At 42.8% G+C, this 125,000-nt stretch overlaps 28 protein-coding genes across 38 annotated transcripts; 15 read left to right on the top strand and 13 right to left on the bottom strand.

Moving 5' to 3' along the window:
* Nucleotides 1-14,688: 14,688 nt before the first annotated feature.
* On the bottom strand, nt 14,689-24,478 carry LOC108040856 (tol-Pal system protein TolA). 3 transcript variants are annotated; one of them, XM_017118505.2, is made up of 4 exons: nt 24,228-24,478; nt 23,402-23,413; nt 16,297-16,479; nt 14,689-15,601 (listed from the first exon to the last, which is right to left on the bottom strand). In XM_017118505.2, the coding sequence occupies exons 1-4, from the start codon at nt 24,244-24,246 to the stop codon at nt 15,111-15,113; spliced, it is 705 nt and encodes a 234-aa protein (XP_016973994.1). In that variant the 5' UTR covers nt 24,247-24,478; the 3' UTR covers nt 14,689-15,110. The 3 variants fall into 3 exon arrangements, with proteins under 3 accessions (XP_016973994.1, XP_016973996.1, XP_016973995.1); XM_017118507.2 differs by lacking the exon at nt 23,402-23,413 and having other exon boundaries at nt 24,228-24,475; XM_017118506.1 differs by lacking the exons at nt 23,402-23,413; nt 24,228-24,478 and adding an exon at nt 16,551-16,682.
* On the top strand, nt 18,901-20,514 carry LOC108040853 (formin-A). The gene is made up of 2 exons (XM_017118503.2): nt 18,901-19,374; nt 19,495-20,514. Exons 1-2 carry the CDS (start codon nt 19,114-19,116, stop codon nt 20,443-20,445), a joined length of 1,212 nt encoding a protein of 403 aa, XP_016973992.1. The 5' UTR covers nt 18,901-19,113; the 3' UTR covers nt 20,446-20,514.
* LOC108040854 (polyketide synthase ThaQ) lies at nt 21,240-22,832 on the top strand. The gene is made up of 2 exons (XM_017118504.2): nt 21,240-21,438; nt 21,767-22,832. Exons 1-2 carry the CDS (start codon nt 21,286-21,288, stop codon nt 22,733-22,735), a joined length of 1,122 nt encoding a protein of 373 aa, XP_016973993.1. The 5' UTR covers nt 21,240-21,285; the 3' UTR covers nt 22,736-22,832.
* Nucleotides 24,479-24,728: 250 nt separating the features above from the next.
* Nucleotides 24,729-25,668, top strand: LOC108040800 (lithostathine-1-alpha). Its single transcript, XM_017118410.2, has 2 exons — nt 24,729-25,166; nt 25,222-25,668. Exons 1-2 carry the CDS (start codon nt 25,059-25,061, stop codon nt 25,615-25,617), a joined length of 504 nt encoding a protein of 167 aa, XP_016973899.1. The 5' UTR covers nt 24,729-25,058; the 3' UTR covers nt 25,618-25,668.
* Nucleotides 25,669-25,740: 72 nt separating this feature from the next.
* LOC108040799 lies at nt 25,741-27,428 on the bottom strand. Its single transcript, XM_017118408.2, has 9 exons — nt 27,293-27,428; nt 27,144-27,236; nt 26,983-27,092; nt 26,836-26,930; nt 26,647-26,775; nt 26,443-26,594; nt 26,242-26,386; nt 25,938-26,188; nt 25,741-25,880 (listed from the first exon to the last, which is right to left on the bottom strand). Exons 1-9 carry the CDS (start codon nt 27,356-27,358, stop codon nt 25,761-25,763), a joined length of 1,161 nt encoding a protein of 386 aa, XP_016973897.1. The 5' UTR covers nt 27,359-27,428; the 3' UTR covers nt 25,741-25,760.
* Nucleotides 27,429-27,789: 361 nt separating this feature from the next.
* LOC108040907 (centrosomal protein of 131 kDa) lies at nt 27,790-31,818 on the bottom strand. The gene is made up of 8 exons (XM_017118573.1): nt 31,737-31,818; nt 31,449-31,670; nt 29,987-31,391; nt 29,812-29,929; nt 29,618-29,755; nt 29,137-29,557; nt 28,425-29,080; nt 27,790-28,366 (listed from the first exon to the last, which is right to left on the bottom strand). Exons 1-8 carry the CDS (start codon nt 31,761-31,763, stop codon nt 27,940-27,942), a joined length of 3,414 nt encoding a protein of 1,137 aa, XP_016974062.1. The 5' UTR covers nt 31,764-31,818; the 3' UTR covers nt 27,790-27,939.
* Nucleotides 31,819-32,714: 896 nt separating this feature from the next.
* On the bottom strand, nt 32,715-41,519 carry LOC108040850 (magnetosome-associated protein MamJ). 3 transcript variants are annotated; one of them, XM_017118499.2, is made up of 2 exons: nt 41,336-41,519; nt 32,715-34,544 (listed from the first exon to the last, which is right to left on the bottom strand). In XM_017118499.2, the coding sequence occupies exon 2, from the start codon at nt 34,470-34,472 to the stop codon at nt 33,066-33,068; it is 1,407 nt and encodes a 468-aa protein (XP_016973988.1). In that variant the 5' UTR covers nt 34,473-34,544; nt 41,336-41,519; the 3' UTR covers nt 32,715-33,065. The 3 variants fall into 3 exon arrangements, with proteins under 3 accessions (XP_016973988.1, XP_016973987.1, XP_016973989.1); XM_017118498.1 differs by lacking the exon at nt 41,336-41,519 and adding an exon at nt 38,019-38,148; XM_017118500.1 differs by lacking the exon at nt 41,336-41,519 and adding an exon at nt 35,104-35,124.
* A 103-nt stretch (nt 41,520-41,622) lies between these two features.
* Nucleotides 41,623-43,388, top strand: LOC108040851 (zinc finger protein 718). Its single transcript, XM_017118501.1, has 2 exons — nt 41,623-42,304; nt 42,366-43,388. The coding sequence occupies exons 1-2, from the start codon at nt 41,912-41,914 to the stop codon at nt 43,272-43,274; spliced, it is 1,302 nt and encodes a 433-aa protein (XP_016973990.1). The 5' UTR covers nt 41,623-41,911; the 3' UTR covers nt 43,275-43,388.
* LOC108040852 (U7 snRNA-associated Sm-like protein LSm11) lies at nt 43,360-44,402 on the bottom strand. The gene has a single exon (XM_017118502.1). The coding sequence runs from the start codon at nt 44,280-44,282 to the stop codon at nt 43,497-43,499; it is 786 nt and encodes a 261-aa protein (XP_016973991.1). The 5' UTR covers nt 44,283-44,402; the 3' UTR covers nt 43,360-43,496.
* A 92-nt stretch (nt 44,403-44,494) lies between these two features.
* Nucleotides 44,495-46,086, top strand: LOC108040802 (mitochondrial amidoxime-reducing component 1). Its single transcript, XM_017118412.2, has 4 exons — nt 44,495-44,735; nt 44,795-45,417; nt 45,537-45,823; nt 45,894-46,086. The coding sequence occupies exons 1-4, from the start codon at nt 44,729-44,731 to the stop codon at nt 45,997-45,999; spliced, it is 1,023 nt and encodes a 340-aa protein (XP_016973901.1). The 5' UTR covers nt 44,495-44,728; the 3' UTR covers nt 46,000-46,086.
* A 3,634-nt stretch (nt 46,087-49,720) lies between these two features.
* On the top strand, nt 49,721-51,345 carry LOC108040904 (mitochondrial amidoxime-reducing component 1-like). The gene is made up of 5 exons (XM_017118570.2): nt 49,721-49,764; nt 49,824-50,017; nt 50,076-50,698; nt 50,879-51,165; nt 51,229-51,345. The coding sequence occupies exons 2-5, from the start codon at nt 50,008-50,010 to the stop codon at nt 51,332-51,334; spliced, it is 1,026 nt and encodes a 341-aa protein (XP_016974059.1). The 5' UTR covers nt 49,721-49,764; nt 49,824-50,007; the 3' UTR covers nt 51,335-51,345.
* On the bottom strand, nt 51,344-52,461 carry LOC108040905 (vesicle-associated membrane protein 7). The gene is made up of 4 exons (XM_017118571.1): nt 52,128-52,461; nt 51,823-52,051; nt 51,691-51,758; nt 51,344-51,637 (listed from the first exon to the last, which is right to left on the bottom strand). The coding sequence occupies exons 1-4, from the start codon at nt 52,329-52,331 to the stop codon at nt 51,482-51,484; spliced, it is 657 nt and encodes a 218-aa protein (XP_016974060.1). The 5' UTR covers nt 52,332-52,461; the 3' UTR covers nt 51,344-51,481.
* A 552-nt stretch (nt 52,462-53,013) lies between these two features.
* Nucleotides 53,014-57,198, top strand: LOC108040801. The gene is made up of 6 exons (XM_017118411.1): nt 53,014-53,137; nt 55,644-55,806; nt 55,860-56,302; nt 56,357-56,461; nt 56,520-56,802; nt 56,980-57,198. The coding sequence occupies exons 2-6, from the start codon at nt 55,695-55,697 to the stop codon at nt 57,072-57,074; spliced, it is 1,038 nt and encodes a 345-aa protein (XP_016973900.1). The 5' UTR covers nt 53,014-53,137; nt 55,644-55,694; the 3' UTR covers nt 57,075-57,198.
* Nucleotides 57,199-57,297: 99 nt separating this feature from the next.
* Nucleotides 57,298-58,980, top strand: LOC108040883. Its single transcript, XM_017118546.2, has 5 exons — nt 57,298-57,680; nt 57,743-58,182; nt 58,239-58,343; nt 58,396-58,678; nt 58,734-58,980. Exons 1-5 carry the CDS (start codon nt 57,662-57,664, stop codon nt 58,823-58,825), a joined length of 939 nt encoding a protein of 312 aa, XP_016974035.1. The 5' UTR covers nt 57,298-57,661; the 3' UTR covers nt 58,826-58,980.
* On the bottom strand, nt 58,876-60,036 carry LOC108040884 (origin recognition complex subunit 6). The gene is made up of 2 exons (XM_017118547.2): nt 59,785-60,036; nt 58,876-59,725 (listed from the first exon to the last, which is right to left on the bottom strand). The coding sequence occupies exons 1-2, from the start codon at nt 59,847-59,849 to the stop codon at nt 59,023-59,025; spliced, it is 768 nt and encodes a 255-aa protein (XP_016974036.1). The 5' UTR covers nt 59,850-60,036; the 3' UTR covers nt 58,876-59,022.
* A 124-nt stretch (nt 60,037-60,160) lies between these two features.
* Nucleotides 60,161-61,320, bottom strand: LOC108040885 (proteasome subunit alpha type-3). The gene is made up of 3 exons (XM_017118548.1): nt 61,197-61,320; nt 60,568-61,133; nt 60,161-60,435 (listed from the first exon to the last, which is right to left on the bottom strand). Exons 1-3 carry the CDS (start codon nt 61,215-61,217, stop codon nt 60,261-60,263), a joined length of 762 nt encoding a protein of 253 aa, XP_016974037.1. The 5' UTR covers nt 61,218-61,320; the 3' UTR covers nt 60,161-60,260.
* A 439-nt stretch (nt 61,321-61,759) lies between these two features.
* Nucleotides 61,760-64,340, top strand: LOC108040845 (transducin beta-like protein 3). Its single transcript, XM_017118492.1, has 2 exons — nt 61,760-61,844; nt 61,911-64,340. The coding sequence occupies exons 1-2, from the start codon at nt 61,819-61,821 to the stop codon at nt 64,246-64,248; spliced, it is 2,364 nt and encodes a 787-aa protein (XP_016973981.1). The 5' UTR covers nt 61,760-61,818; the 3' UTR covers nt 64,249-64,340.
* Nucleotides 64,341-64,390: 50 nt separating this feature from the next.
* LOC108040844 (pyruvate carboxylase, mitochondrial) lies at nt 64,391-75,931 on the bottom strand. 3 transcript variants are annotated; one of them, XM_017118489.2, is made up of 9 exons: nt 75,815-75,931; nt 74,819-75,025; nt 74,652-74,746; nt 69,996-70,122; nt 68,427-69,936; nt 67,537-67,584; nt 66,274-66,931; nt 65,182-66,211; nt 64,391-65,119 (listed from the first exon to the last, which is right to left on the bottom strand). In XM_017118489.2, exons 4-9 carry the CDS (start codon nt 70,092-70,094, stop codon nt 64,871-64,873), a joined length of 3,594 nt encoding a protein of 1,197 aa, XP_016973978.1. In that variant the 5' UTR covers nt 70,095-70,122; nt 74,652-74,746; nt 74,819-75,025; nt 75,815-75,931; the 3' UTR covers nt 64,391-64,870. The 3 variants fall into 3 exon arrangements, with proteins under 3 accessions (XP_016973978.1, XP_016973979.1, XP_016973980.1); XM_017118490.2 differs by having other exon boundaries at nt 74,819-74,991; nt 75,815-75,923; XM_017118491.2 differs by lacking the exon at nt 67,537-67,584.
* Nucleotides 75,932-80,029: 4,098 nt separating this feature from the next.
* On the top strand, nt 80,030-81,036 carry LOC108040893 (UPF0598 protein CG30010). The gene is made up of 2 exons (XM_017118557.1): nt 80,030-80,425; nt 80,479-81,036. Exons 1-2 carry the CDS (start codon nt 80,279-80,281, stop codon nt 80,977-80,979), a joined length of 648 nt encoding a protein of 215 aa, XP_016974046.1. The 5' UTR covers nt 80,030-80,278; the 3' UTR covers nt 80,980-81,036.
* Nucleotides 80,975-82,056, bottom strand: LOC108040892 (protein crossbronx). Its single transcript, XM_017118556.2, has 4 exons — nt 81,887-82,056; nt 81,753-81,817; nt 81,590-81,693; nt 80,975-81,535 (listed from the first exon to the last, which is right to left on the bottom strand). The coding sequence occupies exons 1-4, from the start codon at nt 81,970-81,972 to the stop codon at nt 81,056-81,058; spliced, it is 735 nt and encodes a 244-aa protein (XP_016974045.1). The 5' UTR covers nt 81,973-82,056; the 3' UTR covers nt 80,975-81,055.
* A 23-nt stretch (nt 82,057-82,079) lies between these two features.
* On the top strand, nt 82,080-83,130 carry LOC108040891 (alpha N-terminal protein methyltransferase 1). The gene has a single exon (XM_017118555.2). The coding sequence runs from the start codon at nt 82,146-82,148 to the stop codon at nt 82,971-82,973; it is 828 nt and encodes a 275-aa protein (XP_016974044.1). The 5' UTR covers nt 82,080-82,145; the 3' UTR covers nt 82,974-83,130.
* A 10,904-nt stretch (nt 83,131-94,034) lies between these two features.
* LOC108037556 (proline-rich extensin-like protein EPR1) lies at nt 94,035-96,217 on the top strand. Its single transcript, XM_017114158.1, has 3 exons — nt 94,035-94,281; nt 94,348-95,717; nt 95,779-96,217. Exons 1-3 carry the CDS (start codon nt 94,264-94,266, stop codon nt 95,810-95,812), a joined length of 1,422 nt encoding a protein of 473 aa, XP_016969647.1. The 5' UTR covers nt 94,035-94,263; the 3' UTR covers nt 95,813-96,217.
* Nucleotides 96,218-98,136: 1,919 nt separating this feature from the next.
* On the top strand, nt 98,137-99,227 carry LOC108037551 (uncharacterized zinc finger protein CG12744). Its single transcript, XM_017114152.1, has 3 exons — nt 98,137-98,418; nt 98,476-98,933; nt 98,990-99,227. The coding sequence occupies exons 2-3, from the start codon at nt 98,488-98,490 to the stop codon at nt 99,024-99,026; spliced, it is 483 nt and encodes a 160-aa protein (XP_016969641.1). The 5' UTR covers nt 98,137-98,418; nt 98,476-98,487; the 3' UTR covers nt 99,027-99,227.
* A 96-nt stretch (nt 99,228-99,323) lies between these two features.
* On the bottom strand, nt 99,324-105,378 carry LOC108037550 (protein transport protein Sec24A). Of its 2 annotated transcripts, none has more exons than XM_017114150.2 (10): nt 104,879-105,378; nt 102,660-104,183; nt 102,472-102,598; nt 101,908-102,407; nt 101,622-101,847; nt 100,934-101,556; nt 100,644-100,876; nt 100,492-100,589; nt 100,295-100,433; nt 99,324-100,235 (listed from the first exon to the last, which is right to left on the bottom strand). In XM_017114150.2, exons 2-10 carry the CDS (start codon nt 104,157-104,159, stop codon nt 100,124-100,126), a joined length of 3,558 nt encoding a protein of 1,185 aa, XP_016969639.1. In that variant the 5' UTR covers nt 104,160-104,183; nt 104,879-105,378; the 3' UTR covers nt 99,324-100,123. The 2 variants fall into 2 exon arrangements, with proteins under 2 accessions (XP_016969639.1, XP_016969640.1); XM_017114151.2 differs by having other exon boundaries at nt 104,893-105,378.
* Nucleotides 105,379-105,694: 316 nt separating this feature from the next.
* Nucleotides 105,695-114,955, bottom strand: LOC108037553 (oxysterol-binding protein-related protein 9). 2 transcript variants are annotated; one of them, XM_017114154.2, is made up of 15 exons: nt 114,507-114,955; nt 112,895-113,023; nt 112,096-112,341; nt 111,945-112,022; nt 110,367-110,613; nt 110,123-110,246; nt 108,708-109,115; nt 108,499-108,650; nt 108,337-108,438; nt 108,104-108,278; nt 107,908-108,043; nt 107,766-107,852; nt 107,231-107,352; nt 107,036-107,141; nt 105,695-106,982 (listed from the first exon to the last, which is right to left on the bottom strand). In XM_017114154.2, the coding sequence occupies exons 1-15, from the start codon at nt 114,690-114,692 to the stop codon at nt 106,896-106,898; spliced, it is 2,385 nt and encodes a 794-aa protein (XP_016969643.1). In that variant the 5' UTR covers nt 114,693-114,955; the 3' UTR covers nt 105,695-106,895. The 2 variants fall into 2 exon arrangements, with proteins under 2 accessions (XP_016969643.1, XP_016969644.1); XM_017114155.2 differs by lacking the exons at nt 110,123-110,246; nt 110,367-110,613; nt 111,945-112,022; ... (1 more) ...; nt 112,895-113,023; nt 114,507-114,955 and adding an exon at nt 109,352-109,401.
* LOC108037554 lies at nt 110,632-111,938 on the top strand. The gene has a single exon (XM_017114156.2). The coding sequence runs from the start codon at nt 110,940-110,942 to the stop codon at nt 111,927-111,929; it is 990 nt and encodes a 329-aa protein (XP_016969645.1). The 5' UTR covers nt 110,632-110,939; the 3' UTR covers nt 111,930-111,938.
* On the top strand, nt 113,150-114,413 carry LOC108037555 (elongation of very long chain fatty acids protein AAEL008004). Its single transcript, XM_017114157.1, has 5 exons — nt 113,150-113,281; nt 113,338-113,446; nt 113,578-113,671; nt 113,727-113,967; nt 114,024-114,413. The coding sequence occupies exons 1-5, from the start codon at nt 113,266-113,268 to the stop codon at nt 114,350-114,352; spliced, it is 789 nt and encodes a 262-aa protein (XP_016969646.1). The 5' UTR covers nt 113,150-113,265; the 3' UTR covers nt 114,353-114,413.
* Nucleotides 114,956-116,813: 1,858 nt separating the features above from the next.
* On the bottom strand, nt 116,814-122,057 carry LOC108037557 (putative fatty acyl-CoA reductase CG5065). 3 transcript variants are annotated; one of them, XM_017114159.2, is made up of 6 exons: nt 121,919-122,057; nt 119,141-119,319; nt 118,950-119,043; nt 118,697-118,860; nt 117,140-118,183; nt 116,814-117,075 (listed from the first exon to the last, which is right to left on the bottom strand). In XM_017114159.2, exons 2-6 carry the CDS (start codon nt 119,305-119,307, stop codon nt 116,991-116,993), a joined length of 1,554 nt encoding a protein of 517 aa, XP_016969648.1. In that variant the 5' UTR covers nt 119,308-119,319; nt 121,919-122,057; the 3' UTR covers nt 116,814-116,990. The 3 variants fall into 3 exon arrangements, with proteins under 3 accessions (XP_016969648.1, XP_016969649.1, XP_016969650.1); XM_017114160.2 differs by having other exon boundaries at nt 119,141-119,316; XM_017114161.1 differs by having other exon boundaries at nt 121,943-122,051.
* Nucleotides 122,058-125,000: the final 2,943 nt, after the last annotated feature.

Here is a 125,000-nt window from a genome sequence, read left to right as displayed (position 1 = left end):
CGAGGGGGGGGATGGCCCAAAATGGCTGCGATTTAATGGGCCAACAGCGGACAGACTGCTACTTAGGCACACATTAACTTTTGGTCTTTTGTTGGCCAAGAACGCTTTGTCTGCCGACCCCGCGACCTGCTCTTATCTTCTGAGCCAATGACTTGACTAGACACAGCTGCTATTATTATTTCCCTTTGTTTATTTTCCCGGCCCGAAATTTTAAATTATTTAAATAAATTAGGCCACTGTCTTGGCCCGTCCAAAAACAGATTGCCAGTGATTTAGTTTGAATGGCATTTAGCTGGATTTGTTTTGCACCTTTGGGTTCCTTCCGCCGAAGTGTTCGACACGGGATGCATGTCTCATTGTTGTAAAAATTTACTGCCAAAGTTTATAGGCCACAAATGGCCACCGAGTGTCCTGAATTTGTACTTAACATAAAAAAGCTGGTCCAAATGCCCCAATCGCTAAACAATTGCTGGGGATTTACATTTAAATAAGGCTAGTACTTTTTTATTGCTTGGTAAATCTTCAATTCTTAAACGAAAAAGTTGTTACAAACAGAAACAATTTAAACTCATTTTAATTAATAGGGATTAATAAAATTATTACATCACAATCGTTTATAAACAATTTAAAGTATTAAATATCAATGATGATGTATGATTTACATGCGGCAAGCAATAGCATTATTTAACAATCAGTAAAAAAATGTGTTTAAAAAATAAAAAGATAATCTCTCATTTAAGCAATTAACTACAATTAAATCAGTGGATAAAAATGTAATTTTTATACTTTTCAAATACACTTTAACAACGGACGACGAATTCCATAAATGAAAATAAGTGAAACCTGATTAAAAAATAATTTATAATAAATATAAATGGCAAACAAGCGTTATCAATACTAATATGAATTTAATTAGTATTGAAATGATTCGAAAGTGGAACGGACGTTAATTAAAAATCCTTGATGGCCAGACTATATATTGTGCAATGAAATCTAATTAATTAAGTTTTTGGCGACAACAAGTTGCAGTCAGACATTTTTCACGCTCGAGTGGAGGGGCAAAGTTATGGGTGGAAAAACATTCCGTGGACAGGCATTCCATCAAACGTTGCCTTGACGAAGGACACGGCCTGGGGTATCGGATTCGTGTACCTGAACAGTTTGTTATGTCGATGGGCGACGATTCGAACCATGGATGTCAACTACATACATACATCTACATATATATACGATTCTGTAGTTTTTGGCCTGCCATATTGTGTGTTTCATATTTATGACAGTCTGTCAATGGCAGCAGTCCCGGCGAAGGCAAACAAATCATTCGGCAGACAATGTATATATACGGATACTTTCATGTCCTGGCTCGAGCATTTTTATTGTTCGCTTCAAGTGGCCGCTCTTCAGCTATCGATTGGCCATTTGACGTGGAGTGCCTTCGATTTTATTAGCTGTTTATAGTGCCAATTAAAGCGTAACAATTAAATGCGGAAATCGCGTGCTTTTTGCCTGGGCATAGCATACTTTGTGGAGCGAACAACATACTGAATGGGATTTGTTTATTGGTTTTGGGTTTTTTGGTTTTTGCCGGCTCTTTGCCGCTTTCCTGCTTTTAAGTTATTTATAATTATTTCAGCCAGCCACAAGCTCAAAGGCAGCGCAGAGAATAGAGAGACAGGCAAATGACAAAAACCTTGACAAGTTTGCAGTTTTGCCAAAGTTTTATGATAAGTTTTTCATCACAAGACGCCAGGCATGTCGTGCCAAGAAACCAAACAGACATTAGTCGAAGGGGGGAGTGGGGATGTGGGTCTGGCCCATACCAATGCAAAAACCGACATCACAATGGCTGACTGTCATCCTGGATCCTGGATCCTGGCCTGCACCATGGGTCAAAATGTACCACCAACTGGCACGCCACGGGACACAAACTACGGCTGCACGGGCATCCCGGTGCCATCCACATGGCCAGCCCATTAAATTGCCAACTCATTTGCGGAGTTTCGGGAAGGATCCGTGGCCATGGCAACCACCTTTGGAGCAATTAAAATGAAATACCTTTTCTTAGACGCATTTCTTGCCAGTTGAGGTTTTGTCCCCGCCTGGGAAAAAGCTGATTTTATAAATTAAATGCAGAGATTCGAATTGAACCGTCCTAAAAATCATACTTTTAAAAAGAAATATAAAACCAATCATCATCTGTGGAATATTTCCTCGTGTTAGTAATTATTTATATGGTACTCGTAACCATATACAACGCTTTTTTTAACGAACAAATAAAAAAGATTTAAAAGGAAACATTTATAAAAAGTATTCTTGGAAATAATTTTAATTTGGGGAATATTTTCCTGTTTCCCTAATTATTTGCATGGCCTTCGTAAGCATACACGATGCATTATTTAAGCTTTTAATAAGTTACTGATCGTGTGAGACAGATTTTACAAATTTAAATAATATATTTAGTCTATAAATAATACTCCAATCATGATTTGTGGAATCTTTTTTTTTACGGTTCTCCTAAAAATAATAAAAGCAATATTTAACCTATGTATAACTGATATTATACGTTTTTAAGCCTGTCTTATGTAAAAACCTTTTCTGAGGCCAATCTTAAAAATATTCATCGCATTATTTAAATAATAAATGAATGAAAAATCAATCTTAATATTTTTGCAAGCAGGGCCAACGATTAAGCTTTCTACTTCTCCAATATACATTACCTTTCCGTCTGATTTCAAGCATGTTATTACTCAGCGTTTGATTAAAACCAATTTCCCTCGCAATTATAAATGTTATTTCAAGAAAGAGAGCGCGTTTCCCCAAGAACATATTTGCTTTTAATGACCCCGCGCCCACAGTGCCCACATTCAGGAATCAGATGCGACAGACGAGCGAAGGCTGGCATGCCTGTGGAATGAAGAGCGGTCTGGAGCAGTGAAAAGAAATGTCGCCGGATGTCGTCAACGCAGCGACAACGACAGCGGCTGCTGGTCCGCAGGAAAATGGAAAAGCCACAGATGGCAGTTGGCAGGGAAAATGGGGGAAAAAAAGGGAAAAGGAAAAGGAAAAGGAGCTGGCAACGGGGCCAAAGTTTGTGACGAACTTCATGGACTTGTTTAACACGTGTAGTTGGCACAACAGCTCGGCCAAATCAACGGGGGAAACTTTAAACTTTACACTTTAAACTCCGCTCGTTAATTAGGAGTCGGAAATCAAGTTACTGCCTGCTATTTAACTGCTTGGGCTAATTTAATTCCAGAGAAATCTAGCAAATGTCCGGCGGCACTTAAGCAAACCCTTTCAAGTGTTCCAACTACAACTACTAAAAACTTTGGCACATGCATCAGATCTTTCCATCTAAATGGGCCAACTTCCGAGTCAAGTGGATTTATCTTTCAGCAAATAAAGTTGCCACTGCCCGAGGATGTTAATTCCGGCAAATGGCAGACTATGTCTTGGTTTTTAAGCTCCTCCCCGGGAACTCGGGCATAATTTCTAGTACATTAAACCCTGGCTGAAAACTGCCGTCTCGAGTCGAAAAGTTGGGAAGCATCCGCATTAACATTCATGCGTGCACGAAGCCGGAAACGTTTATTAGATTTAACCACAGCCCCGCTCACCAGGTCGTATGCGTAATGTCCTGCTGACCTTGTGTTGTTTATGTCCGCGCTTCCTGCTCTCATCAAAATTACAATGTCGCCGCTTTGGGGAGCAGGATGGTTGGATGGATGACATGCGGGTCCAGGTGAGTCCACGTCGCCCGCTTTCAGCAGTTAAATTTTTTCCGTCATCACTCAATTTATCATCCGGCGAGGAAGGACAGAAATAAAATGTTTTCCCATTTTATTTTTCTGCTTTTTTTTTTCCTCCTGCTCGCTCTCTTGGAAATGTCAATTTAAGCTCGGGCTTGTCTTAATTATGTGAGCAGTTTTTTTGGCACTCGCCCCGCTTGGAATACCGAAAAATGTATTTATTTAAGCAATGACAACAGCAATGACAATTACAATGATGTTCGGGTGAATTATCTGCGAAATTGATTGATGATGGTGGCGGAGGCAAATGTACAGATATTTCCTGTGTTATTTATATAGTCTGTCACCTGGTGAATCAGGGAAATCATTTACTTAAGCCATGCCACAAAGGACATCTTGTCAGCACCGCACTGTGGTTCTTAATCTCCAATTTTTTAAATAACATAGATATGTTAAGGAAATTGCTGAGTTTTACTTTTGACTTTAATATGCAAATTCCAAGGAAAAACAAATCGATCAATCGAAATAAAAAAATTAAAGAGAAATATTTGTAGTTTTTGCGGAGCTAAAAACCATTCTGTTTCTCGTTAAGGCCTTTTTTGCTCTTTCCCCTCTGCCACCATTATCATTCATCATTTAAAACCATCAATGCAAAAAAGGCAAAAGCAAATGCCCGGGAAAATAACGTAACAAATGATTTTCGAAGGGTTTTACAGCGATGATACGAAAACATTTAAATTAAATGAAAACAATGTTTTTCCGTCCGATTGCAAATCCATGGCAAAAGCCCCAAAGATAAGCAAACAGCTAGAACAAACAGCAAACTGGGGACTAAGACAAGGCAAACACAGGCAAAGTGAAGGCCAAACAAAGGGGGAAAATGGGCGAAACAACCGCAGAAACAATTTATTATTTGTGATTTGCCCACCCGAAAAGCAAAGCGAAGTGCCAATATGCAGGTTTGCCTCTACGAACTTGAATAAATAATGAAATCGGTAAGGAAGCGGTCCAAGATGCTAAAAGTTAAGAGCTGTGGCTCCGGCTCAGTCTGGCCAAATGGCCACAATATTGACTGGATCCGGGCCAGCAAACAAATCTGAATAGACTGGCTGTCAGGATGCCAAGATATTTGACCAGCAAAGGCACTATGCTGTGCCTCATTCGTCAACTCGGAGGTCAAAGGGTATGGAGGCCTGAATTTAAGCTGCGAAATCTGCCACTTCTTGTGCAATTTCTCAATCACATTTAAGCGCTGGCCAGCGGCCAAAAGGCCCAGTTGCACCCAAAAGCCCATGGCCAATGTTCCATTAGACCGCCGACCTTTTTCTGCGCCCTCAACCTGATAAAATATGAAAAACTGCGGATGGTTGTGGGGGAGGGCAAATCATACGGCAACACCAAGAGCTCAAGCCACTTGGCCTTTGGGAGTTTATGGAAGAGCTTAGCAAACAAAATTATATTCAATTTCCTTTAATGGCCACCATAAAATAGCAGTCAGCAAAAGTAAAGCCGGCCAAAAGCCGCCACAAAAAAAGTAGGCGTTGCGCCGCGAACTTCCAAGGCAGAAATCAGGACGCGAGCAGTTATCCTCCATCCTTGGCGCTTTTTGTTAGGTAAGCAACTTGTTTGAAGTACTTTCAGTACTTCACAATGGATTATGTTTGGATGTATGTTTATCGCGAGATATGAATATTCCATTTGGCCGGGCCATCAGGCGGCAGCAGCTGCCGTCGTTTGGGCCGTGTGAAAACGATTAAGCATACGCCCTGGTGTCCGCTCCATTTGCCACGATTTGCCACGGCGACTTGCCTGTTTGCCTGTCAGCCCTGTCAACCAAATTGTTTCGGCGACATAAATGTCACAAAGTGTGCTATTTAAATAAAACATAAATATTTCTGTGTGTTATATTATATGTAAAAGGGAAGTTTAAAGATACCCACATATTTATTTTGAAAATATTAATATTAAACTAATAGTCCTTTAGAATACTGCATGTCTTATTTTAAATTCCCAAATATAAACCAACACATTTGCAAAACCTTTATAAGTTTGTGATATTGTATTTTTTAATTAGCAAAAGAAAAACTTGTTTATTTTTTCAACTTATTTTCAGCTTTAAACAACAAATAATTTCCAAGATGTTTTATTAAAAAAAAAATCTCTAAGAAGATTTTATTTATCTCCTGAGTAAACCTTGACAGCCTGAATGCAAAGCTTGTTAGCCAAATTATTCAGCTTAAAGCAAACCAATCACGTACACCATGAACTAAACCAATTGCATATTTAAGATGCTTGGCCCGAATGAATAATAAACTCCTCTGAATTTCGCTCTCAATCAGATTGTTCACGCTTAACATTTTAAATGAGGAATTCGTTTTTAAAACAGCCAGGCCAAAACCTTTTGAATTCGCAGCAAAGCTTACATATATATTTTCACTCTTTAATTTTATAAGATATAAAAAAAGAGTTTGACTGCAAATCTTCTTTGCTAAGAAATCCCCAAATTAATAAAATGGAAAGCAAACACTTTTTACAAAAAGCATTTTATTTAATATGCAATGAGAAATGTTTTTAACTAAAATAAAAACCACTCAAACAAATAACTGCTGTGGATGACTAAAATTTTAAAGTAATAATCAGCTTTATTTTAATATTACTAAAAAGAGTGACAGTCTTTACCTTCGCTTATCCTAGTGGTTTAAAAATGTAATCAAGACGCTTTATGAAGCTCTCAAATCAACCTAAAAAGGAGCCATTTTAAAGTGTTTTATTTTGCAACTACCGAGGAAGGTAGTACTCTTTAAAGGACAGGGCTTTAACTATGCCATTGCCCAAACCCAGGGCTCTTAAGCTTTGTGTAGGAGACAACATAATCCAATAGATAGAGTCAACAAAGGGGAATGTTTACTATTAGGTTTATCGCCAGCTAAACCAGACGCAGAATGGGCGAGCTTAATGCGAGCCGTTCGCATTTTTATGGTCCATTTCCAGCTGCAAGCCAAGCCTGAAGTCCGGAACCGTTAATACATCAAACTCAAGCATCGTGACAGCCAACTTGCCGCTTTCTTATCCTCCTTTTTGCGGCTCCCAAATAGCGACACTTGTCGGAGGAGTCCAAATCATCCAAAGGCAGGGGGACAATCTGTTCCACGGCCTCAGACAATTCGATTGACATGAAATGAATTGTGAAATTAAACAGACTGCACAATGACAGCCGCAGAAAGGAAAAGCGTGGCTGAAAAGGATTCCCGAATGGGGCCACAAATTGCTAAGTGATTTTGCAGAAAAGCTGAAAAGAGAAATAGCAGCCTGCCAGTTGCCTGGCAATAAAGATGGTCCTTAAAAAGTCAACAGCAAGGAGCATTAAACCATGTGAGAACGGTTCGAACTCGTCCTTGAATTTCTGTTATTTTTGCGGGCTCTTTGGGATCAACGCCTGTGTTTGTTGAAGCCATAAATATATGTGTGGAGAATACCCCCAACTTACCCCTGCGATTTGGAGAGCCAGAACAAAGCTAACGCCATCGAGCAATTAGCGAACTTGGGCGGCAAAAGAGATTTTTCCGATTGCATGGAAAACTATTCACGCGCGAGCCTTAATCAAAAAGCATTCGATTCTGAATCTGAATCTGAATTTGAATTCGAATTGCACACAAATCGCACTGACACCCACACACACTGCACCAACAAATATCAATCAACAATTGCGCCGCCCGAGAGCATGCAACAATTTCTATTTTTCCCTTCCTTTGTGCCGTACCACGCGGCGTATGAGCAATCAATTTGCATCGAGTTCGGCACGCACTGTTTCAATTATTCAAAAGACCGTTACGCCAGTTCAGTATTGAAATCGGAATATCGGTATGTTATATGTTAAATGTAAGGCCCTCAATTTTTGGAGCCAAGCGTCTGGTTTGCCAGCCGACGTCGCACTGAGACTTAACTTGGGCCAGCACCTCGCTTTTGCTGGCATATTACTATCCCACAATGGGTTCCACTCGAATCGGCGCATGCGTCCTGTTCCCCAGTGGATGTCATTTGAAAAACATTGTAGCCGTTTTTCAATGGCCCGAAAAAGCAGACAGCTTTGCGTGGCACCGTCGCTGCAATCGGAGATTTCAATTATGCATTGCGTCCCTTTCAAGTGATCCAGGTGGGAGGTCGAGTCCTTGTGTCTGGTCTGCTATTCCTGGGAAATTGCAGGCGTCTTAAGCCGCTGCATGCTGGGAACTCTCGTCGGGCAAAAGGTGTCCACGGCAATCATTTTGCCCTGGGCAAACACAAAACACGTGGCAGTCTTAAGGTGGTTAGCAGACAAGTCCAGTGAGCTTGGCCAAAAGTACGTGTCTGCAGCTTAGCTGAAGCACATTTACCCCCAAAAATCATGCCTAAGATTTAAAGTTTAAATAATACCTTCAAAAATCATGCCTAAGATTTAAAGCATAAATAAAATATTGTTAAATGTATTACAAACCTGTATTTTGGTCAAGTCATTGCAAACAATGGTTTAGATATAGTATGTCAAAACATGAAGTCAAATTAGAAATCAGCGAAGAGACAATACCTTTAGACTCCTTTTGTTTGTTAGGTTAAAAATTTGGTACCGTTTTTGCGACCAATTTCTTTTTTATGAACCTCAAATTCCGTCAGCGTTACTAAACCGCACTCCAACCTTTCAATTATTCCTTTTCAAATCGCTGGCAATCTCTGGCACAGACCTAGCATTAATCGAATACCTTTATTTGTGGATGCAAAAGCACTGCACACCTTGGTTGCTTTTACCTTTTCCTAGGGTTCAATAAAATGCATAAAATGCGTGCACAGTTGGTGACACAGTCTGCCTAAATGCAATTTCACTTAGGTCCATTATTTCCACTCCTTCCCTTTACCACTTTATATGTATATTATAACAAGTGCCGTTGGAAATGGGCTAAGGAAATAATTGAATTTGGCTGAGACGAGTTAGGAGCCGATTGCCGGCAATTGCAACGCTCGATTTATTTTCTAACTTGGTGGAGGATTTACATGACTCCATGGACTCCTTGGCCTGCATTCGCCACCATAAATCCACGGAATGTCAATTGTTACGCTTCGCAAGTTGGCTGGCTAACTGAGTCGCGATAGAGGGATTCCATTTCAGGGTCTGCTAATTATGAACCTCGTTAGGCGGACAGGTGACCCTGCTGGTATCTCTTTTTTTGCCATACCAGCTAGCCGTTGGCAAAACCCATAACCAGGTGACTACATCAACATCGGGCTAACAACCATAATTAATGAGCTGGGCATAAATCACCGGCAGGCCAATCAAAGTTGTCTCAATGGCCGTACGTCAGGGGTTTGGCAGGAATTTATCGCAACATGCAGTTGCCAGGGCTCATCTCCTCATCTCCCTGCCAATTGAACTGATTTCGGGGCTACCCTCTGGCTGGTATGCAATTAATAATCCCCCCAAACAAATCGTATGCCCAAATTTGGTAAGACCCCTCATATGCTTTCCGACCAAAGTCGTAAGCCAATTATTCGGATGTGGCTTTTAGGGCCACTTGTCGATGCACCTTGGCTTTCATGGCACGTCTCTTGCAACATTTTTATACCCTTGCAGAGGGTATTATAATTTCAGTCAAAAGTTTGCAACGCAGTGAAGGAGACATTTCCGACCCTATAAAGTATATATATTCTTGATCAGGATCACCTCCTGAGTTGATATAGCCATGTCCGTCTGTCCGTCTGTCCGTCCGTCCGTTTCTACGCAAACTAGTCCCTCAGTTTTAAAGCTATCTGCTTGAAACTTTCCCAAAAGTTGTCTTTCTATTGCAGGTAGTATATAAGTCGGAACGAGCCGGATCGGGCGACTATATCATATAGCTGCCATATAACTGAACGATCGGAAAAGCCATAACGTTGGTGTTTTTAAAGTTAGGAAGTTGGGATTTTCTATAAGTTTTATTTTGTGGCCAATTAATCCGACCTACCGAATTTCATAAGGATCGGACGACTATATCCTATAGCCGCCATATAACTGATTGATCGGAAATGCCATAACTTTCGTGTTTGTAAAGTTAGGAAGTTGAGATTTTCTATGGGTTTTATATTTGGCCAATCAATCCGACCTACCAAATTTCATAAGGATCGGCCGACTATATCCTATAGCTGCCATATTACTGAACGATTGGAAATGCCATAACTTTGGTGTTTTTAAATTTATGAAGTTGGGACTTTTTATGAGTATTAAGAATACATCATATGAATAATTTTGAAGAATATGATTTACAGAATATTCTGCAAGGGTATATCAACTTCGGCTCCGTCCGAAGTTAGCTTTTCTTTCTTGTTTTTTCTGCCTTCCCTCCTTTCGAATGACGTTCGACTTTATTTGCGTCTTCTGCGACACGCGCCACTGGCTCAAATCGAGCACCGAGCCAATTGTTCCGGACCCTTACCAGTATACCCCTCCATACCCCTCCATACTCAACCTCCTCCAGCGCCACTTTCAGCCCTCCTTACATGTCCGTTCAGCTGACAATTACAACGCATTCGGTGCTGTAACTGTCGCTCGCCGTTGTTGTCCTCTTTTCCATACCCAGTTTTGGGGTATGCTCGATTTTTAAAAGCACTCCCAATAAAGTACATTCCCAACACAGTTCTACCACCATAACTAACTTTAATTTTCAGAAACGTAAGTGTTAAAATGCTGCTTAAGGAACACTTATTTTCTTGATGTAAGATTTTGTCCGACTGAAAGGCAATAATATAGGTAAATTTTGTCGATATGCAAAAAAAAAGTAATGACTAGAAGGTTGCCTACTTTTCTTTTTCAAGCTTTACAGTCTAAATTATTAACCGACTCGAGTGACAACAAACTCTGTTAAGGTCGTTGAAATCGGAAAGCTAGTTCGTATTTTCAAACAATTTGACTTCATGTCAACTTTCTTTGAGAGAACTTCCACTAGAACTTTAACATAGCAATAAGAAATCGGCCCCCAAAACATATAATATAAAGTCATTTGTCAGCATTGTCACCTAAATCTCAAGAACAACTTTTCATAACTTGAAAAGAATGTTTGTGCTAGGTAATAGAAACCCCTTTCAAATATATTTCTAAAGTATTAACCTTCTAATCAGAGCAGATATAAGGTAAGTATATTCAGGCCTATTACCTTATATAATTAGTATTCCTTATTTTCTCCTACCTGTCAGAGTTCTTTAAGAATTGAAGTGTAACTTGAGCATTAAATATTTTTTTTATAACACCCAGAAGGTAAGTAATTACCACCACAGTACTCCTTAGTCGAAGCCCTTGACAAAGCTTGTGTACTGGGTTTAGTTGATGTTCGTCGAGGTGGTTTATTTAGCATGCAGCTGGCAAGACGCGCGTCAACGTCCATTGAGTTCCCCATGGATCTAATGGCTCCGCAGTGATAAAATGCTCGGGACGTGTGAGTGTTGGTGTGGGCACGTCCGTGTGAGTGCGAGTGTGTGCGACGAAGGAAAAGGGACTTCCCCGGCAGCAACAATCAGTGGCTGTCGCTTAAAACTTCTCCTCTCGCGTAATTTCAGTTGCTCTGCCGATAATATCCCTTGCCTAATTGCCCACACACGCGCACATTTAAGTTTTAAGATAAAATTAACGCCGTCGGCCAGTGTTTCGAATACAATTTCTGCATGTGAAATACATATGTTTATGGGTGGGTTCGGTTATGGGTTTTACGAAGATATGAATCAGTAAGAGAAGTCATGAAGAGCTTAAAGGCCAATCAAAAAATCATAAAGCAGTTGGCTGAAACGGAGGTAGTTCAAAGTTTCGATATTTAGGAAAAGTAAAACAAGTTAAATGAAATGATAAAATATTAAAACTATGTATGTACTAGTTTTAAGCTGCCTAGTATAATTTTATCTTATAGGTACATACATTACTATGTAAATAAATGAAAAATCAGTAATAAAATGCATTAAAAACCTTAAACTGTAACCAAAAACATTAAAATTCAATACCTTAAAGGCTAACTATATTTTCCAAAGATCCAAATTGCATACCACCTACAAAATAGAGAGTAAACAAGAAAGGAAAGCTAACTTCGGACGGAGCCGAAGTTGAAATACCCTTGCAGAATATTCTGCAAATTATATTCTCCAAAATTATTCATATGATGCATTTTTAATACTCATAAAAAATCCCACCTTCCTAACTTTAAAAACACCAAAGTTATTTCATTTCCGATCAATCAGTTATATGGCAGCTATAGGATATAGTCGGCCGATCCTTATGAAATTTAATATGTCGAATTGATTGGGCAAAAATAAAACCCATAGAAAATCCCAACTTCCTAACTTAACAAACAGCAGAGTTATGGCATTTCCGATCAATCAGTTATATGGCAGCTATAGGATATAGTCGGCCGATCCCGGCCGTTCCGACTTATATACTGCGTGCAAAGGAAAGAAGGGTGTGTGCAAAGTTTCAATTCGATAGCTTTAAAACTGAGAGACTAGTTTGCGTAGAAACAGACAGACGGACAGACGGACAGACAGACGGACAGACGGACAGACGGACAGACGGACATGGCTATATCAACTCAGGAGGTGATCCTGATCAAGAATATATATACTTTATAGGGTCGGAGATGTCTCCTTCACTGCGTTGCACACTTTTGACCAAAATTATAATACCCTCTGCAAGGGTATAAAAACGCTTTTATGTTTAAGTTAGAGAATGGGGAAAAGAGGACGATGACCACCACCAACATGACCGGAACCCCGCTGCACGCCATTTTGCTCGGGCCAACACGAGTTTGGAGCATGTTAAACCGTGATTAATACGTGTTGATAAACAGTTATTGTAATTAATCGAGGTGGGGGTATCGCTTAAATTTAAATCAACTCACTGGGGCTAACCTAATTGGCGCGACTCTTCCGTGGCCGGCATAAATTTGAATTTGGCGCCACTCTCCCACTCGCACTTGGCAATGGAAATGCATTTATCATTCGCTTTTCCAGTCAGCAGGCGGACTTATCTGAAATTAAAAATCGCTTCTACCTGAATTTATGTCAGCACTTTGCTGCCAATACTTTGCACACATTCCTTTCGTCCTTTGGTCCTTTGAAGTTGTGTGTCCAATTGACGTTGCAATGCGCCGTGGTCACTTGTTAGCCACAACAAACTTTTCCCATAATTAAAAGCTAACACAACTTTGGTTGGCCAAAAGTTACCCGACATATCGGAGGACAAAACTGCGAGCTCTTCTATTAGCAAATTTCAGCATGTTTCGGTCAATTTGTATAGATTCCACGCTGGTACACCTTTGTACAAAAGTTTTACCTGGCGACGGTGCATATGTGCAAAAGGTCCTGAGATGAGTCAAAACAAAGAGGCAAGGGGAAAGCAGAAAGAACAAAAGGAATACCGACTTTATTTGGCTAAAAAACACAAGTTATTCCGCTGATGGAGTACAAATTGTAAAAAGCTTTTCCTTATTTAAGGAATACATGTAGATAGTAAATGCTTTTATTTTTAAAATTTGTGTTTTCTAAGCTAACAATCCTCATTATTTTTCGGCTGGGTTCGAGATATACAATCTTTTTGGTAATCATTTTTGCATTTTCATAAAAATAAAAAAACAGGTTTAAATGCCAACAGATTTGGATAGAATTACAATTTTAATGAGGTAATGCATTTCATATTTGCTTCATTACTTTCCTTATTGAGTCCAAAATAATACATGAATTTTGATTCTCTATTGATTTTGTTTCTTGTAAATTTGCTTGTAGCCAATTTTAATCTTAATTTTGTTACCTAAATTAAAATATTTTTAGTTCCTTAAACGGGAATCCCCCATTAATTTCCAAACCTTTTGCGGATATTGTCTCACAGATAGATGGCGCTAAGAAACAAAAATGTAGAAAACAGGTAAACATTTGTAAGACATGTCAATGCAGTGTGCCCAGGTAAATGTGTTACGTACGTAGACGCGCCTACTTTCAAATTTCTATTTATAGATTCAAAACAAAAATAGATAGATTCTGCAAAACGTACGCTCCTATATTTATGGCTGTTTAACCATTTATACTAAACAAAACACTTAATTAAAATGTGCCAAAAAAGAAACTAAGATTATTTATTGTTTTTATACCCTTGCAGAGGGTATTATAATTTCAGTCAAAAGTTTGCAACGCAGTGAAGGAGACATTTCCGACCCTATAAAGTATATATATTCTTGATCAGCATCACCAGGAGAGTCGATCTAGCCATGTCCGTCTGTCCGTCCGTCTGTCCGTCCGTCTGTCCGTCTGTCCGTCTGTCCGTCCGTTTCTACGCAAACTAGTCCCTCAGTTTTAAAGCTATCTGCTTGAAACTTTCCCAAATGTTGTCTTTCTATTGCAGGTAGTATATAAGTCGGAACGAGCCGGATCGGGCCACTATATCATATAGCTGCCATATAACTGAACGATCGGAAAAGCCATAACTTTGGTGTTTTTAAAGTTAGGAAGTTGGGATTCTCTATGGGTTTTATTTTTGGCTAATCAATCCGACCTACCAAATTTCATAAGGATCGGACGACTATATCCTACAGCCGCCATATAACTGATTGATCGGAAATGCCATAGCTTTGGTGTTTGTAAAGTTAGGAAGTTGGGATTTTCTATGGGTTTTATTTTTGGCCAATCAATCCGACCTACCAAATTTCATAAGGATCAGCCGACTATATCTAATAGCTGCCATATAACTGAACGATTGGAAATGACATAACTTTGGTGTTTTTAAAGTTAGGAAGTTGGGACATTTTATGAGTATTAAGAATACATCATATGAATAATTTTGGACAACATAATTTATAAAATATTCTGCAAGGGTATATCAACTTCGGCTCCGCCCGAAGTTAGCTTTCCTTTCTTGTTTACCTTAAGTTTTCCAAACCCACCAATTAAAATTCATGACCACAAATCTCATTCGAGTCGAATATATTAAAAACACATTTGCAATGCATTGTGCAAGAGTTAAAAGTACTTAATCATACATTTCTACATAAACAGAATAAACGTATATTAAAAGCATACTCAACGTCGCTGTATATAAAATATAAAATATCAAATGCCTCAAAGTAACAAAAGTCGACCGAAGAAGAACGAAGGGGTTTTAATTACACTTTGTACGGACATAGATGTGCAGAAATGCTCACATCAAAAGCAGCGGCTGCATATACAAAATAATCCTTCCGCGCGATATTCCAAAAATATGTGTGTATGTATATATTCAATTGAGGATTTAGCAATCACATTACTGGCACTCGTTACATTGAAGCAAATTCCCTTCTGTTTTTTGTTTCTAAAGCATTTTCACATCGAGATATTAAAGATTTGACTCCTCTACTTCGGTCCCAGATTGAGCTTGCCGAGCAGAGCATTAGCCTGCTGTCCGGCGGACTCCTGGGCCTGTCCGGCCGCATCCTGGACGGTCTTCTCGACGGACTGGCGCTTCTGGTCGACGTACTGGTTGGCCTCCTGCAGCTTCTGGTCCACCGTCTGGCTGGTCTGCTTTAGTGCCCCATCGATGGCGCCCTCGGCCTGCTTCAGCTTTTGGTCCGCCACAGTTTCGGCGGCCTTCACGCTCTTGTTAATGGCATCGTTGGCCGCCTTCTTGGTCTGGTCCACCGCGGTGGCAGCCGCCCGCTGGGAGGCCTCGGCCACATTGGCAGCCACCTGCTTGGAGTTCTGGGCCGCGGCCTGCGCCTGCGCCACCGTGTTGTCCACCGCCTGCTTTCCCTGGTTCACAGCTCCGGCGGCACGGTTCACGCCCTGGTCGATCACCTGACCAGCCTTCTGGGCCTCGGCGGTGGCCAGAGCGGCGGCTTCCTTGGCTGCAAAAGTAAATTAAGTAATTAGTATAGAAACACTTTAAAAAGACTCGGAAAAAGTGGCCTAAAAAATGGGAAATTCACAGGGTTCATAATCATTAAATTCCAGGAATTCAATCTAACATAAAATAGATGTGCCAAAAACAAATACTACTTTTCTATCACATTAGGTTTTTTTTCCTAAAAGTTCTTCATAAATATAGAAACATTTTCAATATTTTTCTATCACACTAGTTGTTTTTTTAATGTTCATCATAAATATAGATACATTTTTCAAATTATTGGAAAATGTTTTTAAAAACGCAGAATTTTATCTAGCAAACATGCGTCACTGCGTCTTTTAAGGAATCCATTTATTATGTTTTCTAGTGTTTAATGTGCTTAAAAGTTTTGCGTTTTAGATAAAGCTAATACAAGAAAAATGAATTTTGAAGAAACATTTTCTAAATATTATCTAAAATATATTGTAGTAAACTTGAAAAGACAAAAACTTATTTTGGAATATATCTTTACAAATGTTAAAACTTTAAAGTAATCTTTTCTTTCTAAAAATATATCTGATTTTTAGATTTTTGTATGAATATTTTCTTTAGTATTTGAGTTTTATGGAGAATCTTACAACTTCCTGGATTTTTATGATTGATCCTTGGTCTTTTTCCACTCTTGTAAGCCACTTTTCAATATATTTTTGTACTCACCCGTGCTGGCGGCCAGCTGCTCGGCCTCTCCCTTGGTCTGCTGCACCGACTGGCCCACCTTCCTGGCCTGCTCCTCGGCTAGCTTCTGGGCCTCGACGGCCTTGTCGTTGGCCAGCTTCTCGGCCTCATCCTTCTTCTTGCTGAACAGGTTGGCCGTCTTGTCGCCGAAGTTCTTCAACGAGGCTGGGGGAACAGATGAGGGGGGAAATGGTTTACATTGTAAGTGGGCACTGGTTGACGGGGACTCGGATTACTTTGGTTTTGGCGACTGGGAAACATGCTGACTGGCTGGCTCTCTGATTGCTAACTAAGCTCTGAGCTGGCGCCAATTATAATTTATAGCCTGATTTTAATCAGCGGGATTAGCCGACTATCAGATGAGAGATTTCAGATTCCAAATTCCAGACTGGTAATTGCCGAAACATAAACAAAGCAGCTGGAGCATGAACTATTTACATGACTAAAATCGATTAGACAAGGGACAGATTTATTTTTATAGAAACTGCGCAACTATGGGCTGCTAAAATCGTGATCGTCGCTCGATCCATGACGTCAGCCCTAAAATTTAAAGTGAATTAGCCGCTCAGAATAATATTCGCAATTTAATAGAAATTAACGAGCGACAGCTTTTTGCTGTCCCCTCGAGAATATGCATTCACTTGGAGTGACGTGTGCGCTCACTCAAATAGAAACATTGTGCCATTAAACTCGGAATCGGGTGCGAATCGGTTGGGCGAAACGGAAACGGGCGGAAATGCCGAGGAATTTCTTTGTCTACACTTTGTTTTTTCAACAAGTAGTATATACCTACATATGCATATGAGGCAAACAAAGCGCAAATATTCAAATTATTCGGCGTATGTGATGTCATAATGGGGAACCGCTAAATGAAATCGCTTTAACTTTTAAGGGGGCCTTTCTTCACGCTTTCTGATTGCGATCGGGAATGTTTCTAATTCTAATGTTTATTCCAATTCCGCGCTCTCGGCAGAGATACTTTAATGGCCGCACCACTCGGCTCATTTCCAAATAATTTAGTTTCGGCCAATTTGATTCCGCTTTTAATGAGCCACACACCTCCGCGTTGGCTGGAAATTGTGCGAAAATAATGGTTTCTATTTCGGCATACTATACTTCATATCAGGGTTGAGGAATGTGTGGGCTCGGTCGAGGTGTTAAAATAACTTACACCACCCCAAAAATACAATAACAGGGTGAATCAAAGGAATATATATATCATATGCTAATGGCTACAAAATGTTTGTGGCATTGAACTTGCTAATAATCTAGGAATTTAAGTGGAAAGAATCGTGCAAACTACATTGTACAATCTTAACATTATATATAGAGGATTCATGCATTGCTAAATACATTGTGCTGTTTTCGAAATTAAAATCGTATTAAAATATACTTAAAACACACGAAATACGTGTGCCAATTACAAAATTAAATTCAAATGAAAAGTTACTAAAAAGGTAGCCATTTCTAAAAGGCAAACACTGTATAAGTAGAATTGGGATATATAATCTTTAATATTCCCCGTCTAGTCCTCTAGTCATACATTTATATGGCTTACACTCATGGAATTCCTAAGGCAATCAACCTTTTTAAAGCATTTGCGTAATACGACGCATTTTGTTCTTAACAGTCTGCGACTGATTGTGGTCAAAACTAAAAAACCGGCTAGAAGCATGGCCAGAAGGTAACACAATAAGCCCAGAACCCATTCTCTCACAGCCTCTGATTCGAAGTAGTGTTGGGTTTTGTTTCTCTTTTTGTTTCTGTTTGTGTCGATGTAGATGACGATGTTGTACCGCAGATAATAATGCGCAGAAGCTTCGGAATAGAGGAAAACCTGTAGCTGGGGTACACGAGAACCCAGTTCGGAACACACACACCCCTGCCGGAATGAATATCTATGAGTAACTGCGATTTGAGGTCTACCAACTCACGTTCCACACCAGTTCTGGATGCCTAAAAAGAGCTACAGTCCATGATGAATCGATGGGGCTAACGTTGTTGTTGCCGGTTGATGATGTCATGTGAGATACAAATGCACAATCGAGATACAATATATGTATATACACTTGTACAATGTGGCAGCGCGTGGCAGAAAGAGGTGGCATGGAACTCACACGCCCCATCAATTGTTTTGGCCCCCGGCACAATCGTCATCCGCCCGAAGGTCGACTGAGTCAGCTGGCAACAGGCCAAGAGGCCAAAGGATTCGTGTCCTTACCCAGGGACATCCGATGGCTGATGGCGGATGGCTGATGGCGGATGGCTGATGTCATGGCCTCGCCAGGTAAATCAATAATCGGAAGGAGCGAGGGCAGGTCAGACATCGAGCCCATTGTACGGGTTATGCTAATGACTATGCAGTCACTGAAATTGATCGAATCGCGGAGATTAATTCCCTGCTTTTTGTGTGGGGAGGGATTACTTGCGACCTCCTTTAAAAGCAATTAGCATTTACCTTGCCAGCTTAAATTGACAAGGGTATTTCTAATATATGGTAAGTATGCAGAAGGTAATTTTTGATTTAATCATAGCAGGTATCACTTAAGATAGATATAAAAGTATTACATCACGAGAAAAAATATATAGATAAAGTCCAGGCATTTAGAGGGTTAACATCACTTGTAATTCCAAGCAGCTGTTACATTTTCCTGCTTGTTTTCCTCAAGTGTAGCTAATAGGCAATTAAATTGAATGACCCTAAACCTGACCCACTGGCGGCTGAACAAATTAGCCCACGACATTGGCGCAGGCATTCCGGAGGCATGAACTTGTAATTGAATTAGCCAGACGTTAGGGATGCCCGGAGCACCTCCGATGTTCCAATGGGTGCCCAATCGATTGGACAGACTGCCAGCGGAGGATATAAGTACAGGAGGCGATTCGATCACGGACACTGTGCACCGGCGGAAGGCGATCGAGATGAAGCACCTACTGACCGCACTCGTGGCCCTGCTGAGCATCCTGCCGCGGGGCGAGGTCCTGGGATCAGGACCTCCGTGCCCGCGTCGCTATCTGCGCAGGATCAACGGCAAGTGCTACTACTTTTCGGTGAAGAAGGTGAGATGGGGGATCAATCTAAAGCTAATTGATCTTAGGGGGAAGTGGATTAGATCTTTTTCTTTTGCACTTATAGGGACTATGATCTACTAAAGTTAGGTTTAATATCCCCTTCTCTAGATGAATTGGTTCGGGGCATTGAATAACTGCCTGCGCAAAGGACTAACCCTGGCGGATTTGAGCAACCAAAAGGACTTCGACGGAGCCATTGGGTTCCTGAGTGGATTGGGCAACACGGAGGACTTCTGGTTCGGGGGCAACGACCTCTACCACGAGGGCCGCTTCCAGTACATTAGCAATGGACGACTGGTGCGCTACTACAGCAACTTCAGCAACGTGCTGCCCATGGAGCACTCCGAGTGCGACGACTGCCTGGAGGTGCGGGTCCGCTCCCAGGTGAACATGGTGTCGGCGGACAACTGTCAGGAGCGGCAGTACTTCATCTGCTCGGAGCGCTACTGCGAGTCGGCGGACGAGGGCAAGAAGCCGAAGCACCACAGCCACGAGCACCTGCATCACTTCCACCACGACGTCGGCGAGAGTGGCGATGGCGAGGTGGAAGAGGAGGAGCTGGACCGCCAGGAGCCCATCGCCAGTGGATCGGCGGAGAACGAGCAGCCGGACTCGGAGGAGGCGGCTGGAGCGGTGGACGTGCCGGACTTCGATCACAACAATGAAACGGACACCATGGGAGTCTCGGAGAGTCCGCCACCAGACGGAGTAACGACCGCTGGCGGAGAAGGTGAACCGGGAGCAGCTGCAGGTCCCGGAGGAGCAGAGGCCCCAGCCGCAGCAGCAGCCGTAGGAGGAGAGGGAGAGGGAGCACCACCTCCCGCCGAAGGAGGAGCTCCACCCGCCGAAGGAGGATCACCTCCCGAAGGAGGAGCTCCACCCGAAGGAGGAGCTGCTCCCGCGGAAGGTGGTGCCCCCGATGCAGCAGCTCCAGCCGCCGAAGGAGCCGCCACTCCGGAAGCAGCGGCTGCAGTTCCTGCCGCCGAAGGAGCCGCCCCCGCCGCTGGAGGAGAAGCCCCCCCAGCAGCTCCTGCCGCCGAAGCTGCGGCACCAGCCTGAGTTGTAGAATATTGCCCAAATGATTCCTGCTTTTTCTTTCGATCACAAATAAACGACTGCAAACAATAATGCCCGATTTTTGAGAATATCTTAAGCAAATTATTACATTCTGTAATCATCGCCATCAATGAAATTAAAGTTACAAGATATTTATTCAAAAGTTGCACTTGCTTTTATGGTTTCTGCTACATTTGCTTTAAGAGTTTAAAAACTTTCAAGATTCCCAGAAATAAATTCCCATAAGTTCTTTAAAGATAAAATCTAAGGGAACCATATATGAACCACATATGTTTGCCTAGTTCCTCCAATATTTATATTAAGCCAACTAAGTTTATGTTCAGAATTAAGAAAGAAAATGCTGCAATATCTATCTATAATTAAAAAAAAGTTGGAAGATAAAAGATAAGGTTGGGTTTCCAAATAAAAACATCTTCAGATCGTAGGTAAGTATGAGAGTAATACGTTTTACGAAGCATTAAATTATTCAAATGATTAAATTATTCAACCTATTGACAATGTCTGTTAATTAAGAAATATAAATGTTTATTCGAAAGTGAAGTCTAACCAGCACCAGCATAATTTTGATACTGGTGGTGAGTGAACAATTACCAACTGAATCAGCAACCCCTCGAGCACCACCATCACTAATTACAATAAATCAATTCGACGGACTTAATCAATGAAAGAAAATGCAATACGAAACCAATAAGTTTTCCAAGTGCAAATTGGTCACTCTTCGATAATGCAAATGCCACGCCCCCAAAAGGGTATATATAGAACAGGGGGCGGCACGCATGTGTACAGTTTGGCTGGACAGGTGGCTCAGTTCTGCTGGCAGCCATGAGGATCCTACCAATTGTGATACTGACCTTGATCGTGGTCCATTCCGGGTGCGGCCGAAAGCAGAGCAAGAAACAAAAGGACAAGGGTCCTTGCGGCAAGCCTTTTCTAAAGGAGATCAACGAAAAGTGCTACTACGTGTCCGTCAAAAAGGTGAGAAAATGATAGTGGGTAATAGTGGATAAATGTATTGAATCTTATTGAAGAAAGATATTCTTTTTGAACATATCAAAGAATTGAATTGAATATTGAAATAAGATATTCTTTCATCATATCAAAGACTTTCTTTCTTCAATATGAAAACGTATGAGTTCTAGAAAGAGTATTAGTTCTTTCGGCGGTTGATAAAACATTAAAAGATTTGTAAAGATATTTTAAAACCATCTATAGAATCCCTGTTTAACCTAGCTATACCATCCATTAATATTAAGCTTTCTTTAAGTGATTAATACTGATACAAGTGATGTAATTCCATTGACAGATCAACTGGTTCGGCGCCCAGAACAACTGCCTGCGCAAGGGCCTCAACCTGGCCGACGTGTCCAATCCGGAGGACTTCAACGCGGTGGTGAACTACCTGCAGGTGCAGGTGGGCCTGGACGACTACTGGTTCGGGGGCAACGATCTGCAGACGGAGGGTCGCTTCACCTACATCAGCAATGGAAGAGTAGTGCGCTACATGGGCGAAACGGGCATGGTGGAGCCGACGCACCGCTCCAACATGGACGACTGCCTGGAGATCAGGATCCGGCCCAACCGCACCGTCGTCCTGGACGTGAACTGCCAGGAGAAGAAGTACTTCGTCTGCGAGCAGAACCAGGGCAAGTGTGCCTATCCCACGGCGGAGAGCAGCGATGGCGATGACCAGCACCACAGCCACGAGCATCTGCACCACTTCCACCACGACGCGGCCAAAAAGGAAAAGCACGATGCGGGGATCCAGCAGCAGAGTGTGGAAAGCGATTCACGGCCAACTGATAATTCGAATTCAACGGAAATCGGGTACTCGGACGAGGCGGGGCGCACGGCGCCTGAAGGTGATGGTGAGACGCCTGCGGAGGGCGCCGGGCCGCAGGTGGGCCCGGAGGGCAACGAGGGATTGGAGGGACTGGAGGTCACGGAGGGCGGCCAGGAGGGCGGCCAGGATGGCCAGGAGGGCCAAGTACCCAATCCCGAGGAGGAAGCGGCGACACCCGCTGAAGGAGAAGCCGCTGGAGAAGCCACACCTGCGCCGGATGAAGCAGGTGTTACTCCGGCGGGAGGAGCAGCTCCAGCGGAAGGAGCTGCACCAGCGGAAGGAGCAGCCCCCGCCGAAGGAGCCGCACCAGCGAAAGGAGCAGCTCCAGCCGCCGAGGGCGCATCTCCACCAGCGGGAGAGGCAGCTCCAGCAGCTCCAGCGGAACCGGCAGCGGGAGGAGAGGCTCCGGCAGCTCCAGCTCCAGCGGCCTAAACGCACTACCCCACCAACCAGGCGGACCAATACACATCTAGGGACTCGAAGAATGTTTGAGCTTTGACAAAATAAATTAAAATTTTAAACACATTAAGAGCCAATGTCTATTAATCCAACACAAAAGAACTCCAACTCGAAAAAAGAAAAAAAACATCACAGAATATCTAAAACTATAAACCATAAATAATTAATTTCCAGTTAAAATTTTGTTTTTCCCTGTGTCTACAAAACATTGAAAAATCAATCTTATGAAATTTAGAATTTGGAACTTTTCTTTTTAAGAAAACAGGTTTTTTTCTATATTGCCACAGAAGTCTCTCAATAGTCTTGCCTCATAGAAAGAGTTTTCAAGAAATAAAGCCTTTTTTAGAAACACATATTAAACATTTCTTAGATTTAAAGTCTTTTCAAGAGATTTCTTTTGAACTTCATAGAATCAATCATACACATTGGTTTCCTGATTATTTATAAAAGGAATGTTTTGTCTAGCATAAGTCACTGATAATCCCGAGGCATGCTGTACAAAATCGATGTGTTTGAAAAAAAAGGAAAAGATGCAGCTACTAAAGGTTGAACTACGCAGTCGGTGAGGAATGTCTAGAACTGAGTAGCATTATCAACTAAGCTAATTTCGTGGAAAGTTCACCATTCGGGGTTACTTACATTTCGATGCATCTGTTTGGCATTGAGTGGGAACAGATAATATTAATAAGTATGCATAGAATTTACATATAATCCGTATAATAGAAAAAAGATGCCTATCTCAAGTGTCAGTGCCAATTGACCATACGGTTTTCAAGTGGCATCTAATGCTGAAGAATTTCAGAAATCGGAAGCAGGGATGGATTTTGATTTGCACCCACTTTTGGTTGGCATAAGTGTTCCATTTCGCTTCAAGGAAACACCATAGAGCATAGCCCCTCGAAGACACAGAGTATTAAGTATATATGCCCGCAGATACGTGTAGTGTGTATCTAGGCAGCTATAATTATATATACGTATCATCGTTTTGGGTGTGGGATGTGCCAGCGAGAACAGCAACTTGTAGTCCATTTGGAGCTACATATAACTGCGCCATAATTGGCTTACGTATCATCCACAGCGTAGTCGTCACCATCATCATCATCATCTGAAAGCCACGGTAGCAGACAATTAGGTTTCTTGTTATTGCGACCCGTATCGGATCGAACACGCCCGGTTGGAAAAGCCAACCCCACCCAAATCCCGGGTGGCCAGCTGCTCCAGTTCCCCGACTCCTTACTCCCCTGATGATGATGATGTAACTGCTGTTCACTGCCATCTATCCTTCCTTCCTTCCCTGCAATGCGGTCATATGCTAACCACGATTAATTCACTGAATGCATCTATGCAGGTATGCATATGTATATAGCTGCATTTAACAGATACATATACATATACATATGCTTAGACTAAGATTTCTAATTTGGAAACTTTCACATCAACGTCGCTTGGGTTGGGTTTTCTTTACCTGAAATCGAGCTGAACATTTTGAAACTTTCGGTGCTTTTTTTTCTCGGTCTTTAGAGTCGAAGAACTGTTTTTCGGATTCTGTATTTGATCGGATGGGGAATTTGAATTTGTTCAGATTTATTTGTGGCCAGCGAGTTTGGTATTTTTGGTGGAGCGCGTTTATTTTTAAACGTCCGACTGCGTTGAGAGCACAGAAACGTATAAAGCCAAAGCGAAAGTAGCCGCCTCAACTCGCAATACTCGCAATACTCGCAGAACCCGAAGCGGCGCAACTTTTGTTGTATCTTTTTCTATTTTGTGTTTGAGTTTGGAAATGCCGTCGTTCTGTCTTTTAATGTGGATCCTATTGGCCAAGTGATGCCACATCGACAGAAAATGGTTGGAAACCAGGGAGACACTTAAGATACTCAGTTAAGATACTTCTTACTAAAAATCAAGTAAAAGTCTAGATGAATAACCAAATATTTGGAAAATAGTTTACTTTCGCTTATGACATTTGATTTTTCTTTCAAATATTAGTTTACATTTATGAACAAATTAATTTTATAATCTTAAATAAGAATTCCGTGATATTCATTTATGACCAATATTTAAAAGTGTAAGAAAGTTTTTTTATAAATAAATAAAACAAAAAGAAGCTAAGAACAAGAGTGTTTTCTCTCTTAAACCTAAAAACAAATAAAAAAGAATATATATCAACAAAAAATAGCCTTAAAATAAAATAAGTATAATTGATTTGACTATGGTATAATAAAGTTATAAGCTCTACAGAAGAACAAGCTAACTTCGAAATCCGCACAGTACTAAATTAAATAGCAAACTTAACGCAATGGGTCTTCAAGTGCGAATTCTTTGCTATATTCCCCTATTTTTGCTGTACTTCCAAATCGGTGAAGTAAATACCAAGGGAATCTGTCTGTATTTCAGCGAAAAAAAAGTAAGTGCTCTTAATTACAAAAGTAATCCAAAGCTAACCAATCCTGATACCAAAGGCTTCGTGGTTTGATGCCTTAATTGAATGCCAAAAGCATCACATGTGTTTGGCCGATCTGAACACCGAAGTTACCCTGGGTCAGATGGAAACCAAATTTAATCACGAGGAAATCGAGTATTGGTTCGGCTTAAATTCGCACGAGAAAAGTAACTACAGATACGCCTCCAACAACAAGTCCATAGAGTACTCCCCGAAACATTCCAAGCTCGTGAACGATGGACGGTGCGCCTTTGTGAAACACGAGAATGGCTTCTACAAATTTGAATCTGCAGATTGCAATGCTCACAAGAGATTCATCTGCACCAAAACCGATGAATGCGATGGAGTTAGCATGAAACCCGGTAAATCGAAATGTGTCATAACCGAAGAGGAGAAAAGTGTTGTAGCCTATTAATTTAAATGTTTCCAGAAGCAAATAAAGTGTGTTAGGGCAAGGCTTTGATAATTACTTTTTGTACCATTCAGTAAAAATGATAGTGATTAAATAATAAGACGTTCTGTGGAGACTGGAGATGGATATATAATCCTACCTCGTGTCTAGTCCCTCGACGCTTTTCGCTTCGCTTCCGATTTAAGTTGAGATACACGTGCTCGACACTTGGTTTTATAGGCCTGAACTAGTCGACCACCAGGTGAAATGGCAATTGAGACATGAATCTGAAAGCAAAAGATCCAACATGTATATCTGGTCACAATTTTTGGTTAATAACTCACATCCAAATATGACAATTCCTTTTCGTATTGTAAGGACTCTTCCAAGAGACCTAAAGTGACTTGAAACTTCTCCGTGCCTAGGATGTAAGTCATTTCACCAATGTTCTGCTTGTACCACTTGGCGTAGTTGTCCAGATTTTTCTGAATATCCATGGTTGAGGCAGAGGCAGCTCTTGCAGTTAGCAGCAAGTGGAGGAGGGATGTCAGGTTGCCAGTAGACGCGGTTTGCATTAGTCTGTTTTTCAGATATTCTGTCAGAAATAATTTAATAGAATAAAGCAAAAGAAAGCAACTAGATTCTTACTCTTAATGTATACAGTGGTTTCCTGACTAGCAGCACAAGCGATAGACTGCACTAAAATTAGGAAAAACTTCCACTGTCTAAAGTTTTCAGAGTTGGACTGCTTAAAAAGGTATTGAAGGGCTTCCTGGTGATGGCCAACAAAGAGCTGAAAAAAAGGCTTACTTCAGAATACGTGGGTAATTTGTTATTAGTATATAATACCCCATCGCAGAGGTGCTTCACAAAAGTGAGTTCATCCACACCCTCATTGATCCAGGAACTGAAGTTGGCGAAGGCTTCGTTAATACTCTCCGTTCGGTGAAGTTCCAACAGGGTATTTATATGCATATTCATGCAAACGCTAAGGGCATCATCTAAAGAATGGGTGATATCAGTATTTAAGAAACATTCTGTTGTTAAACCCACCTGGCAGGGCTTTATGCAAGGGTTCTATGTATCCCAAACTGCTTATTTTTGGATTGTTTACAAGTCCAGCATAGAGATTGCCCAAAGCTGCAGTTAGGATTAATGTTAACTTCATCGCATAGTCGGTATCTGTAAAGGTATATAATATTATTAGCAGAGTTCAGAAATTAGGGTGTCAGGAAAACCTACTATAAGCCGCTGATAGAAAGATATTTGTTAGAAGTTCGAACTCCGATTCTAGGAATATGATCAAGTCCACTTGTAGCTGATCCGAGTGCTCCTTGCTGTGAATGCAATAGGTAATCAATGGGGGTCATATAGTTACTTCAAACCCACCTGAGGATGTACTCCGTGGCCGTGAGGATGTGGAGATCCTGGAGCTGAAGGAGCACTCGGAAACTTCCCACATTTGTGGGCAACTGGCAGAAGTACCTGCCGGCCAGCATCTAGATATACAAGGTGTTATAATATGTTGGTTTATCCCACTAATCACTCACCTTTTCCTTGGCATTCAGTATCTTTAAAAGCTCAGCAAATTCATATTTTTCGTAGGTTCCGAGCTGCTGAGTCTCACATTGTTTTTCGATTATCTGTGCAGAGAATCATTGATTAATAAAATTATTCTATCTTCAAATACTTTATTTACCCTGCAAGCAAAGCCAAAGCTGTTGCCGATTCTGGAAAAACTATTATAATCCCTCAAAACATCCATTGCGCAGTTTAATTTTTAATAAAAACATTTAAATCAAAACAAATTTACTTTTGTTGTGCCGCGCGCAGTGTGGCTGCTCCTTTTTCCTATTATAATATCGTAGCAACTCAAAATCTATCGATTATTTGCCTTTTTATTTCCCTTCCTATCGATTTACTTGTGTTTTGAAAAAATATACGTTACATTTTGGAAAAATATTTAAAGAATGTTAAGTTCAGGAAATTAGATTCCACTCATAAAAGATAATTATTGGAGTTTCTGCTTTACATAAATCTTTAATTTTCACTTAGTAAATCAATCTATTTTTTTTTATATGTACTATCTAAATATATCTCTAAATTAAAACTTCCTGGTAAAATGCGATAAGTCTAAAATAACTCAAGAACTTTACTTTTAATACGTTTTTCTTTAGGTTCGCACCATTGTATATATTTTTAGCCTAATGAACTCATTTTTTATTAATGATCTTTAAACTAATATCCCAAAGCTTGTTTTTTTGAGCAGTTTTGTTGATCCCATACATTTGATTATAAGCTAGTTTAGTTTATCCATAGTTTTCCCAGTTTTATCTCCAATCCAATCTATTTGACGCAATAATCCTTTCGCTGCTGCCTGATGACCGCGTTTAGTTTCAGGCACTGCTGTCTGAGGGCATCGTTGTCCCCCTTGAGGATCTCAATGGTCTCCTCCTGTCGATGGATGGTCTGGTGGACCCGCTTTTGAAGCTGATCCATCTCCTGCTTGTGGCGTTCACTGAGCACTCCCAGCTCGTTCTGGATGTCCGCATTGAGGTTATCCCGCAGTCTGTCCCGCTCCATGATGATGTCGCCGCACATCTTCTTGCTGTGACTGAGCTCCAGCTGGAGTTGCTTCACCTCCGCCTGGCTGTTCCGCACGTGGGCATCCGACTCCGCCAGTTTGCCGCGAGTCTCCGCGTACTTCTCCCGCAGCGACTTCTCCACGCTCTCGGCCAGAACCAGATCCTTCTCGTACTTCTCCTTGAGGCGACTGTAAATATGGGATATTGTTAAATATAGGTCTTCACTTTTAGTCTGGTTTAACTCACTTGATCTTCAGCTCGTGCTCCTCGCCATGCTGCAGTGCATCGGCCTCCATGCGCACCACCAGCTCATCCAGCTGGCGATCCCTCTCCGCCCGGTAGTGCTGCCTTATGGAGTTCTCCTTCTCCGCCTGGGCCAACTTGGCCTTGTTCTCGTGCTCCGTCTTCCAGAGCTCGAAGTCCGCCTGGTACTGCTGCTCGATGGTGTTGATGCGGTTCTGGTACTTCTCCTCCTGCTTGGCCATGCGCTCCTGCATCTCGAACTTGGCCTGCTCCAGCTCCTGCTCCTGTTCCCGCAGTGCCTCGTGTCTCCTGGCCTGGTGCTCATTCTCCCGCTGCCGGAGTTCCGTCTGCAGGCGCTCCCTTTCCCCGGCGAACTCCTCGTTCAGTTTCTGGCGCTGCTCCGCCTGCGTCCTTTGCTCCTCCTCCAGCTGGCGCTCGAATCGCTCCCGAATGGCCGTCCGCTCCTTCTCGATGATGGCCTCCCGATCCTGGGCACAGCTCTCGCGGATGCTCGTCTCGATCTGCTCGTGCTTCGTGCGCGCCTCCTCCAGAGCGTCGAGCAACTGCAACTGATGGGAGCGCTTCAGCTCGGTCACTTCGCGCTGGTGGTCACAGTTCATCTTGTTGATCTCCGCCTCCAGGCCTTTCACCGTGAGTTCCTTTAAAGGGAAATAATGACTACTGATCCTCCAAACTAAAAATCCCAACCAATTACCTTGATCTTCTTGGTGTTCTCTCGCACCCAACGCTCTCGCCGGATCTTTTCCCCCGCCATGGTGGTCTCCTTGGTCCTGGTCAGCTCCGTTTCCAGTCGGTGCTCCCAGGCTTGGTTCTGGCTCTCCAGGCGACGGGTGAGAGCCGCCACCTTCTCGCAGAGGGAGCCCTTGTCCTTGAGCAGCTGCTCGATGAATCCCTGGTGCCGGGTCACCACCTCCTCGTAGTGCTTCTTCTGATCACGCAGTTTGGCGGCCGCAGTGGACTTTTCGGCCCGCAGGCTCTTCTGCTTCTCGCCGCGCAGCTGGAAGACGTGCTCCTTGGACATGTGGATGGCATTGGCCAACTCATTGGCTCTCAGGCTGAGGGCAATGACCCTCCTGGCCAACTGGTGGTTGGGCAGCATCAGCAGCTCAGACAGCCTGGAAAGGAAGGGGAAAATTAGTTGAAGACTTCAAGAGATCTTAAGATTTTTCACCCACTTGGGCACCTCATCAGTGATATCCGGCTCCACCACGAATTCCACCTCCGATCGATTGCTGTCCGGCATGGAGCGACGTGTTTCCATCAACGTCTTGTCGCAGCTGCTCTCCACGTTGTTCAGATAGGCCAAGATGTCCCTGTAGAGAAGGATTAATAAGGTTCATGGGTCAACTTCCTGTAGTATATATCTTACTTGTACTTATCTCCGCTTTCGGGAACTGTTCCTTCGCTTAGAGTCACTGTTTCGGCGGTTTCGCATCGGGAATCCAGTTTCAAGTTCAGTTCACTGGGAATACGCTCGGAAAAGTTATCTGCAAAGCAAAAGAAGATTAAGAGTGATCCTTTATAAGTCCCAACCCCTAACTTACCCCTTTTCTTGTCCTCTTCAATTTCCTTGATGACGGACACTATCTCATCGTAGGTAGAATCCCTCGAGTCCTCATTCGACTTCAAGGATAATTGGGAGGCGGTATCATTATCCTGCCCCTCGTCCAGATCATCCAATCCCTGTTTGTGCTTGTGATCGAACTGCTTCTGATCTTGCATGCTCATCCAACTGTCCACCTTATCCAGATTGTACTCGGAGAGCTTTCGCTCCTCTCGCAGGCTGCCCACACTGATGGCCTTCTTGAGTTTTCCCAAAGGAGCTGTTCCTGGATTGCCTGTAATCTTGGTTCCCTTGGATTTGCTGCTCCTCGCTATGGGATCCGCACTGGCGGGCTTTACGTTCTCCTTTTTCTTGCCCACAAATGGAGGCGTCGAGGCCACCTTGAGGTAGTTGTTAATGACGGAGTCGGAGCTACCATTGCCAAAGGACCTCCTATCATCCTGCACCGCTGGCAAAAAGTTGTTCTCGGCCCCAAAGTTCCTTGGGTTGGAAGTTGATCTGTAGGACGAGGGACTGTTGTTGGTGGAGGAAGTGCTGGTGGCCAGGTTCTTGGTCTCGGACAGATTGTTCTGCTTCTCCTTCGAGGGAGAGGCATACTTGTCCAAATAGCTGGGAAGTAACTCAATGTTGTTCAGGGTTTCTGTACCCAAATGATTCTTTACCACTTGAACCCCTCCCACTGCCTGTTTGTACTCCCTGATAACATTAAGTTCTGGTGTGGGAGCCTTGGGGAGAGTGGGGGCTGGATCCATAGTTGGTTCCATCAGTTGGGTGGACTCCACAAAGCGACAGCTGGGCGCATCGCAGGCACACTTAACCTCCGCTGAAGAGGCCTCATTGGTACTTGTTGTGGAAGAAGATCGCGTGCTGCAAGTGCAGTTCTCCGAGGGACACTTGGGATACTCGTAGGTCTCCGCAAGAACCTCTCCCTCGGCGGCAGTGGAGCCAAAGTGGACGGATTTCTTCTGGCCAGTCGGATCCGCCTGCTCCACTTTGCTCAGGAAACTGGGAAGGGTTAAAGGCCCCGGCGCGGAGATACTAGAACGCACCTCCTGCTTGTCATTGTCACAATCACTGGAGTCCAGATCTGCGTGCATATTTGGCTTGCTGAAGGACACCCTTCCCGGAAGATCTGGCTTGGCAGTGCGCTGCAGCAGTGCTCCATTACTGAGCCCCTGGGTGGCGGCGTAGGCGGAGTAGGGTTTACCCTTGTCACCACCTGACATGGTGACCAGGAACTGCTCCCCCTCCTCGCTGCTGTCGGGGGTGCGTTTGTGGAGCGAGTAATCCGACTCCGAGGAGTTGCAGTTACTGCGACACAGCCAACTGCGCTTGATGGGTTCTTCTAAAAGGGATTTCAGCAGGTCGTTGGAGGAAACTTGTCGCTGCAAGGGAATATTACATATAACACTAATATCCCATGGGTTATGTGGCCCACTTACCTTGCCGCTGTGCCGCAGCTCCTTGTCGCTGAAGTAGTTGCTCAGTCGACGACCGAACTTGGGGTCCGCGGACTGAGGTCGTCCCAGGAAAGGCGAGGAGCGACTGCGCTGCTGCAGGAAGTTGGCCGAACGGGGCCGGAAATGGGGACACGGACTGTGGAGTGTCGTCAGCGAACGACTGGTGTACTTGGGCTTCGTTTTCTGTCGTGTGGCGAGGTTTATCTGCCGAGCGAAGAACGCGCTTTAGAGATAATCCTCGGGAGGTTAAAAAGGCATTATTAGACCTACCTGCGAGCCCTTTAGACATAAATCCATAATAGCTTAAAATGAGGCACTCATCTAGATAGTTTTCGAACTGAATGTCCTGCCATTGCCTACTGGTTTTCCACACGGATTAACTCCAGTTTGTGTTGGCCAACGCGGAAAACCGCCACCACCGTCATATCGATTAAACGCATGTGCTAGCCACGAGGGTCAGGAGCAGGTTGGCCAGATGTTGGTCAGCACTGCAACCCCCGAAAAACACAGGCGGGTCGGAGTTGACATGGTTACCACCTGAACCACTAGAGCCATTATAGCCACCCGAACCACCTGACCCACCCTTGATCGCCGGAACAGGTGCCGCGTCTTCTCCATGATTCACCATTCACCACTCCAGTCCCCACTCCATTGAGTTATTATTTTATTATTATTTCTGTCCCCCGCAATCAATCACCGACTATCGCGCACGGGCAAACCAGCGGAATCAAAGCAATTAATCACGGAGGGCAACTGATTGCGACTGGAGCATATCGAAGCGAAGGTCATGGGGTTCAATGCTAGACATCGGCAAACACTTTCGGTTTTCATTCATTTCAGCACCACCACCACCTCCAAAACCATTCACTCCCTGAGCTCGTGGTCTTAACATTCTCAGAGGTGTTTGATAGCCAGCGGTAACTCCCCCGACTTAGACGGCATTATTTTAACTAATTGTAAACATATTTTGAATATGTGTAAGGAAACTACGAATTCCTAATGAATCAAATCACCTGAAATTGTAGATTTATCTATTATATTCCCATATCTCGGTAGCAATATAAGACCCTTCGAGTTCTAAGACAACATTCCCCCATGGACAATTGCCATGCCTCTGTATAAACAAAAATAGTGTTATCTTTGTGGAACAAGTTAAAGTACTCTAGGAAAAAGTAAATAAAATTATGCAGTATAGACACTTATCGCGGAGTACCAACCAATTTCCGAGGGGAATATTCCAGTTCAAAGTCGCGTTCTCAATAATAATAATTTATTTAAATAAAGCAAATGGTGTCTATTGCAATAAACGTAGTTTGGTTTAGCGGTTCCCAAAAACACACACACATTTTGGGGACCGGGCCTCAATGGGTGGCTCAATGGGGATTGGGCTCGCCACTCCACTGCAGTCCACTCCACATGAATCCACTCCAATCCACTCCACTCTCGATACTGACTGATGCGCGAAGCATAAAATTAAATTTGGCAACATTTCTCGTAATCAACTTAGCAGCTAACACAAAATACAATACAATAGTTGATGGTGTCTTGTTTAACAAACAAATTGCACTACTCCTGATCCTGGACAGCTTCTGGTAGCTTCTATTCCGCTCGGAGAACGGGCGTCACCTGGACTTCGTTCTGGTCGTCGCTCTTGATGTCGAACTTCAGCTTGGTCAGCTCCTTGAGCTCTCCATTGGATTCGGAGGGCACCTCGTTAACCACTTTCACGGTGTCGGGATAGTTGTTCTCCCCACCACCAAGTTCCTGCGAGAAACTGACCACCGTCTTGGGTTCGAAGTTCACTCCCAGGGCGCCACTGGGATCCGGAGTGGGTATGCTGGGTCCGTCGCTGCTCTGTCCATTGGTGTGCGAAATGGTGATGGGCTCCGCCTCGTCTTCCTTGTGGCCATTTGTGGCAGGAGTAGCAGCATCTCCATTCTGCACGGGTGCTGCTGGCTCCACCACCTCCACCTTGGCCTCCACGGGAGCGGGAGTGGGAGTGGACTCCTCTGCCTTCCTCTCAGCCGCCACTGGAGCCACTGCCTCTGGAGCAGCCACTGGAGTCACTGGCTCTGGAGTAGCTACTGGTGCCACTGCCTCTGGAGCAGCCACTGGTGTCGGCTCTGGTGTGGCCTCCACCTCTGGCTCATCCTCCTCGCCGGCCACCGCCTGGTTCACTTGCTCGATGGCCTTGGCCACCTCCTCGGGCGCCACCTCAGAGTTCTGTTCCTGGACATGGCCATTGGTGACGGGCTGCTCTGGCTCCTCGCTGTGGCCATTGGTGGTGATGGCTTCCTGCTCGGGTTCGGTGATCAGAGCAGAGGTGACCACAGCAGCAACCTGTGCCACCTGGGGCTCCTCCTCCTCCACCTTCTCGGCCACCGGGGCGGGAATCTCGAGGGCGGGCACGATGGCCGGACTGGCCATGGTCTCCACGAACGAGGTGCGGTTGGGCGAGTCCGGCGAGATCATGACGTGCGTGAAGTAGCCGCTGCGCCGGCTCTCGAAGTCCAGCACATTCTCCTTGGCCAGTCGCTCCTGGATGCGTCGCTGGCGCCTGATGAACTCGGGCACATTTTCATCCTCCCCCTCGGTGGCGGGTGGTGGTGAGTCCGCCAGCTTGGGGCGACGCAGCACGACCTTGGCCGCCTCGTTCTCCGCCTCGGAGGAACCATTTCCATTGGCATTGCCATTGCCATTGCTGAGGGCATTCGAGGGCTTGAAGACGCCGTTGAACTTGGTGCCCACTATGAACTTCTGGCTGTTGGCCACATTATTGCTGTTGGCGCTCTTGTAGGCATTGTAGTTGTTGTTGGCATTGGGCTGGGCGAACAGTGGGTTTCCGTTTCCATTCTCATCCGCCTTGGGCGACTTGGGGATGGTGAAGTTGGGCTTGCCGTGGCTGATCAGCAGCTTGGTGGCCGGCGAGGGACTCTTGTCCGGCAGAGGAGAGGGCAGTCCACTCCGGATCTGTATGCTCGGCTTGTTGTTGATTGTCTCGGCCATTTCTGTCTGCCTTTGAATCTGGTCGCGATCGGGGCTTTTACTTTCCGTTTCCGTCGTTCACTCTAACGGTCGCTATTTTTCGGGTCAAAGAAAAAAGAAAACAAAGCAAATTAATAAAACATTCGAGATGGGCAAAAATTAAATCATTCCTCTTCAATCATGCTAATTTTTAAGCCATAATAATTTTAGGTGAAAGAGCCAAAAAACCGCCAGCTAATTGCAACAATTTGTTTGATTAGCTTAATCTGAATGGAGATTAGTAGCGGAATAGTATCTTATCGCAGGGCCCTCAACGATTTACTGCTAAGAAACTTAAGATTGTTATAAGTTCACTTTACAGTCCCTTGGGTTTTTTGTGGATTGTTATGAATGTTTTATTAGGTTTCATTGATAGGGCAGGAATGAGTCATATAGTAACTTATTAAGCTGCCCGGAAATTCCAATAATATTATTTAAGAGCTGATGAATAATGCATTTGCCTAAATTGAGAATTACTTTCGGGGGTTTCCTAAGAACCTAATCACATACATTTAAAAAGTAACTCTTTTTTTTCTCATACTCATTCCTTATAAATCATATGCCAATCTAACTGATTATGACACTTGAAGAATAAATCATTCTGGCAACTCACTTTCGCAAGCAAATAGTTTGCAATCGTTTCACATGGCGTATGCGTAATTACGTAACTCCAGCCAATGGCAGTGGCAGTGAGAATTCCAGGGTCAGCCACTGTCTACTGGCCTATTGTAAGGCCCCCAAAACAAATACCGGTTGATTGCTGATAGAGCTAAACCTGCTTAAATATCAATTAGATCGATGGCACACACGTTTTGTCCAACTGAAATGGAATGGCGCTAGAATGGAAACCTAATTGTCCGCCGGACGGCAATCCGTTTTCCGATCCAGATCGATCATCGATCGAGCCCATGTGACACTTGCTGCCCCGAAAACCCATCAGTTGACCAACGCACGTATGCGATCGTATCTGATAGGAATACATACACATCGTATATGTGTGTACTTTCATTGCCAGCCCATTTTCATTAGCATTTTCCTCCACACTCCACGCGGGGTAATTGAATTAAGAGCTGCAATTTATAGACCTGTGTGCATTGCAGGCACTCGTAAATTCTATACGCGTTCAATTGCCCCGATAAAAGGTCAGCTCTCGATTTTTGATTTTCGCTTTCTGTTTTCTCAGACTACGATTGTTTTCAGTCCCAAGTCGAGCTCCATCAAATCAATTAGGGAAATGGAACTTATATCATGGGCTTACTGATTAATTACTTTACTTGTTAGAAATAGTTAGCAGTGCTCTATTTAATAGATCAAAGCCCAAGAGTTCCCCTAATCTCAGACACTGAGATACTACTGAGTCACAAGACCTTAAATCTCTGGCTGATTTTTTAATTGACACACTAACTTAATTATTCGTCGTTCACAAAAGTGCGTCAAGCTGAGTTTATTACAATATTTCCCTTAACCTGTTGTTGGGCCCCATGACAAACAATTAAACAATGCCTGAAACTGATAAAGGCACAAATGAAAACGAATTTTTAGCCGAGTGTTTTGTGTTTCAACTCTGCCGCCCGAATTAGCTCAACTGGCAAATGTGTGTTTTCATGGAGTGGGGGAGTGTTAATTGCGCACAACTGGGATGAAACTCTGGCCAGAGATCGCTGGCACATAATCCCCAATAGCAATATTTTGTTTTCACCTCTCTGTTTGCTATTTGTATATTATTTTCCCACTCGGTTACCCGGCAATCGGCTTTGCGTTCGACCAATTGGCCTTGAAATAGCTGTTGTGTACAGCCGCATGAAGTGCACTGTTGGCTATTTTCGTTACCAATTTGCATAAGGTGAACGAGAGTGAAACACCAATGGGAATTAGTAGTGTACTCAAAGCTGGTGCGATTCGTTGCACAATAAAATAATCATACTAACCACTTTAGATATCTTGAAGATATGATAATAAGTTTGTATTTTTATGGTAATAGCTCGCAATGTATGCTTAAGAGACATGATACATAATTTTTGGGTACATAATAAAGATTAATAAGTAAATTAGAAAAAAATATTCAACTATATTCTTAAGACAAAACAATAAATGTTTTTTTTTTGAGTACAACTTTGAATCATACTTCTAAAAAATGTTTTAGTTATGTTGTCATAATAAACTAGATTCTTGAATAATGCTTAAAAAATGTGTATGATAATAAATAGTTTATAATATTAAATGTATTTATAGTTTGCATTTTTTAATCATTTTTATCCAAAAAAAATATAAATAGTCTAAAGAGAGTTGTTGCTGTGTTTCATAAATTCAAATTTTTGCTTTATAAAATATGTAGATTTATATTAAAATTGAGTATAATAATATCTTTTGTTGATCTGAGAGCGAAAGCAGCCACTAGACATTAAAAAATTCCTGACAATGCGAGGGAATGGCCACTTTCTTATGCCCATTTCACCCAAATTCTCTGCATCTTCGGATTCAGGGTGTGAATTGAGACGCTAAGATAAAACCCGGGGCCATAAAAGAGCGTTTGCTTTGGAAATTCGATTTGCCAGTCAGACTCCCCTTCTTGAGTTGCGTGAGTTGGGTGCGTCTATCACTCGGCAGATCAAATTAGTTTCTCGGCCCCCTTCCTGAACCTTTTTTTTTCGGTTTTACCAGACCTTATGCATAGGGTCTTATGGAGTGTATTGTGTTATTGCAGACAAACTCGGTCAGCGCTGTGTGAACTGAAAACGAGTACAACAATTGCAATCTGTTTACATCTCTTGGGAACTTGGTGTGGGCTGACTTGGCCAAGAGCTACGGCTCTTCGGGCCCATAAATATCAACTGAAAAAAGGGTGCCAAGTCGAAGCGGTAATCTTATCAAAGACATTGCCAAAATCATGCTGATAAGCGGGCCAGCATAATCCGCAGCGATAAGGCTGCACTGGAAACTGGGAACTTGGGTACTGGGTACTGGGCACCGGAGTACTATATTACCCAATCATGTGATTAACGGCCCTAGACCGCGCGAAAAGAAAGTGAAATCGGCTGGCATAAACAGCAAAACATAAGCCAGAGCCCGAGTTCAAGGCACCGCGATGGATCCAGCGAGAGTGTTTTGCCGCCTGGCCGCATAATTAGTTGTAAATATTTTTATACGTTTTATGGGACTTATGGTTATGAGGTGACGAGAAAGCCAGGGCACGTCGGGGAATGTGACCCCGCGATTAGGGCGGTGTATATATAGGTTTTTATCGTATATAGGTACTCTAGAACGTGTTTAAGATACGCGACAATTCGTTATAGATGGCCAATTTAGCGGCCACAAATGTCAAAGTCACGAACGCTAAGCGTAAGCGGCTTTTTTGCAGCGGCCAACGCGGCGTATGAGCGATCGTAAGGCGCTCAGACGATATTTACACGTTTGCAGGTTTCTCAAAATATTGCTATTGCTATTGTTGGTATGCCGTGTTTTTTTTTCTATTTTTTTTTTTTTGGCACTAACACTGGCGCACTGGAAAGTCGGGAGATATAGACGCACCTATAATTGGAGGCTAACTGTCCGCTGCGTTACCGTAAAACGCCAAAACGTAACTGAAAACTGAAAACTGAACGAGCAACTTCGAATGCCTGGAGTCACATCACATCGTCGTCGCTCGTCGGCGGTTATCGCTCTGCTCGTGCGCCGTATATAGCTATATGGCTGGCAAAATAAATACGAATACCAAATACCAGATACCAGATACCTGGAAAGCTGTTGGCCGACGGCGCTTAATAGCCATGGCCCACAGAAAAATGCCCTAGAGGCGCCCTGCGTGAAAGGTGCGCTCCATAACATCCCCCAAGAAAAGGCCAGAAACAAAACACTGATGTGTGTACATTACTTAATTGCTGGCAAATTATGCATCATCTGGAGTGTGTGGAGCATTTAGGCACCCCCAAAAGTGGACACTTCCGACGGGCGAAATGAACGAAAATCCACCAAACTGTTATAAATTATTTCAGTAAATATTTGCCAAGTTTACACGTGCCGCAGTTGCATGATCAGCTGATCGCGAATGTCCCGATTATCTGTTTAAATGCCAGGCAAATGGGAACAGGTTGTCGTTGACTCACTATATTGTTTATTTGCTCAGCCCAATGGGTCAGCTTTGCGGAACAATTGCTGTAGACACACACGTATTTGCTTTACGAGAGTGGTTATTCAATGAGCCAAGATTACCCGCGACGTTGCTTTATGACTACTGCAATTACGGCGTATTTATAGATCAGTTAAGTGGCGTATCAAGGATCTACTTGAGGGGGGTGTTTCGAAACCATTAATTAATAGCACTCTTTTTAAATACCATATTTTCTATTAGCTTTTTCCGAAGAGAAGACGTGGGTTAACTCTCTAACCCCCTCCCCACCCATCTTCTTCATTGGATCACCGATTTAGTTTCCCAACTAAACCAGCTATTTTTAAGTGGCTTATAAATTACGTATTTGAAAACGAGCCAAAGTTCAGAATACTTTATCGGCCGCGTCTACAATGTAATCTCATTAATATTGTATCAATATTTCAAGAAATCGCTGAACTTATATTTTGCAAAAGCAAGCAGCCTGGTCATTAAGTATGTCAATACAGATAAACACAATCTATTGGAAATCTTTACAACTTTTAGGTAAACTCAATAACGTCAAATATTTATAACTAGAATTTTTACGAGAATTTTTGGGTAATTACTGACAATTGTCTCCATATACCGATACATTATTAAATATGTCAAAACAGATAAAAACAATTAATGTGCAATCTTTATAGTTCATAAATAAGCAAATATGTTAAAACTATTTATAACGGGAATTTTTGTGACAAACTTTTGGCACTATAAATGGAAACATTTCAGAATATCTAATCTCTTGAAAAAAGAAAACCATAAATCGAATTTGATTAACAATACAAAATGGTGTTCAACATATATTATATTTTTCACGATCTCATTAATAAAATATGTCGGTTAATATTTTAACAATTTAGTTTGCAACTTTTGTTTGGGTTATCTTAAAAGCTTAAACGTGCATATAACATTTACATATGAACTTAAAGTCCAATGTAAGTATGTTTGTACATTTATGCTTTCTTAAGTAACACCAACTATTTCACACATTTTTGGAGCTTCCTGTATTCAAGTTCGCATAAGCACTAGAGTTCCCCAAAAATAACATCAACACACGAAGCCATATTGGTCTGATAACTATTGCAAACACCGAAATTTTACGAGTAGTGCTGTGTTTTCGTGGCTGTTTGATTATTTCGCTGATAGCGAGAGCAAAGTGTGTTTGCCATTTACACGATTACGATTCTGTGGCTCAGACTGTGGCTGTGTGAGAGCCCTAATGTGAAGGCTTCCGCGCAAAGTCGACCGTTTTTCCCCCGATGGCCGTGAAAATCGCGGGGGAGTGGCGGCGGGATGTGGCATAGTGGACTCGAGTGGAGTGGGAAAAGCCGTTTGACTTGTGCCCGCGGGGAGTGGCCTGGCCCCAAAACGGAATGAATGCCCCATATACATGGGCAGGCACATCATAAAGCCTGGAAAACTGGTAACTCGGCACAGAGAAAAAATATAGCAGATATAGGTCATCGATTTCGGAGTTCCTCCTATTAATGTGCCTTCTTTTCTCTATATTTTGAATATCAAATAACCTTTCTTTACATTTAATAACTAGTTATGATAAACTGATTAACAATGAATCGAAGAAAGTAAATATTTATATACCAATAATTCTGGAATTAAATATAATTACTGCTGATAAAGTAATTAGTTATACGTTGCCATCTCTTGAGAAGAAAGGAAATTTATTAACGACACTTTTATGTATATGATATGTATCATAATACGAGATCATCCTAACTTGATTGCTTTCTTGATTTAACGATCTGAGTACTTGAGTGGATAGTTATGATAGCTATGTAATATAGTGTTATAACAATCGAATGGACACGGAATGCTCATCAGCATTTTTAAATATGATTGATATTTCGTGGTTTGGGTAATAAAACCTATATATCTATACATTTATGTATTTTTCCCTGTGTGCCGACCTGTTTTCGCCTAACGGAGCGGAGGAAGCCAGTTTTGGCCAGTGGCGGTGGTCAATCGATGTGCTAATTACTGGGACCCCAGAACTCAGAATTCAGAATTCCTCAATTCCAGAACTTCATATGCACATACACATATCTACACTGCCAGTGCTCCCCAGACGATGTTTGCACATCATTACAATTACGCCGCCGAGTGCTTTATTTTAATGATCTATTTGCGAGCGCGGTTGAATAACACGCTAATTGACACACAACACAAACGGACGTGCACTTGAGCCGGAGTCGCAGTCAAAGTCGGATTCCGATTGGATTCGTATTGGGACCCGCAACCTTGACAAAGAAAATTTCCAATTAACGGCGCTTGCCAATTTGCGTACACTGCGCGAAAGCAACACGCACAAAAGTGGCACACGCAGTTCGTTAAGAACTTATTAATTTTTTAGCAATTATAACATAATGGCGGTAGTTAACAAATGGGGTCGCTGTCGCTGCGAAGAAAGAATCCAAATTCTGGACACTGCGTGATCGGGGCTTATCGTACATAAATGGCGAAAAATGGCAAAAAAAAATGGATGAAAGAAAACACATTGATTGGCTTGATTATGCACAATAAATAAGAGTCGGTGACTTGTTCACTTCTGTCAGCTTTCCATTCGTTTATGGTAAATTGCTGGGCGCTGCTGCCAATTAAAATAGAAATTGTTGACCAGCCGAAAAGTCTGTCGTTTGCTTTGCATAAAAAATTAAAACTTGAACACACAAACGAAACATACGAATTGTTATTGTTATTGTTGCTCTTGTTGTAGTTGTTGCTGTTGCTGTTTCGATTGCTGTTGCTGTTGCTGCACGCGGCGTAAAACTTTCGAATCTGGTGGCTTTGGATCGGATCGGATTGGATCGGAAACGTTTGGATAGCGCAAAAACGCTCTGCACAGGCGCGTAACGTGTTTTCAACTGAGTTCGAGATCGCGGCAACAGCAAAAGCAAAAGCAGCAGCAGCAGCAAAAGCAACACCCAAAGCAGCAACAATGCAAGTTTTAATGAATGAAAGCGTAATTTTTTTACCCGCTTTGTCAGGCCAACAATGTGCACTTTTTGTGCGTTTGCAACAATGCCTGTCCTTTGAGTTCACACACAAAGACGAGCAAAACAAAAGCCAAAACAAACATTGGTTTTTTGTCAAGTCGGAATTACCATTCAAATTCGATTGCGCGATGTGTTTCTATCGATAACATTTGGCCGTTACAGCCCTGCTTGTGGCCCAAGTTTTTCAACACTGGCAATCTCATAAGTTTACAAATTCGTTTATAAAATGTTTAAATATTAATTAACATGTAGAATCCAAGGACATGACACCACAGCTTTCAAATGGTCAGCACTATGTGGAAAGTGCACGGGTGTATATAAAAAAGGACTCATCCATTCGTATTAAATGCTGTCTCTGCAATGCGGACACTTTTGGCGGTGGCGAGTGGGAGGATTTCTTGAGACACTTGGTTCAAACGCATGGCGGAGCCCATCAGGTAACTGGAGATGTGGATGAGATCCATGACGAGATCCAGATGGAGCTGGCCAACCTCTCAGAGGCGGGCATTGCCCAGGAACTCGAAATGGCAGAAGCCCAGGAGCAGGAAATGTTCACAAATGTAGAGTTCCTGGAGGATGAGCAAGATAACGAAGAACTAAGCTGCCCATCGGAAGAAGACAAGAATCATGATGAGCCTAAAAAGATTAGTAACCATGTATGTAAAAATTGAAGCTAAAAAACACTGTCCTTACCTTTGTCTTCTTAACCTTCCACAGGAATACATCTTCAACAAACCCAACAAGCCCTTCTACAGCCTCCAGCGGACTAGTGCTGAGATTATTCAGTATTTTATTGAACTTATGCGCCGGCACAAGTTTCTCTGGAACAGTCACCGTGGGATTAACCGAGAGAATCGCCTGGAGAGTTCTCAAAAGGTGACAGAGGCACTATTCCAGCGGTTTGGCTTCCAGTTGCAGACCCAGGTGATCAGTGCAAGTGCCCGTTTTCTGCAAGTCTGGTTCGAACGGCAGTATGTGATGCAGTTGAGCAACTCCGACTTTCGTTGCCGCTATCCGAAATACTACCGCAGTTTGCTGAGATTCATGCCCACGAACCACATCTCGGTGACTATTTGCGAGGAGTGCGACCGGCGTTTCCTCAACGAGCTTCAGCTGCGCCTACATAAGTTCCGTGTGCATGGCGGACCCAATCCGAATGTGTGTCAGGTGTGCCACCAGGGCTTCCCCCTCGCTTCCAAGCTGCAGCAGCACCAAGCGCGCTACCACTTCAAGCCGGTGGAGTGGCAGTGCAGCCAGTGCGACTACAACGCCCCATCCAAGTGGGACTTCCATCAGCACCAGGCCATGCATGCAGGCGAAAGGAACTACACCTGCGAGGTGTGCGGGCAGAGCTGCAAGACCAGCTCCGCCTTGGCCGTTCACCGGCGCACCCACGATCAGCCGAGATTATCCTGTCCCCAATGCAGCCGGCAATTTCGAGAGAACTACACCTTGAAGTGCCACATCCGAAAATTCCACGAGGGCGACAGTGCTCGCAGGTTCTCCTGCAGCGTCTGCTGGCGCAGATTCCAGACGGTGGAGGTACTGGAGCTGCACAAGTTGGTCCACTCACAGAGTGGAGAAAAGGAATCAGAGGAGGAGGCAGATCCGACGACCCTAATTTAAGTTGTGCGTAACAAACAAACAGTGATAATTATAATTCCCCTTTACAAAGCGAATCCCTTCAAGGCATTAACACAAAAGAATCTTATTTGGTTATAATACAAATTATACAACTAACCATTTGTAAACAAATTTATTTATATTAAGGTTATAAGTTAATTTCTTAGCTATTATTTGCTCCCTTTTGAAGTCTAATGAATGATGAGATTTAAAGCAAGCTATATACTACATTTCCTTAGCTATTAAACTAACTAAAACCACATTTTCGCCGCGTATCAAGATCTGTGGCAGATCACGCTTTATCTCTACGTTCTTTCGGTTCAAACTTTTGACTTGAGTCTTGGGATAAGTGATTCCCAGCTCTCTGAGTCGATCGGTGCAATCCACAGGTGTGTCGCATATGTTCTGCTCTCCGTAATTGTACTTTCGTCGCTTCCAGGTTTCGGTGGCTTTTTTTAGGAGAAGATTCCACTGCTTGTCGAAGGCCACCAGTTCACCCTCCACGGTGCCGCCTATCGCTCCTTGCTTGCGGAGAACCACCCGGACTCGTATCCTTTCAGTGCTTTCCTTAGTTTCCTTGTGGCCGACCGACGGTATGCACTTCTTAAGGAGTTCAAGCGGTCCGACAGTCGCCTCCATGTATGTGAAAATGTTGCGATAGTGCTTCTTGCTCGAGGCCTTCGTAGTGGGCATCTGATGGAGCTCAAAACGGCGCTGAGGAGCCTCTGGGATATGTGCAGACCGGGAAGTGGAGGCCATTTTTGCTGCTCCTGCTGCAGTTTCCGGCTTTTGCCGCTTGTTTAACTTCCAGATCCCAAACTTTTTCAGGGCACTCTCGAAGGCGGCCAAATTTTGGTAGAGAACTTTTGGAACCGCGTCCGTAATCTTATAATTCGGTTCGTATAAAGCTTGAAGAGGATTGAACATCTCGCTGCTTACATCCAGTTCAGGATTCTGGGAAGAGTCTTTTTCTTCTGACCCCTTCGCTGCCTTTGATTCGGTGTCACTCATTTTTGAAGATCCAAGGAGAGGGTTCTTTATTAGATGCAGAAGAAATATAAGGTATTTTGAATATGTATATTCACAGTCTTCTTGAAACACTGATTAAAAGATAAACAAACGTAAACAAAATCGCCGGCTACATAGCCGATAAAAGTTATCGATAAGCATTGGGGCGGCAGGGATGGTCATTTTAAAACAAAAAAAAACTATAAAAATAAAAACCTGTTTTAAAAGTTTATGTCCGACAACTAATAAAAAAATAAATTACATTCCATATCATCAGTTTTTGTTAGTACTTGCTTTCGCTAATGTAATTAAAGGTGTAAAATGGCCGTACATGCTGTCCAGCCTTGGAAAGATCTTCATCAAAGAAAAGCTTTTGTCCAAAAAATTTAATCAGTGAAGCTTTTCACGCAGGGAAAGCAACAAGTGGCTTCAACAGAAACAGGAAAACGATGGCAAGTAAGTGCAAATTGCTTATAAAATAGGAGTTATTTTAATAACGTGTCCTTACCCTGCAGCCAGTGGAAGCAACGCGACCTTTGACCTCTGTCCCAAGAGCCTGGTCGGCGTGGGCGTGGGCCTGGTGGCTGTGGGAGGGGCCAGTTACCTTCTGTACCGCCACCTGACCCGCGATATAATGCCCCAGAAGTGGCGACGTGTGGGCACCGTGCAGAGGATCCACTTCTTTCCAGTCAAATCCTGTGCTCCTCTTGAGATCTCGAAGCCTGGCGTCGAGTACGACTGCGATGTGCTGAGCATGTCCTTTGAGGGAATAAGGGATCGCACCTTGATGGTGGTTAACGACAAGAACGAGATGGTCACGGCTCGGGTGTATCCGCAGATGACCCAGATCCACTCGAAGAAGGTGTCGCCCAGCAAGCTGCTCTTTAGTGCCCAGGACTTGCCCGACCTGGAATTGGACTTTGAGAATCTTGAGGGTCCCGAAAAGGATGTGCCCACCGCTGTTTGGGGAGTCCCTGTGGACGCGATGCCCTGCGGAGATCGGATCAACAAGTGGTTCTCACAGGCTATCCTTAAACAAGATACCGGCCTCAAGCTAGTTCACTATCCCTATCCAAAACCAGTGATGACAATTAATCCGCGGCTCAAGGACATGCCCTTCATAAGACAGGAGGATTCGGTGCGTATTTTGTTCCTGTTTCCAAAATATAGTTGTATGGGTTGGCTGTTTGCCCCTTATAAATTAGTCTAAACGAATTTTAAAGTTATTTTAACCTGTCTCTTATCTTCTTCGCCCAGGGAACCTTTAACGACGCCACCAGTTTTATGCTGATGAACCTTTCATCGGTGGCTGATCTTAACACACGGCTAAAAAATCCTGTTGATGCACTACAGTTCCGCGGCAATTTCGAGCTGAAAATGGATGTGGATGAGCCCTATGCCGAGGACAATTGGCAGTGGCTTCGTATTGGGGAAGATACTGTTTTCCGTTCAGTGGCGCCATGCACCCGCTGCATTTTTCCGAACATAAATGTGAAGACGGCTGAGAGGGATCCCGACGGAGAGCCTCTTAAGACGCTGAGGAGGTGGGTTCTTACTCACCGGAGACTCCTAACAACCCGATTTATCGTGGTACCTTTTCCCTGTACTCCACAGCTACCGCTTGTTCAACAAAATCTCGCCGGCTCTGGGCATTCATTTGGGACTTCGGCTGCCGGGAAAAGTCAAGGAAAACGATGTGGTCTACGTAGGGGACAGATGAACAATGATTTTTCCATTTTTTTTTTTTTTTGCACGTCGGAAAGAAAGAGATATAAAATTATAACCTCGTTGTTTCTTAACATACATCCATATAGACATTCTATTTTTGAGCAGTTTCAGATATACGGGCTTAGTTTTAAAAATATTCGGACGACTTTATCATATTGCTGGCATAGAAACGGTCGAACCATTTTTATTTTACTTCCGTAACATTCCAAATTTAAGCCGAATTTTTGTGACTTACCTATTAAGACTTGACTTAATTATTTCTACGTTTCCGAAGACTTGTAAACACAAATTTGAAATCTGAATTCAAATTTGTCATTTTAACGTTGATCAAATTTTTGACCCATTTTCATGTTAGTTATTATTAAGTTTTCGATGACTTAAAAAAAGGGGTCCCATAATCGGACTTCCAGATTTCATAACTTTACCAAACTTAATCAGATTCCAAAGTGGCATACCTCTAAAGACTTGTGTTTCAATTCTCTAAAAATCTGCATTCAAAATTTTCATTTTAACGCTGTTCAAAATTTTGACCCATTTTCATGTTAGTTATTTATAAGTTTTCGATGACTTGAAAAAAAGGGGTCCCATAATTGGACTTCCAGATTCCATAACTTTACCAAACTTAATCCGATTCCAAAGTGGCATACCTTTAAAGACTCGTGTTTCAATTCTCTAAAAATCTGCATTCAAAATTTTTAATTTAACGTTGGTCAAAATTTTGACCCATTTTCATGTTAGTTATTTCTAAGTTTTCGATGACTTGAAAAAAGGGGTCCCATAATTGGACTTCCAGATTCCATAACTTTACCAAACATAATCGGATTCCAAAGTGGCATACCTTTAAAGACTTGTGTTTCAATTCTCTAAAAATTTGCATTCAAAATTTTTAATTTAACGCTGTTCAAAATTTTGACCCATTTTCATGTTAGTTATTTATAAGTTTTCGATGACTTGAAAAAAAGGGGTCCCATAATTGGACTTCCAGATTCCATAACTTTACCAAACTTAATCCGATTCCAAAGTGGCATACCTTTAAAGACTCGTGTTTCAATTCTCTAAAAATCTGCATTCAAAATTTTTAATTTAACGTTGGTCAAAATTTTGACCCATTTTCATGTTAGTTATTTCTAAGTTTTCGATGACTTGAAAAAAAGGGGTCCCATAATTGGACTTCCAGATTCCATAACTTTACCAAACATAATCGGATTCCAAAGTGGCATACCTTTAAAGACTTGTGTTTCAATTCTCTAAAAATTTGCATTCAAAATTTTTAATTTAACGCTGTTCAAAATTTTGACCCATTTTCATGTTAGTTATTTATAAGTTTTCGATGACTTGAAAAAAAGGGGTCCCATAATTGGACTTCCAGATTCCATAACTTTACCAAACTTAATCCGATTCCAAAGTGGCATACCTTTAAAGACTCGTGTTTCAATTCTCTAAAAATCTGCATTCAAAATTTTCAATTTAACGTTGGTCAAAATTTTGACCCATTTTCATGTTAGTTATTTCTAAGTTTTCGATGACTTGAAAAAAAAGGTCCCATAATTGGACTTCCAGATTCCATAACTTTACCAAACATAATCGGATTCCAAAGTGGCATACCTTTAAAGACTTGTGTTTCAATTCTCTAAAAATTTGCATTCAAAATTTTTAATTTAATGTTGATCAAAATTTTGACCCATTTTCATGTTAGTTATTTCTAAGTTTTCAATGACTTGAAAAAAAGGGGTCCCATAATTGGACTTCCAGATTCCATAACTTTACCAAACTTAATCCGATTCCAAAGTGGCATACCTCTAAAGACTCGTGTTTCAATTCTCTAAAAATCTGCATTCAAAATTTTTAATTTAACGTTGGTCAAAATTTTGACCCATTTTCATGTTAGTTATTTCTAAGTTTTCGATGACTTGAAAAAAGGGGTCCCATAATTGGACTTCCAGATTCCATAACTTTACCAAACATAATCGGATTCCAAAGTGGCATACCTTTAAAGACTTGTGTTTCAATTCTCTAAAAATTTGCATTCAAAATTTTTAATTTAATGTTGATCAAAATTTTGACCCATTTTCATGTTAGTTATTTCTAAGTTTTCAATGACTTGAAAAAAAGGGGTCCCATAATTGGACTTCCAGATTCCATAACTTTACCAAACATAATCGGATTCCAAAGTGGCATACCTCTAAAGACTTGTGTTTCAATTCTCTAAAAATCTGCATTCAAAATTTTCATTTTAACGCTGTTCAAAATTTTGACCCATTTTCATGTTAGTTATTTATAAGTTTTCAATGACTTGAAAAAAAGGGATCCCATAATTGGACTTCCAGATTCCATAACTTTACCAAACTTAATCCGATTCCAAAGTGGCATACCTCTAAAGACTCGTGTTTCAATTCTCTAAAAATTTGCATTCAAAATTTTCATTTTGACGCTGTTCAAAATTTTGACCCATTTTCATGTTAGTTATTTATAAGTTTTCGATGACTTGAAAAAAAGGGGTCCCATTATTGGACTTCCAGATTCCATAACTTTACCAAACTTAATCCGATTCCAAAGTGGCATACCTTTAAAGACTCGTGTTTCAATTCTCTAAAAATTTGCATTCAAAATTTTTAATTTAATGTTGATCAAAATTTTGACCCATTTTCATGTTAGTTATTTCTAAGTTTTCAATGACTTGAAAAAAAGGGGTCCCATAATTGGACTTCCAGATTCCATAACTTTACCAAACTTAATCCGATTCCAAAGTGGCATACCTTTAAAGACTTGTGTTTCAATTCTCTAAAAATTTGCATTCAAAATTTTTAATTTAATATTGGTCAAAATTTTGACCCATTTTCATGTTAGTTATTTCTAAGTTTTCAATGACTTGAAAAAAAGGGATCCCATAATTGGACTTCCAGATTCCATAACTTTACCAAACTTAATCCGATTCCAAAGTGGCATACCTCTAAAGACTCGTGTTTCAATTCTCTAAAAATTTGCATTCAAAATTTTCATTTTGACGCTGTTCAAAATTTTGACCCATTTTCATGTTAGTTATTTATAAGTTTTCGATGACTTGAAAAAAAGGGGTCCCATAATTGGACTTCCAGATTCCATAACTTTACCAAACTTAATCCGATTCCAAAGTGGCATACCTTTAAAGACTCGTGTTTCAATTCTCTAAAAGTCTGCATTCAAAATTTTCAATTTAACGTTGGTCAAAATTTTTACCCATTTTCATGTTAGTTATTTCTAAGTTTTCGATGCCTTGAAAAAAGGGGTCTCATAATTGGACTTCTAGTTTCCATAATATTCACAAATTTAATCTGATTCTAACGTGGCATATCTCTTAAGACTTGTGTTTTGGATCTCTAAAAATCTGCATTTAAATTTGTCATTTTAAAGTTGGTAAAAATTTTGACCCATTTTCATGTTGGTTATTTATTATTTTCCGATGATTTGTAATCAGGTGGTGACCCACAATTGAACTTCTAGAACCCATAACTTTGTTTCGATTTTCTCTTAAAACTTGTGATTTGTCATTATTTAGGTAAATTACTATTTATTTAATGGAACACAGTTTTGGCATGTTTTTTTTTTGTGGAGGAGAGACCATTGACGTTAAAATGTCAGCAACACCTGGAAGAAGAGAAAGATCGCTGGAGAGAGTTCATCATCTGCCTTTTACGGTTTTTCCTAACAAATAAAAAAACAAATTCGCCGGCTAAATAGCTGATAACAGTTATCGATTAAAGCGGAGGCGGCAGGGATGGTAATTAAAAAACAAAATAAATCCAAAAAATAATATTTAAAAAAAATACTATTTTTTAGATTAAATAACTTAATAAACGGATAAATTCACATAATTTCACAAATGTACATATGTATGTACATATGTACATATGGCCAGCCTTGAAGTAGATCTTCATCAAATGAGAGCTTTCGTCCAATAAATCTTATCAAAATAGCTTTTAACGCTGAGAAAGCAACAAGTGACTACAGAGCAGTCAATGAGATGATGGCAAGTAAGTGAAAAATCTGGATAAAATAAGAGATTCTCCAGTAAATCGCGTTATCCTACAGCCAGTGGAAGCAACGCGACCTTTGACCTCAGTCCCAAGAGCCTGGTGGGCGTAGGCGTGGGCCTCGTGGCTGTGGGAGGGGCCAGTTACCTTCTGTTCCGCCACCTGACCCGCGATGTAATGCCCCAGAAGTGGCGACGTGTGGGCACCGTGCAGAGGATCCACTTCTTTCCAGTCAAGTCCTGTGCTCCTCTTGAGATCTCGAAGCCTGGCGTCGAGTACGATTGCGATGTGCTCAGCATGTCCTTTGAGGGAATAAGGGAACGCACCTTGATGGTGGTTAACGACAAGAACGAGATGATCACGGCTCGGGTGTATCCGAAGATGACCCAGATCCACTCGAAGAAGGTGTCGCCCAACAAGCTGCTCTTTAGTGCCCAAGACTTGCCCGACCTGGAGTTGGACTTTGAGAATCTTGAGGGTCCCGAAAAGCATGTACACACCGTCGTTTGGGGCGTACCTGTAGACGTGATGCTCTGCGGTGATCGGATTAACAAGTGGTTCTCCCAGGCAATCCGCAATCAGGATTCCGGCCTCAAGCTAGTTTACTATCCCTATCCAAAACCAGTAAAGGCGGCCAATTCGGACTTTAAGGGCATGCCTTTTATGAGACAGGAGGATACGGTGGGTATCTATTCCAGTTTCCAAATTGTAGAATAATTTAGTTGCTTTAAAACAAGACCTCCATGCTAAGTCAAATAATATTTCGTCTGACGGACCAAATTATGGGGAATCCCACATTTAAAAATTCATCCCAGGGCACATATTTTTGGTAAATGTTTTGTATCCTTTCTTTTGCCATAGGGAACCTTCACCGATGCCACCAGTTTTATGCTGATGAATCTTTCATCGGTGGCTGATCTGAACACCCGGCTGAAGCATCCTGTGGATGCTCAACAGTTTCGCGGTAATTTTGAACTAAAAATGGATGTGGACGAACCCTATGCCGAGGACCATTGGCAATGGCTTCGTATTGGGGACGACGCTGTGTTCCGCTCGGTGGCGCCATGCACTCGATGCATCCTTCCAAACATAGATGTGAATACGGCTGAAAGGGACTCCGACGGAGAGCCACTCAAGACGCTGAAGACGTAAGTCATTACAAAATCTGAACAGCCCTACTTAGCGCGATACTTTATCTCCACACTCCTCAGTTACCGCATGTTCAAATATAGCGCACCGGCTTTGGGCATTCATTTGGGACTTCGGCTGCCGGGCAAGGTCAAGGCAAACGATGTGGTCTACGTCGGGTACAAGTGAACTCTTCAATGGCTTTCCCAACATTATTTACTGTATATATTCACGTTTGTTACATAGAACATAGATAGTGAGAGTACCGTAGAGTTTTATATGCAAATATACATGAGTTATGAGTCTATAACAATATAAACAACTTTAAAGCGCATCCTAAACACAGGACTGCCAAGCAAGGCCGCCGCAGGCCATGCTCACGATCACGTACACAATAAAGGTTATCACCAGGCCCACCACCACGTAGATCCGGATGTTCTTCCAAAACATTTGTCGTGCCAAATTTCGCGAGGCTTTGCGGAATGCAACGGACTGTAAAAGAGGTTATAAAGTAACATTTCCAAGATTATTGGGTTTTATCTTACATTATTGCTCAAGTTTTCGGTCTTGTTAACCAGCAGCTCCAGTTTCTCGCCGCGATCTCGCAGACTGTCTACAATTGGAAAAAAGAGGGATCAGAAAATTGAAAAGATTGAGAGATCAGTGTTCATACTTACCAATATTCTTAACCATTATGTCTTTTAGCTCGTCGATCTGTCCATGGACCCTCGAAATGGTGTCCACCTCCCGTGACTGACTGAAGTAGACCATTTGCTGGGCCAGGATCTTGGAGAATTCCGTGTTCATAGAGTATGCGATGGCCGTGGCCACCTGCAGGCCATAAGTCTGGATAAACTTCTGCTTGACATCCGCCAAGAAAAGAAAAGCCCGGGATTGCTCGAACTCCTACAAAGATACAAGATAATATCGATTGGGCAACTGGTAACTGGCGGATAACTGGGCCAGTGGTTCGTTCACCCACGTTGTCGGTGATGCACATGTAGACCAACTTGTTCTCGCAATTGTAGTGGATCAGGTAGTCGCCGTGTGTGTAAGTCATCTTGTGGTTGTGCACCCCGATCCGGCCGATTATGTGCTCCGTGACTTCGGCAAAGTTGCCGACGCACTCGGCAAACTTGGCCAGCACCGTGGTGCCCCGCGAAATTACACTATATAGAATCGGCATGTTGGTGCCGCAGATTCTTCTTTGTTAAGGGTGCGGTTCGGCACTTCCTGCCCTCAGCTCCTCAAGCCGCTTTGTTTTGCTTATCGGGGGAATCAACAACGAATCGCCACTGATGACGTGCTCTCGGATTCTGTGAAGTCCGAAAAATATCGATTTAGTCGCTTCTAGTCTAAGCCACAGCCTATTAGTTCCAACAATAAGAGCCATTCATGAGTAATATGTAATAAAAGTACGATTTACATATACAATGAAATATCAAAGTACTTGCTTTGTTTATCCAATTAAGTTTGCTTTGAGTAGCTAGGCAAACTTCAGATTTACATTTTGAGCTTAGCGGCTCAGATTAATATTAATTGTATTACTTTTATTGTCGCGGACTTAAAGACATCACGGAACTAATACGATTTTTGCATTGCTAATAACAACAATTGCTGACGCTTAAGATGCAGTTATACAAATTAGAGGTGGGGAAACATCGATTGCATTATCGATGCATCGATTTAGTACTATCTTAGTTAATGTGAAAATAGCGAATACGGTTACTCTAATTAACGTGTTATTATAAAATGTGTTCTACGGTCTTATTATTATTTGCTTTTGAATAATATATTTAATGGGCCTATGGGATAGAAATAGGGACATCCCAACAACATCTTGGCAGTGCTAATTCCAAGATTAGATCATTCAGTTGAGACTCGACCTTCCGAACAAGGAAAAGTTGTTGTGCTGTATAAAACATTTTGCAGTAAGCTTTTGAACCTGAGATCATTCAGATGAGATTCGTACTCCTGACCAGACTTACAAATGTAAGTAAAATTAGATATATATATACAAATCGGGTTATATAAATATCGTTTTAAATTTCTGTGGCTATAAAACCAGAGTTTCTGTTTTTAATTTATAAGGTGCGGTGAATTACTTGATTTTAATGAATGTAAGTTGGGAGATTTTAATAGAGTATAATGAAAAGAATCTTCCCCTGAAAATTAACTGCTAAATTAAGTTTTTATTTCATTTGTTCATTGATGGTCATCAATTTTACACATTTACATCCAAACTTTTGACGTGGGAGCGTGACCTTTTTCGTGTAATGATAAATTTCAAGAATTTAAAATATTTTCCATACAAAAAAAAAAAAATTAATAAACAATATTTAAAAGGAATTAAGTCAGAGATATACCAATTTTCATACTTTTAGTTTTTTTATTTTTATATTTATTGTTGAACAATCGGCCGATCCTTGTGAAATTTAATAGGTCTGATTGATTGGCCAAATATAAAACCCATAGAAAATCCCAACTTCCCAACTTTACAAACACGAAAGTTATGGCATTTCCGATCAATCAGTTATATGGCAGCTATAGGATATAGTCGGCCGATCCCGGCCGTTCCGACTTATATACTGCGTGCAAAGAAAAGAAGGGTGTGTGCAAAGTTTCAATTCGATAGCTTTAAAACTGAGAGACTAGTTTGCGTAGAAACAGACAGACGGACAGACGGACATGGCTATATCAACTCAGGAGGTGATCCTGATCAAGAATATATATACTTTATAGGGTCGGAGATGTCTTTTGACCAAAATTATAATACCCTCTGCAAGGGTATAAAAACAGTTTTACACAAAGTTAAAAATAAATTGCAATAGATTCACTTTGAAGTCCAGTTACAACATAAGCTATTAGTCCAGCTTAAGCACTGTTATAGAAAAGATAATGAATTTATCAGCCTTTAATATAATATAACAAGAAAGGAAAGCTAACTTCGAGCGAAGCCGAAGTTGATATACCCTTGCAGAATACTCTGTAAATTATATTCTCCAAAATTATTCATATGATGCATTTTTAATACTCATAAAAAATCACAACTTTCTTACTTTAAAAAAACCAAAGTTATGGCATTTCCAATCGTTCAGTTATATGGCAGCTATAGGATATAGTCGGCCGATCCTTATGAAATTTGATAGGCCGGATTGATTGGCCAAAAATAAAGCCCATAGAAAATCCCAACTTCCTAACTTAACAAACACCAAAGTTATGACATTTCCGATCAATCAGTTATATGGCAGCTAAAGGATATAGTCGGCCGATCCTTATGAAATTCGGTAGGTCGGATTGATTGGTCAAATATAAAACCCATAGGAAGTCCCAGCTTCCTAGCTTTGCAAACACCAAAGTTATGGCATTTCCAATCGTTCAGTTATATGGCAGCTATAGGATATAGTCGGCCGATCCTTATGAAATTTGGTAGGTCGGATTGATTGGCCAAATATAAAACCCATAGGAAGTCCCAGCTTCCTTACTTTACAAACACCAAAGTTATGGCATTTCCGATCAATCAGTTATATGGCAGCTATAGGATATAGTCGGCCGATCCCGTCCGTTCCGACTTATATACTGCGTGCAAAGGAAAGAAGGGTGTGTGCAAAGTTTCAGTTCGATAGCTTTAAAACTGAGAGACTAGTTTGCGTAGAAACAGACAGACGGACAGACAGACGGACAGACAGACGGACAGACAGACGGACAGACGGACAGACGGACAGACGGACAGACGGACATGGCTATATCAACTCAGGAGGTGATCCTGATCAAGAATATATATACTTTATAGGGTCGGAGATGTCTCCTTCACTGCGTTGCACACTTCTGACCAAAATTATAATACCCTCTGCAAGGGTATAAAAATAGCTTGACTTTTTAAATATTCAAGCTCAGAGCAGCAGCAGCCCAACAAATGTTGTCAGTTTTTATTTCTTTCGCCAATACAAGTCCTTTGTTTAAATTAATCTTATGTTTAACCGTGTCTTCCAAAAATCGATAAAATAAAAACCTATAAATTATTAAAAAACATTTACTGGCGCACCCGTCTCCAATAGGAATAAATAAACACAGAAAATCAACATAAATAAACAGAACAATGTATTTCTTTGATTGCGATATTAAAAAGTTGCACACAAGAATGCGATTGCTTCTTTGTGCACACACATTCATACTTCAAATTTAGAATTGCCTTTATTTTCAAATATCATTATCGAAACGGAAATCATTATCAATAATATTTCTGTATAATATTTTGGAAAAATCGAGTTCTGCATACATAATAATTGCTTACAGTTGTGGTCAAATACTTAGCTTTTAGGAATTTAATTTTTAAAAAAATGTATGTTGACGTAAAAAATTATATTATGTTTTTAGATTAAGTGCAATTAAAATATTAGTTATATATTCGTTAATTTCTAAATCATGAGATCCTATTTAATTTTTGTATTATATCAATGTTAAAACTAAATATTTCTTAAAAACTTTGAATTCCTAGTAAGCTTTCGCGAAATCTTCTGTTCGGTCTGGCAACACGTACATATACCATATGATTCGAAAAATGGCAATCGCAAACAACGCGGAAGAAGAGGAGCAGGCAGTGCGGACGGAGAAGAGCAGGAAATGTTTTTATTTGAAGAAAATGATCGGAGATTACATAGGTGAGTGACGACTGATTAGACTCCAACCACTATATAGCCGTGATTCATTGCAGACACATCCGTTCGCGTTGTGGCCACCGTGTTTCTGGCCGACTTCCTTCAGCGTTTATATCGCTGTGCCGTTGAGTATGTCTACTACAGCCGGTACTATCTTCCCGAGGATCGGGTTTGGACTATTGTGCGGCGCTCGTACTCCTACAACAGCAAGTCAGTCTACCTCCTGCTGGCTTACCTTTTCGTGGCACTTTCCCGAATTTCGGTTAGCGGGGATTTTAGGTCTGTAGTGCCCACAGTCATGTTCTTGGCCCAAATGCCGCTGTACTGGATCTTTAGCGACCTAGGTCAGAGCACCCTGAGCTACTCCCACTGGATACGGGGTAACCATGGGCTGGACTATGCGGCAGGAATGGCATCCAACTACTTCCACGGCTACCTCAAACTTTCGTTGCCGGAACGCATGGACGATGGAATTAAGCATCGAATGGCTGTGTACGAGGTAAGTAAGTGCCCAAACATTAAGGCAAAGGAATAAGAATAAAATACTCCCCAGGACACACACAACGTCACTTTTGGAGTGGATCGACTGGTCATCCTCATTCCCGACGAAATGTTTGTCAGCGGCGAACTCGAAAGCAATCTTTTGGAGAAAGTTCAAGTAAAACTTCAAGAGTTCTTCTAGAAGTTCATACTGATCAAAAATATTATATTTTCAGCCTCTGGAGACGAAGTACATTAATAGAGCCGGAGTAAATCGCCCCTTTAAGCATGCTGTCTACAAACTGAAAAAAAAGGTCAACGGCAAGACCTACTACTTCGCCATGGAGGGCGCCACGCCCATGTTGTCCTTCTTCGATGCCATGCAGTTTAACTTGTCGGCCACCTGGCAGATGCAGGAACTAAAGCGGGAGATCTGGCTAAAGTTCTATAAGCACCTAAAGGAGCTCATTACGACTTGGCCCGAGACCCGCAACGAGGTGCAGCTCATCATCTATAACTGTATGTTAAAACCCTTTGAAGAGATTTGAAAACTAAGTAACCAGTAGAATAACCGTTGTGCCAATATATGTAAATATTAATAGTCACTGAACTAAATTTAACTTTTGAAACTCTAGGAACTAACCAATCTGGAAATCTTCCTGGTTTCTAATTCTAACGATCCTCCTATTTTTGCAGCGCATGATACCGCGGGAAATCTTGTGGATGTTGGCAGCTTGCTCATAGATCATATGCAAAATAAAACCAAAATTATAGACGAATTGGCCGGCTAAGAATTTATAAATTTATTATAAATCTCGAATTTAAGAATATTACCATATATGACAAAGTAAATTTGTAATGCTCTTTTTACTTTTGTATCTAAAACTAATGATAATAAATAAGTTGTTTAACCTATAAAAAAGTTTTTGCGGGACATTAGTAAAGGGGAAACAAATATTGCATTGTTTGAAAACTAATAATTCTTTACATTCTAAACATTATGTATATGTATATTCTTTTTTTTTATATTTATTGTTGAATACGCCACACAAGGGTGGACCTTGTTTTCGTGTATTGTCAAATTATTTCTAAAGAGGACAAAAAAAGTGGGCAGCGGGTGCTCCATTGTAGGGCAATTAGGTGTGGTCATAGCTCGTCATAAGCTAATCAGGATGTGTGGACGTATATTATTATTTTGATAAAAACATAATTTTATTAAGATCACGTGCTTCAAAAATTTAAAAATTTGTCCTTCCACTTTTGAGAGATAACCCTTCGTTAAATATTTAAATTTGATCTGGCCACACAGTTCCATTTCATACGTAGAATGTGGCTATTTTAAAAAGCGGAGGAGGAAGAAATTTGATTATTTTGTAAGATGATCGTAGATTACATAGGTGAGTGCGCCGTGTGCTGGGAATGATAAGAATATTGACTATATCATAGGGAATCTATGCAGTCACTTCTATTCGCTATGTGGAAGCCGTGTTTTTGGCTGACTTTCTGCGACGCTTTTATCTCAGTGCGGTCGAATATATCCGATTTAGACATAATTATCTGCCCGAGGATCGGTTGCGGATGATCCTCTGCCGCTCGTTCACCTACAAAATGAAATCGATTTGCGTGCTGTTGCCAGTCACATTCCTGGGAATTGGAATTTCTATTGCTGGGAATTTTTCGGCCGTACTTCCTACATCCGAGTTGTTGCTTATAATTCCTCTGAACTGGCTCTTAAACGATCTTGGTCACAGCCCGCTGACCGAACTCAACTGGTTAAGAGACTCCCATGGACTGGATTTTGCGACGGGAATGGCCTCGAGCTTGTTCCACGGATGCCTTAAGCTTTCGCTGCCCGAATGGCAGAACGATGGGCTAAAACCTCGAATGGCTCTTTATGAGGTAAGTTTATATAAAATTTTATAAAAACGGATAATATTTATACACATACTTCCCAGGCCAGGAACAACATTACTTTTGGATTGGATCGACTGGTTATCCTTAGTCCCTCCAAATCGTCTGACCATAACATTCTCAAAAGTGATTTATTGAAGGAAGCTAAGGTAAAAGAGGAAATCCCTTTCTTAACGTTCATTGTACAATTGTATTTATTAGCCCCTACAAACTAGGATCGTTAATCGAGCCGGCGTGGATCGTCACTTTAGGCTCAATGTCTACAAAATAAATCGCAAGGTTAATGGCAAGATATATTACTTTGTCATCGAGCTTGCCACGCCGTTGATAACCTTTTCCGATGCCCTGCAGTCCGAATTGACGGCCACCCGGCAGATGAAGCAATTTAAGCGAGAGATTAGGATGAGGTTCAATGAGAAATTGAAAGATCTCATTAGGAAGGATCCGGAGATTCGCAATAAAGTTTATCTCATTACATATATTCGTAAGTCGAAATTTAAAAGGGAATATTTTTAGTCAAACTATCTCTATACTTTCAGCTCGAGATGAAGAAGGTAATCCTGTCGATATTACTGATTTGCTCATATCTTACATGAAAAAAAACAAAACTGTTAACATGTTTGAAGATTAAGAATTTAAAAAAAAAATCTTCGATTCTACAGATGGCAGAAAGAGGAATTCTAACATTATTAATCACTTACTATGAATGACAATTTATTTTGTCGATTTAACCTAGAACTAACGATAATGATGAGTGTAATAAATAAGCACTATTAAGAGATAAAACTGGATTTCACATGACACGGTTAAAAGCTAAAAACAAAAATTCTAAACCTCGACGAGCTGGTTATCCGGTTGGGAAGCTTCCAACTCCTTCAGTTTGGCTTGGGCTGCGGCCAGCATTCGTGCCTTCCATATCTCATAGTCCTCCGCCTGAGGCTTTTGTGCCTTCCTAGCCTCCTGGTCCTTGATGTTCTCCTGCTGGCTCTGCTTAAGTTTGGCTTCCAGATCGGAGGTGGCCGGTACTTTGCCCTCCTTGTGGTGCTTGGCTATCATGCGATCCCACTGATGCTCGAGCTGCTGGAACTGTGTGGGCCGCAGGTTGCTGAAGGGCATGAGCTTCGACTTGGAGACCTTCTTCTTGAGCAAGCGGCAGGCCTGGAAGACGGCCATGGCTGCGTACTGCGGATGGGTGGTGTCGGTGCCGGTGTCCTCTGTGGCCGCCACGGCCTTAAAGAGGGTCATCAGCTCTTCCGCCTTGCGGGACACCTCATTGAGGCTCAGCTGTACGCAGATGTCGTTCACGCTGGCCAGTTTGTTTAGGTCAAGAAGTTTTTCGAACATCCGCTTATTGTTGAGGTACTGGCTCTTTCGCAATCCGGACAACTTCAGGGCCTGCTCCTTGTCGAACCCGATGCCCAGCAGGCAGGATGCTAGATCCGCGCACAAGACTATTTTTCCATACTCATTGATCTGCAGTGGCACATTTGTGGAGCGCAGCTCCAGCAGACGCACCAACTCGGTGGTTTTCCTGTAAAGGATTCGTCATATTCACTTTTGTTTCTTTAGAACACACAATTTCAAACTTACTCCATTACGTTGGGCTCCTCGCGCAGTCCCATTTTGGTGATTAACTGTTCTATTAGCGTAGTCATTTCACTTATAAATAATGGAATTTATTTTTAGTTGTCGAGCGTTAAATCACAAACAATTTATGGCGCGAACTGCATCAGCTGTAAGCGATAACACTGCTTGATTGTTATCGAGCAAAATTCGATAGTTGCTTATTTGAACTAGATCCAAAACCAATTACCTCTTATTTAAAAATATTCTAATTAAGATCTTAATTCAAGTATAATTCATTTCAGAGAAACTGTGAATTCTAATATAAATCATTTTATCCATTTTCAGTCAGATGCTTAAGAATTAATACCCCGGCAAAACTAAAACAAATAGAAACGACACATTTGTTCACCCGATTTTTTGTATACATTTTGCGCTTTAGGGAAATATAAAATTAACGTTATGTATTTAGGCCCAGAATTAGATTCACTGCCGCAAACGAACTAATGCGTCTCATTGTCGCTGTCATCCTCCTTGTTGGCGGCATCTCCGGCATTCCGCGCTTTCTCCGTCAGTTCTGGGGGATTAATACGATGCAGGCCATCAGTTACCCTGCCCACCAGACCCATTTCAAAACGGAAGTCCTTGTCCTTCAGTTCGTCATGGACCTTGTAGATTCTAAAAGAGTAGATAGACATCGCAATTAGTTTATACGGATTGCTCACACATATTTGCGGGGGCCCAGAAATCTCTTGCAATTCTGGAAGACCTTATATTCCCATGTCAAGATATGCGGGGCTGTAAACTTACATTTCTCCGGCGCTCTTCACCAGATCATCGATCTTCATGTCCGGTTTGAGCTTCTCCATCTCGGTCTTGGCCTGCTGCTTGGCCTTGCCACTGGCGCAGGCGAAGTAGCCGAAGGAGGAGCCGGAAGGCTCAATCTTGTAGAGCTGGGGGCCCTCGACCTCGTCCCACGAGGCGAAGATGATGGACAGGCCGAAGGGGCGTACGGCGCTGTACAGAGTATAGGCGTGAACGTAGCCGGCGACGCGGTCGCACAGGTGCTTTAGCGGGATGGCGTGCTCGAACTGCTGCCGGAAGTTGGCCGCCTCCTGCCGGGCGATGTCAGCCACATAGTTTCCATCGGCCACCAGTCCCGCAACCGCCATTCCGATGTTCTTCTCGATGGTGAAGATGCGCCCACCGGCGTCCGGCTCGTACAGCTTGCTGGTGATGATCTTCTCTACAGCCAGGACCACGGCGTCCTTGCCTCGGATTCCGATCACGGTGCCACTCTTCTCCACCGCCTTCGAGGCGTAGTCGATCTGGAAAACGCGGCCATCCGGGGAGAATTGGGAGGCCGACAAGTCGTACTGCAACGAAAATGCCTTTGATAAGCATCTTTTGATCAGAGGTTCGGGTCATTAAATACTTACTCCTGTGCCAATGGTACTCATTATAAAGACTCGGTCGAAATTTAAACTATTAAAGCGCAGAAATTAGTTTAATATGTTGGATCAAATGAGCGACGATGATTTGACGGCTTTTGCTTGGCTAGTGATGGACAAAACAAAGGCGCCTATCGATTATCGGAGATTCGATAGTGTGCTGGCGAACTTACCATTCTAGCCGATTATCGCTCAACTATCGATTCCAGATTTATTTGAAAATATATACTTTTGACTGATTGTCGCCTTTTTTTATAAGGGGTTGAATATTTTCTAAAATTAGTTAATTTAAGGTGATTAAAATGCCTTGTAAATAGGTTTTACAGCAAGCCTAAGCTTATTTGGTCATGTATCTAGATATAGTTACCAAAAGCAAAAGTTAAATTGAATAACATAAAAATAAAATAAAGGAATGTTTCCTTTTTGTATTGCATATTTCAAGAAACAAAAGTTAAAGCTTTTAGACTTTTTATTTCAACTGAATATTTGGTTTATTTAAGCGATTGAATATCCCAAACATGTTTGGGGAGTTCCATTTCGAACTAGTTCAGTTTCTTTAGTTCCCGATCCGCGGTGCACGCGGTTCTTATATTTATAAACAACGAAAAACATGTTGGCGAATATCAGTGAGAAAAGGTAAATTAAACTAATTAAGTAATTTAGAAATAATGAAAATACTTATTTAATTAATTTATTATTTAGCTATGCGGCGGAAGCGCGATACACGAACTTCTACGCCGGCGGCGACATTACCTGGAGCGCGGATGGCCAGCACTTTTACTGCCTAAATGGAGCCGTCGTCAACCAGGTGGATGTGCAGACCTCCCAGATCCTGCAGAGCTTCGGGGCGACTCCCTCTTCGGCGGAGAACAAAAAGCCTGCGGAGTTAGAGAACATAGATGTGGAAGAGGACACAATCACTTGCTTCGGGCTGTCCCAGGAGCACCTGGTCACTGCCCATCGAAGTGGCCTGCTGAGGCTGTGGCAGCTGACCACCGGCAAGTTGGTAAAGCTGTGGAAGGCCCAGCACAAGGGACCCGTCATCCGGGTTGAGTTCAGTCCCTGCGGCAGGCTCATCTGCACCAGCGGTGGAGCGGACGCCACTTTGAGACTGTGGGACTACTCGAACAACAGCTGCCTGGGCGCATTAAAGGATTTTCCAGGTCCCGCTTGGCTACTCGTTTTCCATCCCAATGTGCTGCGCAAGGAGATCTTCGCTGGGGGATCGGACAACACCGTCTATGCCTGGAACTACGAGACTAAGACCCTTTTGCACAAGTTGCGGGGTCACCTCTCGCAGGTGACGGGTCTGAGCTTTAAGAGCAAGGCGTCTGACTGCAATGAGGTTGTGACTGTGAGCCGGGACAAGGTCCTGATCGTGTGGCAACTGCAGGAACAGTTGGAGAGCAAGCAGCTGAAAGTTCTTCCCTTGTATGAGGAACTGGAAGGAGTCGTTTACGCGGACAAGGGAAGCCAGATAATAGTGGCCAGTGGTGCGGGCAAGCTGCAACAAGTGGATGTTAAGTCCTGGAAGATCAAGGACCTTCTCTCCCAGTCCGACTTTCAGATCAGTAGACTGCTGCACTGCAACGAGCTAAAGCAGTTGGCACTGGTCACTACGGAGCAGAATATACTAGTCTACGACGCCGAAAGCCTGGAACCCGTCAAGCACTTGGTGGGCTACAACGACGAGATCCTGGACATGTGCTTCATGGGCGACAACGATCGCTACCTGGCCGTTGCCACCAACAGCAAGCACTTCAAGCTGTACGACACCGAGCACGATATGAACTGCAAGCTGATCGTTGGCCACTCGGATACGGTGATGTCCCTGGCTGCCTCCCAGAATCTGCTAATTTCGGTGGGCAAGGACTGCAGCGTTCGTCTGTGGAAGCTTCAACACGATAAAGACTGCTCGCTGGAGGCTCTGACACAGCAGTCCAACTGCCACACGTCCACCATTGGATGCGTGGCTATGACGCACAACGGAGCTACCGGCTTCGCATCCGTGAGCCAGGATGGCAGCATGAAGGTGTGGCAGTTGGCCAGGGCCAAGGAAGATCGCAACTCGTACTCCTTCAATCTGCGCTATGCAGCGCTTTCCCACGACAAGGAGGTAAACTGTGTGGCCTATGCCCCGAACAACAAACTCCTGGCCACCGCTTCGCAGGATAAGACGGCCAAGATCTGGCTGGCGGATTCCAACTCACTGCAGGGCGTGCTTAGGGGTCACACGCGTGGAGTGTGGAGTGTGCGCTTTTCGCCGGTGGACCAGATCGTCCTCACCTCCTCCTCGGACTGCACTTTGCGCCTTTGGTCCATCAGCAATTTTGCCTGCATTAAACGCTTCGACCAGGAATGCACCATACTGAGAGCCGAGTTCCTGGATCACGGAAAGTTTATTCTGTCTGCCGCGTCGGATGGCCTTCTTAAGCTTTGGAATATAAAGACCAACACATGCATACAATCCCTGGACGAGCACAACGACCGCGTTTGGGCTTTGGCCGTTTCCGGCAGAAGCAATCGGTTCTTCTACACCGGAGGAGCCGACTCCAAGCTGATTCGCTTCGGCGATGTCACCCAGGCCACGCGCAACGAGGCATTGGATCAACGGCAGGCCACCTTGGAGCAGGAGCAGACGCTCCACTCGCTTCTGCACGCCCAGAAACAGCTGCACAAGGCCTTCGTTTTGGCCTTAAACCTGAACAAGCCAAAAGCCAGCTTCGACATTATCAACCACTTTGTCCGCAAGCGAGATGAGCCTGGTCTCCGCCAGCTGGTAGACCAGTTAAACGTGGACCAGCGGGTGGCGCTACTGCAGCATGTCAAGGCTTGGACCACCAACTCGCGCCACTCGCAGGTGGGAAATCTGATCCTGAAGCACTTGATTGGCGATGCTCTGCAGGATCCCAAGGCACGGTTCTACAACAATGGCAATATGGTCGAGGTACTCACGCCCTACGTCCAGAGGCACTTCAAGAGGGTCACCGAACTGAATAAGGAACTGGCTTTCCTGGAGTTCATTGTGAAGTGCATGTAAACCTTACCTATGGATCTGTTTCTTCCCTGCTTGTTGTAATCTAAATCAGTTTAATTAGTTATAAGAAAATAAAATTTATAATTGAATTCTAATTTTTGATTTGGTTATGGTGTGGGTTTATCCAACAAAATTCATATTGAAATACGGAAAAAAGAGTACTTTTTATTTTGTATAACGTTTATTAGACAATAGTTAATATAATATTTATAACCACTTATGTATTTACTGGAGGAGGGGAATCTCGACAAAGGTTTTTGCGAATTTAAAATTCGAAAATCGTACAAATTTGATTTAAATGAGTTGAGGAAAGGATCTACGATAAATTTACAAATATACCTGGACACGTACATATACAATCCGTTTCCAATCCGAACCTGAATAATGATAGTGTTTGGGGTTAGCAAAAACACTTTAAAAGTAACGGTTGGTCGAATCATCCTGGAAATACGGTTCTACAGATACATGTAAAATTAGACACAGGCGATGGGACAATTTATGGTCAATCGAACTGACAGAATCCCTAAGATTATCACTGTTTTGACTTAATTTTACATTAGGTGTGCGGTGGCAGCTTGGACAATGGACATTGTGACCCGGGGGCACTTCTTCCGGGGCTCCAAATCTATTCGATGACCAATATCAGGTCATCGCCCTCGAGCTTCGTTCCGTTGGCAATCTCCAGCTTCTTGACAACGCCCGCCAGGGGAGACTGTACCACCATCTCCATCTTCATGGCCGAGAGCACGACAAGGGGTTGACCCTTCTCGACCTTGTCGCCGACCTGTACGCGAATATCGATGACTGTTCCGGGCATGGGTGCGCCCACCTCGCTCTTGTTCGACTTGTTGGCCTTGGGGTGAACGTGGATTTCCTGCGGACGAGAAAGAGAGGGGTGAATTCCAGTGCCTGCCAAAGGCTGTAAGTTAAACCCACCTTGACTGCTTCCTTGTCCAGGATGTGGACTGCACGCAGCTGGCCGTTCAACTCGAAGAAGACCTCGCGGATGCCGTTGGGCTTGAGATCGGCGGACACAGCCAGAGCCTTCACGCTCAAAGTCTTACCACGCTCCAGGGGCACGTCGAACTCCTCGCCCACCTTGGGTCCGGTGAGGAAGATGCGCGTGTCCAGCTTGTCGACGGGTCCGTACGTGTCGCGGAAGTTCAGGTAATCGTTTGTCACCTGCGGATAGAGGGCGGCCGACATGACGTCGCGGTCGGTAATGCAGGTGTGAGATTCCTTCAGATCCTTCTTCAGCTGAGCGAAGTCCAAGTCCTTCAGCTCGGCACCCGGACGACCCTCGATGCGGGGCATGTCCTTAAGGACGCGCGAGCGCAGGGGCTCTGGGAATCCGCCGTGCGGGATGCCAATAGAGCCTTGCAGGTACTCCACCACCGACTTGGGGAACGACAACTCCTCGGCCCGCTCCAGCACTTGGTCGGCGGTCAGGTTGTTCTGCACCATAAACTGGGCCAGATCGCCCACCACCTTCGACGAGGGCGTCACCTTGATAATGTCGCCCAGCAGCAGGTTGGCCTCGCGGTAGGCCTTCTTCACGTCCTCGAAGAAGTCGCCCAGACCCAGCGAGAAGGCCTGGAACTGCAGGTTCGTGTACTGGCCGCCGGGGATCTCGTTCAGGTAGACATCGGCGTTGCCCGACCGCATCGTCGTTGTGCATTCGAAGGGGGCATACAAGGTGCGGGTCTGCTCCCAGTACGCGGAGTACTCCGACACCGTGCGCAGGTCCACATTCGTGTCCAGCGGAGTGCCCTGCAGGGAGGCCACTATGGCGCCCATGCTCGGCTGGGAGGTCATGCCGCTCATTGAGTCGACGGCTACGTCCACCACATCTGCTCCTGCATTGGCACAGGCCAGCATGGAGGCCACTCCAGCTCCGGAGGTGTCGTGGGTGTGGATGTGGATCGGGATGTCGGGGTGCTTGTCTCGGATAGCGGTGATAAGAAGCCTGCCATGGGGTGAGCATCATATAGTACATTTGGGATAAAGGAAATCCCCTTCCGGACTCACCTAGCGGCTTCGGGCTTGAGCAGACCCGCCATGTCTTTGATGCAGAGCACGTGTGTGCCCGCCTTGACCAGCTCGTCGGCCAGGTTGGTGTAGTACTTCAGGTCGTACTTGGTGCGCTGGGGATCGCTGACGTCTCCGGTGTAGGAGATGGCCGCCTCCACCACGCCGCCCGCCTTGCCAGCGGCCTCCATGCCGAGGATCAGGTTGGGCAGATAGTTGAGCGAGTCGAACACCCGGAAGATGTCCATGCCGGTCTGGACCGCCAGCTCGCAGAACTTGTAGACCACGTTGTCCGGATAGCTGGTGTAGCCGACGGCGTTGGCTCCGCGCAGCAGCATCTGGAAGGGAATGTTCGGGATGCGCTTGCGCATCTCCTCCAGCCGCTCCCACGGGCACTCGTGCAGGAAGCGCAGTGCCACGTCAAAGGTGGCTCCGCCCCAGTTCTCCAGCGAGTACAGGTTGTTGAACTTGTGTGCCACGAAGGGGGAGATCTTCAGCAGGTCGTGGGAACGGACGCGGGTGGCCAGCAGCGACTGGTGGGCATCGCGGAAGGTGGTGTCCATGAGCAGTAGTTCCTTGCGGTTGCGCACCTCCTTGGCAAAGGCCTCGGGACCCCCGCAAACCAGGACCTCACGCAGTCCCTTCGGCGGTTCCGTAACTATAGCACCAAAATATGTTAGTTTATGAACTTTAATTAGTCGACATAGTCCCGCATCTACAATTTGTATATTTTTTTTAATATTGCGGGAATATATCTTTTAAGTTGGGACATTTATGGGGTCTAGTTATAACATTAACATTAAATATAAACAAACCCCCAAAAACAAATACTCGTTAAGCTGAACATCAAAAAGCTAATAAAACCAAAAGCTGAATTAATAAACAATTAATATATCAAGTAAAGTGTGTTGAATGAAATTAGCTTTTTACCAAACAATGATGATAAATATATAAATATATAAAAACACCAAAGCACATATGTTTATGTTTAATTTAAATTTCAGTTTTCGAATTAAGAACATATACGGGGTGCCCCCAGAAATCTCTAGGGGTTTGAAAGCGTTTATGGAGATCAGATATTTCGTGAATCCAAGTCTTATTGGTGTATTCCAAACCTCTGGAGATTTCTGAGATAAAGTTAGGTGCACCTTAGTAAACTTTTCTGACATATACTGGTATGATCAATGTGCGTATGTACAAATGTCGGTGTGGAAATGGGGTTTCCTTTCCCTTCTCGATTGCGGGATAAATAAGTTGACGTACCTTTGGCCTCGCCACGTTCTTCGCGTGCTAGTGCTTCCGGGGACAGGTCTACGAACCGTAGATTATGATTTCGATCATGAGAACGTGTCGCGTATGAACGGGGCGGAGTGGGCGTGGTCGTGGGTTTATTGGTGGGCGTGTTGTGCATTTTTGAATCGTTGTCGTTTTGTTGTCGATACATACATAGGTGTGTGATATTGGTTTGGTGTTTTGCAATTGCCGATTCGATTGCAATCGCGATTACGATTTTGCATTGGTTGATTAATAACAGATGCAACAAAAATTGATAGTTGAAAGAGGAAAAACATAAAGGTTCGATTAAAGCATATCAGAAAAGCAAAGAACGTTTCACAGGAGATGCAGAAATAAAATAAACTAACATGCCTCTTGGAAATAAGTGCATCAATTGATCTGTTAAATTCGTTAATAAATCAATTAAATAGATTAAGTAGCTGAAGGTACTTTTACACGAAGCATATCTTGTAAACTAAATTTCATAGACATCTTTTTTTAAGCTTATATTAATATCTATAATAGAGTTAATATAAAAGCATTAGCCTTTAAAGGTATAACATTCAAAATCGAGTTAAGCTCAGAAAAGATCATTGTGTTACATTGGGGTCACCAAACAATATCTTAATTTAATCATAAAATGGCATCTTTTGAAAGGATTTGGCTCACCCCGCTAATGATGTAATTTAGAATTCCTCAGTAATTGAAAAAAAAAAACAATGCTTCGTGTAACAACCTTTTAAGCCAGGATCCGTCTGAATCGGATAGCAGAAAGCGGCATCAGCCACGAGTGGAAGCCACACAAGCAAGCGTGAACCCGAAAAGCACATGCCATGATGACCTGCTGATCTTTAAGGGGAGATTCGCCCGGAACTCACCCAGCGGAACCTCGGGCACGTGCGGCGAGACGAGGGCGGGCTTCAGAGTGGTGGCCAGTGGCGTCTGTGGTCCGTTGACCAGCACCTCGCCCATGTAGTTGAGCAGTTTCTGGGCGCGATTCAATGAGGGCTTGAACTTGAACAGCTGTGGGTGCTCGTCGATGAAGTAGGTGTCCAGAACGCCGTGCAGGAACTTCTGGTTCTCCAGCACGTTCAGCAGGAAGGGGATGTTGGTCTTCACGCCGCGGATGCGGAACTCCCTCAGGGCACGATTCATCTTGGAGGCGGAGCTCTGAAGATCCGAAGCGTGCGAGATCACCTTGACCAGCAAGGAGTCGTAGTACGGCGAAATAATGGCTCCGGCGTAAGCGGATGCGCTGTCCAAACGAATGCCCATACCCTCGCCGGAACGGAACACCTCCAGGCGACCGGTGTTGGGCTGGAAGTCGTTGGCCGGATCCTCGGTGGTCACACGACACTGGATGGCATAGCCGCGCGGCACGATATTATCCTGTGTGTAGCCCAACTCAGGCAGGGTCATGCCCTCGGCGATGCGGATCTGCGACTGCACCAGATCGATGCCAGTGATCTCCTCGGTGACGGTATGCTCCACCTGCAGGCGGGCGTTCACCTCGATGAAGTAGAAGTTACCGGACTCGTCGCACAGGAATTCCACGGTACCGGCGTTTTCGTAGCCCACATGGCAGGCCAAACGCACGGCGGCCTCCGTCATCTTGTCGCGAATCTCGGTGGGCAGGCGCGGTGCCGGGGCGATCTCCACCACCTTCTGGTGACGACGCTGCACGGAGCAGTCACGCTCGTACAGGTGCACCACATTTCCGGCCTTGTCACCCAGCAGTTGGACCTCAATGTGACGAGGTCGCTCGATGAACTTCTCAATGAACATAGCTCCATTGCCGAAGGCGGCCTTCGCCTCGGAGCTCGCCCGCTGGAAACTCTCCTCCACATCCTCCATTTTACGGACAACGCGCATGCCACGTCCGCCGCCTCCGTAAGCGGCCTTGAAAATTACGGGCAGGCCGTGCTTCTTGCAGAACTCCAGGGCCTCCTCCTTGCTGGTCACTGGCCCATCGGTACCGGGCACAATGGGCACACCCGCCTCAATGGCCGCCACCCGGGCCGCCACCTTGTCACCCATCTTCTGGACGACTTCGGGTGAGGGACCAATGAAGCGGAGTCCGGCATCGATCACCGCCTGGGCGAAGTCACTGCGCTCTGACAGAAACCCGTAGCCGGGATGCACAGCATCCACGTCATTCTCCTTGCACACCCTAATCACCTCTGGAATGTTGAGGTAGGCCTCCACGGGGGGCAGACCCTTTCCCACCATATACGACTCGTCGGCCTTCTGACGGTGCATGTGCATCTTGTCCTGCTCCGAGTATACGGCCACCGACTTGATGCCCAGCTCCGTGCAAGCACGGAACACTCGGATGGCGATCTCCCCGCGATTGGCCACCAACACCGACCGAATGGGCTTGTATTCCACCTGGAAATGGGACAATTGTGGTATTACAGATGCTTAAAAGATATTTAAGCGAAACTCACCTTGCTAGAATACCCATTCTTAAAGAGGGAGTTGAGGCGAACACGCGGCTGCGTCTTGCGCAGCGTCCTGTACGCGGACTGTGCGGCCGGAATGAACATGGTGATCCCGCCTAGGACACGAATTTAACTGCAAAAATAAAAAAAAAACAAATCTAATTAATAATTGATTATAAGAGATAAACGTTTCTTTAAACTACTACTAAGTACTACGTACGTTCTATAAAATTAAAATCACCTTTATCACTTCATTACCTTAAACGGTGTATAATTATACATATTATTATATAATTATAAGGATTATATATAGCACCTTAAAAATTTTTTTTAATCATATGTATTTCTAGTTTTCTTTTTGTTAATCTCTTAGTTAAAACTTGATCAGCCTTATACATATTTCATTGCAATTCTCATGTGATTTAGGTAATGGAGGGGTGAAATAATGACTACTCTGCTTTACAATCGACAGATTGCACTTAGCTTTTTAATTATCTGTTATTTTCAAAAGCTTGATTGCCAAATGCCTTAAGGTTATCGACATTACTTTCGAAAAAAACAAACATATAAACAAGCGGCGCTAGAAGGTCTCGTTTTGAAGTTGTTGCATTTGGAAATCTAAGAACGCTGTGGGTTAAGCCGATTTCTAATTTTATTTCATAATGCTATTTTGTAAGAAAGCAGATTATTGATTAAAAATAAAATATGGTTCCTAATATTTAAAATCCTGGATTTTGGTTCTTAATATTTTGGCCGTTTCTGTTTGCTAATTTAATCTTCGGCTCAAAGTCCATCGATTGTTTGCTGTTTTGGTATTATTTCAATCTGTCTGCTCATTAATATGAGTTGACTCACGTGATCAAAATCCAAAGCAGGTTTTAACAAATGCATGACAAACTTGTAAAATTATATGGCAGCTTGTTTGTTTTGCTTTTTTTTTTTAACAGGTTGTACATATCAACTTCTAAAGACCGAAAAGTTCCCCTAATTGAAACATTGATACTGCCTTTTTAGATACTAATACGTACAACAGCAGAGTTAGTAATAGTTAATCAAATATTTGCTACTGCTATGACAGCAAATAATAAAGCACGTTTCGCACTTGAAGTTTAAATAGTGGTCGTGTTTTTTGATCGGTTCTACCTATTTGTACAAACGAGAAAAAACAGATAAGTTAGATCATAAATAATATAAAAACCGTTTGTCGGTCTAAGTGAATTTAAATATCTCTTTTTGTAAAGTTATTCTTATTAGACAATTTATTTGTTACTGCTAAAAATATTGTCATTATTTCTGAGTTCTCCATATTGTATTTATCTTTTATTTTATCTTCACAAGTTCATATGTGGCGACTCAATTAGCACCCATAATATAAGCAAACAGAAAATTATTACAGCCGCATTAAAACGCAAAAAAATGACTATATCGTATAGCAAATATTTTAAGCTTCGCTACTAAAGGGTATTCACAGTCCGTTGATGTTTCGGTTGCTTATGTCGCACATGCCATTAAATACTTTATTTATTCCTATGTCTGCTTTTTAGCTTGTTTTGCTCATTATCAGCGATTCAAATGGGTTTTGTAGCCCCCGTCAACGATGAGACAGATCGGCGGACGGACAAATTGACGAACGGACAAATTGACGGACGGACAAATGGACGGACTGGCACATACACGGTTACGGGTGCAAGGGTGCGACAGAGACCGGCTTGGCTGGCCAGACGAGTCGAGCACTCCTTTGCATTTCAGATTCCCGACCCAAATCCAGTTCAAATAGCCGACACAGTGGGTACTCTCTGAGTCGTAGAGAAATCCGATTCTATTTCGTGGGGGCTCGTCTGCGTCTGCGACAAACCTGTTGACTAAATATACTATCTACATATGTCTCGCCGAAAAAGCCCCATTTGAAGTGCATTGAAAACTGGTCAGGTGATTTGTGATCCAAGGAACGCGACTGGGACCTTGCTTCTGCGTTAATCACTTTGATTGCCCTCTTTCGATGGGTTCAACGATCGACTCTATTTTTGGGCAACACACTTTGGTGTTTACCATCCAGTAGTTGCAATTAAGTGGGTGTTTTCGCACCCGCACGTGAAGTGCATGCCCTGCAAAATGCGGGGTTCCAGGGGTCCTTAGATAATCAAGAGCCAATGTTGACACATGTATTGGATGTGTGACACAGGTGCAGATAATGAGCGGACGATAAGCTCGCTTTATTAACACATCGGAGGTCGGGCCACAAGTAAATATTATCATTCCCAGTGGGAGTGCACACTTCTATGGAGCTCCTGGGGGCCAACATGGTGGTGATCTATAAATAGTCACGACGTGATGGAAATCTTCGGTTTGATCAACTCTAATTAAATTTCCCCCTGTTAACATCAATTTTATTTGCTAATTTGATTAATTTGCGCCGCATTACTTCACGATTATGTTATTAATTACTTGATATAATAAACGTGTTGCTCAATAATAAACTTGCTCAGGTTATTATTATTGGCAAGATAAGCCCAATGTCACCTTGCAGAACGGAAGTCTTTAAATTGCGAGTGGCAAAAGATAACTATAAATAAAATTCAAATTCCAACCAAATTTATATACCCTTTAATAGTTTTGAAAATATGTTTTATAACCATTTGATGATAACGCGAGAATCGAGCATATGGTATAGTTTTGCGCTCATCAGATTGAGACAGCCGTGAATTTAGGTCAGTTGTCATATTAGTTCCCTTATCTTATAATAACAACGGTCTGAAAGATTCTGAACCGAGTTATCGATGGAAAGCAAAAAGTACAGTACCTTATAAAAACCAGAAGCTATCAAATTTTCTGGGATTTACAAATAATAAAAGTTATTGAAATAAATTATAGGTATATCTCTACGACACGTTCGAGGTCTATCTTATCACTGGCCAAAGCGGAAATTATAGTCGGAAGCTTTTCGCTTATCGGTTCTCTTAAAAATTAAAAGGACTTGCAATCAATAATTGAAATACCGATCTCCGATAAAAAATTATACCTTAATGGACTTCAAGCCTGTTTACTTTCCAATTAGAATTAAAGCTTTTTTAAAGAACTGGATTATTGACTGGCTTTTTGTATCTGAAAATTAAAGCGCATTAGCATCAGAATAAACTGAATGAATGCATGTCTAACAAATTGTTTAGCATGTTGTGAAAATAACACGTATATTTTCGCAGGCAAATCAGAGTTTATTTCAGGTATTTCTAGGATAACTCTGGCACCTTCGGCATAAGCTATCTGCCAATATTTACAGGCGATCAATTATCCTGTTGCTTCAACTGGTTAACTGGGTGTGTTCCCATATTTTCCCTAAGGAAAGTGGGCGCAGTCCAGTCCAATCTCATGCAATTACACGAAAACGTTGTTGACACGGCATGCGAAAGCACCAACCGAAAACCAACCCCAAGCCCCGTTTGTTTGCCCATCAAAATGAGCGATTATGTAATAATAACATGATAATTCAACTAACTACATCCAGCAACAGTAATAATAATGGAACGCCGCAGCCACTTGAACGATTTGCTTTTGTTCACCAACTTTTGCCCAGAGAAATGTGCGTGCTTATGATTTTTTTTGCTATATATACTTATGATCTTGAACGACAAGTTGCTAAGGTCAAAGTCGTTTTTAAATGTGGGTCGTACATTGATTTTCCGCAAAAAAGGTGCGAACTGAGAGGAAATAGCAAATTTATGGATGTAGCTGTACGCTTTTTACTTCCGTTAATGATTCTGATTTTGTAATTAGATTTAATTTATGGGACAGATAGAAAAACAAATCATTTTTAATTTAATCCTGATTATTTTGAGGCAGTCGATCTTCTATAACTCATTCTTTCCTGAATTTGAGAATTTTGAGATTTCAACGATGTCTTACTACTTTTTTCTTTTCGATTTAAATTTTCTTTTATTTTCCTGCAAAAACTAAAAAAAATCACTATGTACATTTATTTGAATACTTTTATATTGACTTGAGCACCCAGTCTAGACTCTAGACCTTATCACGCCGAACGAAGAGCTGATAGAGACGGAGCTTTGACATTGACTAGTCCGGGTCCAGCTCTCCATATATTTTACGGCCTGTCGTGCCCGGAAAATCAAACGCAATCGAACAAATCAAAGTGTCCCAATAAACTGGTTCACTCTATATCACTCTTATAGATCGCACATTAATTGCTTTCGCGCTGCACATGCGAGCTAATTTCAAAATTATGCACAACACATACACATATAGATTATGGATCTATGTTTGTCTGGCTGTGCGACAAACACGTTTCACCCAATAGCGAAACCATAAGAAGGTCATAAATATTGGGCAGAAAAAGTAGGATGAGTCCGAAAATAAAACAGCCACATTTCCCTCTCTGGGATGGTGCGTATCGTATCGTATGGGTGTGTGTATGGGGGCATGGGGGTATGGAATAGAATAGAATAAAATGTAATTAACACATGTCTGCCATAGAGTGACGAAGGCAAATTACACTGGTTGGATGTACGGGAAAGGGAATGGGAATGGGAAAGGGTCCCCCTATCGAACCGAGTGGAAAAGAAATTGAGCAAAAATTATGCAATTAATTTCCTATGCACTTGATCGATAGGCGATTTTGAAATTAGCCAGGTCCACTGAACCACTACTTACTTTTTAATAGCGAATGTTCCGAAGGAGCGTCCTGCGCCTATCCTATCTTCGTGGTCCTGGCGGCTCCGAAAGGTCGGTAATCGCTTGCTCCAGCACTATAAAACAATTTCAAACGAGTCGTGAGTCAACGTTGGTTCTGCAGTTCATATATCAAGCTCAGCACATACAAATTCACGGTTCACGGTTTGTCAACTTGTGTCGGCCTCTTTTAATTTGGATTTTGGCTTGGGTTTGGTAGGTAGAACAAACAGCGCGGATTCGCAAACGGTTGCTGCACTCTGCTTCTCCGTCTTTTTGCCCAGGAACTCGCGAACCGTTCACTTCAAAGCTGTCCGTCGGACTGGCCGAGCAAAAAAAAAACTCGAAAGTTTCGACTAGTTCCGCGGAGAGTGGAGGTTTTTAGCGGGGCTGCGAACATTCTCGCCGGTGTTGCTGCTGTTGCTCCCTCTCCCAATCTCTGCGGCTCCTCTCGCACTTTCGAGGCCTGCGCGTGCTTAAGCTCCGTGCCGGCAATGATTTGTTCTCACACAATTTGGATCGGAGACTTCGACTAGAAGTTACCCCTTACTCACTCAACCCCTTAGGAAACTGGGTTTATGAAAAGTGTTAAACGGGTAGGTAGAGTTTTTAAGGATCTAGTTGTAATAGATTCTGAGATTCATATATATTCTTAACAAACTACCTAGAACTTTTCTAAATTAAAGTATATTGTTTGCCAAATACAGGCGAATTTTATGATAGTGAGCATACAGACCAGAAGAGTCTACATCCCGAGATTCAGGGCTTCCTACAGATGAATCCTGAAACCAGTTATATTATACCTTAAAATTCCTTAAATTAAATTTGTAAAATCTAAATTTGTATGACCAAAAATAAAAAATTAAAGGATCACTAGGGCTTTTTGTTTAGGTGTAACATGTTTCTCACGAGTCCAACAAACTCCGAAGGTACCTGGTAAAGAGTCTGAAACAACATCGAACTTTGTCCTAGCGGCAAAGCTGTTTTAGTCGCCGTATGCCAGTCGCGCAAGAGAACTTTCTATTGACATTGGCCGCCAGCCGGGAGACAGAGAGGGAGAGCCACAGCGCGAGCGAGAGAGCAACAGCTGTTCAGCGGCCCCAAAATTGGATAGGTCCCAAAAAACCAGATTTCGTGAACTTTACCACTTCATCCAGGCTTACGGCAAATTTTGAACCATCAAAAAATATATGTAAAAACGCTTCTGCGTTCTGGCAAAAACTGGCATTTAATTTAGTCCAAAAATTTAAAAACTGTGACCAAATATGTATTTGAAGTAGCCTACTGGCTACAAATAAAGAAAAGAAATATCAAAATTCTCTACCAAGTTGTAAGTTTTGATTAGTAAACAAGTGAATTCAGTGCAGCTAGAAACAATAAGGATAAGGTCCAGTAAAACTAAATGCATGTAATACAAATAAGTCTTCGATAAGAATAATTTACATTCAAAACTGTTAGGACTTGAGAGTCCTTCGTCCTTAGAGTTTATCATTGCATCCTGTCCCTTATTTTATACCCTCTTTCCCACGACTGCCAGGTAAAAAAGGCAATCACATCACAACCCCTGAATTAGATCTATTATGCTCATGGAAACTTTCAGAAAATGATTAGCTTTTATGGTATGTTGTGGAGGGAATTCGAATACTCTGGCCATTTGGATCGGACGCGTGGATCTTATTATATTTACGGCGGTGTGTGCCCCTATATAATTTGGCACTCGCCGGCAGAGTAGGAAGAATCGTATGACTCGAAATGATGGCCAAGATTCGGGGCTGATTTGAGCGAGTGAAATCAAAATAGAGAGGACTCCTCGCCAATGCTCTCTGTTTCTGTTGTCGCCGGTATCAGCTGGATTTATTGGGAGCCCTGCCTCTAAAATATATATACATCTTGGCGTTATATATAAATATAGGTAGGCAGACACGTGTATATAGGGGGTTTTGAGATTTTTATTTTTATATTGCGGCACGCGCGATTGGGGCAATAACAAAGTTGGGGGAGTCTTATCGCCAAACCGACGGAGAACCCAACAAGAATGATGTTGCGTATGAACGATGTCAGATATAAAGGCCAGATAATGTCCCACTCAGGCAGTCTTCGTCTGCCAACAGGAAACTGTGCTAGTAAGACAAATGTATCCATGAACAAGAAAGGAAAGCTAACTTCGGGCGGAGCCGAAGTTGATATACCCTTGCAGAATACTCTGTAAATTATATTCTCCAAAATTATTCATATGATGCATTCTTAATACTCATAAAAAATCCGAACTTCCTAACTTTAACAACAACAAAGTTATGGCATTTCCAATCGTTCAGTTATATGGCAGCTATAGGATATAGTCGGCCGATCCTTATGAAATTTGATAGGTCGGATTGATTGGCCAAAAATAAAATCCATAGAAAATCCCAACTTCCTAACTTTACAAACACCAAAGTTATGGCATTTCCGATCAATCAGTTATATGGCAGCTATAGGATATAGTCGGCCGATCCTTATGAAATTTGGTAGGTCGGATTGATTGGCCAAAAATAAAATCCATAGAAAATCCCAACTTCCTAACTTTACAAACACCAAAGTTATGGCATTTCCGATCAATCAGTTATATGGCAGCTATAGGATATAGTCGGCCGATCCTTATGAAATTTGGTAGGTCGGATTGATTGGCCAAAAATAAAATCCATAGAAAATCCCAACTTCCTAACTTAACAAACACCAAAGTTATGGCATTTCCGATCATTCAGTTATATGGCAGCTATAGGATATAGTCTTCCGATCCTTATGAAATTTGGTGGGTCGGATTGATTGGCCAAATATAAAACCCATAGAAAATCCCAACTTTCTAACTTTACAAACACCAAAGTTATGGCATTTCCGATCAATCAGTTATATGGCAGCTATAGGATATAGTCGGCCGATCCTTATGAAATTTGGTAGGTTGGATTGATTGGCCAAATATAAAACCCATAGAAAATCCCAACTTCCTAACTTTACAAACACGAAAGTTATGGCATTTCCGATCAATCAGTTATATGGCAGCTATAGGATATAGTCGGCCGATCCCGGCCGTTCCGACTTATATACTGCGTGCAAAGGAAAGAAGGGTGTGTGCAAAGTTTCAATCCGATAGCTTTAAAACTGAGAGACTAGTTTGCGTAGAAACAGACAGACGGACAGACGGACAGACGGACAGACGGACAGACGGACAGACGGACATGGCTATATCAACTCAGGAGGTGATCCTGATCAAGAATATATATACTTTATAGGGTCGGAGATGTCTCCTTCACTGCGTTGCACACTTTTGACCAAAATTATAATACCCTCTGCAAGGGTATAAAAATAAATAATTATATTTTATTGACACACATTAAAAAAAACAAATATTTGGCTGGTTAGTAAAAGTCTCCTCATTTTTAGAAACATTGAACTCTGAAGCAACAGTCAGTATTATAAAAAACAAGAAAGGAAATCTAACTTCGGGCGGAGCCGAAGTTGATATACCCTTGCAGAATACTCTGTAAATTATATTCTCCAAAATTATTCATATGATGCATTCTTAATACTCATAAAAAATCCCAACTTCCTAACTTTAAAAACACCAAAGTTATGGCATTTCCAATCGTTCAGTTATATGGCAGCTATAGGATATAGTCGGCCGATCCTTATGAAGTTTAGTGGGTCGGATTGATTGGCCAAAAATAAAACCCATAGAAAATCCCAACTTCCTAACTTAACAAACACCAAAGTTATGGCATTTCCGATCAATCAGTTATATGGCAGCTATAGGATATAGTCGGCCGATCCCTATGAAATTCGGCATGTCGGATTGATTAGCCAAATATAAAACCCATAGAAAATCCCAACATTCTAACTTTACAAACACCAAGGTTATGGCATTTCCGATCAATCAGTTATATGGAAGCTATAGGATATAGTCGGCCGATCCTTATGAAATTCGGCATGTCGGATTGATTAGCCAAATACAAAACCCATAGAAAATCCCAACTTCCTAACTTTACAAACACCAAAGTTATGGCATTTCCGATCGTTCAGTTATATGGCAGCTATAGGATATAGTCGGCCGATCCCAGCCGTTCCGACTTATATACTGCGTGCAAAGGAAAGAAGGGTGTGTGCAAAGTTTCAATTCGATATCTTTAAAACTGAGAGACTAGTTCGCGTAGAAACAGACAGACGGACAGACAGACGGACAGACAGACGGACAGACAGACGGACAGACGGACAGACGGACAGACGGACAGACGGACATGGCTATATCAACTCAGGAGGTGATCCTGATCAAGAATATATATACTTTATAGGGTCGGAGATGTCTCCTTCACTGCGTTGCACACTTTTGACCAAAATTATAATACCCTCTGCAAGGGTATAAAAATCATTAAACCTGCAGCTTAAAGATTAGATTAAAAAATATAGAATATAATTCGGTTTTCTACTATTCATACAAAAAAGATTCCACACACTTCTGCGCGATTATTACGTATTGACGTACAGATAATACGGGCCACGCCTCCGTCTGAATGGAAATCTTTCATAAGCTATCAAGCCGATTGTGCAAAAATAGCCAGTCATAGCAAATTACTGGACAGACCATATCTTATCAGCTCCAAATACGGGGAATTAAACCTTAATACCCTGCTTCAATGGGCATTGTTATATTTCTCGACGCACCATTATGGGTAGAAAACGTTCCAGTTTTATATTTACTAAAGAGTATCCCATAGTCGATTTATTGGAATTTATTGGAGTATCAACATCTAAAACATTGGCAGTTTAATACACGTGCCGCTTATTTAGCAAGATAACGTTTAAGTTTAATTTAGGTCTTTCCGATTTATGGTCTTAACAGGCCACGTATCAGTTGACCAAGGTTGCAAATCTAAAGATATCAGAATTGCAACACCATAAAAATCTAAAAACATATAAACAAACTAATTTAATTAAATTTCAAGGAATCAATTTATCAAAGTTCAAAGTATGTTTTTATACTTAGTTATATCTTTCTTTATGATAACATATATGGGAAGTGAAGATTCCTTTTCAACGACTTTCAGGCTATCAAACTTTTACACGATGCAAATATGTAAATATTTTCCTTTTTTAAAAACTATTGATTGAGATTTTTTTTAGAGCATCTACAATTTGCCAACATAGCAACAAACTTAAAATCGTAAAAATAATGATAAAACAATAGTTGTGTTTTATAAAATCGTTGTTTTTCACATTTCACAGAAAGGCTTCTAAAAAAAGCTTTGCATACTTTTCGGCCAACGGTTTTTCAAAAAACCTATCGAGAAGTTATACATATAAATAAAGTAATAGAGCTTTTGTGGCAAATTGCGTTTTCAAGCAGAAGCCACACAATTTAAAGAAAAAATTATAAACTCATTTTGTAACTTTAATGCGATTTACATTTATGCCCATGTACAAAAACAACTCGTCACAAAGGTTTGACCTTGTAAACAGGGTTTTCAGAAGAACATCAGCCAAAATTTAATGAAATTGTCTGTGGAACAACCTCACATAGTAAACAAAAGTCAGCTGTTTTTGCTGTATTTTCGCAAACACAGACCTCAGACATAATAACAATGTTTATACAAGGTTCTAGATTTATAATAAAGCCGAAATTAGTTGGATTTCCAAGACCATTTTGTCGTTATTTGCAATACAATCAAGGACAGTCACCAGAGCCAAAAATTCGCGAGTACTTTTACTATATTGATCATGAGGGAATGGTAAGTACTAAAACAATGAAAATATTTGTAAAGTAATAGAAAATTGTTTGAAGCTATTTTTGGATGATGCCAAAATGAAAAACTTTACCAGTTGTTTTAAGGAAAAGGACTTCCTAAAGTTCTTTTTCAACCGCCTGCGACTGAACAAAACCAATAGATATGAAAGCGATTTTCCTTACATTTCCCTTTGTGGAAGGGAAAGGAATTTCATAAGATGTGATGACACGCCCCTTGTGTTTACAGAACAACTCAAAAAGGATGATAAAGACGTGCTTAGCTATGCGCATTCGGGACAGGTCCTAACTCTGCCCTACGAACCCCACAAACTGTACATGGATCCGCGAAATGGAAGAGTCTATCATCCAGCAACGCTACAGGTGGGCGGCATTGGCCTGGTCCGCTCCAAACTGGCCATAGAACTGAGCCAGCACTTTGAGTTTCCGACCGGCGAGGCTTCCCCCACACATTTTCGATGGAACGGAGTGCGATTGAAGCTGGAGAACGATTGGGTTAACAATACCCAGCGATTCCCCATGAATGAGGAGTGTATATAATCGAATAACTTTAATGGATTAAAATTGAGACAACGTTAGTACTACTTTTATAACTTACAGAACCAGTATAATGCTTTTACTCGACGCTGAGGGGCTTGAACTCACCCTCCTTCACCCAGGAGAGACCAGTGGCATGGCCTCCGTTTGCCTGCTGCGAGGAGGTGTCCATCTGCTTGCTTCTTCCAGCCTTAATGCGCTCCAAAACTGGCCCGTGTAAGTCCGGCTGAAACTTTTCGAATACTATGTAGTGCGGATCCTCAGTGGGTGGGGTGTCGTAGATATGCTCCTTGCTCTCCTTTATGTTTTCCTGCACTCGGGCTGCAAACTCCTCTTTGTTGGTCATCAGCAACTCTGCAGCCTCACTGTTCTTAAGTTTATCCATTTCAATGCCACGAGTACTGTCCACGGGATCGGAAAATATGGCCTGCATGTACTTAAGCAGCTGCCAGAGGTGATCCTCTCCACATCGCCACTCGGGAAAAGCGTGACTCACGTCCAAGCTGTGGGTGTACGGACACACATGAGGATGCAGTACGCCCTGCTGGAATATAACAGTCTAGGTGGGGTATGTTAAGTACTATTCACTTGGTTTTTCCACTATCCTTCTTACCGGAAGACCTTTGTCGTCAGGAAATCGATCAGGCAGTAAAATCGAGAAGCGAAAGACACTGTCCGCATATAACCCCTGGCGTCCAAAGAAGACCCCGAACCATTCTAAAAAAACAGTGAAATTAGCTATCACATTCATAAAACATATATGTTGGTATACTCACGCAAGGAATTTGAATAGCTGGGGATAACATATATGCCACTTATCTTCTCCGACTCAATCATTTTGCTAAAAAGAAAAAAGGAGTAATTTGTTAGTTAGTTTTGCACTCTTTGACGAACTACGGCGAAATCTCACTATTCAGCCAGGATTTTGTACTCCTGCTGGATGGTGGTGATCAGCAACTTGTCATCCTTCTTATTTGCATCCAAATCGAGCGTCATTTTGAAACAGCAATAAAAAATTAAACACAAAACTCGTAAAATAAACAAAACGATAAAGTTTTCTCTCCTCGAACAGATGTTCGCGGCGGCGTTGCCACCCTCTCGGACATGCAGTGTTGAGCATCCCTGGTAAAAACAAAACAAAGCATGCGGAATTTGGAATCCTGACAAAAATGACAACCACATTGGAAGCACAGCTTTCAGACAAGTTGAAAGTGATGGACGAGATCAAGGACATTGGCCCAAAGCCGGCAGACCAGGAGGAATCCAGCAGCGCACACGGTAGAACCGATGAAAGGGCGGAGTTCCCGTCCCCAAGTGGCAGTGCCACCAAAATCGTTCCGGAGCCCGAGTTTTACGATAAGGCGCAGAAGTACTGGTCCGAGGTTCCGGCCACCGTAAACGGGATGCTCGGTGGTCTCGGCTACATCAGCGCCATCGATATACAGGGCTCCAGTGTGTTTCTGCGCGAGATCCGCGTTCCCGGCAACAGGTTGGCCTTGGACTGCGGCGCGGGAATCGGGCGTGTGACCAGGAATCTTCTTATCCCGCGCTTCAGCTGCGTGGACCTCGTGGAGCAGGATCCTGCGTTTGCGGAGAAGGCACGGGAGTACTGCACCTCGGAGGACGTAGCTCCCGGAAAGGTGGGGCAGATCTACAACGTAGGACTGCAAAAGTTCGCGCCCTCACAGCAGTACGACCTTATCTGGAGCCAGTGGGTGCTGGGCCACCTCACGGACCGTGACCTGGTCGCCTTTTTCCGGCGCATCAAGCTGGGACTGGCGCCCGGCGCCTTCTTCTGCCTAAAGGAGAACGTGAGCAGCTCCAGGAAGACGGTAGAGGACAAGGAGGACTCCTCGGTCACCCGGCCACTAGACAGCTACGAGCGCTTCCTGAAGGAAGCCGGATTCCGCATCGTGCGCAAGGTCAAGCAACAAAACTTCCCCAAAGGACTCTTTCCGGTTTACATGATCGCCTGCAAGCCCGTCTCCAAGGAATAGGTTAAGCCTTTAGTTAGTTCTACCATTGACGTACAAGCAATGTACTAAAGTTATACAAAATGCAAATTCAATGTCACATTACTAGCTAGTCATTTATAATTGTAGCGTTTTGAACAACAAATAAACAAGCATGCAAAAGCTTTTGCACGTTCCTTAATTGGTGCATTTTTCTAGACTATACAGTCTAAAAACACCCTGTAATGAGAATAATAAAGAACTAGATCGCCAGATGTTTTCTCTGAGCTAACGACACTGCTGCTATTAATAACATTTAACAGAATAATTAGCTTTTAAAAATATTTTAGATGACTAAAAAAAAGTGTTACACAACACAAAATCATTAAATATTATCATTACTTACAGTTTGATTTTTAACATAATTATATTTACATTTTAGTATTTTAACCCAAATTTTATTCCGGATCCCCCACTTAATATGTATAATAATTCAAAAAATCCACTACAAATTTTGTAACTCAAAAATCCGTTACGCTTTCAGTCTGGCATCACCGGACAGCGTTCCCAGAAATTCTAAAACAGCTGGTTCCTAAGCTTAAACGTATTAAGAATGAGTAATAAAAAATACGTAAAGCAGAAGCATGTTTCGCCGACTAGTTCCAAAGACAGCGCACCGGCAGATTCCACATACAGAGCTTAAACCACTGGATTAAGCCATGAGTACGTAAGAGATTCCAATTTCGGGCCGTTGGAATGCAGATAACCCCTGGGAATCCCCGACCTGTACATATATATTGGAAGTAAGTCAATCAAATGAAAGGACGTTGTGAGTAAAACAAATGAAAAGAAGATTTCCAAGAACTTGTTAATAATTTCAATTTGAAGCCTTGCGCCACTGAAAAAATGACTACCTCCACGTTCGCAAGTTATAAAATGAATCATTCTTTTTAAAAGCTGAAAGTCGGCTCCAAGAGCTTGTTTTATACAATTACTTGCCTTATCTTACGCCTAAAAGATGCGAGTGTTTTTTATTCTTTCGTTAGATTTTTTTAACTCAAAAATCCGTTACAGCTGGTTCTTAAGCTTAAACGTGTTAAGAATAATTAATAAAGAATGATTAATGCCGGAGCTTGTTTCGCTTACTAGTTCAGTAAGACAGATTCGGCAGATCCCACATAAACAGCTTTAACCGCTGGGGTAAGCCAGCAGACACGCAGAGTACGTCAGAGATTACGATTGGGCGTTGGATCGCAGATAACCCCGGGAAAACCCCGCCATGCACGTATGTATATATTCGAGGTAAGTAAGGCAAATGAAAACAAGATCCCCAAGCACATTGGTGGTAAGTAATGCCAATAAAGAGAAGATCTCCACGAACTTGTTAATAATTTCAATTTGAGACCTTGAGCCACTGAAAAAACCAGTGCCTCCACGTTCATAAGTCATAAAATGAATCATTGTTTTTAAAAGCAAAAAGTCGGCTCTAGATACTTGTTCTTCTCAAGAACTTGCCTTATCTTACGCCTAAAAGATGCAAGTTTTTTTGAATAAGTTCGTTAGACAGTGGCTCAAAATTGTTATCATTGTCACACATTTTTTCAGAACAGATTATTTTGGCCGAATCGTGGCCGTAATTTAGAACTATGGATAAATCGGAGGAATTTGCCAAATAAATTATAATGGCATGATGAAGAGAGATGAAGGAAAACAAGGGCTTTATCTTCCTGAACAGATTAAAAAAACAGGAAAGAAAAGTTCTTAACGAGATGAGTTTCCACCAAAATTGCCGTGAAAAATATATAGTGGTTTCAAAACTTCAACAAGAAAAGGCCAACAAAGAAGATGTTTAAAGAGGAATTTCAAATGAAATTACGCTTTTAATATGTATCGGGTAAGTCATAAATAATATCGCAAAAACAGTTTAAAAAATCCAAATAAAATGTACAAAAAAAATATTCCCAGAAAACTTATTTCAAATAGCCTTCTTCACAAAGTAAATATTGAGCTACCTATTAAACATTAAACATAACTAACATCAGTGCCGAAAGATCGGCGACCTAATTGCGATAGAACTTCAGGCTCTTGGAAAGGAACTAGTTATCCTGCCACAGAATTTAGACAATTCGACGAGAGCCTTCAAGATGTAATTATAGAAAATGATGTTTCTGGAAAATCTCATCGTTGGTGATAAGGGTGATTGCTCCATACAGCAGATAATGCAGATAATGTTTCAAAAAGATGAATGGCGAAAAAAAGTCTTTTGGGAATGAGTGATTATTATGACTTCCAACCCTAAATGAGTGTACAACTGGTGATAGTAAAGGGAAGTTCGCATTTATTAGAAACTGAACTCCTTAAAAACTCCAAATGAGGATTTCTAAAAGCTCTTACAGCTGAATGCAGACAAATATATTGCTTTTTGGGACGTCTTTATGATATCGTCCCAAAAAGCAATATAAAGAAATATAACGTTTCAAATTGGTTTTTCTAATTTCAAAAATTGGGGTTCCAAGAACTCTTCAAAACGGCATATTCTCATTTCTTAATTTAATCCTCAATATCAATTCTCAATCTTTTACAACCTGCAGTATACCTGTTAAGTTTTGCAATAGATATATACACTTTGACAAAAAAAAAAACAATTCATAATCCAATTTCAGCAAGGTTCTGTAAAGACTGTATAATCAAAACGAAGATGCATCATGATATGGACTTTCCTTTGTTTGCGTTGTGTGGGAAGTTCTTCCAATAAATCATACATATTAAACCGGTATAAAAAGATTTCATTAAAAAGACAAATATAAATTATAAATTTGACTCACAGTAACTTAATTACCAAAGATTTATTTAAAGGTCAATGAGATAAATGTTTTTTAAGGATTAGACCAACATTAATTTAGCTTCAAATTAAATTTTTATTAGTTAACCTATTTTTAAGAAAGATTTCTTACGGTGTTCCGATATCAGACGCTGTCTGTATACCGGTATGAATTGAGCGTTTTTTTGTGAACATAAAACACTAATTATTAATGGGAAAAATAGACATTTTATTCAAAGTATTGGCCATTGTTTTCTACACATTTTGACCACCTTTCTGGGAATTTGTCGAAAGGAGCCAAGTCTGGTGAATACGGCGGGTAAGGTAGCAGCTCCCAGCCAAGTGTTTTGATTGTATCCTGAACCAGTTCTGCTTTGTGTGCAGGTGCATTGTCATGGAGCAAAATTACCTTTGCTGGTCGTTTCTTAATCAATGCATAATTCAAATTGATCATTTGTTGTCGGTATCGATCAGTATTAACGGCTTCACCAGGTTTTAGGAGCTCGAAGTACACCACACCTTTCTAGTCCCATCAAACACACAGCATTGTATTCGTGCCGAATCGATCTGGTTTTTCAGTCGATATTGATGGTTGTCCCGGATTAAGCCATGATTTTTTCCGTTTAGGATTAAAAAATAAAATAAATCCATTTTTCATCGCCAGTAACAATCCAATGCAAAACCGATTTTCTTCTGGGTCTTTCATTCAATTCATGAACCACCCATTTTCCAGACTTTTGGATCTTTCCCATTGCTTTTAAACGATCAGAAATTTTTTGTTGTGCAACATTTAAGATTTCTGCCATTTGCTTTTGACTCCATCCAATATCGTTTGCAATTCGGCGTCACCCAAACTCACAACAAAATTATTATTTCTGAACCGTTGAAACCATCTTTTGCATGTTGCTACTGATAGAGCATAATCACCATATGCCTCGGCAAGCATTATCTTATCTTTAAATGAAAACTAAAAATTAATGCTTTCCGCAAATCATAACTTTCTGGTACAAAATTCCACATTTTTAACACGATGAATAAATATAATGTTGTCTGTTCCATGACTTGAAACAAAACAAAAAAAAACAAGAGAGAACGCTATAGTCGGGTGCCCCGACTATCAGATACCCGTTACTCAGGTAAAGGGAGTGCAAGGGAGATGGAGATAGAAACTTTGATCACGCATAACTTTTTAACGAATGGTCCGATTTGAAAAATTTCTTCTACAATTCGATAGGTATTGATAAACACAATAAAACTGCATTTTTACTTTTCCGAAATATTTAAATTTTTAAAATATAAGCGATTGTGGGCGTCAGAGGGGGCGTAGCACCATTTTGAAACAAACTTGCGCTGCGTAGGAACTCCTAGAATCTGCATGCAAAATGCCAATCTTCTAGCTTTTATAGTTTCCGAGATCTCAGCGTTCATACGGACAGACAGACAGACGGACAGACAGACAGACGGACAGACAGACGGACAGACAGACGGACAGACAGACGGACAGACGGACAGACGGACATGGCTATATCGACTCGGCTAGTGACCCTGATCAAGAATATATATACTTTATAGGGTCGGAAACGCTTCCTTCTAGCTGTTACATACTTTTGCACGAATACAATATACCCTTTTACTCTACGAGTAACGGGTATAATAAATAAAGGCTCGTTCACAACAAATGTTCCCTATTGAGACATTTGTATCTTGACGCTCACTTCATACCGGTATACCTGTTAAAACGTATCGGGAATTAATCACGGATCCAACACACGGATCCATGCAGTACTTATCTTTAAATGAAAACAAACAAGAAGGAATGCTAACTTCGGGCGGAGCCGAAGTTGAAATACCCTTGCAGAATATTCTGTAAATTCTTTTCTCCAAAATTATTCATATGATGCATTATTAACACTCATAAAAAATCCCAACTTCCTAACTTAACAAACACCAAAGTTATGGCATTTCCGATCAATCAGTTATATGGCAGCTATAGGATATAGTCGGCCGATCCTTATGAAATTTGGTAGGTCGGATTGATTGGCCAAATATAAAACCCATAGGAAATCCCAAAATCCTAATTTAACAAACACCAAAGTTATGGCATTTCCGATCAATCAGTTATATGGCAGCTATAGGATATAGTCGGCCGATCCTTATGAAATTTGGTAGGTCGGATTGATTGGCTAAATACATAACCCATAGAAAATCCCAACTTGCTAACTTTACAAACACCAAAATGATGGCATTTCCGATCAATCAGTTATATGGCAGCTATAGGATATAGTCAGCCGATCCCGGCCGTTCCGACTTATATACTGCGTGCAAAGAAAAGAAGGGTGTGTGCAAAGTTTCAGTTCGATAGCTTTAAAACTGAGAGACTAGTTTGCGTAGAAACAGACAGACGGACAGACGGACATGGCTATATCAACTCAGGAGGTGATCCTGATCAAGAATATATATACTTTATAGGGTCGGAGATGTCTCCTTCACTGCGTTGCACACTTTTGACCAAAATTATAATACCCTCTGCAAGGGTATAAAAATTAATGCTTTCCTCAAATCATAACTTTCTGGTACAAAATTCCACATTTTTAACACAATGAATAAATATAATGTTGTCTGTTCCATGACTTGAAACAAAACAAAAAAAAATAAATAAAGGCTCGTTCACAACAAATGTTCCCTATCGAGACATTTGTATCTTGACGCTCACTTCATACCGGTATACCTGTTAAAACGTATCGGGAATTAATCACGGATCCAACACACGGATCCATGCAGTACTTATCTTTAAATGAAAACAAAAAATTAATGATTTCCGCAAATCATAACTTTCTGGTACAAAATTCCACATTTTTAACACGATGAATAAATATAATGTTGTCTGTTCAATGACTTGATGTATACTAAATATGTTTCACAGATGTCATAGTAAACAAAAAAAAATAAATAAAGGCTCGTTCACAACAAATTTTGCCTATCGATACATTTGTATCTTGACGCTCACTTCATACCGGTATACCTGTTAAAACGTAACGGTGATTGATCAGGGATCCAACACACGGGGTTTGTAGATCACCTCCATTTGTGGGACCAATATAAGAAATATTCACTGGGTCTGGCTCATCCGATGCCTTAAAACTTAAGCCCCACATATATCAGGACCTCGAAGCTCAATTGAACCTGAAAATATAATCTTTTTTATACCCTTGTAGAGGGTATTATAATTTCAGGCAAAAGTTTGCAACTCAGTGAAGGAGAAATTTCCGACCCTATAAAGTATATATATTCTTGATCAGCATCACCAGGATAGTCGATCTGGCCATGTCCGTCTGTCCGTTTCTACGCAAACTGGTCCCTAAGTTCAAAAACTATCTGCTTACAATTTTACAAAAAACAATTTAAAAAAATTATAACTTTGTTTTTTTTTTATTTGTTGTTGTTGTTCTTTCGTTTGTTAATATTTAAATATTATGGAATTACGCTTTTAATTAAATTAAAATCGGACAACAATATCATATAGCTGCCATAGAACGATAGCCAAATTCATCGCAAAATTGACATATATATCTTCATTGTTATACCCTTGCAGAGGGTATTATAATTTTGGTCAAAAGTGTGCAACGCAGTGAAGGAGACATCTCCGACCCTATAAAGTATATATATTCTTGATCAGGATCACCTCCTGAGTTGATATAGCCATGTCCGTCTGTCCGTCTGTCCGTCTGTCTGTTTCTACGCAAACTAGTCTCTCAGTTTTAAAGCTATCGGATTGAAACTTTGCACACACCCTTCTTTCCTTTGCACGCAGTATATAAGTCGGAACGGCCGGGATCGGCTGACTATATCCTATAGCTGCCATATAACTGATTGATCGGAAATGCCATCATTTTGGTGTTTGTAAAGTTAGCAAGTTGGGATTTTCTATGGGTTATGTATTTAGCCAATCAATCCGACCTACCAAATTTCATAAGGATCGGCCGACTATATCCTATAGCTGCCATATAACTGATTGATCGGAAATGCCATAACTTTCGTGTTTGTAAAGTTAGGAAGTTGGGATTTTCTATGGGTTTTATATTTGGCCAATCAATCCGACCTACCAAATTTCATAAGGATCGGCCGACTATATCCTATAGCTGCCATATAACTGATTGATCGGAAATGCCATAACTTTGGTGTTTGTAAAGTTAGGAAGTTGGGATTTTCTATGGATTTTATTTTTGGCCAATCAATCCGACCTATCAAATTTCATAAGGATCGGCCGACTATATCCTATAGCTGCCATATAACTGAACGATTGGAAATGCCATAACTTTGTTGTTGTTAATATTAGGAAGTTCGGATTTTTTATGAGTATTAAGAATGCATCATATGAATAATTTTGGAGAATATAATTTACAGAGTATTCTGCAAGGGTATATCAACTTCGGCTCCGCCCGAAGTTAGCTTTCCTTTCTTGTTTTTATTAATATAGGCATAGAAATCGAAATGTAGTAGATTTGTGACAACTGCGAGGGTATATAAACTTCGGCTTGCCGAAGTTTGCTTCCTTTCTTGTTTTGCATGATATTGTTATTAATAGAACTATGTATTTAAAATTAACTTTATTTAAATTTCAGCTTCCGAATCGATGTGTATTACCGTTTGCGTTGGGGAGCACGCTTAAAAACTTGGTCATTTTTCCTTCTCTTATTCGCTTCTGTCATTTTTTGAGATGGTTCTTAACAACGCAATGGGATCGATATTCCTTACAACGATATCTCGATGTTTATATCGAGTGCTTATACATATATAACATAAAGAAATCAAAATTAAATTTAAATTATTCTATTTCACTACTGGAGCTAGAGTTCCTCAAGAAATCGTGCTCGGGCCAACATTATATGTCCTCTACACAGCAGACATCCCAACAAGCACACGACTAACAACATGTACGTTTGCTAATGATACAGCCATTCTCAGCCGCTCAAAATGCCCGATGCAAGCAACTGCGCAGTTCGCTCTTCATCTGGTCGATGTTGAAAAGTGGCTATCAGATTGGCGAATTAAAGTGAACGAACAAAAATGCAAGCACGTTACGTTCACCCTGAACAGGTAAAACTGCCCGCCGCTCATGTTAAACCACGTGAAGTGACATATCTAGGAGTACACTTCGACATCAAAAAATAATAAAGATCTAATATTAAATACTAACTAATATTACAGTTTATTTTCAGTAAATTCAATCAACAATTTTCTAGCATCTCAAGTATATGTTGATTGTCCTCAAAGATTATTGTTTTCTACATCCAAGGTTGCTGCTTTTAATGTGCGTCATACTTTGGTTTAATCTTTGACAGTAATTCTTTGGTGTTTTTGCTTATATTAAGCAATTGGAAGCTGTTGACAAGATTATATGCTTTGACTGAGTTTTGCTTCCTAAGGACTGATCGGATATCAAATTAAAAATAGTTTTTAGGTTATTTTGATATTTTAATTAGATAATTTATGACAAATCAGAGTTATTAGTTTTTTTCAACGACATCTGTTTAATAAAATAAAAAGGACTCCCTTATTAGTGAGTTTTTTTTATGATTTTTATATTAATTTTTTCACTTTGCTTACATAAATAAATATATATTTTACTTAATAATATCAGTCCAGAGTTTGGTTCATATTTTTCGGACTTGAATAAAGATTATTCAAACATATTTTCGATCGATTCGTCAATAACTTTTCGAATTAGGATTTATCAGGGTGGCCACATCATCGGAACTAATTGAAATGTCGTTTTGAAACTTAAGCAACATGTTCTTGTATAGTTGTACTAACAACTTATGCAATAAAAAAACAGTTTTCTAAACTGGGTTCTCTTCTTAAATTTAAACATACATATGTATGCTTACTAAAAAGTTTTTAGAATAACTTTTGAACGGAGTATCGGATTCTAACCACAGCTCAAAAGTGATAAGCTTCCTAAGTGATAAGCCCACTGAAATTTAAAAGCCACATATCCACATATGATAAATGTAGAGTCCTTCAGCTACGACCGCATATTCCTTTGCACTGATACTGACGTGAGTCTAGGCGAACAAAACACCTTTTGGACGTGAGAACACATTCCACTTTTCGTACTTAATCACATCCTCAACAATTTGCTGAAGGTCAAGATCTTTAAAACCAAATCTTTTTAATTCCATGGCAACAGCGTGATTCAGTGGCATGATTGATGGTATATCAAAATCTTTATCTGCTTATACAACCATTTTGTATTTGATACTAAAAAAGACTTTACATAAATAAGTTTGCTATCGGGAGAAATCGGACCAATACCACAGAGACTTGCCGATATTTACTAATTTTGTCCATTTCAGATACAGTTTAGGTTTTAAAAAATGTGTCCCCTTCCAAAATTCTATACAAATTTATAATTAATAATTTTAAAAGTTTGTATTAAAAAAACAATAAAACTAAAAAAATGTTTCAATAGATTTCTGATTTGCATAGGTTCACAACAATTGATAAGAGCAGCAAATTCATATAACAAGATTCCTTGATAATCAGCCATAATAGAAATTAATGGACTTTTAAATGTTCTGATTGCCATTTGTTCCCGAGGGTTTTCTATCTCTTAATACTTATAACAACAATTAAAAAATATTTTAAAGGCCAGGCAAGGCCAAGAAAATAATATATAAAATATACGTAAGTACATTTGGAAATCAGTGTGGCGGCGCCATGAAATCTTTTGGTTATTCTTATCCCCTTGGAATAATACATATGTATGTACATATGTATATGGGGATTCAATTAACAAGTCGTCGGGAAATCAAATCCATAAACGGTCGTCTCCTGCTTTCTTCCTTTATATTCCTTTGCAGAGGGTATTATAATTTTGGTCAAAAGTATATAAAGTGTAAAGTATATATATTCTTGATCAGGATCGCGTCCTGAGTTGATATAAGCATGTCCGTCTGTCAGCTCAAAGAAGTTGGGTCGACTAAAATCGAATTTTCGAAAATTGAATAGCTTAATCGTTTGCCATTTTTAAGGGGTGGGCAAACGTGTTCTGGTGAAGTTCTCGTGTTTAAGCCGTCGGCAAAAGTTTTTCTCAAAATTAACTATTTTTTAGAGGTGGGCAAACGATTTTTTTTTTTTAATTCTTAAATTTCAGGAGATGGGCAAACATGGGCATCTTTTATTTTTTCGTAAAAACCATTTTTAAGGGGTGGGCAAACAATTTTTTCTGCAGGTAAATATGATCAAAACTTAAAATGTCGAATATTTTCAAAAGTATAAATATTTTCAAAATTCTAAAAGATGGGCAAACGTAGGCAAACGATTCTCTTGCGATTAAAAAAAAAAAATTTGAAAAAGTCAACTTTTATGTTTTCGAAAATTTTCGAAGATTCCATATTTTCAAAACTAAAGGTGGGCAAAAAAAATTAAAAAGTGGGCAAACATGGGCAAAAAATGGACAAACGATTAAGCTATTCAATTTTCGAAAATTCAATTTTAGTCGACCCAGCTTCTTTGAGCTCGGTCTCTCTGTTTCTACGCGATCTAGTCTCTCAGTTTTAAAGATATCGAATTGAAACTTTGCTCACACCCTTCTTTCCTTTTCACGCAGTCTATAAGTTGGAATGGCCGGGATCGACCGACTATATTCTATAGCCGCCATATAACTGATTGATCGGAAAATGCCATTTTGGTGTTTGTAAAGTTAGGAAATTGGATTTTTTTGGGTTTTATATTCGGCCAATCAATCCGACCTAGGGTCGGAACTTGGATATAGAATGATTACTTTATTCTTGTCAAAAACGCTCATTCCCATAATTCGAATACATCGAACTAACAAAGATTATAAATGGCTAAGGCCAAAAGAATGTGGTACACTTTTTGTACAGTCCCTGATGCTTTGTTTAAACATGTCGAAGCCCTAAAATCTTCGCCATTCTCTTTTCTTATCTTATATACCACATGGCCTCAGAAAAGAGCCTTGAGAAAATACTTAGTTTTATCTAGGGTTTATTTTCTACCTGCTTGATATCCTTTTTCCTATAATAAAAAAGGCTCAGGCCACACAAATTCTAATGAGTGCTTGTTGAATCATTTAAAAAATATGTAATTAAGTATTGAAAGTATACAATTGCTGTAAATTACTGATTAACATTTAATATATTTTTGTACAGTTAATATTAAATTGCCTCCAACTCATTTGCAAAATGAGTATGCAATAGTAAGATAGATTAGACGACTCTAACGTGATAACGCAAAAAATAAATAGACTACTTATTTTGTCTTTATCTCCTTTATTATATTACACAAAAACAATTCCAGGCGCTAGTTTGAATTTAAAAGATCGACATAATCAGTGCTTAGAAATTAAGAGCGTAGCAGAGAATGGTATAAATAGAAATCGTTCGTTTCAGTTTGTTTTCAGTCTACGGCGAGACGTAGAAGTGCGCAGTTGTGCACTCGTGTTCAAAATTTAGATTTTTTGTGTGGACCCTATTGTAACTGTAAAAGAGCATGGCATCCGGCCCCCTGGTGAGTTTTACTGTAAAACCGATTGTACAGTTCAGTTCTCAATTACTTTTTTACCTAAAACCCAAGAACACAATGCCCGTGGAAAGTGACAGCGATGTGGAGATCATTGAGACGGAGCCCATAAATCATCAACATTATTACCACCGGCAGCCGGAGCACTTTGTGTTTCCCGCAAGGATGTATCCGAAAATTCCGAACGGCCTACCTCTTTCACCGCCTCTTTCGCCCACCAATGAACCCTGGCCATTAACGAACCCCGATTCCAAGGACATGCCTCTGCTCAAGGAGCTACTGGCCCGCAACGAACAGGTGAATGTTCCGCCAGGATTCGTGCTCTGCATACCGTGCTACCTATGCCAGCAGCCCTTCAACGACATCGAGACCTTCAAGGAGCACCTCACTCAGCATGCGGCGGACATCCACGCCTGGAACACATCGCGTGAGCAGGTGCAGAAGCCACAGCCAATGTTCCACCACCATCATCATCATCATCATCCTATCGATCAGCCCATGAATCATTATCAGCAGTATCATCTGCCCATGGAGTACGTACATCAGCCACAATTGGAGCTATACTCACAGCCCATCCAACCGCCGATGCCGTTTTCAATGCCACCAGCTCATCATCACGCGATTCCACAGCCAATGCACTATCCCATCCAACACTCACTTAATCCACCGCACAACGAAATACCCGTACAGCCACCACTAAAATTCTCAAGACACCGGCCCGTGCATCTCCCCATGACACCGCAATCCTCACCAGAGTTTCCTGGTCAGCCTGGGCTCGCAACCCATCTTAACAAACCTCAATTACCGATTCAAATGACGCAGCAGAGGATTTCCCTGCCAGAGAGAAGGTCCGATCCGGTGAATGAGCCAGCAAATGAGCTGGTGAAACCGCAACTTCAATCATCGTTGCCAAAAAAAAGCCCATCTCCGGAGCAGATGAAACCAAAATTATGCAAGTTGCCAACTTCAATGCGCGGACAGTTCGAGTGCGACTGGTGCGGTAAGCGATTGAGCTCCCGCCAGTCGTTGAGATATCACGAGAGTCACTTCCACTCGGGGGAGGACCTGCCAGAGGGTCGGTTTGGCAAAGAGGTGCAGAAGCAGCACAGGTGCCCCACCTGCAAGAAGCGCTACAAGCGGGGAACCTTCCTGCAAATGCACATGAAGGTCAAACATGGGATTATTTATGCACCCCATGCCAACCTAGATGTGCATGCGTCCGCAGAGTCTTCGGTCTCCGCAGAATCGTTGCCGGACGAAGAAGATTCGAGAAGACCCGATTTGGCGAGAGCCAAGTACGAACCAGACCGCGAACGGACGGAGAAGTATGTGAACGCGCCACGTCAGCAAACCGAGCAGCTGGAATCGGGTTTCGCGACCAAGCCGAAGCGAACGTATCCGATGCGATCGCCGTTCTTCAATCCGTATGTATACACAACTCTTATCTCCATTTTACATTCTTACTGAATTCTGTTGTTTTTTTAGCGATCTTTTGCTGGACTGCGATGCATACTTCTAGGAAGCCCGGGATCCAGTTGGAGGAAAGCCTATATATGGAATATTTAATATTTTAGCTAAAAACAATCCCATATCGCCTGGAAGCGATGTCAGCCGAGCTGACTGTTAGTCTTGTTTATGTAAACTATAACTGTTTGTATCTTCGTTTCATGGAGCTTTTCAAGTATGTACAATGTACACTGTACGTATAGAATTTCTTCTAGCGGTGTTTTCTGTAGCCTCAGCATTTTGGATCTCGACTTCGAAATCCCAAAGTGATCGTCATATTGTTTATGTCACAATAAACAAAACCGATTCGCTGAACTCAGCGAAGAAACTTGATCGTTTTGTCGAGTTCAGCCGTTAGTCTTGTCTTAAAAATTATTAAACAACAATAAAAAACCTAATAAAGAAACGAATAACCAAACAGAAAGTGATTTTAAAGGGTCTTTGTTTGCTGTTGTCCTTTTAAAATACACAGCAAAATGATACTTCACAGCTGGGACTCTCGGGTTACACGAACCACTTAGAGCAATTGTAATATCCCGCTGAGATTTTTATGATAGTCCCTCTCAGACTTTTAACATGTGATACACACATGTTTTTTTAACGCCAAGAAATAGAGATTCCAGATTTATACTTAATCCTCCATTCACTATTTTGTAAGTTGTTTTGAAAGGCCGTATAGCTTTACTCCCGATTAAGTATTGACTAAACCTATGTATATGTAAAAACATATTTCTTAAAAATATAATAAACAAAACAAAAAAATTATTATTAATTTTAAAAATATAATATTAACTAAAAAATATAATATTATTAACAAGAGATCAGAAAACTTTAGTAAGTTTTGTGTTCAATTTCAGAGCTGGGTAATGGCACCCTTATCAACAAACTGAGCTGAGACTTCTGTTCAGAACTTGTGCTTTTAATCATTAATGTATGAACAACATGTCTTGGAAAACTTTCTAGAGACTTTCGAAAAGATTTTTTGGCACTTGCTAATCTCTTTGGTCGCCTGGTGCTTTTAATCATTAATTCTCCCTATATGTATGTCTGAACCAAAATAATTGGACAACCGAGATGACTTTTTCTTATGACACCCCCATAGTTGCTGTAAACATATAGGGATCATTTTGAGATACATACATACATACATACATACTTTGTATATTTGTTTTTGGCGCTAAAAAGCAAAGATATAAGCTTTTCACTGCTAATAAAAATTAAAAAAAATAGCTTTTCATTAGTTCAAATTTCTTTACCTAAAGGGTAGGGGTGGATACTGTGTTATTCTTGCCCAACCGTACACCAAACTATTAATTCATTTCTATTGGCTTTCGGGACGGTTCCAATTTAGAACAAGAAGAAATGCTGTAGTCGACTGGCCCCAAAATAAATATGCCTCCGACAGATGGCGCCAAAGATCCTATTCGCGCAGCATGCTATGTATGTATAAAGTCGCAAGCGTCATCTTTTGTGAAAAAAAAACTGCTTGCAGTGACGTCACCAATTATGCTTGACCTAAGATTTACTATATGTATATATGTATATGATATAAGTATATATCTGATCAAGAATAGTCTTCTAATTTATAGGGTATAAATATACATAAATAAATACATAAATATGTATCTATTACCTAACTATGACCGGAGAGTCGTCCAAATATAAACTGACCCATTCATGCTTTTTTGAACAAATAACGGAGTCGACAGCAAGGATCAAAAGTCGAACGTTCAATTTACTTACCTTTATTATATGAAACGTCCTTTTTAATTACACATATCGACTAAATCCAGATTTTTATTGTTTGACCAAACGATAATAGTTCTAAAAAGATTTTTAGTGTATACGGTAATTCGAATTTCAGAAAACTGGTACTTGATGAAAGATTTTCAGCTTTGAATTGGAAATCTGCAGGTAAAATTCTTTAAGAATCATTACGTTGGAATCTACTTTTCGACATGTGCTTATTATTAGTACAATTAATTTAGATTTTAAGGTAACACTAGTTATGTTCTGTAACCTTTTGTTGCAATTACGCACCTTCATTAAATTTGAGGATCAAACATGCGCCTTCTGGATAATCTACTGATAATAAAACATTAGGTAACTTCTAAAACTTTTTTAAAATTTAATTAAAAACTGAAAATTTATTATAAGAATTTGCATCGTATTAATGTGGATCCGTATTTATGGACATAGCTATAAAAAAGCTAAAACTGGATCTCTGTCCATCTGCGCTCTCTAGTTTCTCTCTGCCTCGCAACATATCTCTCTTTCTCAATTGGATTTAGGTAAAGAGCCGAATGTACTGTGAATCCATCGATCGGATCGGATCGGATCGTGAAAAGAACAGTTGAATCCAGAAAAGTACGCTAACAGGTCATGCGGGGCCCGCGTCCACGGCAAAATATTTGAAGAAAAGAAAGGCGGATAAATTACGGAAGAAGATAATAAAGTAGTGGAGTCGTAGTCAGAACATTAATTTTGTAATACTCAGCAGTTCTCAAGTGCGCAGAAATTTATGAATAAACGATTTTTTCAAGGTCGTTAAAACCCTTTTGTCCGCATGTGCTTATCTTTATATTTGATTCACAGACAAGACTGTTTACACAACTAGAAGTATTAATAAAGGGATACTCAAGTTGAATATTTTCATTGTGAAATTAAATCTTTTAGCAGGCAACAATAATGGAGACGGCGTTGTCTGGAATGAATCTGTCGTGCCTGCTATGTGAGCAGACTTTTGATGCCGTCGAAAAGCTGGACGAACACCTACCCATCCACTTTCCGCAGCCGGTGGTCAGGACCCAATTTTGCGATCTCTGCGGACGCGGCATGCGAACCTCACTGGATCTGCATCAGCACTATAAAAGATTCCATGAGGCCCATGTGGCCAGCTCAGACGGCCATTTTTACTGCCAAATGTGCGACAAGGTGTTCCTTCTACAAGATCACCTCAATGTCCATGTGAAGATCGAGCATGCGACCGATGGCTACCGTCCGGAGGCAAGGTCGTCGGAATGGGAGAAGCATTGTCCCAACACTGTTGATCTTACCAACGATGATATGTTGGATCCCATCCTGTGTCCACCACCCAAGAAGAAGTATCCGCCACGCTCCCCCTTCTTCAATCCGTGAGTTTAGATATCCAAGAAACTTAAGTCCACATATAAAATATTCCATTTTTCAGAAATCTTTGGCTAGATGGGGATCTCTCTTACATGTAGAGAAATACACTGTTAAATTTCTTTATTCTGTCCAATCTATGGATACCATTTACCCATCTTTGTCTAGCCATTCCAAATGATTCTCAAATAATTTAGAGCTCTTCGTCGAATGAATTCATAATTCGAAGACAGTACAGTACCAATGTGCCTGCAGTCCGTATGAAAATAAAACGCATTGCCTCATGATTTAATTAAAATTTATTTCGCTTTATATCTTGATGTACTCGTATGTGTATAAAGTATAGTACAGTATATGTATATGGTTTCGATTAGTTAGCCCACTCAAAGAACGACAACTGCGTCACCTGACGTACAGGGTTGGGGTCTCTTTATTGATACAGTATAATAATCCTTCTAAGCTTAAGACATTCACTTCCTAGCAGTCCAATCAATGCAATACACAATACCAAATCTGTTCCCGTACATTCGTTTGAAATATGTTCGCTAACTACAGTGCAACAAAGCGCCTTCCCTTCGACTTAAAAATAAATAGACTTGTTGATAGGTTCCTCTGGATTCCGGAAAATAAATACTACTGAATACAGCAAAAAAATGGGATAAGCGATAACAATTTATGGGGCTGAGAGTTTACAGAATGTTTGAAGCAGTTGAAACGAACAAAAATCGCGTTAAATTATAATTTACAACAGTGTCTTGTTAGTTTATTGCATAAAATATCTTTAATAAATAACAGTGCAATCCGCTAGCAGGGGAGCTCTACTGACTGGTTAGCTGGCCTTTTGACTAATGTTCGCCTAACCCGAACTGGCAACGATATCTAGTTTCGGTTGTGACAAGTTAACTCTCTCGCATTCACTATGTTCTTTAATTGATTTAATTTAATTTTATTTTTAGTGCAACAAATCAACAAATAAATAAATACATGCACTTTTAAATTACCTAAGCCGAGAGAGTGGGTAAAGGGTAGGTGTAGAGGGGAATCGAGTGGATGTGTGTCCCATACTGGTCTCCATTGTGTTTTGCCAGTTTCGCCTGCATTCGCTTCTTGCTTTTAGTCACCAGAGTCTGAGTTTTTAGGTTCTAAGAAACTCGTATTTATGTTGCATACAATAGTGGTAGGATTCCCTGCTTATGTACTATTTAACCTGAGCCCGAATGTGTTGCAAAAATTCATAGTATGACAAACTAGATTCACTGCGATCGTCGGTTAATCTCTCGATGAACTGGCCTTTGGCCGTGCTCGTGTCCCTTTGGATTTGGAAGAGATTATTAATATGGATGAACATTTTAATGTGTTGCCAGCTCACCTAATTATCTGAACCAGCGCCGAGTAAGGCTTATCGTAATTGAGTCGCAAAATAAAGCGCTTCAGCACATCGTTCTCGTTGCTCACAACATTTGGCAATCCGTATACATAGTCACCCAACTCTGCTGTGGAGCTGATGCCTAAAATGAGAAAAGGTTAATTGGGGATCTCACATTATCCACATTAAATTATCCCTACCCAGCACAGCTTCCAAGACATCGCGTGGCACATTCAGCCCCACGTAGAGCATTATTAGCGTGCCGCAATCCAACAGGAATATTGACCGAGAGTCCAAACTATAAGGTATTTAGAATGTTAAATGAACCGGTATCTAGGTAAACATTTCTTACTGTTCCGCGGATAGTTGCAGGCGCGGCAATTCTGGCAGCGGTTCGTCCTCCTCTTCTTCATCGTCCGGGGTTGCACTCACGTTCGAATTACGGGCGTGATAGATCAGCGCATCGATCTTGTACAGCTCCGGGTAGACGTACTTCATCAGCTGGTCCAGCGGCAGCGTCTTCATACAGTCCATAGCGAAGACCCGATCATCCAGTCGTGTACTAGTTCCCACGCGGAAGGCGGGCTAAGGGTTCGAGCGGTTAATGCTAGGTTTACTTAAACTTCATCCAGGAAAACTCACGTGCTTAAGCAACCCAAGGATGTAGAGGGGCAGCAAAGCCAGGCTGCGCGGGGCTATCAACTGACCAGATTGACCCGAGGGCAGATTTTGTGCGATCTTGAATGCGTTGTATACATCGATCGTGGCGTTGATGAAGGCGTCGCGGGCATCCGAGAGGTTGGAAGCCACCGAGCGGTCCACGGCCATCTTGGAGAGCAGCCCAATAATGGCTTCCGTGTCCGCCGAGTGCATAACCTCCGGAAGCGATGCGGTCACCGGCAGGCACACAGTGTGCACTCGGATTCGGCGCTCGCCCTCGCTGTTCGTATAGAGCAGCGCCGCTTGGAAGCAGATCGTCTTTACGTCCGTGAGGCTCTCGTCGTACGAAATCTGCATGCCGTAGCCCGCATCCGGATTCACGTTCGGCAGCGAGAGCAGGTCCGTGGAGCGCACGAAGAAATTGCCGTGGAATGTATGCACCTGCAGGCCGCGCGTGCAGCGAATGCGCATCACCGCCTCGAAACCGATCTTTCGGGTCAGGTAGCGTTTGAAGCACGTCCGGAACGAGTCCACCATGTGAGGCTTGGTCTTCTGGTAGAGCGGGAAGTGGTGAACACATCCGCCACTGTGTTTGCTGATGCCAGCTGTAGAGGTGTAAGGTACAGTAAGTAAGAAAACTATGACTGCAATGGATTAAGAAGGCACTCACAGATGGTTGCCATGTCGCTATACTGCTGGTTCATCAGGAAGAGGTCGCAGGCTATCTGATAGCCGGAGCACTCCAAAGCGAAGCGCTTGTAGAAGTCGGTGGCCGGATTCAGGTGAGCCACGTCCTTGGCCGAGCGGTTATTGGGATCCTCGCGCGGCTCCAGGGCGCCGGGTCCCTTGTTGGGAAGGCACGATTGAAAGACAGTGATGCGGCCGCCAGACGCTTGCTACAAACAACCGAATTCCGGAATTACTAACTCTTCTGATCTTGAACAAACTCCACTCACCATTAGCTTGAAAGCCACCTGCAGGGCAGCTCCCAGGGCGGAACCCGGATCGTGGGTGTGGGCAAACCGCTTGGGCAGCTGCTTCAGCAGGTCGCGCACCAGCTCCTTGCACTCCTTAAGGTTTACCAGAAGGCTGTCTGGACGAGGCAGGAAGGGGTCCTCGATGTCCAGCAGCGTCATCTCGTGCGGCTGGTTGAGGCCCTCGGCCATGCTGTAGAAGTGCACGAAGCTGTCGAAGCAGATGAATCCCACCTGAGTGCGCGCGTCGCCGGGCATCTCGTCCAAGTGCCGGTTGAGCACGGCGCAGGCGGCCTCCAGGTAGCCGCTCTGCTGCGCAATGATCGAGACGTCGAATAGAAACAGGTACATGGCCGGCTGCGGCGGTCGCAGCATGTACTCCGAGGGGGCGATAAACTCGATAGTGCTGGAGCGCACCTCAGGCCGTCGGGTCACGTCGCCGTACGTCTTTGTGGCCGGATCAAACTGGAAATCATCGGGCACTGCAGGAGGAAAAATTTATAAGTCAGTAACTTCTATTTAATGTCCCAAATTCGATTTACTTACATTCGTTGACGCGATAGCACAGATTGCACTTCCACATCTTACTGTCCACAAAGTAGACAAAGGGATTGATGTAGGTGCGGCAAAGCCGACAGCGCACAATGTTGATGCACTGGATCACGGGCAGGCTCTGTAGGATATTAATCAAGTTATATTTAAAGAATTCATATGGATTTCAAAATAATTCTTACATTCACATCGCGGAAAGGATGTATCACGATGCCCAGCGGCAGCCGTGACTTCTGCAGCAAAGAGTTGCTCTCGGGGATCTTGGTCAGAGTGCAGCGCATGATGCTCGGGCTGCAGTTGATGGACTCGTGGAACTGGTTGTGCAGCACCACCTTTGGCGGCGGCAGCGTGGCCGGCGACAAGATGTGCCGGTTCTGCATCAAGTCGATGGTGTCCTGTCCCCACAGCCGGCTGAAACCTTGCTGAGCCACGTTAAGTGGAGCAGGGGTGGCAAAAGGTCCACCCGGTGCTGCCGGTGGCTGCTGGGGTTGTTGTCCATAAGCCTGTGGAGGCGTCTGCGTCTGATACTGCAATGGAGCACCGGTGGGCTGGACTCCAAACATTCCCGGAGGCGGTGGCTGCCCTGCAGACGGAAGGGGAGGTTGTTGCTGTTGTGGCGCTGGATATGCCTGGGCGTAGGGAGATTGCTGCGCCAGGGGTTGCTGTTGCGGTGGAGGAAGTAGGGGCTGGGATCCAGGCACAGCCGCTTTGGCCAGGCTCGGTGGCCAAGCTGCTCCCGCTCCTGGTGGCGGAGCTGCCCTCTGGAGGTTGTTGTTCTGCTGGTTTTGCTGCTCGGAGTTAGCAGAAGGAGGCACTCCGTAGGGGATTCTTTGACCCGCAGGTGGTGGCGCTGGTCTGCCGGGCATCGCTGCGCTCCCGAACATCTTCGCTGGATGTGGAGCCAAGTTGGGAGGCTTCTGCCCACTAAATGGCGTCGCCATAGCATTTGGAACTACAGCAGGGGCCACTCCGCTAGCTGCCAACAGACTGCTGGTATCGTTGAACTGCGGTGGACCCGCCTGGGCCGTAGCCACACCTCTGTAATCCTTTTGCGCCAGGGGCGGGTAGTTTTGCTGAGGCGGTGGCATGCCACAGGCGCCTCCATTCGTTCGGTTCGGGTTTAAGTTCATATTTTCCAGATTGTTCGTCAAGTTGGCCAGGGACTGGCTCGCCGGTTGTGGTGGAGGTCGCAGTCCTGACGCCGGCGGTGGATTGTTCAGCGCTGCGGCGATTGGTCCTTGGGCATACTGAGGAGCAGCTCCCATTGGCCTGGGGGAGGCAGTGCGCGAGGAGTTGGCGCTGGACGCCCCATTGCTGCCGTTGGTGAGCGGTGGTCCGTTGACGGTTGGCGGACGCAGATGGGGCGGCAACGTACTGGGCGGCAGTTGCTGCAGAGGAGGAGCTGCTCCAGTCGCAGGCGGCAAGAATTGGCTCGCAATGCCGGTGTTGAATTGCGGCGGAGGTGGCATGTTTCCCGGTGCTCCTGCTCCGGGATAAGCTGCTGCAGGAGGTGGCTGCTGGAACTGCTGTGGCTGTTTCTGAGGCAGATACTGCTGGCCTGTTGGGGGAGCTGGCTGCTGATGCTGCTGGACGGCTCCTGGAAGGCCGTTCACCAGATTGTTGCCGTTCAAAGGCATGGGAGCGTGGGCGGGTGGCACGAAGTTCGGATTGTATGCCGACATACTGCTAATTCATAAGTTCGTGTTCTGAAAGATGGAGAATTAAGTTTCGGTTAGTTGCTATCTTATCACTCGCCAAGGTTGCGTTGCTGCCGAACATGCCGACAAGAAATTAGTCATTTATCTTATCGTTCAATGCCGAAACACGGGTTACTTGAGCCATTGAGCTGAACGTGCGAGTGAATAACGTTACAAAAATCAGTCCCAGCAGATGATGCTTGTCCAGGTGACAGCTAGTTGCACATAATGCACTGATATTCGATTGGAATGCGAAACTCTGCTAAAATGGGGCTTTATCTTCAAGTTATGAGCTTGACTGGCTGCGTAGGTAAATGTCTTGAGCCAATGTTTACAGAAGTGTGTCTACGTCAACAATAACTCGGAAATTAGCTGGTAATTGTATCACATTCGGCTGTTTAAACAGCTACGACAGCACAGTATTATGGGTTTTTGAGTTATAAGATGTGTGCGTTTGCCTGCCCCTAGTACTTGACCTCGCCATCAGCGATCGCTGGAAGGTGGGTCAAAGTGGGCGGTGACCCAGTTGCAGCGCGGGCGGAAGGAAGCGACTCGAAAGCAAAGCGAATTTTTGATGACGTGCCTATTGGCAAAGTCATCCTGCTCCGCCCAACGCCTCACCACCTCCTCTCCAACTCACCACCCAACCAACGTAATTGGGGGCAATCAAAGTGTATCGAATGGGGTGCACATATCATGGTTACCAGTCACTTATCACCTCTCCGAGCTTCAGTTTCCAGTGGCATGTAGTTTCTTGACCAGCACTTGCACTTTGTAGTTGCCTCTTCTTCTTGCGCCCTTGATTGGCGATTTTGCTGCGGGCTGCAAATTGACTTTTCCGCCTTTAATGCCGTGGAAAAGCCCGCGCTTGTTGTGGAATCCGCTGGCTGGATACTTTTTTATGGGATTCGGGTGAATCCTGGGCTGGTTTTTCCTCCGCGAAGGCGAATTAAACGATTTTCACGGCACTGCCCTGCGCTCTCTCCACTCCCCAATCTCAGCACTTTTATCTTTCTCTCGCGATTCCTGGCGTTCCTCGCGTGCTCCGGATGGATGCGAACACGTCCTGGACTGGCAGGCGGATTCCGTGAACTTGGCGTCGTTCGCTGCTAGGCACAATTAACTTTACAAATGCAAACTTTTTGCATTTTCCAGAGAAGAAGAACAAAAAATTTTGAGGCCACGTCAATAGTGTGACCGTGCGTTTTAAAATAGAGGTGGCACAATGCTAGGTCGCCTATCGACAAGCAGTTTTCAGACATCGATTACCATAGTACAATTATCGAATTCGATAGTAACCTATTTCGGTTACAATTCAAAACAAAGATTACATTTAAATTTAAATAAAAAAATATGAATATGTAAATATGTTAAATACTCATATTACAAATAGGGAATTAAAATTTATGAAAAAGAAATAGTGTTAAATCAAGCCAAATCGAATGTTAGTTAGTACATTTTTTTTAATACCATATTTGAAATATTTTAAATAAAAATTAAATAAGTAAAACCACAACGAGTGCTGTAAGAACAAATCGCTTTATTTGCAATAATCGTATCATATCCGTTACACTCAATCTGTTTGGGGTATTTGCTATATTTCTCGTTTGGTTAAAAAGGAAATCGAAAAAATATATACAAGTTCTGTGCACCCGGGCATGGATACGGATTCCAATTAAGGCCCTCGGGATTTCTATTCGTCTATTCTACGGGTTAACTATTCCGTTAAATATTACTTTAAATAAATATCGAAGCGTATTTACTTTATTCGTTTCATTTTGCGTTAACTTTGCGTGAGAGTATTCGGTAGCTTTGCTGTGGGTGTGGGTGGTGTTGTCTTTCTGGCTCGTAGGCTTTAAAGTAAAGTTAAAGTTTAGTTTTAAATGTCTCAAGGAGTGTGGGTTTCATTTGCGTTTTATTACAGTATAGTGTACAGGTGTTTGAGGAATTGTTAGCAGCGGACTGTTAGTAAAGCTTTATTCATTGTGACAAGTGGAATTCGAAACATAATACTAGAGGTAATTGTATAATCGTATTTGATTTTAAAACTATGCGATCGGAAAGTCATTGTGCACCGTGTTCTGTATGTCTGTTGGGGTCTTGGAATCAAGCGTAGAGGCAGTATCCTTCAGATACTAGCGTGTCGGTATTGTATTTCGTCTATAGCAGAGTCTTTTATTTCAAAAATAGAATTTCTATCCTTAAATCTCTATCATTTCGTAATCTACAACTTTTGATATATCCCATTATATATTGGTTTTCTTTCTTTGTTGCTAGTTAGTAAATGTTAGTAATGTAAAAGGTATTGAATAGGTGTTCTTGTGTTGCAGTTTACTGCGATTGCCTTTGAAACACACTAGTACTTAGTAGTAAATAATAATCGTTAATTGTGTGTAGAAACTGTGAGTGTTGTTTGCTTTGTCTGTCTAAGCTGATCCGTCGAGCTTGACTCGCTTTGCAACCTTATGAGCAGAGCTTTCCTTCTGTTTCGCCGCCTGGATATTCGTGTATATTATTTACAATTAATAAACAGACACTGGAGGCCTCGTCCTCCTCCTTTTACTTGTTGCTCTATCGTTTCCTGCATTCGTTACGTTGTATCGTCAGTGTTCAGAGGTTTGCGCACTTGTGGAATTAAACATATAGTTGAGGCTCGTTCTTGATATGATCCATATATATAGACGTTTTTGGTGTTCTTGCTCTCGATGTCAGTCGCTGGCATTATCTCTTGGCCTCCTTCTCCTGCAGATACATGCGCTGGCTCAGCGGCTTGGCGTATATCCAGTTGTCGCCCACAGGTTTAAAGTGCTGCCGAAAAATTAGATCAGTTGACTGAGTTACACTATATCCAAGTGGTTTACCTTGTGCTCCCAGGCCAGGTCGTAATCCTTGCGCACCTTTGCCTGTTCACGCTGCTGCTGCTCCACCACGTATTTGGCTGTGGTGGCGCGTTCGATGTCGTTGAACCTGCGGAAGAGCAACGAACAAAGGGATCAGATTACTCCGATTCGCATTCGGGGGTCAGAGATTAATTGGCAGATTGGTGAGCTGTTTACTTGAGTCCCGCTGTCACTTCCTTCCAAACGCGTCGCGATTCGTACTCATCCTGCTCAACGATTGGTCGAACTTGTTTCTTAAATATGGGTATGCGATTTACGTCGACGAATACTTCGGTTTTCTAGAAAATTCAAGAGATTCATTCAGGTTCACTAGGCGGTCAAACTGATTGGGTCTAATGCTGAACACACAACAATCATACATATAAGTACGGATAGCAACAATTTTAAATACAACTTTGGATATTCAGGCAGAGGAGTAGTTGGTGGGTTCGATTTTCTAGACAAACAAAGTAAACACACAGAGGAAATGCTCCCGAGCTATTTAAGAGAAAAGCAGAAGAATCGTGGAAAGAAAGTAGAGGTTGAGGTGGGGTGTGTAGGGTGGATGTGGCTGCCAACTCGTGGGGTTGTTTGTTGCAGCGTTTAGGCGCGGTATGCGGAGGGAAAAGTACACGAAAAGGTACAACATTTACGGTAACAATATATAATGGTTTACTATCTACATTAAGCTATCATAACTTGGGCGACTTACGTTTTTATCGTGCCACTTGGCCTCCATCAAACCACTCCACTCGCCGGCAATCGAGACAAAAGGCTTCTTTTCGCTTGGCGCGTAGACCTGCGGATGCTCAGAATTAATATAAAATAAAGGGTTACTTTAGGTGTTTTGTCACCTCGGCGGAGACTCTATTGCGCTTGCCGCCATAGAAGGGCTTCGTGAGGAACTCCACGTTGGCGTAGTAGCCCGACTGCGGGCACTTGATCTCCACCGAGCCGCCCAGCTCAATCCAAGGCACCGTTAAAATGGACCTACAATGGATGGGATTCTTCAGTTATGCAGAAACATAAGCCCATGCAGCCGCTCCTCACCTTCCGTAGCCGTTGGGGAAGGTCACTATGTACTCCTCGCTGCGATCCACCAGGGTGACTACCCCTTCGCCAATGTTGTGGACTCCAATCGAGAGCCCCAAGAACTTCGACTTGGTCCAGACATGGGCCGCAAATGTGATTTTCTTATTGTAATGCTCCGCATAGAAGGCAGAAACTGTAACAAATAAATGTTTCAATATCTTTCATCAAGGGGGCTTTTTTGTATTTATTACTTGGCGGATGGTGCGACACCTGTTCCGCTAAGAAGGTGAGCTGATCCCGCTTGCACCAAGGCACTGGGCCGTCGCGCACCTCCTGAGCATCCTGGGTCTCCCCTGGAATAAGCAACGATTCATGTAAGTGTGGTCAGAGATTAGGCTTACTGCACTGCATACCAGGAATGTCCCAATGGCACTGAAAGACTTCTCCCAAAATTGGATTGTAGGGCTTCTTGGCTACTGCACTTTTGCGTCCCGCATGGTAAGCACTCATGTACCAGCGACAGACCTGGACGATTCTATCGCGCGGATCATCCAAATCCGAGATTCTGTTATATAAGATGGTTAATAATTTGTATTCATTGGGATTGTTGCTAAAGACTTACTTTAAAAACAGGTCGGGATGGGCAAAGTAATCGGCGTACATCTCCAGCAGCGAGCGGCGCTCCAGGATGAACGTAGGCAGCACCACTTTTGTGAGGTCCATGCCGATCTTGACCTGCGACAGCAGGTGCGTAATCATCGAGCCGTGCGCCTCCATGCTGAGGTCCGTCTCTTCCTCCTCCTCGTACAGAGCGTCGTAGTCTATTCCATTGTCGTAGCTGGCACTTCGGGAACTTGCAGCGGTCCTGGATGTCTTAATGCTGGTGTCCGCATCGGCCACGCTCTCCTCGATCTCTGGCAGCGTTTGGGGGGCAACTGACTCGCCCAAAGGCATTGGCTCGGCGTTGGAGAAGCCATCCGGCCCCTTTTCGTGGGAGGGGGATGTGGTTTCCGAGAAGCCGCGGGTGGCGCTGGTGAAAGGGAAATGAGAGTGAAATCAGGACTTGTTGATTAGGATTCCTGGGGTGTCTGGGCATAACTAATGGGGCGACATTAATCCACAAGCGTGATGTCAGCGTGTGCGTGTGCGTCACTGGGGACCAGCAGCCTCCCGCATCCTCCTCCTCTTCAAGCTCTGTTGCTTGCTTCATTTACAATTTATGAGCGAAACACTTACGGCGACCTGGCGCACACTGTACAACCTCACCTCAGGCTCACGCGTCGGACCCACTTCTTGAACATGACGTGGGATGCTGATGCTGGCCGGATGCTTTACTGCACTCCCAGCAGCTGCATAATTTCGCTCGCGCACCGGAAGCTCTCGAATCGAAGCCTAGACAAAAGCCGCTGCCTTAGCTAGGCCATTAATGGAAAACAAGTAAACTGCTGAAAAAATCCACCCGGGAAGCGGATACGGAGGCGGGGGCCACCTACGTGCACCCAAAGGAGCGCTCTGACACTGCGAGCCGATGACGAACGAAACTACAACTGACAGACACACACAATGGCGACTGTAACTACGACTAGGACGAGCGACGTCGATGACGAAGCGAGGCGCCGACGACGAAGCCGTGTCAGCTGTGCCAGCAAAGCGCCGATGACTGCACGGTAAGGAGAATCAGAAGAAGGAGGAGGACCTCCTGTATTTATTATTTACACGCGACTTGGCCGAAATTACAGGCTGCCCCGAAACTGCGATTGCCACGAACTTCGGGCACTGCATTTTGCATGCGCTGCCCAGGCGCATGCGCCTGCCTCAAAGGAACAGAAGGAGGAGGAGGAGCAGGCCAGCAGCCGGGGGTTCCGGACTGGAGGGCAATGAATGCGTAATTTTAGCACGCAGCACACACAACACATTACACATTACCCAGCACGCTTGCCGGCTGCCGCATCGCATCTGATTGATGGCCAGTCGGCACACTTGGTCAAGTGGGCTGCCATGGCTGCTACTTGTAAGTCCTGCAAGTGGTCCACTCACCAGCCAATCGGGGAGCTGCCAAGGCTGGTGAAGGGATCGTCGTGGGCATCGTAGAAGTCATCCTCGCCCTCGCTGCTCGAGTAGGAGGTCTCCGGCACAACCAGACCCAGAGGAGCGGTGGTGGCTGCCAAGATGGATGCGAGATTAGCGGGGTGAATGGAAATAGACCTCTCGAATCGAATTCGATTAGCCGCTTGACCCTGGCTTGATTACCAGTTGCTTGGCCAAGAGCACTCACACTCACCGTTCTCAGTGGCCGAATCGTCCTCGTCGTCGCACAGGTCGCCCTTCCCGCCCCCTTGGCCCTCCAGGGGCACCTTCAGGCCACCTGCCTGGATGTTGTTGCTGCTGCCCGTGGTGGCAGCTCCACTGGCCGAGGAACTGGTCGAGGCAGTGGCCGGAGGGCCATTGTAGATTCCGTTGATGGGGTGGGCCATGTTTTTGGCAATCTGCAGGCTGACAATCGAGTGCTTAATGTGATCCAGCATGGCCTGAAACAAAAATGTGGAATTAGCCAAGCGGGAGTGAAAAATATCGATATGGCCTCGCCAAAGTTTAAGGGGAAGTGAGCAGCTGCCGTTGGTGACCAGCTGCCGGTCGAGTGGCATTCTCTCAGGCCTTTGCATCTGGTGGCCTGCTAACCCTGAACTTGCATTGGAAATCAATACCAGTGGGTGGCCCAGTGTGCCTGGCAATACGATTCGCCCGGCAAACTCCGTTGGGAGAACAAAAACACACATTCCAGCAATCCGAATATCCAAATTCCTAGCTTTGCCAGCGATTCGATTCGTTAAATAATTAAAGCCTCCAATCCGCAATGGATTTTCTCGATCCTGAGCTTCACAGCATCGACGACGTGTGTGCCCAGTTCGAAGCGTACAAAAAGCAACGCAAGGAAGAACAAGCGGAGCTGAAGAACAAGCTGAAGACCAAGTTCAACGTGGATGCCGATCTTAAGGAGCTCAACTCCAACATGGAAACCCTGCGGGTGGGGATGCAGAAGCTCGAGCAGCGGCAGCAGTGTCAGCTGCGTCAAAGGAAACTCCTCTCTCAGTCGAGTTTCGAGGCCATTGAGCCAGCTCCAGCGGGTGAAGTTGATTCCTCCGTAAAGGACGAAGACAATGAGCCGGAAAAACTTTTGATTAAATGCGGAGTGAGCAAGTGCCTCTTCGAGAATTGCCAAAAGCACGTGGACAGCCAGCTGCTTATGGTGCACTACCTCTGCGAACACGACGACAAGTATGCCTCCTTTCAGCGCTTTCAGCCACTGGTGGAGGGTGAGCGTGTTGTGCTCTCCTTCCAGCCGCAGAGCTGTGAGTTTCGGGTGAACCAGGTGTTGGGACTCCTGGCTTACGGTGGCCAGCTGGAGCAGAAGTTTCTGATGTCACGGAGACCACGGGATCCGGAGCAGCATTTGCAGCTGGAACCCCACATGCCGGTGGTGGTGCTCATCTGCCGTACAGCGACACACGCTGCTCTGAAGGATAAGCTTCCGACACGAAGTGTGCGGTTATCGGATACTCTAAGGGATCAGGTGTATGTGATTTGGCTGGTGACACCTGGCGACCGGCTGCAGCTAAACGCCACGTTGTGTCTGTGCGGGAGAGATGCTGCTGTGCGGGCAGCGTACGTGGTGGGTGTTCGAAAGGTGAATCATAGCCAAGACACGAGCCGCTTCATGGCTGTTGACGCCAACTACTGGCGACTGACGTACGCCGAAGTGGATCGACTCTCAAATAACTTCCGCGACGAACTGCACCTAGAGGTTTCGCTCACGGAGTCCCCAGCTCCACTGGGTGGAATGTAACCGCTTCCTACTCACACTTGCGTTGTCCTGCAGTGCCTTGCACTTGGACTGCTCCGCCGGATCGGTCAGCTCCGCGATGCGTTTGTCCAGCAACTGAGCAGAACAGAGAGAAAGCGAAAGTGACAGTAAATTGCATAATGCCTGCATTACGTGGCACAATACTAACGTTCGTCTGCTCAATCATCAGCTGGAGGTAGGCATCCGCCTCGGAAACGCGGCGCGCCACCAGCTCCAGGTGGTTGGGTCGTCTGCCGCCCACTCCGCCTACTCCGGTTCCGCCCCCTTCCCTCGTGTAGCCACCGGCGTTGTAGTAGGCGCTCTGGCTGTCCCACAGACGCGAACGGTTCGCGTGGCGTCGAATGGTGTCCTCCAGTCGGCGCACCCACTGCTCCCGCTCCTCGGTGTGCCGCGCCTGCAAACGTTTAGAAAGTTGGCAAGTTTAGTTGGCTCCTTTGCTGGTGTGTGGGTATTGGGAAAAGTTTTATCGTTACATCAAGGCAACAAAGTCAAACAAAAGGAAGAACGTGAGGGCCAGACAGAGGTTTCTAGGTCGCTGCCCGGATACCCTTTCTTCCCGCCTATTGTGCACATATCATAAAAAAAATCGAAGCTCTGCTTTTCTAGGGGTCAAGCTAGCATAGACTTTCTAGTACTTTACTGCGACACTGCGAATTGGATAGACGCACGTGGCTGCATTTGCTATCAAATCGTTGCTCAACGTATTGATAAAGAAGTGGGAAATCATGACTTCTAATTTGCAATTCAGCATTGTTTCGTTATTCAGTTCAAGCTATCAATACTAAAATCGAAATATTCAAAAGTTCTGTGCAATTCTCGTGAGGTATTAATAATTTGGATTAAACTCGGGAACCCTGCTATTTAATATTGGACTCAGAATATTAATGGTAGTCATAAGATATTATTTTGGGATGCATTTTTATTTTTATTTGGTGAGAACGACTTGCCTGAAAGTGGAAGGTCTTGTGGTCCACGGTGATTGTGAACGTGTTATCCTCCTGGTCGTCGATCCCGATCAGTGCTTCTTTCAAGCGCACGCATCCCCGCCTTACGCCCTTCATCATCTTCTCCTTCGACTGAAAAAGATATGCAGTTGGAATTAGCCGAGCTCATTAAACCACAATTCCGGCTGTCAAAGGGTTATTACGCCTGCTAAAAATTAACGAATTCTAATCAATGCTATTAAGTGAATAAAAGCAGTGGTCAGCGCATTGTGCGCGCTTAAATGTGCGCCAGCATTTCAAGACGATAGAGCAGCAGTCGGCAGACCCTCGCGAGCCCTAGGATCCAGGCCAGAGGAATAGCAACCCAAAAAAACATGGAGGCGTCAATGAGTAAGCTTCTACGGAGAACTGAACGAGATTGTCCCACGTGTCTAATCATATTGCAGGTCCTGATCTGCCGCCAGTGGTGAAGATTCCTACGTTGTACTCGGATCCGTGGTACATGATAACCTTGCTGGCCATCTATCTGTACTTCGTCATCAAAGCGGGTCCGCAGTAAGTCCACATGCTAATATCAAATTCGCTCGTTTTGCATGCGGGTCTCTGGACTCGGCATTAGCAATTCAACGGGTCCGCTGGTTTAGTTGTGTAAGAGAGAAGACCTTTAAACTCTCGCGCCCTTACAGTTTCATGGAATGGCGAAAGCCCTACGGGCTCAAGCGAGTGATCTTGGCGCATAATCTGATCCAGGTGGTGTGTTGCTTGTACGTCATCAAGGAGGTGGGTAACTTTGGCTTGCAGTGGCAACGGCGCGATATAAGCTCTAGTTCCGTAGGTCCTCCATATCACGGACAACACCATCTATTTCTTCTGGATGTGCCGGAATATCAGTCCCGAGCACGTGCAACGCTACTACAGCCTGGCCTACTTCCTCTTTTGGCTAAAGCTGTCAGAGCTGCTGGAGACTGTGATCTTCGTGCTGCGCAAGAAACAGAACCAGGTGTCGAAGCTGCACATCTTCCACCACATATCCACGCTGACGCTGGTGTACATGCTGATCAACTTCAACGAGAATGGTGAGCTACCCTGTTTCTTTGTCCTATTTCGGCCTCAACTGTCCACTTGTCCACAGGCGACTCTGCTTACTTCTGCGTGTTCCTTAACTCGATCGTCCACGTCATTATGTACTCATATTACTTCGTGGCGGCCGTGGCCGACAAGAGCGTGCTGGTGGCCCTGACGCCCGTTAAGAAGAGCATCACGGTCATCCAGATGACGCAGTTCAGCCTCATCCTGGCGCAGGTTCTATGCCAGGCGGTATTGTGCGGCTTACCGCTCATCGTACTCGTGTACTTTACTACAGTCATCGCGGGCATGTTCTACGGCTTCTACAACTTCTACAACAGTGCCTACCAGGTCGCAAAGCGCCGCAAGAGCCTGTCAGCAGAATCGGGGAAGTAAGCCCATGTCCACAAATCACGCAATAAAAGAGCACCAACAAGTGTGCGTGTATCCGAATGTATCTACCGCAGATAAGATAAGGCCACGGGCCCTGGGAAATCGGTTCTGGGTGCGATATGGGGGGTTAGTCAGGGAGTCAACTGCAGCTACTCACCGTGTAGTAGGACAGCAGTCCGGCGTTCTCGTCCAGAACGAAAAAGCGATACTGCCAGCCCTTCATCACGTTGGTCCACTTGCTCAGTGTGCCCTCCAGTGTGCCACCATTTCCACTAGGTCCACTTGTTCCACCAGCCCCGCTGCCGGCTCCCAGGCTGGGAGCACTCCCAGTGGTGCTGGCCATGTCGTCCAGGTCCCGTGACTCGGCCACCGCCTCCTCCTCCTCTTCTGGTCCGTCGTCGTCCTCCTTCTTGTCCTCGTCGCCGGGAGCGTTGGCTTGCGCCTGCTATTTTCCCCGAGCTCTTTTCTGGCCAGGAGCGGATGATGACGCAATGCTGCTCCGCGACTCGCACCCGCAATCTGTCACAGCCTCAGCTCCGCTTGGAATTTGCAAAACAAAGCAAAGCCCTTCCGAATTAGAGCTGTCAAAACATCGCTGGCACTATCGGCAGTATCGATGGTTGCGCTACGGCGGGCACTATCGATTGTTGGTGAGCTATCACAATAATACAAAATAATATAGTTTTGTGTAATACTTATTACCCTAATTAAATTAGTTATCACTTTTGTTGTGTATGAAAACTAGTGGCTATTGGGATTGTTGTAATGTTTTTACTAAACTGATGTATGCCAATAATGTGAAAGAAATACTTAAAATTCTCATGATCTTTTTGCTGGAATTCCCCTTTTCTGTATACGATAGTATCGAAGTTTAATTTGATAAGCTATCGATTTTTTGACAGTTCTATTTTAAAATGCAGCTGTAGTGTGAACACGCAGTGGAGCGCCAAAATTTACAAAGTTTCAATCGTTAATAAATATATTTGCATAATAGTTTTATATTATATTATTTCATTTATTTCACTTATTTCATTTCTCAGCAAACGCCGTCATCATTTTAAAATAGAGAAGGCATATTAGGAAGGAGTATCGGCTGATGCGGTTCCATTTTGGTTTCCAAGGGAGCAATTGGCGACTGCGACTTCAAATGCAGATTCGAGGAGTCCCTAATGAGAATTGGATTATATTGAATGGGTTTCGAAAGCTCCGGGCCGCTGGGTTCCAGCTTTTGCGTTTCCAAAGTGACCATGGAATAATCCAATTGATCCACGATTGATGCCTGCTCCCGTTTTATTTGCATTTCCAAGGAAGCGAAAGGCGAATCCGAATCCCGCTCCAAGGATTCCCAAAGAACGAATGGCTTTCCATGAGGAGATAGATATTCCGGCCTTTGCAGAGGAGAATCAGGCGACAAAGGAGGCCGTAAAAGACGCTTCGAGCGCCTGGGTGAAGCCAAAGTCTTTTGGGGTGTCCTTTCCTTGCGACGCCATCGCTTCAACCTAGCATTATTGTCCTTTTTCGTTTCACATCGGACTATATGAGTGTAGATGGCCACGTCCTTATCCGAATACGGAACTACCTTTTTTTCGTTCACCGCCCTTTCAATCTGATCGTTGATGAAGCTCTCGGATCGGTTGACCAGGCACTTCTTTTTATCCAAGTACTTTTTTGCATCCCAAACACAATTTTGGGCTGTCATATCTACCTTGACTTTGGTCCTCTGGCATAGCATCCTAACTTCTTTCGCGCTGTAGATCCGGCTCAGATCCTTAGGTGTGACTTTCTAGGATTAGAAGGATAACATTTGTTAAGATCGGTTTTTAATTGTTGTTTGATCCGAACATTATCTACACTTGATCTTCAAAGGGGTTTAAAATACGAAAACTTGGAACTTTGTACATTTACATAGTTCTTGGAAGATGATTTTCATAACTGAATTTGAGCTTACTTACAATTTTCTCATACATATTTAGGGCCCTCTTAAAATGTTTCTGGCCAGAAAAACATTGTTTAACCATCCGCTCCTCGGACTTTAAGTAACTTACAAAGCCAGCTGTCAATATTCTCGCCATCCTGAGGAAACCAAATACAGTTATCAGTGCACCGGCTTCTAAAGCATGCGTTCTTATGAGCCCTATAATGTGACCGCAGATCGACATGGATAAAATAAACTATTTTGTTTACAAAATATACCATTAATACTTATATTTATGCTTATATTTCCGCTTTTTGAATTTCAGATTTGATTATAACGGTTAAGCATATTTATGCAGTAGAATTTTGTCATCACAAACTGTAGAAGGATTTGATAATCAAATCCTTTTTATATTTTTGCTCTTCATAATGTTTAACTCAAAAAGTTAAAGCGCTAAAAAAAGGCGAGATTAGATAATATGTATAAGGGCCAAATGAGTGTATTGATATTAATATAATATCCCCCTAGACCCATTCAAATTCGGTTCCGTACATAAACCAATGTTTTATTCGCTGTCTTTCAAAACAAGTGAATTAAGTTTCTAATCAACAGCACCGCCTAAAACTAGAAGACTTAGTTCCTAAAGAAAACATAACAACTACGGCTTGGGGCAGGGCTCATCTTTTGGTCTCCAGCACTTAACTAAGCGTCGCATCCGGACGGAGTCTAGCCGGCGAAGAAGCACCTGTAGAGCATGTAGAGGATGCCGAATATCCAGATGCCCTTGTAGACCTTGTCCACCACCCACATCCTGGTGAAGAGAGATCGTGATCAGTGGGGGACATAAATGAAAATGGTATTTCCGCAGTACTTACACCTTCATGTGTCTCCTGGCCGCCGGAATGGACTCGTCAGACTCCTTGAGGATCAGGCGACGGGCGCAGAGTACGCAGTTGGTGAAGTAGTCGATCAGGTCCAGTTCGATCTTCTCGATCACATAGGTACGCCGCTCCTTGTTGTTCATCAGCTTGCGCAGCTTCACCGCCTCCGAGTTGTCAAAGTTCCAAACGTTATTGGCATAGTACTCGAACACCTCGAATCCCTTGAAGATGCGGTTCTGGACGCGGCACAGTACCGGCGGATATCGGAGTAGCCAGAGCAGGGCGTCCACGAAGAGGGCCGGCATCCACTGGAATAGCACCATGCAGACGTAGTGCACCCAGTAGTTGGACTTCATGGAGCCACCCGGATACCAGGCCACGCCGTTCAGCGGCACCTTGTTCTCGATCACCCAGCGACCCAGCTCGATGATCTCCGCCCAGGACACCTTGATGTCGTTGGAGGAGGTCATGTGCGCCACCCGATTGGTGGTGTCCGTGCCCGCGGTGATGTTCCTCCAGCTGGCCACTAAAATGCCATTAACAGCCACGTCCACGGGCAGGAAATCGCCGTATCCCGAGGAATTGCAGTACATTGTGCGAATGACACCCTTTCCCGCTCCGATAAGCAGACCAGTGGGTCCATTGATGTTGTCCGTCCAGCCGGGAATGGGCTCCTTCCAGATGGGGATCACGATCGAGGGCCGCAGGATCACGGCGGGCAGCTGGTCAAACTTCTCCACCACCAGCGCCTCGGCCAGCGACTTGGTGTAGGCGTAGGTGTTTGGGATGTCACCCAGCACCTTGCGCTCGATGGTGGCCACCTCCTCGTCCGTCAGCCACTCGCAGGCCTGCATCACCTTGTGAGGATCTGCCGGTGGGTCGTAGGGCTTCTCGTACAGCGTCTTCACGTGCAGATGGCAGTAGGCGGTCGAGCAGTAGGCGAAGAAGTCCAGGTGCTTCAGAGTCTGGGCCAGTTCCAACATGTACTTGGTGCCTCGGGTGTTCATGAACACGGCATTGCGAAGAGGTTCATCAAAGCTGAAGAAGGAATGGGTTGTTTCCGGTCAGAAAGGAGTTGGGGTAATGGAATGAAGGAATGGAAGGTTACACTTCACAGCTAACTATTGACAAATAGTGGTGCAATAACAAATTAACTATTAATAAATAAAGTACGTATATTATTAATTACAAATAATGATTGATGAATAATTTATAAATCAAGTTATCGAAAAGATTGTTGCCAGTAGATCTTTATCGTAAGTTAGCAGCTAGTAAGGGAACAGATTATTTCCGGAATTTGGGGGAAGGTTTGGGAAATCAAATTCCGAAAGAATTTCTTTAAAGTAAAAACTGGTAGGCAGAGATTTATTATCTTTTTGAGAAAAAGAGTGATTTATTGTACCCTTTGAGGACAAGAGTAAAAATAGTTCATTTGACGGGCATAATAAATGGAAATCACAGTCCTACATATAATAGAAGTCCATGTACTAATTAAGATATATGTATCCTAACCAAAAACCCAATTTAATGCCACGGTAAAATGTCACTCACCGCACTGTGGCTGCACAATGGTAAACAATGGACACCTCCTGGCGCAGTATTTCCAGGTCCTGTTCGGAGATTCCCAGGCCGGGCAAAAGGACGTCCCCGGCGATGGCCACCACCTGTTGCAGGATGTGCTCCTCGCCGCGGAGCTGCTTCACCTGGTCAAACAGCTGTATAAACGCCACACACACGTTAGTTGATTAATTTCGTAAGCCAGGCAATGAATTCTCATAGTTTTCATAATTCCCACCCTGCTTACCACATTCTGGAATATATCCTTGATGCGCTCCTGTGGATCCTTGCCCTTCTTGGGGCGGATGAGCAGATAAATGCGCTTGAGGCCACCACACGACCTGCAGGAATTAATAATATTGCATAAGCCATGGCGGAAATTGGGATTAATGGGGCCACGTACGGACCAGCTGCCCCGCCCACTTGCCGCCCACTTACCGCAGCAGCTTCTCGACCAGGACCTTGCCCAGGAACCCAGTGCCTCCGGTGATGAACAGACTGCGTCCCTTGAAGCACTCCGCAATGCGGTCCACCTCGTTGTCGTCCACCTCGCCTATGGTGGCCAAATCATCCTTCTCATACACGAACTTCGGTTTGGCGGTCATCTCGGATGGCTTCTGTGCACATGATTATAGGCTTATTTAATGACTTGTTTGGGGAAAGTATTTTATTACCAATTATGAATCGCTAAAAATAAGGTCTTTAAAAGATCCTCAATAATCTCTAGACATTTAAGGTTCGACTATCTCAGGAAAAGTCTGTTTGTCTTCAGGTTTTTAATAACTAAGTAGGTTTTCCTGTAATAATACATACATGACTTTTTATTGGATGTGACTTTTATGAACTCTAAAGCTTAATTATCATACTACCACTTTTATAGCCATTCTGAGAATTTTTTCTAGATGTATTTAATACATGTCATAAAAAAAAGTAAGTTATTATTTATAATAATGGCAATTAATTCGATTTCAGAAGAAGCAGAACTATATTCTACAAGTGACAAAAAACAAAATCATGTCTTACAGTAAAGTCTATTAAATTTATGCGTGCCGAGGTTAACTTCCTTCACCGTTAATATTCGAAATTTGCATATTTCGGAACCAATTTGCTATTTGATAACTATTATTTTCAATCAGTGAAATATGATCTTTAAAAACGTGGACGTTGAAAAAGTTGACATTGTTGGGTTTTTCTTGAGACACTTATGGTGCTGTAAGCACGTAATAGCCGTTGCCGCCAAGTGCACTTTTAATTTCATTTGATCTTGGTCGTAAAGTGACCGGAGCCGCATGTGGTTATGAGGCAACCAACCAGTTGGCCTGCGGAGCGACAATTGCAGATTAGGCCATGTTTGGCTGGCTGGCCACATAACTGGCTGGCTGGCTAACTGGCTGGCTGGCTGCTTTTCTGAGTGTCAACGTCAACGCGGTGACCATCGAGTGGGCAAGCGGAGCGACACCGATTCGGCGTTGCGGCACCAATTAAAAGATTGCCACATTCGCATCTCTGTCCATGTCCATGTAGCATGCCCCACGAGTCGCACCATGAGCTTGCCGTGGGCGGTGGAGCATGGAGCATGGGGCATGGAGCATGGAGCTTAGAGCCCAGAGCACCTTGTGTCCTTCATCCGCCGACTGACGTAAACTTGATCGAAAGCCGTTGGTCCGGTGACACGATGACCCGCATTCGGCACATAAGCGGTTATTAGACGACGCGGACTTGGACCCCGGCTAACAAGGCGGACTGCCTGCTCTACCTGTAATCTTCTGGTTGGCGGAGCAGAGCCGCAATGAGTTGGGGTTGGGGTGACAAGTGAAACTGAAGCCATAACGAGAAGGGAACTGCCCAGCGGCAAGCCGATGTTTGTATGCCTTCTCATTTGTATTAAAAACATTAATGAGTGAATTTCCACGGAGGGGAGGAAAATAGAGGGTTCAAATACCACCCTCGGGTAAAAAATGTTATTAGAAAGGAAAGGTTTAAACAATTTTTTTTAAAACCCCCTGCTGATATAAAAATCCTGGTACCCCAACTAATTTGGCTAGATCCACAGCTATATATATATTTTATCTGCGAAAAGTTGGCAACATTTAATTTGTATAGCTAATGGCAGTTTTAAGAAATATAATGCCTATTAAGTTCATACTCAATAAATCTGATTTTTAACTAATTTTACAGAACTAAATAAAATATTGCACCATAAAAGTTTGCCTCAATTACATTACAATTATTTAATTAAAATTCAAATACCCCCTGTAAGAGTATAAAAAGCGAACAACAAAGCGTTGCGATAACTATAGCTCTCTTTTTATGGCGATTCTGAATGCCTTGGTCCGAAATTAAAAGCTAAAAGCTGTTAACGACTTTAGCATTGGCCCAAGAATGGTAGGCCTGCGGCCAAGATCGCAGCCATCAGGCGTAGTTCATTGCTGATACCAAAGACTGCGGCAGCGAACGTGATTTTCGAAAGTGAAAAAGGGCAGAGGTGGGTTTTAATCGGGCCAAGAGATTGCCACACACACACACACACGGCCACAGCCTGCTAACCCGCTAATCTCGGCCAGAAACTGCTGTGCAACACTTGCCACTTGCGGTAATTATTGCAATTTGAGATCTGCTACTGCTCCGAGGGGCAATCGAGTTAGCATCTAAAACGATCAAAAGGCAAAAGCCATTAAACGATTCCCGGATAGCCAAAACATTCCGCCAGTCATGGGAACTACAGACTACAATTTATGGCAATTGATATGGTGATTGCATGCTAGACGACAGCAGCACTTGCTGGAGAAGAATGCCCCAGCCAACTGGACAGCCTGGGATTCCCAGTTTCCCAATTTGGAAAATAACCGAAAAGTGGCTCCTGCTCCTTGGTTTGTTTGCATGCGAGGCTTTTCTTCTGGGGACAACCAGTTTGGAGCAGCCAGAGATGTCAACAATGCGATAATAAAATCAAGGAGTGGATGCAGCAGGCTAAAGTCACGACATTTTCAGTATACAGTATATACAGCGGTTGGGAAACATATTCAACTATGCGGCTAGACAACCAAGGACTTATCACGTTTATGGCTTAAGTCTTTTATTATAAAATCCATTAAAATATGCAGAGTGCCTTGGACTTGGTTAATGAATTGAATTCGCATGCTAATTGCATTGTCGTCACTGAACTGTCTTCGATTTTAACTACTGTTTAAATTAAACGCATCAGTTTGATCGCACCTTCACTTGGCAACGATGGCAGACCCTTTTAACCAGATACGTAGATACTTTGCGGTTTCAGATTCAGATTCGGATCCGGACTCGATTCAGATACTGTTGACCCGCGCTCACCGAATGCTAAACACAAACTGATCACGAAAAGAGTCTCGCACTCCCAGCCAACCTAATAGAAAATAAAACGAAAACAACTTTGGGCCAAACTATGTATCGCATCGGCTAGTTTGGCTTTGGCTTTGGCGCACACTCAGCTGCACATACTCCTATCCGAGATCTGGTAGCTAGTTTCCGAGCTGCCACACAGAAAAAAAGCAGCTCCGTGTCAGGTCAAACAGATATTTACATTTCACGTAAGAGTTTCACATGTGGATATTGCACATATATACATTGCTCATAAAAGTCATATGTGAATGTGATGAACCTTACATTTACTTATGTTTGCATCATTTTATGGCATTAAAACACTTCGGAGTTTAAATTTAAATTCCTCGGAAAAATAGATAGAATATTTTTTGAATGATTTTATTGGGAAATGGTTTTGGTATTGAAAACTCGGTTTAGGGTATCAACATTTTTTAAGTTTTTATTAAATGTAGATATGTGAATAATACAAAATAAAGAATAAATTCATTTGCGTATCCATCATTTTTTGACGTCGTTTCTAAAGACGTCGTACCAAAATGATTTAAAAAAGAATAAGAAAATGGTCCCTAGGAGTGGGAAAACTTTTAATTTTTCAAATGAGTTGGTTATAATGGCTTTCGCACTAAAAATTAGCTGGACTAACTTAAAGAGTGTAAAAAACTGTTTAAAATTCATATATTTTGTATATTTCTATTAAGCTAAATAAAACTTTGTTATTTTTATAATAGATGGAAATGGTTTTTAAAGAAATTGATAATAACATTTTATAAATAAATAAGTTCATTCTTGAACCTAATTATCATATCATATTCAGATTTCTTTCTGTGCACATAGACGCTTCGAATCTGAGAGAGAGACTCGAGCAGTGACACACAAACGCAGGCAAGGGGGGTTTCCCCTGGCCCCCTCTTAACCCCTCTCAACCCTGCTTAACCCCTCTTTACCCCTCCTCACCCCTCTTAACCCATTCGGTACCCCTTAACCCCCTGTAGAGCCATTGGTCAGGGGTTAAACTACTGTGCGCCGCTTTCTCACTTCGCTGCGCTCTAAGTAAACGATCGTCGCCCGGTGCTCGCCCGTTTCGCCTGCTCACCACTCAATTCCGGAGCCAGTGCATCCGCCAGCACGCAGAGCATGATGCAATTGCTTTTTGGCCAAGCCAAACAATTCAATTTTCGGCCCGGCACCGACTGCGTTGCGCATACGCACTGTGGTCTACAGGGAAATCATCTTGCCCCCAACCATTAATGCTAACGAACCGCATCGATGGGTGGATCGGCGAAAAGCGGATGCCTGAGTTCACTTTATGGCACACATAAATCGCCATTGCACTGGCCATTAATTAGATGAACCTGGTTAGTTACAGTTGTTGGCCAAAGCACTCAAAATCGAAAAGGAAAAAGATACTGAAACAGAAAAAGAAACAGAAACATTAAAACAAAAAGAAACATAAACACAAACAAAAACAGAAAGAGTAGCAGCCGCAAATTGACAATGGCATTGACATCGAAAAAGCGGCGCGGCATCTATTTTATGAATTGATTTTCAGCCAGGGCTGCAGCTAATCGGGCTAATCAAAATGGCCAAGATGAGAGTGAAGAGTGGCAACGAACGACCTGACCTCTGCTCACCTCGCAGTTTGGCCAAAAATATTCAAAACACCACGTGATCAAATTAAATATTTAAATGCTTTTCCCTTTCAACTGAATTGGTTTTATAAGGACTGATAGAAAAAAGCCGTAAAAACCTTAAATGTTTACAAGCTGTAACCAATTTAAATATAATTTTAAAATAGTTATTTTAAGTTGTATTAAAAACAAAGAAAAAAAAGGCTTTTTAATTAGATATACCTATTATTCCATAACTCTTTAATTGAATACTGTTAAAAGTGTAAATTTCAATTATTACACACACTTATTTATAGCTTCAACAGGAAATCCTTATACCAACATGATGTAAAGTCGTAAAACCATAACATAGTAAATCAATAAACAAACACAATAAACATCTTAATTTCTGTTTTATTTAAATTTAAACATAAAAATACTTCTTTGAGAGGAATAGAAATGGAACTCAAATGCAAATGGGCAGAAAACAATGGTTTCAGGAGTGACTAGACAGATTCAAAGACCATGTTGTCAAGATGGCTTGAACTTGGTATAGCTGGTCTATTTTAAACTGGGGGACTGGCACACGACTTGGCCTGGTCAACAAACCCAAGCTCTGAACTTGAGCTAGTCTTGTTTTATCTCTTTCCCAGCTATTTTGGTTTCGTTTTCGTTTTTCGCGGCTTTTTATGCAAATGGGCAATCTGCAGACGTGGTTATCGCGCGTGTTTTTGGTATTGATTTTGAGCGATCGTAAAGAGCGCAGGGGACACAATAAACCTGGCCAACAAACCCGACACATTTCTGCCCAGTCATGCGTGGTGGCCAAAAGTCAGTCGATGAAACGCCAGTGCGTCTTAGGCGAGTCTCTCTTCAAAAACTTTGGCCTTTTGCCGGGCCGTAATTACAGACTTCCGCCTTTTTGAACAGTTTCACAGCTCCACCCAAAAGAGTCGAGTCTTAGAAAAGCTGGTGGAGATGGGGATGGGGGCTGCTTGAGGATGTGGATGTGGATGATGAGATGCCTGAGGCGCCACAGTGTATCCCGTTACAGGTTACAGGGCCATAAAGCGCCATAAACGCCGCGACGGCAAGGGCAAATTATAACGCATACGGACACGTAGTCGATCCACTTGCCGTCGGCTAATTGGACGTGCCTGGGCCAGGATTCCCCTGCTCCTTCTGCTGCTCCTCCTGCTCCTCCTCCTCCTCCTCCATCTCCTCCTTTTCCAGCCGACTTAAAAGTGGGCGTAACATAACAATTGTGGGCGATTTGCATACAATTTGGTACTCGAGTGGCCAGCAAACTGGCGACGAAATGTTGCTACGTCATT

The sequence above is a fragment of the Drosophila rhopaloa genome, unplaced genomic scaffold, assembly GCF_018152115.1.
Source record: "Drosophila rhopaloa isolate 14029-0021.01 unplaced genomic scaffold, ASM1815211v1 contig_115, whole genome shotgun sequence".
Classification (NCBI taxonomy): domain Eukaryota; kingdom Metazoa; phylum Arthropoda; class Insecta; order Diptera; family Drosophilidae; genus Drosophila; species Drosophila rhopaloa.
Note: the sequence above shows the minus strand (reverse complement) of the source record. Positions and strands in the feature narration are given on the sequence as shown.

What these genes read in the sequence shown, in the direction of transcription:
- LOC108040883 (XM_017118546.2), top strand. An exon ending in CTCGAATGGCTCTTTATGAG is followed by an intron (nt 58,183 to 58,238) that starts GTAAGTTTATAT and finishes CATACTTCCCAG; the next exon opens with GCCAGGAACAACATTACTTT. An exon ending in TTATCTCATTACATATATTC is followed by an intron (nt 58,679 to 58,733) that starts GTAAGTCGAAAT and finishes CTATACTTTCAG; the next exon opens with CTCGAGATGAAGAAGGTAAT.
- LOC108040893 (XM_017118557.1), top strand. Translation starts at nt 80,279, where the DNA reads ATGTTTATACAAGGTTCTAGATTTATAATAAAGCCGAAATTAGTTGGA. An exon ending in ATATTGATCATGAGGGAATG is followed by an intron (nt 80,426 to 80,478) that starts GTAAGTACTAAA and finishes AATTGTTTGAAG; the next exon opens with CTATTTTTGGATGATGCCAA.
- LOC108040891 (XM_017118555.2), top strand. Translation starts at nt 82,146, where the DNA reads ATGACAACCACATTGGAAGCACAGCTTTCAGACAAGTTGAAAGTGATG.
- LOC108037550 (XM_017114150.2), bottom strand. Translation starts at nt 104,159, where the DNA reads ATGTCGGCATACAATCCGAACTTCGTGCCACCCGCCCACGCTCCCATG. An exon ending in TCCTTGGGTTGCTTAAGCAC is followed by an intron (nt 100,877 to 100,933) that starts GTGAGTTTTCCT and finishes TCGAACCCTTAG; the next exon opens with CCCGCCTTCCGCGTGGGAAC. An exon ending in TGTCTTGGAAGCTGTGCTGG is followed by an intron (nt 100,434 to 100,491) that starts GTAGGGATAATT and finishes TTCTCATTTTAG; the next exon opens with GCATCAGCTCCACAGCAGAG.
- LOC108040852 (XM_017118502.1), bottom strand. Translation starts at nt 44,282, where the DNA reads ATGAGTGACACCGAATCAAAGGCAGCGAAGGGGTCAGAAGAAAAAGAC.
- LOC108037553 (XM_017114154.2), bottom strand. Translation starts at nt 114,692, where the DNA reads ATGGCCAGCACCACTGGGAGTGCTCCCAGCCTGGGAGCCGGCAGCGGG. An exon ending in TGATGATTGAGCAGACGAAC is followed by an intron (nt 112,023 to 112,095) that starts GTTAGTATTGTG and finishes TGTTCTGCTCAG; the next exon opens with TTGCTGGACAAACGCATCGC. An exon ending in GTGCCATTGGGACATTCCTG is followed by an intron (nt 108,439 to 108,498) that starts GTATGCAGTGCA and finishes TGCTTATTCCAG; the next exon opens with GGGAGACCCAGGATGCTCAG.
- LOC108040885 (XM_017118548.1), bottom strand. Translation starts at nt 61,217, where the DNA reads ATGAGTACCATTGGCACAGGA. An exon ending in TGAGTACCATTGGCACAGGA is followed by an intron (nt 61,134 to 61,196) that starts GTAAGTATTTAA and finishes TTTTCGTTGCAG; the next exon opens with TACGACTTGTCGGCCTCCCA. An exon ending in GTGAAGAGCGCCGGAGAAAT is followed by an intron (nt 60,436 to 60,567) that starts GTAAGTTTACAG and finishes CTACTCTTTTAG; the next exon opens with AATCTACAAGGTCCATGACG.
- LOC108040904 (XM_017118570.2), top strand. An exon ending in TTATGAGACAGGAGGATACG is followed by an intron (nt 50,699 to 50,878) that starts GTGGGTATCTAT and finishes CTTTTGCCATAG; the next exon opens with GGAACCTTCACCGATGCCAC. An exon ending in CCACTCAAGACGCTGAAGAC is followed by an intron (nt 51,166 to 51,228) that starts GTAAGTCATTAC and finishes CACACTCCTCAG; the next exon opens with TTACCGCATGTTCAAATATA.
- LOC108040854 (XM_017118504.2), top strand. Translation starts at nt 21,286, where the DNA reads ATGAGGATCCTACCAATTGTGATACTGACCTTGATCGTGGTCCATTCC. An exon ending in ACTACGTGTCCGTCAAAAAG is followed by an intron (nt 21,439 to 21,766) that starts GTGAGAAAATGA and finishes TTCCATTGACAG; the next exon opens with ATCAACTGGTTCGGCGCCCA.
- LOC108037557 (XM_017114159.2), bottom strand. Translation starts at nt 119,307, where the DNA reads ATGACCGCCAAACCGAAGTTCGTGTATGAGAAGGATGATTTGGCCACC. An exon ending in AGGATATATTCCAGAATGTG is followed by an intron (nt 118,861 to 118,949) that starts GTAAGCAGGGTG and finishes GCGTTTATACAG; the next exon opens with CTGTTTGACCAGGTGAAGCA. An exon ending in GCCAGGAGACACATGAAGGT is followed by an intron (nt 117,076 to 117,139) that starts GTAAGTACTGCG and finishes TCTCTTCACCAG; the next exon opens with GATGTGGGTGGTGGACAAGG.
- LOC108037551 (XM_017114152.1), top strand. Translation starts at nt 98,488, where the DNA reads ATGGAGACGGCGTTGTCTGGAATGAATCTGTCGTGCCTGCTATGTGAG. An exon ending in CGCTCCCCCTTCTTCAATCC is followed by an intron (nt 98,934 to 98,989) that starts GTGAGTTTAGAT and finishes TCCATTTTTCAG; the next exon opens with AAATCTTTGGCTAGATGGGG.
- LOC108040856 (XM_017118505.2), bottom strand. An exon ending in GCAGCTGGCCGCCAGCACGG is followed by an intron (nt 15,602 to 16,296) that starts GTGAGTACAAAA and finishes TTACTTTTGCAG; the next exon opens with CCAAGGAAGCCGCCGCTCTG.
- LOC108040905 (XM_017118571.1), bottom strand. Translation starts at nt 52,331, where the DNA reads ATGCCGATTCTATATAGTGTAATTTCGCGGGGCACCACGGTGCTGGCC. An exon ending in CATAATGGTTAAGAATATTG is followed by an intron (nt 51,759 to 51,822) that starts GTAAGTATGAAC and finishes TTCCAATTGTAG; the next exon opens with ACAGTCTGCGAGATCGCGGC. An exon ending in CCGAAAACTTGAGCAATAAT is followed by an intron (nt 51,638 to 51,690) that starts GTAAGATAAAAC and finishes CCTCTTTTACAG; the next exon opens with TCCGTTGCATTCCGCAAAGC.
- LOC108040845 (XM_017118492.1), top strand. Translation starts at nt 61,819, where the DNA reads ATGTTGGCGAATATCAGTGAGAAAAG. An exon ending in GCGAATATCAGTGAGAAAAG is followed by an intron (nt 61,845 to 61,910) that starts GTAAATTAAACT and finishes TTTATTATTTAG; the next exon opens with CTATGCGGCGGAAGCGCGAT.
- LOC108040850 (XM_017118499.2), bottom strand. Translation starts at nt 34,472, where the DNA reads ATGGCCGAGACAATCAACAACAAGCCGAGCATACAGATCCGGAGTGGA.
- LOC108040853 (XM_017118503.2), top strand. Translation starts at nt 19,114, where the DNA reads ATGCCCGGAGCACCTCCGATGTTCCAATGGGTGCCCAATCGATTGGAC. An exon ending in ACTACTTTTCGGTGAAGAAG is followed by an intron (nt 19,375 to 19,494) that starts GTGAGATGGGGG and finishes CCCCTTCTCTAG; the next exon opens with ATGAATTGGTTCGGGGCATT.
- LOC108037556 (XM_017114158.1), top strand. An exon ending in CGATCGCCGTTCTTCAATCC is followed by an intron (nt 95,718 to 95,778) that starts GTATGTATACAC and finishes TTGTTTTTTTAG; the next exon opens with CGATCTTTTGCTGGACTGCG.
- LOC108040851 (XM_017118501.1), top strand. Translation starts at nt 41,912, where the DNA reads ATGACACCACAGCTTTCAAATGGTCAGCACTATGTGGAAAGTGCACGG. An exon ending in CTAAAAAGATTAGTAACCAT is followed by an intron (nt 42,305 to 42,365) that starts GTATGTAAAAAT and finishes AACCTTCCACAG; the next exon opens with GAATACATCTTCAACAAACC.
- LOC108037554 (XM_017114156.2), top strand. Translation starts at nt 110,940, where the DNA reads ATGGATTTTCTCGATCCTGAGCTTCACAGCATCGACGACGTGTGTGCC.
- LOC108040802 (XM_017118412.2), top strand. An exon ending in TCATAAGACAGGAGGATTCG is followed by an intron (nt 45,418 to 45,536) that starts GTGCGTATTTTG and finishes TTCTTCGCCCAG; the next exon opens with GGAACCTTTAACGACGCCAC. An exon ending in CCTCTTAAGACGCTGAGGAG is followed by an intron (nt 45,824 to 45,893) that starts GTGGGTTCTTAC and finishes TGTACTCCACAG; the next exon opens with CTACCGCTTGTTCAACAAAA.
- LOC108040892 (XM_017118556.2), bottom strand. Translation starts at nt 81,972, where the DNA reads ATGACGCTCGATTTGGATGCAAATAAGAAGGATGACAAGTTGCTGATC. An exon ending in CAGCTATTCAAATTCCTTGC is followed by an intron (nt 81,694 to 81,752) that starts GTGAGTATACCA and finishes CTGTTTTTTTAG; the next exon opens with AATGGTTCGGGGTCTTCTTT. An exon ending in CTGACGACAAAGGTCTTCCG is followed by an intron (nt 81,536 to 81,589) that starts GTAAGAAGGATA and finishes TACCCCACCTAG; the next exon opens with ACTGTTATATTCCAGCAGGG.
- LOC108040844 (XM_017118489.2), bottom strand. Translation starts at nt 70,094, where the DNA reads ATGTTCATTCCGGCCGCACAGTCCGCGTACAGGACGCTGCGCAAGACG. An exon ending in AGAATGGGTATTCTAGCAAG is followed by an intron (nt 69,937 to 69,995) that starts GTGAGTTTCGCT and finishes TCCCATTTCCAG; the next exon opens with GTGGAATACAAGCCCATTCG. An exon ending in CGTGCCCGAGGTTCCGCTGG is followed by an intron (nt 67,585 to 68,426) that starts GTGAGTTCCGGG and finishes TACGGTTCGTAG; the next exon opens with ACCTGTCCCCGGAAGCACTA.
- LOC108040799 (XM_017118408.2), bottom strand. Translation starts at nt 27,358, where the DNA reads ATGGATGTTTTGAGGGATTATAATAGTTTTTCCAGAATCGGCAACAGC. An exon ending in TACTGAATGCCAAGGAAAAG is followed by an intron (nt 27,093 to 27,143) that starts GTGAGTGATTAG and finishes TTGTATATCTAG; the next exon opens with ATGCTGGCCGGCAGGTACTT. An exon ending in AGGAATTGTCATATTTGGAT is followed by an intron (nt 25,881 to 25,937) that starts GTGAGTTATTAA and finishes TTTTGCTTTCAG; the next exon opens with ATTCATGTCTCAATTGCCAT.
- LOC108040907 (XM_017118573.1), bottom strand. Translation starts at nt 31,763, where the DNA reads ATGGATTTATGTCTAAAGGGCTCGCAG. An exon ending in AGCTGCGGCACAGCGGCAAG is followed by an intron (nt 31,392 to 31,448) that starts GTAAGTGGGCCA and finishes ATTCCCTTGCAG; the next exon opens with CGACAAGTTTCCTCCAACGA. An exon ending in GAGCACGAGCTGAAGATCAA is followed by an intron (nt 28,367 to 28,424) that starts GTGAGTTAAACC and finishes CCATATTTACAG; the next exon opens with TCGCCTCAAGGAGAAGTACG.
- LOC108040884 (XM_017118547.2), bottom strand. Translation starts at nt 59,849, where the DNA reads ATGACTACGCTAATAGAACAGTTAATCACCAAAATGGGACTGCGCGAG. An exon ending in GAGGAGCCCAACGTAATGGA is followed by an intron (nt 59,726 to 59,784) that starts GTAAGTTTGAAA and finishes AATCCTTTACAG; the next exon opens with GAAAACCACCGAGTTGGTGC.
- LOC108040800 (XM_017118410.2), top strand. Translation starts at nt 25,059, where the DNA reads ATGGGTCTTCAAGTGCGAATTCTTTGCTATATTCCCCTATTTTTGCTG. An exon ending in TGTATTTCAGCGAAAAAAAA is followed by an intron (nt 25,167 to 25,221) that starts GTAAGTGCTCTT and finishes CTGATACCAAAG; the next exon opens with GCTTCGTGGTTTGATGCCTT.
- LOC108037555 (XM_017114157.1), top strand. An exon ending in GTCATCAAAGCGGGTCCGCA is followed by an intron (nt 113,447 to 113,577) that starts GTAAGTCCACAT and finishes GCGCCCTTACAG; the next exon opens with TTTCATGGAATGGCGAAAGC. An exon ending in GATCAACTTCAACGAGAATG is followed by an intron (nt 113,968 to 114,023) that starts GTGAGCTACCCT and finishes ACTTGTCCACAG; the next exon opens with GCGACTCTGCTTACTTCTGC.
- LOC108040801 (XM_017118411.1), top strand. Translation starts at nt 55,695, where the DNA reads ATGATTCGAAAAATGGCAATCGCAAACAACGCGGAAGAAGAGGAGCAG. An exon ending in AATGATCGGAGATTACATAG is followed by an intron (nt 55,807 to 55,859) that starts GTGAGTGACGAC and finishes GATTCATTGCAG; the next exon opens with ACACATCCGTTCGCGTTGTG. An exon ending in ATCGAATGGCTGTGTACGAG is followed by an intron (nt 56,303 to 56,356) that starts GTAAGTAAGTGC and finishes AATACTCCCCAG; the next exon opens with GACACACACAACGTCACTTT.